Genomic DNA, 144,179 nt, shown 5'->3' with positions numbered 1-144,179 from the left:
TAAACATACATGTTTGTATCGGACAGTGTCCAGAAGATACTGGAACACATATTTAATGTTAACTTTTGGAAAGATAATGGTATATAATAAATTTTGAAGGGCCGGGATTACGTCCTTTAGGACGACAAAGACGGGTGACAAATGGAAGTTAATAATTACGGTTCTAAAATGTTTGTGCTCTTCCACCAGCAATCGAACCCAAGAACACGTGCACCAGAGGCTCACTTGCTAGGGAGTAGACCAATGGATAGGGCGGTATATATTAATAGAAATTCTAGTGGATTAATGATATGAGTTTCTAGGACTTTTTCTTTATATAAATATAAATTTGTTGTTTCCTCACTCACTGTATTATTTTAGGAGAGCTTGGTGCATTTGCGGCTTACACAAACTTTTATTTCAACATATTTCAACTCCGTTTTTCAACGTTTATTCACGCTGTAAGGCGAAACAAGCTGGGTGACAAACTATTTCTCATCCGCAGCTGTACATTCGATAAAAGTAATTAAGGAAGTAGGCTCTTCGCGTCACCCGTTTTCTCCAGAAGAGAAGCGAAGTGGTCTGCGACGAAGAGAAAATCGAGGGTCAAGAGACGGTAATATTCGTAAATTTTCGTGGTAGAATACCAGTATTACATTACTCTTATCCTAGCATCTCTCAGGAGAAATCATTTCCATGTCGAGGGAAAGAAAATTTATCTCTCCCATTCCTCCAGCCAACAAGAGACTGGGTAATCATTCTACAAATACGAATGAGGACAAGAATAGCTCTTGTAACTTAACACAGAAAATACGAATCGTTTTTTTCTTCCTTTCCGAAAACTGTAAAAAAGATTGATTTTTAACTTAAAGTCGTTTAACACAATATAATAGAAGTGAGTCAAGATTGTCTTCTTTAGAGGAGATCAGGTTAATAGATTATGTTGAAGAGGAAATTTTGAAGGAGAAGTAACGAGAAAGTGGAAAAGTTAGTTCACTAATTTTTAAAAAGAAATATCATATGTTACGAAGGTTACTCTAGTGAAAACAGTTCATGAAACTAGCATATATATACAGGATGAACCTGGAAAAGATGTGCACAAATTACGGGAAATGATTCCTGACATCAAAAGAAGACCAAAAGTCCTGTTGCATGTTGTCAAATTTCGTATCGTGTACGAGTGACAAGGGTGCCAACTTGGAATCGAAATTCTAATCCTGACAATTGGGACGGAACAGGAAAATGTGCATATATTTCGAGAGGTGATTCGTGACATGAAAACAAGACTAAAAGTCCTATTGCAAGTTGTCTCCTGAAGTACGCTCATATATTTACATTCCGTTCCAATTGTCAGGATTCGAATTTCAATTCCAAGTTGGCAGCCCTGTCACTTGTACACGCACAGAACTCGACAACATGCAAGAAGACATTTTGTCCTCTTTTGATGTCACGAACCATCTCTCGAATTGTGAAAATTTGAATTTTCGTTTCCAAGTTGGCAATCTTGTCACTCTTACACGCATGGCATTCGACAATATGCGAGAGGACTTCTTATCATCTTTTGATGTCACGAATCACCTTCCGGAGTTTGTGCGCATCTTTCAGGTTCACCTCGTAGGTCTATATAGATTTTTTTGTGCTCTTAAAATCATTTCATACCGGACCGAGGTAAACCATGAGAAAAATCAGCTTCGCAAAATAATGATACATTGTAACTTACGTCTCAAGCAATCTAAAGTTTATTATGCATTTATGCATTTCATTTTAATAGTATAAGGCAAAAAACTTGAATACACTCTTCTAATTTGGAAACAGCTAAATGGAATAGTGTCATGTCTTGGATGGAAGCAGCGGAAGTATAAGGGTGACTCATTTTGTGTAACGATATCATGGCGGTCATCTTCAATTCAGGTCCAAAATTTCAAATGAAAAGTGGGTCATGTGAGGTATCGTTTTGGGGTTAACTTTCACTACAAATATAAATGACATTATTTTAAAGATACATTTAATCATGTAAGAGTTATTATGTGTGGAAAACCAAATGATCCGTTAAAATGCTCTGTCCTAAGTTAATGAACACAGTATGAACATCTTCTATAATAATTAGTGGCAACCGGTAAATTGCGGATGTCTCATTATATAATACTCCAATCATTTCGAAGTGGCCATTGAATAACGCCAGAATGAACATAAAGGTGGTGTTGAAAAATAACATTTGACTTCAAATCTAGCAGCCAATTTTTAACGAGATCGGTTTACGAAGACTCCCTTATATATTTAATCTGTCTGTCTATCTGTTGAGGAGACAAACACGAAAGTGTGCCGTCTGTCAAGAAGATATTAAGCCTCATGAATAATTTGATGGATTACTTTCAGTTTTGTGCCAGGATTTAGAATGTCCAAATTTTATACTTGAGTTCGCTCATGGAGATGGTCTGTTTACCGAAAGTGGCGGAAATTAATAATTTTCAATTTTAAAGTTAATCACTATAGCGTACAGAAAATTGCATTTTACCTCTGTCCTTAACTCTTTACTGAAATCGGAAGTGATAGAAATTAAATACAAATTTCAGTTTCAATATTGATATACAGAGCGCAGAAACAATAATGAATAGTTAGAAACGTTACTTTTGTAATTGATTTAGCATTCTAAAAATATTCACTATCTTCTTCTTTAATTCTACTTCAGTGTTGATCACAATAAAGTAAATACAATAATTGGTGGTGAGAAATGGTTTTTTATACTCAATTGAACGTCCAAAGAATATATTTCATCTTGAAACCAAAGGTGGTAGAAAGCTGCTAAAACCTCCGATTTCAATATTAGTTGGGGAAATATCATGCTATGGAAACCAAACTCCTTCGCGTGGTGTACGTGCTACAGTGTGACTTTTTCAATCGGACTATAGTATAAGATTTATTCTGTACAGTGATATATATAACCTAGTTGAGTTGAATTTATAACTTTGGAACCATATAAGTGATTATCGTGTACAGTTGTATTGAATAACGTATTATTGAAACCAAATCTGTGCCAAAAAAGCATCATAAAATTGTAATATTTAACATCTCCCTTTTTTTCTCCAGAGACGCCAATTCGACCTGATACTTTCTAAAAGTAATATATATAATAGTGAACATCTTATTCGGATAGAACTCGTGTCAACTTCGGAAGTCTTAAAGTTATACGAAAAATGTTTACTCGGGAAAACACAGAGAACTCATAAGACATCTTTCTTACAAAACAAAGAACGAAAAAAGGTCGGACATTTAAGGGAAAAAATCTGAGACGAAAAATAACAAAGGAAAACCAATACCTTAGTAGAACAAGGAAGGTTAAAAAAAGGAACGTTCAAAGAAAAAAAATCTGCCTGCAACTTGATCAGAAAGTTGTCGAAGTGATGATGTGTGTCAGAAAAAAAAATCAAAAGAAAAATAAGGTAAAACTTCTGGATAAGAGGTAACCTGAGTAGACAAAAACTAGAACAAAGCAAATCTTAGGTAAAATATGTCTGAGAAAAAAAGCTTTGAAATGGGATGGGGAAATAGGATAAAACTGAATGTTGAGAACTGAAATATTTTTTTATGAAAAAAAATATGTTAATTACGATAGTTGTTACTATGACTTTCTAGAAGTGTTATCAATAGCTAAAAAAATAAAATGGCATAAAATCATCTTCATTCGAAGTTTCTAAGTAAAAAGAAATTTTATTCACTACAGCATATATTCATAGTTTTTCAATAGAGCTCACGATGTGTAAACTTCATGGTCTTAAATGTCACAGTAAACATAATAAGTCGATGCATTGGTGATTTTGTAACGGATACACATATATTCAAAGATCACAAGGTTCGTGTAAAACAATGTAACCTTCTGCAAATTCGTCATTGCGAATTTAGCCAATCTCATGGCTGCCCTGCAGGTTACGCAATAAGGTGTGTATTATTTCTGATGGGATTAGTGCAAATTCCCATGTGTAATTTTTTCAATGATTTTTCAAATCCATTGTTTGATTGCTATACGCTTGTGAATTGATATATCGTCACACAAAACTGCTACTAAATTTGGGAATTAGGTTTTGAAATATAACTACCACATTACTGCTCGTTAAGTGTTTTTTATCCTCAATTCACTCTGAGAGACAACCAAGTGTAGTAGAAGTCTATTGTGTACAAAGATTGGGCTGGTTACATAATCATCTTGCTTCAAGTCTGGTAGAACAAATTGATAAAAAAAAATATCCAATTATTATGATAGATAGCATGACCAAGGTCTTCATTTACATATCAATAGCAAGAAGTTTAGGAATGATCCAAACAATGGATCGAAAATTGCGATCTTGGCCAATAAGTTTATAAATGATCCAAAAAATGCATCAAATGATGGCGATCTTGGACAATAATTAGTTTTTGGATTAGGGGTCGCCACATTTTTTTTTGAACTGCCCCTAAACACAGTTTTCGTATTTTGTGTAGAATAAGCATATCATACTGAGATAAGTAATAGTTTGGGTTTGACTACACTATATGTAGTTGTCCCGAGTGAAGAGATACAATGAAAAATTTAATTAAAATATATTGGATCTTGAATCAGTAGCCACAAAAATTTTTAACGGTCCCTAAATCAAGTTTTCGTATTTTCTGCCGAATAAGCACATCATACTGAGTTAAGTGCTAGTTTGGGTTTGGCTACATTATATGTAGTCCTCCAAATATAAGACCTACAAGAAAATTTTAAATTGAAATATATTGGATCTTTTGATCAAAAAAAAAAAATAGTTTCTAATAGTTTCTTCTGTCAAGTGCTTGTTTTAGGGTTATGTCCAAGTTTGTTGGAGATTTACGTGATTTCCGATCTCCAAAACATTGCTCTGCATGCCCGCGGTCTCTGACGAGTAAATGGATTTCGTCCGCAAATATTCTCCGATATCAGGAGCTGATCATCTGGTGTCTCACGTTTAGAACCATTATTGAAAAAAGAAGAAGAATAAGGAAAATGTACCTTGCATTATAATCAATGTCCTTCATCGCATTCTCTTGGGTGATGGCTCTAAGAGTAAGGTAATGACAGCTGTGCTGAAATTTAAACAACCATTGAATGCGTGTTACGTTCTCATTTGCAGTGCACCATAAGATCCATTGAGCACGTTTCTGTGGAGAAATTACCATCTTGTAAAACTGGCAGAAAACTCCAACTGAACCACGGAAATGGTGCAATAGCTTCTTAACCTAATCACCAGATTTTTTAAATCTGCCAGATCAAATTGAATCATGAAGAAATAAACACTATGTCCCCAAAATAATCTATTTTATGTCATCCGAAAGTGATCACCATGTATTTGAAAGCCCTACTCTCTAGTCTGTATCTTGAATGCATGTCTTTCATGCGCACAATCGATTGTTCGATTCTCAATAGGATAGCATAGCTTAACTTCTCATGGATATGCCCTTTGGGCTAAACGAGATTTTGGTTATGCAAGAACTGCTAGAAAGAGAATGCAGAAGCAAGCCACATGTCTTCAGAATGATATTTAATACCGTAACTCGAAACAAAAATACCTCACATCAGAACATAAGAGGTGAGCATTCTAGCACTGAGTTGTAATACCTCCTTTGCACTATTTTAGATCCTATTTTAAACTGTATATTTCACTATATGTAGTGTAACTGATAAATGATGTAAATACACGACAATAAATTGTCAAATGCATGAATTTACTATTGATTTTTCAGAATTGTTCATATCAAATACACTGTAGTTATACACATCTCTGTTTATTGTACTTGCTTTTCAAAATAAACATTACTGTTCACATGAAGAACCGAATTTATATTTCCTGATTTCTATCGAGACAAATTTATTGAAAAATTTGCGTTTATAGATGTGCTGTTCCTCAGCCTTGAAAATATCTTTACGAATTCCAAGCAATTGTTTGATCACTTTTTTTTTCAACTTTTGCATGCGACTCCGACAGCTTTTGGAGAGCCTTCCAGAGGTCTTCAGTAGTATTTGTCGTCTGTTCACGGACTATCAAATGAAGCTCATTTCACAACATCTCCACGGATAACACGTCCGCTGACTTTATCGAATATTTCATTTTTTGTGGTAATGTAATTGCCTTCTTTGTTTTGCAGATAATTACTGCATATCATGGAAGTGTGTTTGGAATCATTATTATGTTGTAGTTCATTATTATGAAGTTACGGTCTAAAATGTACATTTCTAATGGAATTGGATGAATATTTAAACGTGATTCACGTTTTTGTACATTATTCTGTTGATTTGAAGTAAACCACTAATTTGATTGTGTACAGAACTATCCCACATAGTGAAATTACTTTTTCCTTGTTTCGCTGTATGCACTATACAGTCAGGATGAAAGCACGGAGAGGGCGATACACAATTATCTGGCGTCGGAAACGGAAAAGATGAACTTTAGATTCATCCATCCAGAGTACTTTCTTCCATTGTTTATCAGTTCAGTCTTTATAGTTTGTCCAGGAGTACCTTTATGAAATATTTTCTGCACGAACCAGTGAATTCTTTACTGCAGCCGTACCCCCAAGACAATAGATCTGCAGGCCTCGGACAACCGTCCAAGCTTATAACGATGAAGAACTTCGTTTTTGTAACTCTGCTTACGAAGTGGTTTAATTCCATTTGTTTGTAATTCTGATAAACTTGTCCTTAGGAGAAGTTGTTCTTTCTGGACTATTAGTTTGTTTCTGTATAACATTTATGCCAGATTTTAAGTATCTTTTAAGAATCTGACGCAATGGTGAGATTGATATTTGCAACTACTGAGCGATTTTCCGCAGATAATATTCCTTTCTGTAAAAATAACAATTTTAGCATCTAAGTTGACACTTTCGTACATATTCCTCATACAGGATAATATATATTCCGCATGTTATGGTACTTTAACGTTCTTCACACTGTTCAATTAGTTCACGTCAATGAAAAAAGCACGATTGCATGTTACATTCGTCCTCAATTTTATCCATATAAGAAACAATTCATTAGCACCAACTTGCCCGTGGCAGCAAACAACTACTGTTAGGGGTTCGTACTAGAGATGGGCAAAACCGGTTTCTATAAAACTGGAAACCAGTTTCTAAGAAAAATAGAATCCGAAAACCGACATTTCGGATTTCTCCCAAAAATGGTTCGGTTTTCCACCGAAAACATTTGTTTTCTCAAAACCGGTTCGTTTTTTCATTGAAACAGGTTTCGGTTTTCTATAGAAAATATTTCGATTTTTCACCGAAATCGGTTTCAGTTTTCTCCAAAACCGGTACGGTTTTCTTAAAAATCCGGCTCAGTTCTCATCAAAACTAAAAATCCAACACTGTTTTGAAAAACACATAAAGCTATTTTGCAACAATACTTGTATTTTAACATCTTTATTATAACTTTATTTGTGTATGTGGGCAAAATTTACTTTTAAATTATGCACAAGCTGTTCAAGAAAGGAAAAAGAAGAATATGAAAAGAGAATAGATGTAATTTCTTTGCTGGTTGTTATGCGATTATATTTTGTTAACCCTTGTACGTCCCTCAATTTTTACCTGCACATAAGTTCCTCTTAGTCAAAATAGACCCATTCATTTTTTAATGTTGCAATTTATAGTTTACACCACATTTGCACACGCAGTGACATGTTGTGTTGTGTGTTGTGACTGGTTTGTGTCATATATCACAAACGTTGGGCCAACAGTGATGATTTTAGGGGCTAGCCCTGGGGAAATCCTCCCCAGGAGCAACGAAATTCACCGCCCAGCGCTTGAGATTTTGGCAGAAATTTCTATAAAACACGATTTTTTACACGTTTCCCCCCTCTGTGCACTGAAATTTCCCCAAGGAAAAATGTTCTGAAATCAACACTAAATACCAAACCTTTACATGGGTATCTCTGGCTGGGAACATGTTCTCCAATATGTTTGAAATACATATCACTTGTTGTCCTCTAATATTTAGAAATAGTTTTACAATTGTTTTATTATTTCCTGAAATTTAAAATGCCAGAGGCAACCATGTATCAGAACACTGAAACATCTCTCTCTCTCTCACACACACACACACAATTATACATATACACACACACACACACACACATATATATATATATATATCCAGCCCTTAGGCACCTTTTGTTTTCCTTCATGTGCTCTATATACATGTATATGTATGTACAATGTTCTGCTACAAGCTGGTTTTATTTAGGTTAGTTTTAGTTAGGTTAGGCCATACATTCCTGTTAACTTTTATTAAAAACTTCTGAGAACAAAATCCATATAAGTGATCACTACAAAATAGTTTTTTACGTTACTTCAAACATGTGACTGCTTACATCTGAACATCTTACTGCTTCCGACATTGCTCACAAATCTGAGTGGAATGTCTTTTACAGATAAATTTGTTACACAAACTGCATTTGATCGTACTCTTGTTGTCTGTTACCTTGCACATGTGGCATCTACCTCTTTTCCTCGGCACATCAGGGCTATTCGTCGTTGGATGCACACACTCCCCCTATGTCTCTCCACGGAGCGAGTGTACGATTTCTTTCGCTGCAGTTGTTCTTGGCATATTTTTCCTTTGTTTGATGTAATTTTCAATCAGAGCTTTTCCAAGATTCTCCAGAAAAATCCGCCTCTTCCTCGGATTCTCTTTTTGCCAGTTTGGAATCACCTTTGTAAAGAGGACGTAAGCATTATAAGCGGAAATGTCCAAAATATTGCAGAATACAACTATAGGCCATCTGTTTGTCTTTCGTTTCGTAGTGTAAGTGCATACCATTTTATCTAGTGTATCCACTGCTCCTTTTGTTGCATTGTAGTCAAGAATCATTTGTGGTTTCTTCTTCTTAGATTCACTAATTTTACTGTCATTGTGCATTGTGCTCTGCAGAACAACTCATCTGTTCTTTTTCGGAATATAAGATACAAGGGTTGTATCTGTGGTGAAAGCAAACTTCGAATCGTACTGAGCGCGGCCTTTGACATCTACTAGCGTTGGTGGAATGGATGACTTATTTTTTCTCATTGTTCCAAGCAGCGTGATATTCTTCTTTAGAAGCGACTGTGCCAGTTCATAGGATGTAAAAAGGTTGTCACATGTAATGTTGTGGCCTTTTATACCAACAGAAAGATCTAATACTACTCACATGGCTTGATTAATTCAGGGCCACTTTGAGATTTTCCTGTGTAAGGTAAACTATTATACACATAACTAGTATTGTTGTCGCATAATACCCAAAACTTTATGCCGTATTTCGCAGGTTTACTTGGCATATATACTCGAAATCCTACGAGTTACTCATCCACTGTTAGAAACACATCTGGATTGTACATTTTTGGTAGATTTTCAACCCACTTGTCCCACAGTTCACGAATTGCCGCTAATTCGTCTGTTTCACGTCTTTGAGGTCGTGTCTGGCGATCATCAAATCGAAGCACCCTTGATATAATTTTGAACTTTTTCAGTGACATCGTGGCGCGAAAAATCGGACGACCTGTTGTATCGTTCCACAAACTTTCTATTGACTCGTTGTGAGATTTATATACACCTGATAAAAACAGCAAACCTATATATGCTTCTAAATCCACACTATCTAAATCTTTCCATGCACTCCCATCATACGGATGCCTTCTTTGTTTGTATTTACAATCAAAATATTACTTACACATGGCGGAAAAAACAACAACAAGAAGGATGAATGTTCATCATGAATACCTGAAACTGAATATTTCGTAGGACCTGGGGTTCGATGAACAATGTTTCGAGCTGCATTCCTTCCTTCAGATGACAGTGGTGTTGCACACCATTGAATGATTTTGTCTTTTGAAAGTTCAATGTTCCCTTGTATATGTCCAGTACCACTACTTACGGATTCTTCATCAGACAGAGAAGACGAAGACAAATAACCCTGCACTAATAATTGGTCCTCCAGTTCAGATGGCACTTCTTCATCGTCAGATAAATCCAGCAAATTTTTAATTTCTTCTGGTGTCAAAGCACTCATTTTAGACACCAAAATAGACAAACTACTGCAAAACGAAGAAACAAAGCATGCTACGAATAAAAACTAATCCAGAATGAATTTATACAATGTTACCAGTACAAGGTATATGAACAAACTAAACAGTTTTGCCAGCACATTATACTGGAAGAAACTAAATAATTTTCGGACAGTCCAATAACTAATAATAATAATAATAATAATAATAATAATAATAATAATAATAATAATAATAATAATAATAATAATAATAATAATAATAATAATGACAATTTTGCATTGTTTTGTGGAAGTATTATCATCAGAAATCAATTCAATAAGAATGTTTCAGTTACTTAAATATTCATTGAACTAATGGGTCTAAATGGACCCGAGGAACTTATGTGTTACTTTTTCTACTGTGACGTAACAGGATGGAATTTTGATTTGAAATTTTTACAAAACACACATTTGGTAAAATAACTAAAAGTCAAGAAGTATGATGATCAAAGCTCAAATAGTGTCCAAGATAGTCAAGTTGGAAAATCATCTTGGGTCAAAATGGACCCGAGGGACGTAAGAAGGTTAATATAGTGATTCGACGATGTGAGTTAGTTGTCATAGCAATGAAAAATAAATAATACTGAACTGAGGATCCATCTCGTGAAATCTATATGTACGATTTTTAAAGAGTGTAAATGATTAACTTGCTTCGTATAATAATAAGAGGTAATATCATGGTGTAGTGTGCAAAATGGATTTTGAAATATCAGTTGCCTTGTTTATATAAATTTATGAACTGGTTTGTTACGTTATATAATTAGGTGGTTTATCGCCTCAGGATTTTAGGAGATTTGTGTGAAGTTAAGTAGTGTCTAAACAATATCCTAGATAATAAATTCCAGGATTGCAGATTGATTTTAAGGCTACGTAGTGATTTTGCTAAATTCATCAAAAACGAGTATACTTTATTAAGGAGTGGCAGCATAATTTTCAGAAATATCAAAATGAGTCTTCCTTGTATTCAAAATGCAACTGAATCAAATGGTAATAGGGAGATGAACTTCTCTGACCTAGCCGATCTAATTAAACAGCAGTTTGGACAATTAAATCAGCAGTTTAGACAACTGAGGCACGATATGAATCAACAAATGCAAGATTTTGGTGAACAAATGAAACAACTACTACGTAGTCCCTTGAAGAAATGTCATCACAGGTTAACATGAATGCTCCAAATGAAGTTGAACCTTCCATAGAAGCAACAGAAAATGCAGATCCTGTGTTTGCATTGGTGAAATATACTGAGTTTTCGCAAAAACATACTGCAGTATTGGTTGGATCAGATTATCCCAACTTCTCTTTTCATTCTAATGTTTTTGATTACTTTACTGATACTGTGTGTAGTGAAGATTTTAGTATGTATCCATGTGTGAAAAGTTATGGTGATCATCTAGTGAATGCAATTGAATGCTTGTATTTACGATGTATTCAACATAATATTAATTCTTGAGATGAAGTAATTGTAATAGAACCGTTTAATGATATGTACGCGACTTTGGTTCGTGTAGTAAGAAGAAAGTTGATTCCAGTATTCCTGAAATTCAGAAAGAGGCCGTGTTTTCCCACCAATGTTTGTAGTAATTGGTCGATCGAGTTGGAGTTATTGAAATGTTCACTCTACGAAAAGACCAAAATGATAGTTGTGAACAATCAGATGGTAATTTTACCGAATGTGGTGCAGTGCGTTAACTTCAATCATCTAGATATGACTTGCTAAATTTTGAAAATCCATCAATGGTGCAATACAGTACGAATTTGATCCAAACTAACCTTAATCGAAACAAAGTTCGAAATATCAATATGAAAATATAGTTTCATCCCAATGTGAAAAGTAATGCTAGATTCACATATACCGGTAATGTAACCGAACCTAAATACCGAGGAAACAGAAACCGTGGTAGGACAGACTACCATGAATGTCGTGTAAGGGACAAGTATAGCTCTATTAGGAGACAGGACATTTCGCCACCAGTAAAACGAATGAGAACTGATCCTAATTTTAACGGTAATGTAACCGAACCTAATCTTAGTTGTAACAGTAATAGTAATCGCGTAACCGTACGTAATTCTAGTAGCAACAGTAATAGTAATCGTACTACATTTAAGAAGCATGTACTCATTAGATCTAATTTCCCTCGAATTGGATTTCATAGAAACTTCATAGTTGGCACAAATTCTCAAAGTAAGAAACAAATAACTGTAGAGGTAAATAACACGCAATACTGTATTCCGGTTTATGACTTTCAATGCAACTTAAACGAGTTCGTTGGTAATGTAACTTAACCCTTATCCGGGCAAGACATTTTTGTAACGTAAACGGGCAACCGGGGCCTGTGAGGCCCAGTATATATTTTAAGTGCAGAACACTCAAAATCAATGCCTATTGTCACTTACTGTTTAGACTAGTCTAGAATGTAGTCTAGAATGTACCGGTATATATTTTTGTCAAGTAGCGAAACTTCGTGTCACGCTTTTGTAAGCCAAGCAGAATAGCAAATCCGGTCCAGACATTTTTGTAACGTAAACACGCAACCGGGGCCTGTCAGGCCCAGTATATATTTTAAGTGCAGAACACTCAAAATTCAATGTTTGTTGCCACATACTGTTCCGACTAAAGGTTACAATAGTCACGTGTTCAATATATAATTATGTGACAATTTTATCTAATATTTGACAGGAATTTCACTAAAGTTATACGGGGCCTCCTAGGCCCCGGTCGGCCGGTTACGTCAGGAAAAGATTTTCAAATTTAAAAAGAAAAAAACAGCTTTACCAACTGGATATGTTCATGATTTTAACTTCGACGAAAGATAGAAGAATTCAGTATTTTATGTCTTCGAAATATGTATGGTTATTGAGAAATTTTAGAAAAATGAAGCTACTAGACCTGGGAGGCCCCGGTTGCCCGGAAAAGGGTTAAGCTAATGATGTGGCGTCCGAAAAAATATATTGAATTGATTCTTGTTTTATTTCACTGTAAATATCGTTATGATTTCGTTTGTTATTTGCATTTCATATGAATTATATGTAGATAATACAACGAATCAACAAATGGAACAATTCGTACATTCATGATCTTGATAAGAACTTATTTTGTTCAAACCGTAACACTATTTTTTTGTGATGTTAATTAACGTGTTTTGTTCTGGATGTTGTCGATATTTTAATTTTAATTTGCATTTTGGTTGAATATATCATATATTTGATTTTTTTCTGTTTAAAAGAGCAATTATGTAAATGTCACAATGATATCCTTTTCCCAGTCTTCTTAGTTTTGCCCGATAAAATAACAGATTTTGTTAACCTTCAACTTATAATACGTATCAATGGCCCCAAAAGGACCTAAAATTAAACAATTTCTAAGCCGTTATCTGAATGTACCTTCTGTTATCGACGTTGAAGTGTATAAATATTTGAAATGAAATTAATTAAGAAAATTAAGATAAAATATAAAAATATTAATATAAAAGTGAAGTATGATATATGATTATATGAATTCTAATTTCTATATATATGATGGCCATTCAGAGTCTTAAGTAATTAGTATGTAATAGTTAAAGGTCCAGGATTTCTCTTTTTCGTTTTTAGAAGAAGAAAGGTCCTATTGTTCAGGCGACAGATACAACGATACTTGTATTTTAACATCTTTATTATATCTTTATTTGTATTTGTGGGCAAAATGTACTTTTAAATTATGCACAAGCTGTTCAAGAAAGAAAGAAGAAGAATATAAAAAGAGGAAAAGATGTAATTTCTTTTCTGGTTGTTATGCAATTATATTTTGTTAATATAGTGATTCGACAATGTGAGTTAGTTGTCATAGCAACGAAAAATAAATAATACAGAACTGAGGATTCATCTCGTGACATCTATATGTACGATTTTTAAAGAATGTAAATGATTAACTTGTTTCGAACTACAATAAAAGGTAATATCATGATGCCGTATGTAAAATGGATTTTGATACATCAGTAGCCTTGTACCAGAGGGTAGCGTTCCCAAAATTGATGCAACGTTCCCTCTTTGTACTGCCGTACTGATGCGTTGTAGTAGAAAAGAGGTTGCTCTAGCGTCTCCTGACGATAAGTAAATGGAATGACCGACTTCGTTTATAAAGATCTTCGAGACCCCATGAACCACCTGATTCGATAGCTTTGGAGACAAAATGATATTTGTTGATTAAATTGCTGTACTTCTTGTGTTTTTCTGTTTCCCGGCGAGCAGCCACGTTGCCAGCTTGTGCTGAGGAAGAATGTAGATTTGATGGGGCGAAGGTGTCGGAACAAGTAAAATCCCATAAGTGTTTTTCCTTTCTTCCACGGTATTAGGGTCATACCATCTGGCCTCTTGCCGTCTGCACGGCTGCGTCCCAACGGTTCACATATAGAATAAACGACTGCTGAAATGAGTGCCCTCATGATAATGCCGTTGACGCTCGAGTGGCGTGAATGTCTGCCTGCACTATTAACACAGGAGAGTCCATGAATGCCCTTCTTGTTTACGACACTTCTACAGGCAGGACAAGTGTGTTGCTCGCAAACATCTGCTCCCATACGCAGTGCACTGGCAATTCGAAAACTGTCATTGTGAAGATGTAATCCTAAAGAAGGTGACTGGATAGCATGGAGCCAAGCGCCTTCTTCTGGAGATGATGTAGCTAGGAGTCTGACCTTATCTTCTGGGTTATTAGATGACTGAACTAGAGCTGAAAAGTGATGATTTATAAGAGGATCGTCCTAAGAGGATTGTAGTCCTCTCTTATCAAGATCAGGGGGATCAGATCCACTACAGATGATCACTTAGCAATGCTATCGTTGACATCTGAATCCGATACTAGGCTAAGATCTTGTTGGAGAATGGTCTCGATCAATGGCTTAGCGCCATAGAATGAAGATAGGATGAAATAGCCAGATCCATGGCACTGCAAATGCCGAGACCTCCATGATTAACATGGTTAGAAAGCTGACCTCACATTTGGAGAAATTCATTTGCAATCCAATCCCCTTAGCACGTCCACGGATCATTTCTAATGTCTCTAGTACCGTATCATTTTCTCCAGCTATAGTTCCGTCATCCAAATACCATATGTTCAGTTCCGTATTGATACTGTTAACGATGGATTGTAAAGTTAGTGCGAACAAACCAACGCCAAGAGGGTCGCCTTGTTGTACTCCTTAGTAATATAAATATACAAACTGAGGACCTTTGAGTTTACGTTACAATTTCTGTATAAACGGAATTTGTTTCCGAAGAACAACGGAAAAAATTCTGGTCAGAAATGGAACCAGTTTTGGAAAAACTGAAACAGTTTTCGATGAAAAAACGAACCGGTTTTGAAGAAAATCACAACTGGATTCGGCAAGGAACGGAACGGTTTAGGGGAAACTGGAACCGATTTTAAATAAAACTGAAACCGGATTCTCGGTAAAACTGAACCGGGTTTGGAGAAGACCGAAACCGGTTTCAGTAAAAACCGGTTTCTGAAACATTTTCAGAAACCAGTTTCGGTTTTCCTAAAAACCGGAAACCGAAAAACCTGTTTTTATGCCTACCACTAATTCATACAAACACCACCAGATGCCATTGAAACGAAACATCGCCAAAGAGACCCTGACGTTAGTCCTCTATTCGTTAGTTATGTGTTTGCCGCAAAGTAGTTTTCCACTATAAATGCTCCTCATTGTAAACAAGATCATATATTTTCGTATCCTCATATGAAGAACGTTTTATATTATACAAAACAAGTCCACTAAACCGAGACTTACATAGAAACGATGACTTTCATTTGGAAAAATCTTTTTAAAAATCGATAGTGTAGTCAGATTTTTGACAATGATTGTACATTTAAATTGTCATTCGTATTTGGAAATATACCTGATGTAGGAGTTGAAAATGGGATAAAATTATAATTTCTGAATCTTGTAATATTATTTCTAAACAAAATGGAATATCCGAAATATTATAATTTACACCGTGTTTATTTAGTAACATCCGAACGACCATAACTACAAGTAACTGCAGTATTAGCAAGTTCGTAAGAACATGACGTGTCATGATAAATGTACTATATTGATGACACTTAACAGTTTTTGTCATTTAATAATTGGGTCTATTAATAATAAAATTTTAATTGAACATGCTAAACGACTCCCTATTGAAAGCACAATTTACATCTTCACAAATATTACGACGTCACTAACATGTTACCTGCAGCCAGCATGGGTTGTTCGTGATATTATTCTTATTATTTCTGTTTGGTATTCATTTGTCGTATACATTACTATATTTAATATTGTAAACAAGTTTACTACTTCCTTTCTCTTTCTACAATATACTCTAATTAGATCATGTTAATTATCTCATTAGATGAGATGAATATTGGGTACAGATAATGATATATATTTACTAACAATACTATCAGAATTCTGTTGCCATATTTCGAAACCAATCCTTTTCTAACACTCCACGAACTACCATATTGTATGAATATGTTAGGTGTATTGCTTCTCAGAAGAAGGGGTACTTGTCTTAATAAGAGGACGGCAAGTAGTCACATTTGCTATCAATAAGTTTATGATACATTTTTTAAGAAACGAAATCTCTTAAGTTTTAAGTCCCGTGCGTATCCGGCTAGAATAAACGAGACCGTGATGATGATGAGAAATTAATGAAATGATGAAAAAAATATGTGGGAGGAAACGGAGGAACCCCGAGCAAATCTATGCATACGGTGTTTGCCCACCACAATGCTCACTTGGCGTGAGTTGAGGTCGAACCAAGGAGCCCATGCACCAGAAGTGAACTCTATACCACTGAGCCACACGATATAAATTACAATAACATTCATGAATTTTAGCAATGTCTGTACACTTGTGATCACTATCAATAGGTACTCCTATTGTGTTCATTTTATATTATATAAATAAGTAAGTACTCTGCATTCGGCGAAAAGACCAATTTTGACAGAAGATCGAAACCCATTTGTAAACCCATTTGAAAGTTTATTTTTTTAAAGAAACGGTGTTTGGTTTTCCTAACCCAAAAAACAGATTTTTGTGCCAATCTTGAAAAACACCCTTGTATTTAAAAAAACTAATAAAAGACTAAAATATCGACCGCGAGACATTGTTTGACATACACTGTAAAGCAACCAGATTAACAAAGGTATCAAGCAAAATTAATGTTGTATATTTTCTCCAGTTGGTATTACATTCGACTATAACATATATCAAACTTACTTTCGGTGGTACAAACTAAGATCGACGGTGTATCACAATTATCAAAATCGTCCATTCTTTTAGAATGGTAATAACTTAAGTGCGATGGCCGAATTTGGACGCCTACCATAGTTTCACTTGTTCTAGAACCATCCACTTTCATTAATCATCCGTCTCCTGTAGTATAAGGGCGTAATTATGGGACGTAAAACTATAAATGTCAATTTATTTCGCAGATGAAATCGGTAGGTATATAAAAAGTATCAGATTCTAAAGGTTAGTCTGGTTAGAAGGTAGGCTAGTAACCTAGAAGAATATATTCTCTTCATTAAGGACTGTTGGTCTCTAAAAGTTCTGTTATGTCATTAAGGTAATAACAAACAAAATAACACTTTTTCTCTTGTTTCCAGCAAAAACAATGATTGTTAACAAATAATGTTTTATACTGAGTAGAGATTATTCCTTTCGTAAAGAGCCTACTTTCCTGAAATCGTTCATTACTTTACCTCTCATACATAGTTTTGTTTTAGCTCTCAGAGCTAGCTAACGGTTAGCGTACTGATCTTTAGCGAAGGATGCTTGGACTCGACTTCCGGTGAGGTTTCAAGTAGTTCGGATCTCACTTTAAGTTTTAGAGTCACGATTCAGCTTCAGTGCTGAAAGTAAAGTTAAATTTCAGTTGAAGCAACCATCTAAATAATGCTTTAAACACATCAGTAAACAGAATAACACTTCAAAATCTCGAAGAAAAATATATTTTCAGTTTCTTCTGCTGCACATTACTTACATGCAACAGGACTACGTGTCAAGTCATATTGACCGAAAATTATATAATATATATTGTATTTCTTCAGAAGAACTGAAGAGGTTTAAATATGAGACTGAAAAGGCAAAGAACAAAGTAAAAATAAAACTCTTCAGAGATAGAAAATTAAATGTATCTTGCTGTTGATAAGCAAACTCGATGTCGAAACCTTGTGTTTTTAGATATAACCACTTTTGCGTCTCTAAGGAAGAAAAGAAACACATTTGTAGGATTTGTAGAAAAGGAAAACCACACAAATTTGAAGCACATAAAAAATACTTCTTATTCAATGGGTATTGCATTATAATGTTTCCATGAGGCATTTAACAGATTAATTCGTCTTCTAGGAGAACATTGTCACTAGAAATATGATGTTGTAATTTTAAAATTAAACATAGAAAGAATACGTAAGGTTATTTACTTTCAACAAGACATTTCCTAGAAGAATGGCCTGATGTGAACGAGTTTCTCACACGATTTCATCTGCTGTACGTAAAATTGTTCAGATTTACACATGTAATTTCTGGTTGTAGGAAGGAAGGAGTAGTAGGGAAATGTTTAATGTAAACATGTGTGATTTAAAGGAAATCACATCGCATGGTTAATAAATTCATTTCAAATAAAAGTCATCAGAATACAACTTTGGAGTTCTGAAACAGCTGCAAAAGCGTTTGATCGTAAATGAACATTTTAGAACAGCTTTACAATGTTGTCACAATTTGAAATGAAAGAACACTTTCAATACATTGTTTGAAACTAACTCAAAATGCAAAACTAATTAATATCTGAGAAGATAAAGATTGCATGTTCTATACTCGTACATGAGAAAATTTTGTGGTCATTATTTTTACAAAAATGCAGTTAGTGGAATCAGTGTTGCTGCAAGAAACTTTCTAACCAATGACAAATTAGGGTGAAAATTGATCAACATTTACAGAAATATTTGGTACCACAATAACAACGGGTGGCTCATAAACACCTTTGCTCGATAAGCTTAATAATTATAAGCCAATAATTGAAAACTACAAGCCTGGTTAGTCAAAACAATCGCTGTCGGTAAACATCAAACTTTCATCATATATCAACCAACGATTAAATTAAGTGGCCAAAGAGATCTTTAATCGTCGATGTGAGGAAGTCCTCAACCACATTTGATACCACAGAATCATCTGACAAGGTCTTTGCTCGCGAGAAAGAATCCGGAAGAGACAGCAGTCTCTTCCGCAAATGCCGGAAGAGACAGCAGTCGGAATGAAAGACGTCTGCAGTAAACTGTGGATAAGGAAGTGTTCCATATTGTAATCCATGCAGAGACTGTACCGTCCTTAGAACGACATATGGCCATCGATTGATGTACAACGTGAGAACACTTTGTCTGTTAAGCATCAATGAAATGCAGACAAGCTTAGAGTTGCATTTCACGGAGTTTACCACTGTAAGTATTAGCAGTGATAACTCTGCCGAAAAAGAGAGACATGATTCATCACACCCAAAATAACAGGACCAACAGCTTCTGTGCGTAAAAGGGTAATGTCATACCCTATTTTAGACCTCAATCATAATTAAATTCTCTCCTGATCAATAAGGAGTATTGTAAAATCCACATTAATTCAAAAGTGACAATCGATGCAAACATTTTCCAAGTTATTCCATACACTCAGACAACTTCACACTTCCAGACAGTGGTTCTTGGTTGGTGTTAACACATGTCGCGCTCATGATTTCAACTTTTTTCATTATAACGGTTGCTCCGAGCCGTTGAAAGACAGTGGTATGGTGCACTCTACATTTCCTGGATTGCTACCAATACTTTCAGAGTATTTTAAAGTCGAACATAATGTTGGTCGATACCCACGGGGCTCGGTTGGCAATGCTGTATCCTGGAATTGGATTTATTAAATAACGGATAATGGTGTGTTGCTTCGCCATTTCTTGACCAAGTGCACTGCTAAGGTTTTTGCAACTTGTTTGAAGGATATCTCTGAATTCTTGGGAGAAAATTACTTGCAATTGTGTCTTCTCCATGGTGCACTATCGAAGAACACTGTTTAACAACTCACTGGATCTTGATTGTATTTGTTTGATGTATATAAGGTTTGTAACGTTAGGCGCGTGAACTTAGTCCATTATTGTGTTGTGCTACTGAGATTAGTTTACCATCAGACCTAAAGCGGACGTTCCATTTACACCAAATTAACTGATTTGATAGAACATTAATAGGAAACATATTGTGAAAATGAAAGAATATAGAATTTTACATTCAGTCTACTGGGGTAATGATCCAATGTTGCCATTCCTCTCCGTTTCATGTTATTTTGGAACATGTAATGATGAGAACGAAACACAAGCACTATTGTTATTGAAGCCACTGGTATAAACTTTATGATGATAAACTTGGACGATGATAAACAGTAGGTCAAAAATATGGTGTTTAAGGTAGCATTGTCCCGTTTGTTTTATAGTTTTAATGAAAGTAGCATTAGAATATAAGGTAATTATTTTTAAACTAAACGATAACGATTTAGTCAATGCACAAAGAATTTATTTAAAAAAATAGATTCTGCTTTATCTCTAAATTAGCTCATCAGTTACACGAAAGGAAACGTCACTTCAACGTAGCTTTCCGTTTTCTATTATCAGAGACCTTGTTTAAATTCCCTGTTTGCTTAAGCATGTGGTTAAAATCCAATGTGAAACAAGAAATCTAGTCTCTCTTACACTTCGTAAACTTATTGACAGTGGAATTTCAATCCAGATAAATAGGTAATCACCAAAGATTAATGGCAGTTCATTTTCAAAGATGATTTAACCACCATGAAATGTTATAAAATCTCTTTTTTTCAATTGTTTCCCTAAACCTATGTCTACTTTTTTTATTTTGGTGCACATGGTTCTGTGTGTGAGCTTTCCATATGTGATCACCCTCGCCACACATATGGTAAAAATTGAGTGTGCTTATGCAAGCGCCGTCAATTATTACTCTGGAGAAGGGAGATCTAATGTCAGATTATATTTATGCTTATATTATCATTGTACTCTGGGGAACAATTTTGATACATCTCTTGTGGTTACATGGTCATCACTTCCTTTTACAAGATCACGTAATTATGATTCCCCTTTAAGGTGTAAATTTGTGTTTCCAATAACCTTAGCGCTAACAGAAAGTAGAATTAAGTCTGAAACACAACAACTCTATTCAAAAACTAATAATACACATTTATTTCGAATCATGTATTAAGACAAATTCTATTAAAGCCAGAATACATCTAATCTTTGGGGAATGAGCGTAGTTCGACTAAAATTCGTCATTCACCAAAGTATAACAACTTGTAAGTTATCATTAGACTTTAGATGAAGTTTTAGAAATAAAATAATTAGTCTATGCTTAAATTGACAATGTGGAACACTGTGGCTGAGTAGCAGAGCGCTTATCTCTGGTGTGTGGGGTTCGCGATTCGATCCTCGGCCGAGTAAGTTTGTGATGGATAACACCATGTCCGTGGGTTTCCTCGATGTACTCCCGTTTCCTCTAACTTTTTCTGTCCATCAATTCTACCATGATCATTTACTTGTTTTAATTACCGTCTCCCTTAGCCTAAATGTCATTGTCGTGAGACGTTAAACTGAAATATTTTGTTTCATTTTTTTTGTTAAATTGACAAATTTTTTATACAACACTCATTATTTCATAGCGACATGGAATCCACACTACTTAACTAGATTGGCCTTTCTAATTTTTATAACAAGGCTTAACTACAATGGCTATTTAAAAACATTGAAAAGATAGTGTAAGATATTCACTTATATTATAAGCAGCAATAATTGAATCGCTTTCTGTTAAAAGGGCGTATCTCCAGTAGAAAATGTCCGAAAATGACAAAAACTGTTTTCTTACGAGACGGTTTGGTTTATGAAGAAAAAAAAAAGAAATATGCCGTTTCACGTTTCAAGAAACACATGTCCTTTTAACACAAATTGTTACATCTTCTCTAAAACATTCATTTCTTTAAAAAAAGTTGTGAAAATTGTTACATACGCCCTTTTTAACAGAAATCGATTCAATTATTCCAAGTGTGTTGACATCAGACTCACATATCTATTCACGAATATGAATTCTAACCCAAGATTATCATGTTCCTCTCACCGTGTAGTTGTTACTTCCATTGTTCTTATAAATCTCCTGCGCTGAAATTGAAGAATTTCTTCTTACATATGATGTGTAATGTCTACTTTCGTATTTTATTTGCTTGAAAGACAAGTTGTTTACAATTTTATTCATTATAAGTTGTCAAATTAATTAAAACAACTTACAATAATAATTTCATTTCAGATATTTTACAGTAATTGTCAATTTACAAGGAAACTCAGAATCAGGTGACCCAGATCAGATAGTAATGCTAATAAAATCGCGACACAAGATTTTCTGTTGCAACTGTCTGCATAAATTCGTCACTAATTTTTAAAAAATCAGGAATAATTGATTACATCCGTAATTCCACCGATCTTGATTTTCTCCTCAGAATCAAGCTGTTTTCTTTGACACGAATAGTGTATGATAAGCACTATTGACTTAGTTTATCCAAAATTCAGAAGAACTTCAGAAAACGTGTTTCGACCTAGGTTATGGTCAAACTTAACCAACACTCTTATGTTCCTGTTTCCTACAGGGGGTAATATTTCAAGCGTTTATATCTGTTTTGGAGACAAAAACACCGTCAGTTATAACAGCAAGGTCCTGATGCTATTAAGGGAGAACATATGTCATAAAACTTTGGCTGGAATAAGGCATGAAAGTTGAATTTTTGTATCACGACTATGTCATACAACTATGCTACACTATGTTATACAACAGAAGTCTCTGTCTAGACATATTTCAAATAACTTAATGATAAGGTGGATCGTCTACCAAATGATTGCAATTTGTTTGTGCATTGTTTTATCTTCTATATATGCATATTGCACAATACTTACTCTTGAGTTTTGGTAACTCTTAAGAAGTTTGGTTTACCGTGACTTCTTTATGTGTTTATTCTATCCGTGTGTCATCTGTACGAGAGGAAAATATCAGGAACTACATGGTGGACTACCTTCAGTAGTGGTCACAATGTGGAGGAAAAAAATTAGGAATTGTGTTCATTGGCATAGGTTACATTTAAGCCGAATACAGTAAAAATATAACTATTTCCGGTTTTGAGTGTGACCAGAGCAAACAGACGGCGAGAAGCGGTTCCCTGCATCAATTAATTAAAACTTCCAAGCATACACTTTGGCTTCATGCTTAACGTTGTGCTAGAGGTAGAAGTGATAGAATTTCACTACTACAATTTCCAATGAAACAAAATCTTTAAGTTTTACGTCCCACGATTATGCCAGCTATGCTAAAGGAGACGGTGATTATGAGAAATGAATGAAATGGTGGAATGAAGAAAGTGAAAGGAAACGAGAGAACTCCGTGAAAACCCATACACATGGTGTTTGTCCACCACAAAATTACTTTGCGCGAGCTGAGATCGAACCAACTACACCATGCACTTAAAGTGAACGCTCTACCACTGAGCCACCGCGGACCCCTCACTACAATTTCCAGTTTCAGTATTGGTACACATAAAGCGGAAACGATAATAGATACCAAGAAGCGGTTTCTTGGATTCGGTTTAACGTTCTATAATTACGAAGCATTTTCTTCTTTACCAGCTATTCAAACTGAAAACGGAAAGAACATCCACTTCCGGTTTTAATATTGATGATTATGAAATAAAACATTGCAGAAGCGCGTTTCCGCAATGAACATAACACTCTAAAGATATATCAGATCACCACTCTTCTTTTTTTGGTTGTAATATTAATTCAGAAAAAGTTACGCCATACAAACCTATATTTCCTGTAATAGTTTGATTTTTTAAGTGAATTTGTTTACTGGTGACTGGGCATTACTGTACAATTGGGCTCATATTGGTCTGTTGTTTTAGGTTTAAGCTAATACTCGCATGCAATCCCTAACATATAAAATGAAACTCCTTAACATAATTAGTAAATAGCAAATGAAAGCAATAATAAAAACATCGGAAATAATAGCAAATTTTTAAACTTCTTCCTTTAAAATGATAATGTATTACTTTTATAAAATAGAAGTGTTAGTTGGGTTGCAAAAAGAAAGTAGTAATTAATAAGCCTTGTCCTGCTGTGTTCTCTTTACAAAAGGAAAGTATTAATTTAATATATTTGCCCTAATGTTCTTTTTCTCAAAGGAAAGTAGTAACTAAAACGTCTAGTTCTACTCTGTTCACTTGATAAAAGGAAAGTGTTAATCAAGTATTCTTGTCCTAGTGTATTTTTTTCTAAACGAAAGTGCAAATAAATATATTGTAAAAGTAAAGTGTTAATTAAGTAGCTTTGTCATATTGTGTTAATTACGTATCATGGTTAAACGAAAGTGTTATTTAAGTTTCAGGTTCAACACTTCCTGAAACACGTGGCGATGATTTGGTATGCTATGGGCATACATAAGCTGCCACAATACCCACAAAAGTACATCCACTAAATTAACGTTTATGTAGAGAAATAGATAAATGTACAGGCATATTCTTTATTTAAATGTAACATTATTGAAAATATTTTTTCTTATTTAAAACAATATACGAAACCTGCATTTTGGGACTACCCTCGTATGGAGGCTTCATCGTCAGATGATAGAAGTAAAATGTCTATACAGCTTTTGATGGAAGAAATTTGAATTCAGATGAACCGAAATTGACCTGAGAAAATTTCTACCAAACGGTTCTGGTTAATGAACCTCTTCTTGACGTAACGAAGACCTCCGAAAACATGAAATGGTAGGCGTCTATAGTTTTGCTTATGTCAGTGGAGTATACGTTTCGTAAGCAGTAATAATAGTATTACTAATTAGTAATAGTAGTTATAAATATTAGAAATAACTGTAGTAATACAGTAAAGAAGAAAAAAGTTTTCTGTTCCAAATTTCCGTGTCCAAGTACATAAATACTGATGGTCTAAACTTCCTCTCAATACAGTCTCGCAACCATGCAAAGATGATATGATTAGTGAAAGTGAATTAATATGAGAATATTGGTTGGATGTGGGAGGAAAGGGAAGAACATGGAGAAGACCCGAGGACACTACATTCCTTACCAGTAATTTAGGTGGTCATGGAGGAAACCATGGATAAGAACTCTACCATTGAACTAATATTGAATCAAGTATGAACTCACAAACTTTACTTTTAAGAAAAAGGTTATATTATTTTGAAATTAAACCTTATTTTAGTTCCTCAACTTCGCAACATTTTTCTCCTCATGTGAGCAGAAGGAACTTCGAAGTTTGAGAACGTCTTTTGTCTGCTATTGTGTCCTGAAATCGATTTCAAAGCTTTGTTCTGCAATCCCTTTTAGAGCACGAACGAAAACTTTCACACCTTCAACCAAATCTTGTGAGAAATAGACCTTCGAGAAACACACAAACTATTGGAGCGTAAAAACAAAAGTACCGTGTTACAACGCAATCAACTTTTCGGTTCCGCAGGTGGTAAAGAAACAACATATTTTAGTTCTATCCGGAAAACGAAAACGGTGATAAAGTCACAGCCAGAAGTAAAACTAGAAGACGAGAAAGGGACTCCGTGCCTTGAGGTTCCCTCGAAAGAAGTCATTCTTAATTAATTTCTGCAAGGAATAATATTCCTGACTTGTGTTTGTCTCCATGGGGTATACTTCGAGAAGCCAAATTAATCTGCTTAAACCACATCCACAAGAGAAATATGCCTATGTTCCTTCCTGTTCTCCGTACACAAGGCTTTGCCCCCCTTCTTCCCTTGGTCTTTCATTTGCTAGAAAAGGGAAAAAACAACGAAAAAAATAACTGCCGGAAACATAATCCGAAGAAAATAGGAAAACATATAGAGGAACATAATAATTATACAAAAGCACACATACTGACTCACATTGCGAAATGAAATAATGCATATATATATATATATATATATATATATATATATATATATATATATATATATATATATATATATATATATATATATATATATATGTGTGTGTGTGTGTGTGTGTGTGTGTGTGTGCCCATACATTTGTGTTTAAATGAGAATGAGTTGGTTCTTTGCAGGAAAAAATTATAAAGATGTAATTTCTTTCAGGAAAAAGTGCCCTGCTAAATTATACTCTTACTACATTCCCACCTAATGTTTACGTTGTTATACCCTTTATGAGTACATGCTAGGTTTTTCTCATAATTTTAATTGTAATATATTCAACTAGAAATCTAACAGTATCTTTTAAATGAAATTGTTGTGTTTATATCTACTATTAATGGAGTGTTATACTTCCTAGAAAGGTTTTGTTAACATATAGGGTTGTACAGGACAGTCTTATTAATTTCCTAACAGTCATTTCATTTTTTTTCAGAGGATACACGGAATCACTCATAATACTTGAGAGGGTAAGAAGTCGAGTGGCCCCTTAAAGATGGCTAACCCTACTTTCGAGACATTTTGCACTGTAATGTAAGTCAAGTAATGCCAAAATATCATTTTCGGTATACAACAACTAGTTGCCCCTCCAGAAACAGAAAACTCTGCTTCATGTTTGCTTCTCCAATTCATTAAAACTGGTGTAATCATGGAACAGATGATTCGTATTCAGAACTCTGTTATACTTTACGTTGGTCTTACATAATCATATTAGGAATAATTAACACTTCTGATCAGAGTATATATACACTTGTTTATTAAAGCTAAAAGACAGTGTAACGGTTTCGACGACTTAACGTTATCTTCATCTACTCTGATGTAGGCTGAGTTAGTGCCTGAGGAAGATAACGTTAAGTTGTCGACATCATTATACAGTGTTTTCTTTTCTTTTTTTTTAAAAAAAAGTTTTAATATGTAAATGTATATACTCTGGTCACAAGTATTAATTATTCCGTCATTGAGTTCTAGAGTCATGATGGATACAGTTGCATCATATCACAATCCATTTCCCAATTTATTTTGTTTTTACTTAAACAAAATTATCGTATTCCTATATTAACATTATTAAAAAATGTGTTAATGGTATTGATAAATGACATTTTCTCTCTGCGAATGTGATGGGGTTTATAATGAAACAAAACTTCTTACATGCATCTAGGTGATATGTTTCAAATGTGCATCCAGAATCTCAATACAGTCTTTCATTGACATTTCGAAACCCCTCACATAACAGTATATCCGTTGGAATTACATAAGTAAGGTAGGTATGGTAAGATTATAAAATATTTTAAAGAAAACAATAATAAACAAAAAATGAAATGAAATCTTTAAGTTTAACGTCCCACGGTTATGCCGGTTAGACTAAAGGAGACGGTGATAATGAGAAATTTGTGAAATGGTAGAATGAAGAAAGTGGGAGGAAACGGGAGAACCCCGAGAAAACCCACGAGCACGGTGTTTGTCCACCACAAAGTTCACACGGCGCGAGCTGGGATCGAACCAGGGACCCCAAGCACCGGAGGTGAACGCTCTACCACTGAGCCACCGCGCCCCCCTAATAATGAACGACTTCAACAATAGCACTAAAAGGAGAAAATAATAAAAGAGAAAAAAGAAAAAAAGAAAAAAGAAAATGATAGTAACAATAAAGCGCTTAAAAGCAGAAAAGAATTTATTACTATTATGTATAAAAACTTGAAATTTGTTCAAAGCTGAGCAAATTACGTAATACTAAATACGAAATTAGTTTCATGGATAATTTTATGAGGCATTAATTTGTATTCCTTGGCGTAGACTTCAAATTATTTTATGGGTAATACTAGTGGTATTTTCCGACTTTTAAGCGATTTATTATTATTATTTTCTGCTTTTATCACTTATTATTTTCTACTTTTAGTGTTGTTATTGAAGTTAGTTAATATTTATTTTTTTAAATTTATTTTTTGGTTTTTAGTGCGTTTTTGAAGTTGGTTATTTTTCTTTGAAATTTATTTAAGTTTTCCACTTTCTCGTTATCCCAGTAGTTTAGTTAGGCAACTAAACTATAACAGATAGAATTATAAGAGTTCTCACTGCTATTCTTTTCTATTTAATTGAGAGCGGTGGTCTTGCGAAACTACGTTATTATTGTCGATACAGAGCTGTTGTCCTTGAGGGCCGTAAGCAATAGTGGTGAGATATTTCCAAGTAATCTCATGATGAAGTGATTTTGTGAGTTATTAGTAGTTTTAAAATGTAATTAAGTTATTGTGAGACGGTGGAATAGTGAGAATCTTCTGGTACATTTTGAAGAAGAAAACTTGGAAGCAAAGTCATCTTGTTTTCTACCGGGTTGATAATCTGGATATAGGAGAAAGGTTGTGGGTAAACGTTGGTTTAGTCCAACAATGGACAAGAATGAATTCCGTAAGTGTTCTAAGGCTATTCCAAGGTAAAGACAGACTGCTGTCACGAAATAGGAGTATTCCTGATTCTTATGTCCCTGACTTCCTTTTTCCTGAAAGCCGATACGTTTGTTGTGAATGGACAAAAAAAAAACTAAATTATCGAGACAAAAGTGGAGACTAAAACCAGGTGTATTCTCCACATTTTCCAAGACCTTACATAATATATGTCCAACACCTATCCGTTCTCGGATTCTGCCAATGGGTTCACTAAGGAAGAATTTGCTGTGAAAAGGAAGAGGAAAGTAGCCCTATGTAATTAAAACCTGACCTCTTCCGAAACAGATGAGCGATATGGTACTTCCGCTTCTTGTTCTAACTGCAAGAAAGCAGCAACTACTGTTACAAGGTAAACGATACAATTTCTTAGAAAAGGAATCTAAACAGAAATTTGTTGTGTACTAAAATCAATCTGTCTTCAACTAGATCTAAAGTAAATTATATAGAAAATCAGCTCAAAATTAAGAAATGCAGTTGTAGGGATGATATAGGCCTAAGTAAGATACAGAAATTTCTAATAGATGCGATGAATAAAAATTTTAATCTGGACAGTTGGAAATAAATTAGATACAATAATAAGTTCATTCTGAAGAGTTTATTATTAAAACTAAAATTCCGTAAGGGAAGTCGGCACTATATGCGGCATGACTACTCTCTTCCCTCTGAACAACATTTAGGAAGACTGCACAAAGGATTTAAGTACATTTATGGAGTAAAGCCTCCATGTTATTGAAGCAATTTCTCAAAACTATAAAGATGAATTGGATAATAAGAAGTATGATACTGTGAAATTTTTTTAGGTAAAGCTTAGGGAAGAACTACAAATTAACACTACTTTACTTAAAGTGGATGGTTTAGTAGATTTCGGAGAACTAACTTCAGAATCTGAGAAAATAGAAAGCTTGATGTAGTTAATGTCAGTAAAAATGCAACAGTTGAGATATACTATCAAGAGTTTTCATACAAAAAAATGTACCTTGAAGAAGTGGATGCTATTATTATAGGCTTCATATGTGTCGGCAGTCAAACAAGTAAGAAAGCATGGAAATCTTTGGGTATAATTGGGAAGAAGTAAGCCTCGATGACTTTCATTTTTAAAAATGCTGATAATGAAAAGTAACTGGACATATATAGATATTTTGAAACATGTTCGAAACCATTTTTGTGGTACAGAAGAAATTTACTGTAAAGAAGAGTTAACAAATTTCAGTTTTTATAAAAGACTGTTCAGTGAGTAAGCCTCAGTAATTGAAGGCCTTAGGATCTGTTCTAAGTTAACTTCAGCACACATAAAACCCACACCCTTTCAAAAAATTAATGCAAGGCTTTCATTCCACATTTCCAGCAACAGTGTAGCTGATGGTCTTAAATTCAATCGGAACATTTTTTTTATACCAGGATTCGAAGGCAGCAAAAGCACTGAAAATTTTACAAGAGTTTTAAACAAACTTGTTGATGCCTTAAATTCAAGTCTTCCGATGCAAGCTCTTTACAAAGGTTCAACGTCTCATGTTATACTCATAATTGCTCTCTCTACTTCAAACACTATGAATAGAACTTTTTCGTCACACATAACCATGGAAACATTGAGTTTTTTTTCCTTCAAAGTAAGGGATTCTGATTTACGGTTATTGGAACTTAAATCTAGATCCCTCCCTTTGACTCTGGATTTTCTACGTTTGCATCTGTTGCAATACGCCCGCAAAAAGTGCTTTGAATCATGGGGAAACTGTAAAATGAAAACGGATACAATACTTACGTCTTCTATGAACGAGATGCTACTATTAGGTCCCCACATAAAATTTCGTAATGAAACAGCAATAGAAAATGACTTGAAAAATACCCCAAATTACAAAATTCTTTTGCTGTCACTGAGAAATGTTTCATATATCATTCAACTGGATATGTAGTTAGAAACAGTGATATATTTGTTATTTATAAATACAACATATGCACAAATTCTCTACACTATGGTGAATACAGATCGCCGTATTAAAAACTCATAGAAATTAAGGACTATGGATTTGATTATGGGATTTCCTTAATTAACTACTCTTCAGAGGATATGTTTGATTTGTTTAAGCAGGTGGGAAAATAATGAAAGGTAATATGAAGGTTGGAATGTGGGGTGACTTATTTTACGAATGTGTACACATTGAAAGTTCTCTACTAATACAACCATTAAGAAGCGAACGATGGATATCTGTCCCAAACTAATTTATCATTATATTAAGTGTCGATGTTTCCTCTGAATGACATTTCTCGTAAATTGTGTCGAAGAAATAATATTCGGTGTGTTGTCCATTTTATCTTTTTAAAGTGATGTGAAATTGTTTTCTAAAGTGAAATTTGAAACTTTCTCATCTCAAAAAGGGGTTCGAAAGTGCTGTACCAATCGAAAAGTATATGCTTCTATTGAGAAAATTCTGACTCGTCTCATATCTTGTTACAAACATTATCTTGTCTAGTCTCGCGTGAAATGCTATTATAAATATGTGTCTGTATTGTTGGTTTGTCTTGAGCATTCCATTTAGCCATGAGAAACTCTAATTCAAGATTATTTGTTTAGAAAAGCTCACAGATGTAAACTTCAATATGTTTTTCTCGGCTAAAATGAATGACCAATACGCACCACATATTTAAAAAAAGGTTTTCAGAATTCACTCTCATACATTAACTACCATTTAAAAATACGAGTATAGTAATTAAGCATTTAGTTAGTTTTTAAAATCAGGTAAAGACATGGCATTGCTTAAATTTTAAAAAATCAGTTCTTTTAATTATCAATTTCTTTGAAGGCAGGCCAGCATCTATCCACGAAAGTTCTTTTGAGGGTAATAACAATAGTTATGGATCAATGTGGATATATCTATCAAAATTTTATAATTTGCTATGATGAAATTATCTACATTAAAAGATGAAAAAAAATATGTGTTAGGAGTCAGATCGGCTACCCCCCTTATCTGCACCAGCTTCAGCCACTTTCGTATATACTGAATGCGTTGCTAACTGGTAAGCAAATGCTGCAGGTGCCAATAATATTAATGTGAAACGTACATTTTCTCTATACACAAATCTATCGTCTTTAAAAAGAAATCCAATTGAAAGAGAAATGGATTTTAGAATAAACACCTTCTATTGGAGTTTAAAGAGGTATTGTATTTCTCTTTGTAAAAGAAATAATCTCCCGACAAATCTTATGTCTTCAGCGGCAACTATGCCATACTTTTCAATGTTATTGTACGCGAGCTACTAAAATCTTGCGCCTTTATGTCCTTGCTCTTGTATACCTAGATACGCAAGTTGAATTTAGAGACCGTTGTTTGCACTAGCGCCAAATAGTGTCTGCTATTAACTCACATTAATGGCTGAGAACCATTAATATTCTACCCATTATTCTTAGACTAAAGGTCTAAGCCTAATGTGGTAAGATGTGGTAAGCCTAAGAGATATGCGTGACCAAAAATATATTGTAAACCTATCTCCCATTAGGATGTAGGTAGAGCAAGGTAATAAAATCAGTTTCCCGAATCAACTCTCACTACCGGCTTTTATTATAAAATTCAGTAGATAACAGTATTTATAGAAATACTACAACGAATCCTGTGTTGATTACCTACAACTACTCCTTCGAAATGGACAGCATGAAGAGTGTTGATTAGAATGCTTCGACTTGAATACAAAAACCATACGAACTTTTGGATAAGATTTATTTCTGAACAGTCGATATACATTGGAGGAAACCCATTAACGAACATGATGTAGGGTATTGGGGAGTGACTCAAAGTTTGTATTAAAAGAGAAAGTTTGTTGTACACAGTATGATCCAACAGAGTCCACTATAAACAAATAGTTTCAAGCTTAGCAGAATACGTAACCGCCCCAAAAGGCCATGCAGACAGCTGTTTGAACACGTAACTGGTCGTAAAGACGGTAAACTTATATACTCTTTACGCTCGATGTTTACTTATTATAGAGTGACGAAAGACGTTACAGGAAACTGAATGTTTAACAAGTACCATCCCAAGTGTTATTCTCGTGCCCTATAACAATTAAATTAAGTCAGTAGATCTAGCAGACAGTTTGATGCTGTATACCGAATAGGCACGCTGAATTCCCTAGGTGATATGAGAACGCACTTTATTCTGCTGAAAGGTGAGAAATGTACAGATAAGATCAAAGGACAGGATTGGCGATGTATTAGAGTCAAGTCAAAATGAACGGAATATATATAACTTATTTCTACCATATCGCAAGGACGAATTTGTCTTGTATAGTGAGCTCGCACAAACGCTGAATATTTCTGCTTAAACGCATTTGTATGGACTCACACAGGGTCTAGGTCAAAACTCCCACTGTCATCACTAGGGCAAAGGGAGAAAGAAGTATAATTACTAAATAATACTTATAACAAAGCAGGTAGGCTATTCCTGGTATCATATTATTATTATTATTATTATTATTATTATTATTATTATTATTATTATTATTATTATTATTATTATTATGTGAGGACAAAATGTTACAAGGAACAATTCTGAAATGAACTAACAGAAGCGGGTCATTTCTGCAAGAATTTACTATTAATAGAACTTAAATCTTTCACGTTAAAAAGAATAGTAACGGAATTGAAAGTGAGACACATTATATAGGCGTGATTTTGATAAGTGTTTGTTTTCGATATGAAAGACGTTAAAGTTTCGTTGTAACTGTTTCGAAACCGTCGTGGGTTATTCATAATGTTGTAGTGAGCACAAGAGAAAAACCGCAATTTAATGTTGGTGAGATATGTAGATGTGTGTGTGTGTGTGTGTGTGTGTGTGTGTGTGAGTGTCTCCGAGAAGAAAAAGACAGGCTACACGATCCAGTCAATAGAAGTGAGGCCTGATGCAAATTGTCAACAGATGAGCGAAGAGAATAACCGAAAGGACGACGACAAGGAAACGTTATTAAAGAGCGCTGACTTAGTAATAATCACTCTTGCACTCGACTTGGCTTCCAAAATCATAAAAGATTAGAAATCCCAATGAAAGAGCGAACTCCGTTCAGCATAGAGAGAGAGATGAATTGTGGGAAGATAGAAAGAGGTAAAAAAAAAAAAGAAAAGAAAAAGTAATAAGGCTCTGAAATTTCGCAATTTTCGAATTTTGCTGCGTTTGCTATACGATTGGTAATCACCATCCCGATATGAAAACTATGTTATTTTTCCTTAAAATACGCTTTAATTAAAAGATAATTCAATATTAAATTTAACCATGTATTTCATTGTATAGATCTAATGGTGTGACTTAAGGTTTATTACAGTTTAAGAACACCGAAAAGTTACTCTTAAAGCGTAACATCTCGGAAAACAACGTTATAAAACACAGTCCGTTGGATTTCTCTTACATTTCACAACTTTAATGCAAAAGTATTTGTAAATAGCCTACTTTTATCAATTATTACTTTGACATTAGTTGTAAAATAGGTATAACATAAATATAACATGCATGTGCATATACTTTGCAACACCAGTGTAACCTTTTACCTTTTTTTCTTTACTATCGTTATTTGTGATTGCAATACACTACCGTAAAACGGGGCTACTTTGACATTTAGGGTTACTTTGACATAGAGCGGGGCTACTTTGACAGATGAGCAATTCGTGCTTCCTGTGAGAATTGTTGCATATACTTTCATAGATAAAGGCTGATATGGTGTCCACGGTGCGAATTGCCGGGGGGGGGGGATGAGGGATTTCTCCCATTGTATTTCTACCCCCTCTCAATATCCTTCCTGTCTCTCAATATATAATATAAGGATTTCTAGATCCGCCACTGTTTATTCCACCCAAAATGAATAATCTAATTCGCACTCTGACGATATGTATCAACGTGTCGTGGAAGGGTGGAAGAGAGTGGATTCAATGTGTCGTGTGCAAAAAATGGGTGTGTGGGTTTTGTAATGGTGGATCAAAAAATCCTCAATATGCTTGTTACAACTGTGATGTTGACGACTAAGGATTTTCTTTCCATTGTTACATGTAAAGATAACATATCAGTACATGTTAAAAGTAAAGTAAAGTAAAAAATAAAGTAGAGTAAAAAATAAAGTAACAATGTAAGGTAAGGCACCGTGTATGTTCAAAGTAAAAATGTTAAAAGTAAAGCTTTAGAAAAACTTGTATAGTGGTGTATAATGATGTACCACAACAAAATAAAGATTTCGTGCTTATCAAGTATACAGTATACCGTACCTTACACATGACCAAAACAGTGTTTTATACACTTTACATAAATTCCATGTCAAAATAACTCCATACGTTGAGTAACTTTGACCTTATGCAGCAAATACATAAGATGTCAAAGTAGCCCCACCCCCGGGGCTACTTTGACCGGTATTTCTTAATTTCTTCCCGCCAAAACTTACTTGCAGAGACTTAGGTTTAGTAGTGGATGTGATAGCCCAGATACCTATTGTTATGATGAGAATAGTATCATTCATTGGTTGCAGAAAGTGTCCCGTGTACACATCTAAACTAGTCCAAAACCTGTCAAAGTAGCCCCGTTTTACGGTATCTTCTAAAAGTCTGTTTCCACCTTCATCACCAGAATATACAGTATCGGGAGGAGCAGGATAGTAGCACAGCACTTAAGTCTGATGTATGGGGTCCCTGGTTCGAATCACGACCAAGTTATTTTGTGTTGGACAACATCGTATCCTTGGGTTTTCTCGGCGAACTCCCGTTTCCTCCCACTTTTCATTTCATCAGTTCTTCCATCCTCATTCTCTTATTTTAATCATCGTCTCCGTTAGCCTAAAAAGGCATAACGTAGGAGTTAAAATCAAACATTTCATTTCGAAAGGAGCAACTTTATAAATAGTACATAAATCAGGGTTTTTATTAAAATCGTGATTACAAACTGGTCAATTAAATCGTCCTCTTAACTGATGACCAAATATGGTTCACTGCAGAATTCCTTCTCGCGAGTATGTTTTGTCCCTACCTCACAAAATGTATGATTTTTCACTTTTTCTTTTACATTGTTATTAACGAGAATAGCGTATACTTCAACCTTAATGTGTATGAACTGATACTTCATTTTTCACTAACTATGAAAGTATTTTCTTCAGTATATCAGATACCAATGATTTTAAAAAGTAAGAACATTCGTATTGGTCCAACTCTAGCAATCAGAAAAATTCAAATTTCATGTACTCAACTTTCAAATGATCGTAGCTCAAGTGTCTAAGTAGCTCAAATGTATAAAACAAGATACAGGTACCCAAAACACAACATAGAGACAGAAAATATGTGACTTCAACGAATTGTCGTCTTAGAGTGTGGAAAGAAAGAAGTATCTCCAAAGTATGTTTTTTTTTCTTTTCAACTACATCACAACGCGACATAAATTTACTGTTCTTATTCTAAGCAATCACTATTTAAGTAGATCAATAGACTCGAAGATCAATTTTAAAATCTTTGTCAAATAACGTCTTAGTTCATGAGAGCTAATTCTGTCTAAGAATCCCACAAAGCAAATACGTAAGTGAAGACACACGAACTACCAGATCTTTATCCAAAACTACGTAACTAGACAGAGCCAGTTCGACAGTTCTACATGTTTTCAAACTCAATTATCTTTCAAGAATCAATCAGTAAATGAGGAGCGCAGTTTCCAAATTCAGTGTACAACTTTGGAACGGACATAGGTGATCGACGGTGGCAGTAACATGAACAATGTTCCAGATTACCCCTTCAAAAATGTCTAAAGGTCTCGAAAGATGATTCTGTTATAGTATATAGCTATACGAAATAAAAAAGCTCGCTATTAGCTCCTATGAGAAACCAATTAAGATAGGATCTTCGTTCCATGATCTCCTTAAGATTTATAATATTTTCCTACGTTGTAATTGGTCTACAGAACAGTCTTTTTTTTAGCGTTTTCCATCTTCAGTACAACTTTAAGCATGCTACCAATGCAAGCAATATATTCTGGGCTCAACATTTTACAATAAACTTACGGAGTAATCTCCAAACTTCTTGGATACCGAATTACTACATTTGATAGAGTTCAGCTTCTTCTATTAAACGATGTATAACATTTAGATTTAGTCAATGGCGTCACTGTGATTGAAAATAACATTACATTCAAGAAAAAACCCTCAATGTTTCTTAAGCTAATGGAAGTTAAATTTTCGTAGTAGTTCTCTTGCTTCACTAGATTGAGATGATGTGTGTCAGGTATAGAAGCAACAATGCCACCTGAGTGTTATAGTTGCTAATAGATGCTATCACCATTGCTCTCTACTGGGGATGGTACTAGTGTGCTTATTTCACGTGCTTTAACAACTGAAATTGAGTAGCTCCGGTTTTGTAATCGACACCTACATAAATAATTATAATCGTTCAATTTACCATACCAGAAAGTGTCAATAGTACCTAAATTTACATTTTTATTAGAAACACATGTACATGAATGAGTATATGTTACTAAGTATATTAATATCTTTAAATGGTATGGTGTTTGTGGTATAAGTTCGTATCACCACATAATTACCACTGCTTCCTCTGAAAGATTAGGAAATGACCAACAATTGCAATCAAATTCAAACATGTTGTTACGAAAATGGCAACAATAAGTAAACGGAACCTAATTCATAAAATTCTTAGGTATATTGAGAAAGATTTTATTATTTTAATGCAGAATTCACTCACAAAAGTCCGCAATTGTAATACAAAAAAACTTCAAGACCAGTAAAATATTAAAAAAAAAAAAAATAAAAAGTACGGAGGAATATTAGCCATTTGCCTTCAAGTCATACACATAGTCATCAAGCTATTTTGTATGCTTCACTGGTGAAAAAAAAAAACATAATCGGAAAACCTATATACATTTAACTGGTAAATGTTCTGTGAATGAGACATTTTGGACTGGCATGTTTCAGATAACAGTACCCAACAAATAAAAACTTTTTTTATACCTCTGCGTACAAAATAGGTGATTCTTAAGGAAACGGTCGTGCTAATTTCGAAAATTACCATAAGAATGCCCTGTCACGTCAGGTTCAAAATATATGAACAGATTTATTATTCGCATTATACACAGTACAACCTTGAGTATCCAACACAGTTTTCGGGATATTTCTCAGCCCCTATTCAATCGATTTACAGGAAATTTGTATGGCAATCCTCTAGGACTATCTAGCTATGTTCCTCAAAATTTGAAACAAATCGTCTCAACAGAAGCTGAGAAATAGCCCGGAAACTGTGTCGGATAATCGAGGTCCTACTGTATTATACGTAGATTAAATCATTTGGATACATATTGTTACATTTTCACGCTTATAAGTTTTTAACACACACAAAATCGTGCAACTCCCTTTTTAAATCAGCATACTAATGTAAATTTATATACATGCAATCATACGTAACATTGGCGAAGAGAAGAACTGAAAAACTTTGAGGTTAACGGAGATAAGATCTTTCAGTACAAGTTATGCAGCACTGATGAGGAACCTATGGCTTGTCCTGGTCACCAATTTGACAACCAAAGTACAAAGGATGAACAATTTTTGCAATGATATATATCTATTCCTTCCTTTGTGGTTTGGGTGGAAATCTACCACACACATAAAAATTATCCGGATGATTAGTATACATTCAGCGTGAACTAACTCGTTTCATTTTGCACTAATAACTCACTTGATACACAACACAACATTCGATTTGTAAAACAATGTGCTTCAAACATACTTAAATAATTCACGCGCGAAGAGATCATGTCAACAACACACTGCCACGCGTTGAGGAAATCTTGTTAAAACTCTGAATTCTGATACCTCACATATGGATCTGTCTTTCTTTGCAAGGGAAGGAGAACGCGATAAGAAGAATGAGCATAGGTTTTCTCATTTTCAATCATCTATGTACTATATGAACGAAAATACATATAGCGATTTGCGGCACGAGTGACCAAATAAATTGAATTTTTATAACCTAAAGGGCTTACAATTAGTGTTGCCAACTTAGGGATTTTGTCACTAAATCTAGCGATTTGATAATATATTTTACAGACAAGATTTGTTTCGTTTACCATTGTTAAACTAGATATTGTACAGCGAATTAACTAGCATTATTTCCGTTACAATTAATGTTTCCAACGACTTTTTGCAGTAAGTGTAGTGACATTATTATTAATGTCGTTGGCAACACTGCTGATAATAATTATTTATTTGGAAAAGAAGATAAGAGAGCTTTGAGAGGCACAATGTCCTTACGGCAAAGTTTTTTAAACTTCCATTCTTCGATTCTTGATGATTAACTGGCCTTACTTTAAGTTCTTCATTTCAATAAATTACATATGTGGTCGAAATATAACACATGCAATATCTCAAAACTGTGATGTGATGTGCAAAAATCGTTATCATTTTCGTTTTTTATGCACCGAAGTCATTCAGAATCACCTATTATTCTCAAGGAGGTAAAAATCGTATTGGGCAGTGTAATTAGCCCAAGTATTTCCGATTCGATTCGATGTAAGTGAGACTTTTATTTACTCAGTTATGAAGGTTTAGATTTCTTAAGCAATGAGTAGACTTGGTAAGGAAAATAATCTAAAATTTTAGAAGGGGATTGTAATGTATTAAACGACTCATAATAAATGCTTTAAAATAAATACGGATCGGCGTCCTACATCTTATTGCAGGCAGTAACTTGTTCTTAATCTGTGTCTTCTATATAGAATTTCTCTCTCAGCGCGACATATTGCACGAAATTCGGATATCTCAAATAAACATTTTAGTGAAATATCCTTTTCCATTTTACTTACTCTCTGACCCAAAGCCTTAAATTTGATTATTTTAAAGGGAAATTCTAAATATCAAATGCCATTACTGTAAACCAAAGGAATATCAACATATGTTTACGTTAATGAATCATTCCGCATATATTTTTCTTCTATTATAGGTCAAATAGCATGAATTATAAGTCACATTACCAAATGTTATGCCCATAACCATAACATTCCATAATACTTTTAAATTCCTTTCCATCCCATTCCGTGCCGAATTTCCAAAAATTATCCCTTAGTGGTAACTTAAATCACAAATCCTATGCACTGTTAAAATTTAATGTTTCCACTTTAAAGGATTTTGTCATGCTCACAGATGTAATGGAGCATATGGGGCATATATACTCCAATAATATAGCCTATTATAACTCAGCAGTGCTTACTTTAAATTAGGGATGTAATTGAAGATAAAAGGGTGAGTGTACTCTATACCTTTTAAACTATTCGACCGAATATACTGTATATAGATAGATAGATAGATAGATAGATAGATAGATAGATAGATAGATAGATAGATAGATAGATAGATAGATAGATAGATAGATAGATAGATAGATAGATAGATAGATATGAAAGTGACTATATTTGTAACTTAACAACTCTTGAACCACGACACCGATCTTCATCAAATTTTCAACATTGACGAGATTTGAGCCTGGAATGGTTTCTATCATTTCAATTTGTGGGTGTAACTTGGGAATGGGGGGATATATAAAAATGATTGAAAATGAAAGATATTAGTGTCCAATCTATAGGTTTCGGGTTCGCTAAAATGAACAGTGACATTTCCGATGCCGTTTTAATAAAAATCTAACCCCACTAGTACTCCTAAGGGGGGATGGTGACATGTAAAAATAATTGAAAATGATCGATATAAGATTCGAATTCATAACGTTTGGTACCCCAAGTTGATTGCTGACAGTTTTGGTGCCCTTTATGTCCAAAATAAAACGTATTCTGCTAGTACTTAAATAATTTCTATCAATATATCTCTGACTTTGTTGTTGATTGATCTGCTACATAGTAGTTTTTATATTAGATATATTATACATGTAAAAATTATATAATATTCGTCCTTCGTTATCCCAAATTCTTCGATTTTCGTCTTGCAAATTTTCTTTAAAAAAAAATGTTACGATACTTTGAAAGTGAAATGAGGATGATATTAATGTAGCATATAACTCTCTTCCAGCTAGACAATAACAATAACAATAACAAGACCATACGCGTAATAAGCAGCTCACATTTTTTCTATTACACATTGAAAAAAAAAAGCACGGGAAAAGTCAGCGCAACCGTTCCAGTACTTGACATGTGCGATAACTGTTCTTTAGAAAATAATCGTTTGCCGTTGTGTGGCCTGGAGTCCGCGTGAAAGGAAGAGATATGGCATGTTTCAGTGTCACCGGTTATGACAGTGCTTTGAATGCGTCTGTATGTAGATGTGTGTGCGGCTGATGTAGTGACAATGAAATATGAATTTACTCAAAAAACCACTGCGTTCGTGTATCATTTTTCAATGGTGGTCACTCCTGTCGTATGGGACATCTGTTGTAGAAATATTGCTTATTGCGCTTCGAGGTAATTATTGCATAACATAGTTCTTTCGCGCCTATAGTCTACTAAATGCGGGGAAGTTCCATCATTTCCTACAGCAATACGGGCACAAAATGTAGGAAAACAAAATTTAATTTTTGCTGCCATTACAATATGTTTCTATGTATTCCGTTTTATTACCAGCTGACAATATAACTCTTCTTTCAACTACCGGTACATAAGCAACGTATTTTTTTTAAGGCAACATTTTACTACCTTTAAATATGATATAGATCACACATAAACTGGTAAAAAATTATTATTAAGCCTTGTCTAAATTAAGTACAATGATACCTAATCAGGTCACTCAGATAATTGATTGCTAAATACTAATAATTAAATACATAATTTTCTCTGTGTCTTGTACATGAACTGTCACAATTTGCGGAGAATAAAATTGTCGAAGTAATACTGTCTTTTTTATAAGCAGTTCTCATTTTATGTAAATAGCATAAACAAGTAGAATAAAGTTAGTGAAGTAAACACAGAAATTTCCGGGATATAAAGTCACGAAATTTGGTTCAGAAGTATCAGGTAATTACCGTGAATAAAGCATCACAGACAAGCCGAGCCCAACGTATCCGTCGTCTAACTCGGAATGCAGTCACCCTTATTGCCTAGGGCAGTAGTTCCTAATTATTTCAGTGTTGAGGCCCCAATTTATTTCTGATGCAAGGATCAAACCCCACACAAATACAGGATCATGATACAAATTTTGGTATCTTCGTGAATTAACGTCCCACTTTTATATCCGGAGGATAAGGAAGTGAGTGAGAATAAGATGCGTGATAACGATGGAGTGAGACGAAAATAGGAGGAAACGTGACGACCCCGAGAAAATCCATGCAAAACATTCACCATAAAGCTTACTTAGCAGAAGTTGGGGTCGAGTCAGGGACAATTAGCGCCAGAACACCAAAAGAGGGAACCAAAAGGGGGCACAGTACCACAGAACCACCAGAACCCTCATTTAGATTATAAGCATACGAGCTACAGTAGGTACATACAGAGAGTATATAGCATTGTTTACATCTTTTATAAGATATGATATGAAAAGAATGTCACGGACTTTCTTTTATTGCACGGAACCATCTTATTTGTTTTTAACCGAGATATTTTTTCATTAACTTGCATGCAATTCTGCTCTAGTTTATAATCCACAGAAATATTACTTTCTTTTTTAATGGATTTTCCTTAACAACTTACCCATATGTTACTCTCATTCATTGTCACTTTTACCAACATTCTTGGTATATCATTCCATTCCATTTTCACTTCATTGAACGACCACATTTGGTCACCTCTTGTTAAGAAAGAAAGAAAAAGAAAGAAACGAAAAAAAATAAAAGGACTGGATTAGATACTTTTATGGACCATATTTATATTTCCCTTGTTCTCAAGCAAGATTGGGTTTTATTAACATCGCCTCAAAGTCCTTATATGTCAGAGTTTATAAACCTTATATTAATTTCCAATTTTACATCTACCTTTGGATTCTGTGCTTTTGGACGCCTTACCTAGTACTCCAGAAACCGCTTTATTGACCTTTCATACCGTTTGTCCATCATACATTATAACCCTCCTTACTGGCTTCACTCTGGCTACACCTTTTTATGTCTTTTTCCTTCTGTGTGTACCTTACATAAGACCCTCCTAGCCTCGGCTTCTGGACATTATATATTGTGCATACCCCAAATGTATCCTCAACGGCACTGGCCACAGATGTTCAGTAATATTTTCCTATTTCGTTATCTTCCCATTTGTAATCTGATTGGTATCGTACTTTTCATGTCTTGATTCCTATTCATTTACGTCTCTCAACGATACAACATATCTCTGGCCCCAACTTACCTCGTGCGGACAAATCGATTTAATTGAACATCGTTATACTACCTGTCTGGGTTTGGTCCAGTTATTAGAATAAGTGTGTCACAAACATATTTGTTTTTTTCACCATAACATACATTCTGTTTCTTGATTTTCTTCTATATCTTTCCACAAAACATAATACAATTTTGTTTTCGATCGCCAGTACTATTTTATGGCTTCATCGTTAATCTCCTATTCTTGATGCTCGTACCTATTTTTACTTCTTCAAACTCATCCGTTGTAAGTGATACACATTTGCAACTCAACACCGATTTTCTAGTAATTATTGTAATGTATTACTTTCTGACACATTTCAAAAATATCCTTCCTTCATGATTTGATGAAATAATGTCTGCTATGTGATTTTATGTTCCTACCTTTTCAGTTTTCTCTCTGATGCTTACTTTTGACTTAAAATTAGTGAGAAGGCCTTTTGTTAATATTTGTGTGTATTGTGTTACTTCTGCAAATTAAAACTTATCCATAGTAATAGAGCGCTCACCTCTGCCGCGTTGGGTCGCTGGTTGCCGGGTTGGTCGCTCCCACTTCTTGCCAAGTTAACTCTGTGGTGTGCATGTGCATGGGCTTTCTTGGTGTTCTCCTGTTCCTTCTTCTTCCATCATTCCACCATTATTTTGCATATCATTATCATCACTACATTTTTATCCTTGGTACATATTTGTGGGGCAAACTAAGAAATCAGCTAAGAATGAATAAAACAATATCACTTTTGGTCAGTTCCAGTTTACAGTAATAATTTATTTTTGGGTGACCTAGAATATATCTATTTTCTCAACCCACGTCATAAATACATCATTCAATAAAAATCAAGATGAATAGCCTGTGTAAATGAATGAATGCACATGAAAAATTACGCGATATACAGGGTGGTAGGTAACTCCACCGACAAACTTTGGGAGGTGATTGCTTATATGAAATGAAAGAAAAAAGTTCTAATAAACAAGGTACGAAAAATGTCTCCTTTCAGATTTAAGAGCCGCCGAAAATCCACGTTTCAAAACGCTCTGCCTTAGAAACTACGGGACTGATCCCAAGCGGTTTAAGGAATTACAAAGGAGCTAGTATGCGCTCTATCTAAATATCCATGTTCTACCGTGGTCCGTTATCGGCGAAACTAACTGTACAAAGGAAGTTGAGGTATAGTGATACTCCTTTAAGTACTAATGGCTCGTTCGTTTCGCCGATAACGGAGGATGTTAAAACATGGATATTTAAATAGATCGCATACTAGTTGCTGTGTAATTCCTTAAACCGCTTGGGATAGGTCATATAGTTTCTAAGACAGGGCCTTTCGAAACATGATTTTTCGAATTTTTGGCGTTTTATAACTCTGAAAGGAGACGTTTTCCGACCTATGTTTATCAGAACTTTTTTTTTTATTTCATATAAGGAACCATCTCCCAAAGTTTGTCGGTGGAGTTACCTACCACCCTATATATACCTCGATAATGAACGTTCAAATCTTAAAACAAAGTTGACTCGTAAATTTTTAACTTGGGTTGATATTTTTCTTTTCATTTCTTAGTTTTGGTCATATATGAAGTTTTTCTCATGAAAAGAATACAATATATGAATTACTGCTTTGATAAAATCTGTTTCCAACTTAGTGTTCAATGTTGAGAAATGTTGAGTCATAAAACAAATGTCAAGGAGAGGCTGAGATAATTACTTTCTATATTCTAGGTCAATATTTCTTGCAGTACAAGTAGTGTAGCATCGATGGAAAATAATATCTCAGCATACATTCTAAACTGAGATGAATATTTGAGTTCTTTATATAGAAACTTTTAAATCGGAACATTGACCAAGCTCTCCTAAATTTCAATTATGACTTTCTCAAGGCTAAGGTTTCGAACTATTCAGAGAAACACACATTGTCAGTCAATATTTGAAGGATACATTTTTGGAACATTCATCAGATACTATTTTTATACTATCTCTATAAGAAACTAAGAAAGTTCGGGTCTTGGAAAGTACAATGCAACTTTAAAACTGAAGTTACTTCCTAGAAGAAGCTATTATTAATACACTAAGATCTGTTTTTGTATTTTGAATAGACTAATTTTTATATTGTCTACATGTAATCAGTGCAAATGCCAAGGCACGAGAAAGTAAATTGTGATTAAACCAGAAGTGACTTTCCGAAGGTGGTTATAATAGATACAAATCGATTCCGTTCGTCATTGTGAATCGACTGATATACATGTTATATATCCAGCGTCACTAAAATGTCAAGGCCTTGGAAAGTATATTTTAACCGGAAATAATTTTACGAAAGTGACTAAGATTGGTAATAATCAATATGTTTCTTCATCCTGAATCCATTCATGCGAATAAGGAGAATAGGAATGTCTAGGACCAGAAAGTAAATTATGACTGTAAATTGAAAGTAATTAGAATTAGTATCGATGGATTTGTTTTTTGTCACTGAGGCAGTTGATGTGCATATTGCACACACACAGTCACTAGAGTTGCCCAGACCCTGGAGAATAAACTGCGATTCTAAACTGGAAGTGACTTCACGGATGCAGCGATTCATTTCGTGACCTTGAATCAATTATTGTGCATAATGTACATTTAGAGTCACTAGAGATGCCCAGACACCAGAAATGAAACTGTGACTCTAAACTGAAACAGACTTTCCAGAAGAGGCCGAAATTGGTATCAATGTGTTTGCTTTTTCATCCTTAATCCAATTATGTGCATATAGAGCATATAGATTCAGTAGAAACGGTCAGGTGGTGGTGAATAAATTGTTAATTTGTACTGAAGTGACTTTCCGGAAGTGGCCAAATTTGATTTCAACCATTTTCCCCTTTTTACGTTCTCAATCGATGATACGTGTATTGTCTATATAGAGCTACTAGAAATGTTCAAGTCCCTGAAAGCAAATTGTTCCCCAGAAGATTACGAACATCGGTAAGACCTTTTAGAGCGTCATTGAATTCTTAAAACCTTAACTTATCACAGCAACATTATAATTTTCGTACAATCCTTCGACTAAAAATTTTCATTAACTACAATCATATTTTTACAGTATTTTATTTGTGAATTCTATATTGTTTCAAACTATAGCTAAGAAAGTAAAGAAAACTGTTTGTATGAGTATACTTCTGAATAATGACAGCGTAAAGAAAGAGGATAGCAGTGCCCAGCTTTCTGAGGACTACTGCCTCAGAACTACCTCGCACGCCTGAATGTACTTGGTGGAAGAAAGAAAGAAAATACAACAGACAAACATATGTTTAATGAAAATGTTTGTAGAATTCTTAAAATATAATATCTATTGTATAATTTGCTACTTGTTGCTAAGAGCATTTGTTTTCTCTCTGGCTTATTTTCTTCACGACATGAAAAAAAAAAAAATTATTAACTTTCTTGGAGAAAAAGTTTCGCCAACACATAGTTGAAGCTTAGAAAATAGCAAGAAATCTTCCATACTCTATTTAATTCAACTCGCTTATTGTTCTTGCGAGGATCAATTGTCCAAATTATTCAATTAGCGGAGATACAACGTAATTACGTTTAAATTTGAGAAGCAATTATTGATTACATTGCTATTGATAGGAAGACAGCTGATTGAATTTCTGCTGACGTATTTAACAAGCTTTGGCGTAATGAACTTGGCACCCATAATTCCAGAGGTCAAGTGCGATGCACCAGGCTGCAATCGCGGTAAATATTCTGGAGTGCAAACTTTGATACAACATGCAAATCCTCTTGCCATGTTTGTTCTCTCCAACATTCACTCCTTGAATCTGGTTGGCGTACACGATAACATTCTATCAGTCATATTTTCTGTAATAATGGATTTTTTTTTGTTCTGCTCAATGCTGGAGTGTTCTTCAAAAGCACATCACAGCTCCGCGATTAGCATACACGCCTTTGGCGTGGGAGATGCGGTGCTGTTCCCAGTTGGAGCTCATGTGACTCGGATTTGATGTTAAGCTGTAGATCCACATTTCATATGACCACACTGCTGAAAGGGACACTAACATCAAGTCAAATAAAAAGTACGTCAGGATTAGTATGAAAAGCGAAAGTGATATTCGATGGTGTTCAAAAGCACAAGCTATAAAGTTACTTTCTAGCCAACTAGATAAAGTGTGTTGATGCACTGGAAGAACTGCGCGACACCTTAACTGAAACACTTTACATCCGAGAAAATATAATTTTCCTTTCAAACATCCATTCATTTAATATTATTGCCTTAGTTTGTTTGTGGTCTTAAGTTCTCCAATATATTAATAAGATCCAGAAATATCTGCAAAATATGAACTTATGTCATGCTCTCATTCAGTTGAAGAGCACTGTGAATTCAATTGGTACTTGGAAACACAATCATAACGAGCAAGTCATGTATAAAGAAGAAGGAAAGTGCAATTAATGAAACATTGTAGTTGAAGCACGCTGGAGAAGAGCAGGAGAGCCGAGTAATAAACTTTTGACTACACAGGCCGAAATAAACTGTATTAATTGAAGTTCTAGAAGAAATTTCACAACAAATGTGTAACCGTTTTCCCAGATTCCCGAGACCTGAATTGTAGATTTAGATTCCTCTGTTCCATTACCGACTTCGTCCAACAGCAAGCAGATATAAGTGAAGAAAGTTGAAAGCGTGTTGTTCATATTAGAATTAGTGTATCCTAATGACCACGACGACCTATACCTAGAATAAAAATACATCATTCCCTCTTCACTAAGGTGTGCACACGAAGCTAAGGAACAGCTGTAACTTATGAAAAAGATATTCTGAAATACGTACAGTGAACAAAATAAGTATTCGTCCCAAAGCGCACACAATATAAATCGTCTAACATATTAAAGGAAAGACGACTCTATCGCACAATAATACGCCCATAAGTTTGTCTATACTTCTCAGCATAAAATAAAGGAAGAAGCAAATGAAACCTTGTCTTTCGTTTTCTACAGGTTACAGAAAAGCAGAGAGACATCACATTTATTGTAAAGAAAAAAAAAAAAGTATTCGCCTTGCATCTATACCTGAAGCAACATACCTTTTGTAACGCGGGTGTTGCGTACTATAGCTGCAGGCGCTTGTGTCAGTTGGTAAACTGTAGTCGAAGAGTGTGTATGCTGCTATTGGAGTCAACAACTAGCAGAAAGTAGCCAGGAGAAGACAAAATGGGCCGGAAATATAAAGAAACCAGGAAAGAGGAAAGACGAATGATGATACGATTTTTTGGTAAGGGTAAATCCTTTAGTAAGATCAGTGATACGATTGGTCGGCCTATTACCACCATTAAAAGCTTCATATAGAAGTTTAAAAAGACAAAAACATATAAAAAATCTACAGAGATCTAGGCTTCCATCACAACTAACGCCGCAAGATAAACGTCTCATCGTACGTCAAGTTAAGAAGAATCCGAAAGTGAGTGCATCACTCATAGCTGCTTACCTCGAACAAGAGTCTGCAAAGAAAGTGTCAACCCAAACTGTGAGAAATGTTCTCATTGAAGCTGAGTGTGGAGACCTATAACCTGATGAAAAACATATATAAGCAAACTCAACAGAAAGAAGCCACAGGAGTATGCAACATTTGACTTCTGGAAAAAGGTGGTTTTCACTGATTAAAGCAAATTTAATTTGTTTCAATCATATGGGCCAGTGCTGATATGGAAGAAGAATTGTGATAGGGATGTGATAGGGAATTTTACAGCTACAGTGAAGCATGAGGGCGGCTCAGTACTTGTATGGGGGTGAATGAGCGCCTATGGGGTTGGGAATTTGTATGTTATTGAGAGAGTAATCGATCACCCAAGATAACGACATGAAACCGTAACTTATGGGGGCAACTGACCCCCAGGGAAGCTCCCAGTCGTTCGAGGGGGCCCATTTTAAGACAACATGAAATTATACGAATATGAAATTATAAATGAAGCATTCAACAGGTTAACTTCACAACATAACAAAACAACACACAAAAGGTAAATAAAAACAAAAATGAGTTGTATCGTGGATCCATTTCAGTAAAAAATAAAGGAATGTCTACTATTAGGAGCCCTGGAAATAATATCTATTCGCCTGCCTTTAAGATTTTTCAATATTGTCCTCTTAATTAATTTGTCATTTATGGAACTAGCCCACAGAGCCGTAACTAACGACCCTGCAAACATTGCTGTGCGGGAGGGTCCACAGGCTCCGGGGGCCCATAAAGAGTAAGAGACAGATAGAAAGAGGGGGCACAAGAATTAGAAAAACAACTTTTTCTAGGAGCCCAAATACGTGTATTAGTGCTTGCCCCCCAGAAAAAATCTAAGTTAAGGCGCTGCCTGAAACACACTACCCAGAATACGAAGCTGTGTCTCTTATAAATACTCCGAAGTAAATTGAAACCCCTTCACAATCACCGAACATAAATCCAATTGAGCATCTATGACACACTCTGGGAACAAACTTACGAAAATATCTTATTTCAAACAACATTGATCTTAAAAACTCATTGTTGACGGAATGGAGGAAAATTACCAGGGCAACAACATAAAATGTAGTTAGATCAATGCCAAGGAGGTTGCGGGTCATACGCCGAAAAGGAGGACCTAAGCTATTGCAGATGAATAATGTTTCTTTCTCGACGAATACTTTTTTTAGACGTGATTTTTTTATAATTTCATTTGCACGTTTTCATAGGTTTTGAATGTGAAATAACTTCATTTCTATGTTATATATATATATATATATATATATATATATATATATATATATATATATATTTATATATATATATATATATATATATATATATATATATATATATATCTTGTAATGAAATATTCGTGTTTCGTCCTTGTGTTTATTATTGAGTTGAGATCAAATTATATGCTTACAAACACTTCAGTTCTAACCGGACTAATACTTTCTTTGCTCACTGTACCTTCTGCGAAGAGTGAAACCTATAAGAGTTTGCAACGTGAGTAGTCCTTCAACACAATGAAGTTGATAAAATCGTACTTGCGTTTCTTTATGAGGCAGGGAAAATTTACAAATCTAGCTGCTCATTCCAGTGAGAATGAAACTCTACCGACTTGGTATTTTCAGGGTATAACTAAAGCTACCAAAGCATGCAAGGGTTCGTTCTAAATGTTAACGTAAAACCAGGATAGGAGTTACAGAGTTAAAAATATCACCTCGTATAACAATATATACTGAATAATCGTATATTCAGATCTTACTTATTGCTCATAAACTCCATAATAATACAAAAATATATTGGAAACAATTAAGACTATTAAGAATACATAGAAATACACTTTGTACAAAAATAGGTAAACTAAATAGTGCATGGAATGAAAAAAAGAGGATTATCACTGCATTACTAAACTAATTAAGATAATGGACATTTTTTTTCTGCAAGGGGAAGCTACTATACCTCTCCTACCTAGCAAAGCGAACTAGACTCACTTGGTCCAGCTGTTCCCGAGAGAAGCGACAAAGAGTGAATACGTGCATGAGTGCGTTGGCAGAAAACGACGGGCGTGAAAGTAGTAGAACAAACGATAAACATCAAGTTTCTCGTGAAATTTCGAAATTCTGCCACTGAAACGTTTCAAATGTTAAGGAAGTTTATGGTGAAACCGGCATATCAAGGACGCAAGTGTTTGAGTGTCACAAAATGTTTTTGGAGAATAGGGGGAACTGTGATGATGATCAACGAACAGGCAGCCCACACTCTTCTGTAACTGAACGGAATATCGAAAATGTTCTTCGTTTTGTGAGAAATGACCAAAGATTGAGTGTTAAAGCAATTGTTGAGGCTGTGAACTTGGACAGAGGATCAGTTAAATGCATCTTAACGGAAGGATTTTAAATGCAAAGAACGTGTGCAATGCACTCTCTCACAAAACACTATCCGTACAGCAATATTTTGCTTGGAGAAACTTTGCAGTACTAGAACACACGACGTACTCGCCTGATTTGGCTCCTTGCCATTTTTTTCGTACCCGAAAGACAAACCTGAACTGAAAGAAGCATATTTTACCTCCGTTAATGAGGTCAGAAAGGAAAACAGAAAACGCAGCAAAGTCCCTTATAGAACATGACTTCCAGATATTTTATATACAATGGCAGCAGATGGGGGATCCGAGTGAAGTAGTTTGTTGAAGCAGAAGGGGACTACTTTGAAGGTGACACCACCGACAGGAACCAATACTGTAAGTACTCTGACTTCAGTCCTGTATTTTTGTGTAGCACCTTGTAGTATGGTAATTGACAACATCATTTATGCGTTAATAATATAGTATATACTGAATAGTCATTTATTCAAGTGATACAGCACGTAAGCTATACAGGTATAAAAACACAAAACCTATTTAATAAAAAACAATTCAAATACAAAGAGGTAAAGAAGATATACGTAAACATAAATGACTGTAAAAATCTGACTACTAACATCTATTTGGTGGGTGGTAGTGGAATATAAGAATTCCCTCCGACAGTAGCTGTTTGCACTCAAATTCTTTTCGGCAGCTAATTTCACTTACTCCGTGAACCAGTTAGTTTTACGCTACGTCTGTTTCTGCACACACAGTAATGTATTACTTACCTTGATATGTATTGAGCTGAGTTCATTTTTAAAGAATAAAATGAAAGTATGATAAAACTAGGCTTTAATACTTGTCTATACCCCATATCAACATACTATAGAGTACATAACCAAGTCACAAATAACTACTAATGATACAAACGCTTAACTTAAAGCGGATGGTCTTTATTAAGAGTCTTTTTGCTAGTAGTTTCGATGACAACTCGAATATGTCAGAGAATGGAAATGGCGATTATTTTCCTTTTGTGCAGGAAAGCGCGAGAAGTGCAATGTATTAAATGTTGAGCACAAGTTATATCTCGGTTACACAAAATACTGGGAAACAAATAGCCTAGAATAAAGCATTTGTTTCATGACCTCAAGGATATCTATACCTTGTTCCATCATTTACCAAAACATGAACGAATTTTACATACAATTTAGTCTATACTGATCAATCCCACGTTAAATGTAATAGGCATAAGACCATAGTGTAAAGAAGTCGTACGTTTCTATTATCAAAGGTTGTGTAAACATTCCTGAAGACTTATCGTCTCTTGCTGTGGAAACCTTGTTATCCCTTCGGAATGACATTTTTGGGTTATATTATATGGTCTTGTTGAAATATTATGTGCAGTTTGAAATTTGACCACAATTTTACTGAATACTGCAGTTCAAGTTTCACTCACAGTTCAAATGATGAATGGTTGTTGAGGACACCTAAAAAGCTTTTCTTTATCTTTGGAAACGAAATTTCAAGAGAGAGATGTCGTATTGTCTTTCGTGCAAATAATAATAATGTCACCCAATAATGGAAGACATTACGCGAAAACAATCTTTATCATATATGTGTAATTTTGCCGATGATTCTGTGAAGAAGGAAATGACAACACGCTTCAACCACACTACTACAAAGATTATCAATGAATGTTCAATCTTTGTATCTTATTTGTCACTACTGGATTCATCAGATGAGGATATCAAACACCTTCTTGCTTGTTTTCTTAATGGTAATTATAAAGTTGTCAAACCAAACGTAAAATCATGTACATATTTTGCAACAAATGCTGATAAAAATAGTAATTCAACGATTGACCTCTTAAGAGCTAGCATCTGATATAATCATTTAAAGAAGCTTTTATGATTAATATTATGTATTCAATTGACGGCTATTAGAGTTCCTATAGTGGCAAGGATAATACAGGGTTTTCATAAAATATGGACGGAATTAATTCGCTTATAATTTACATAAAAATGCTCATATTGAAATCAAATAAAGTGCAAACGGTAGCGGAAGGATTAAATTTTTACCTGTGATCTGCACCAGCTCAGTTCATTCACCGCCACATCTCCAACTAGGCGCCATTTACGTACACACATTCGCGTAGGCGGCGCTGGAATCCACTCACAGCGTTCCGCCGAGTTTGATCCGAAATGCCAGCCACAGACGCCCTGATTTTGTCCTTTAAGTTCTCCAAACCACTTGGCTTCTTTGCATAAATTTCCGTTTTCACATGACCCCAAAGCCAGAAGTCGCAGGGGGTAAGGTCGGGTGATCTTGGCGGCCAAGCGGTCAGGCCACCGCGGCCAATCCATCGGTTAGGGAATTTCTCGTCAAGGAACTGTCTCACCTTGATTGCATAGTGAGGGGGTGCCCCGTCCTGTTGGAACACGATGTCGTTCTGGATTCCACGTGCCTCCAGTTCCGGAATGAGGTATTTCTGCAACATATCCAGGTACGAATCTCCATTCACGGTCTCCTCTTCAAAAAAGAACGGTCCAATCAGATGATCATAGGACACAGCGCACCAAACGTTCACTTTAGGGCTATCTCTCTCATGCGTCTCAAATTCCTTTGGGTTTTCTGTGCCCCAAACGCGACAGTTGTGTCGGTTAACCTTCCCGGAGACATGGAAGGTTGCCTCATCTGAGAACATGATGGCTGAAAGCAGAACGTAACCATGTTCTAACTGCTTGAGCATGGCGTCACAGAAGTTGAACCGGATGTCCAAATCTTCATCATGTAGATCCTGGACTATCTTGATTTTGTAACCTTTTGCCTTGATCGTGTTCTTGGCTATCTTAAACACGGTTGTTTGTGGAATTCCGAGTTTCATGGACCGTCTAGGAATCGACTTCTGTGGGCTGTTGATGATGCTTTCCCTTACCCTGCTCACTGTTGCAGGCGATGTTGGCGGCCTCCCACTTCGAGGACGGTCCAGGACGCTTCCTGTTTCCAAGAACTTAGCATGCCACTTTCGAATTGCACTCTCAGTCGGTGCCGGCTTTTTGAACTCTTTGGTGAACTTTCGACACACCAGAATTGGTGATTTTACCACAGAACACATTGTGCTTTCTCTTTCACCGACGCCATCTTTGATACGGTAAAAAAAATAGTCTTCTCAGAGGAGTTTTTCATTTATTTATTTCTTTAAAAGACACACACACCAATACAGCTTACAACTTACTTTTAACAGTCAACATTGAAACAACAATGGATGGAATTTGGTAAGAAACTGACCCTTACCCGCCCTCTCCCTCTCTCAACGTGTTCAGGGTTGCCGCTTATCTAACAGTGTTGCCAACTAAAAATTTAATTCTTCCGCTACCGTTTGCACTTTATTTGATTTCATTATGAGCATTTTTATGAAAATTATAAGCAAATTAAATCCGTCCAGACTTTATGAAAATCCTGTATTCATAAGAAACTCCCTAACACAGTGGATGAACAGACATTGAAACATTGCATTAGTGTAAACATAGAAGTACAAGATAATGCATCTGATAAGTACAAGATAATTATTGTAAAATTGATTGATAATTACGCTAGGATAAAGCCACGTCGGATTCGGTTGATTTGATGTGAGGAGAGGGAACTGGTTTTGTGTTGTAATCTCAGATCGGCGGGTCCTTGTAATTTTGATCTTAATTGAATTTTTCACCTTTCGAAACATGTAATTAACCTTTATTTCTTTAACATGAAGTTTATAAGACTATTTCAAATACCGCATAGGTTTCTTTTATTTTAACGACACGATGAAGTTGTTTCGATACAAGTTTGCTAAAAATATAAAATACTTTCATATATCAAATGTCATAATAAAGAGTCCTAACAATTTACAATCTGTAATGATATAAGAAAATCGCATGTTTTCCAATTTAAACACAAGATCAACTCTATTGCAAGATAATTCATCTGTATTTAAAAATTTCAGAATAAATGTGATCTTAAGCTATTTCGTTGTGCTATTAGTATGTTGGTCAAAAACCTTGGATAGAGCTATAATCAATAATATACATTAAGAGTAAATAATTTAGATTTTTAAAAACCCTATGTTACTTTTTGATACAGATAATTGGTAGACTGTTGCTTACCCCGTGGTGCAAGAAAATATGAGGTTACAGTATACGAAATTCTTAAGAATTTTACTGTTCCTCCTTTAACTAAAAAGTCTTATAAATTGAAGACTGATTATATTCCAGGTGGCTTAAACAAATATATGTGGTCTTGCAGATGCTGCACCAAAATAACTCAATTTTTATGCAATACGAGGTGTACTCCATCTTACTCTTCAAATTCTCTTCACTGCATTGGAATGCGATTGAAGACTATCGCGAACATAAGAGTAAAATTCTCTTCCTCGTATATATACAAGGAGTGACCCAAAAGAAACCAGATTGAAAGAGCGCCGCCGATCCTAGGCGTAGTAGAGAGTTCTCCCGCTAGGTGGGTCTAGTAAAGATATCAAATCAGTTGGCCCTACGGCGTCTGCGTAGGAGGTTAACGTTTGATCGTATTATTGATTTTCTCAACTGTTCTCATTTGTCGCCTGAGAAATCGTTATTACATATTCAAAGAAACAAAGAGTGTGTTTGAACTTTTGCTTCCTGCTTGGAAAATCGGAAACGGAAACTTACCAAATGCTTCAACAGGGTTTCAAAAAGGATACTACGAAGCGCAAACAGAAATAATAGCGAATGACATAGCAAATTTAGCTAGTTCTAAGATTTAAAAAACAGGTCTTAAGATACATTTTGTATATATATATATATATATATATATATATATATATATATATATATATATATATATATATATATATATATATATATATATTGATTTCAACAGAATATGATGTAAGTATCATGTGAAACTTTTCAATAATTTCTGCTGATTAGGATTAAAATCATTCAACAACTATAGAACTGTTTAACCTCACTTCCCTATTTTTTAAAATGAAAATATAGTTAAATTGGCAAAAGGTAAAGCGAGGAAAATCTGCAAATAAAAGTCTCCCACTAGCCTCTGTAACACACAGTTTCAGTACTTTTAATCAAGCAATGATTCTCTCTCTCTCTCTCTCTCTCTCACTTATTCGATCTTCAAAATTAGAATTATCTAAAATAAAATATTTAGGAGTTTGCGAAATTTGTTTTTTATTCATGAGTTTGAAGAAACGTTTGATTGTATATATTTTTTAATTCTACTTGAACTGTAGTTATTGATTCTTTTGTTTGCAATACACTAGAAGAGAATATATAGTATACACATTACTTTAACAATCTGCTTCTATTTTAGGCAAAATTAGGATATTGTAACTCATGGACCCATTTCTGTAATATGTTTTAGTCTATTGTGAAACAACTACTATTTCTATTTCGTCTCTCGCGATATTGGAATGTAATAATAATATATTTTTAACTGGTAAAGTATTCCATAGCAACAAAAGTTTCTAATATTGAACATATTAGGGCTTGAGCTGTCTATCTACAATTTTGTTAAATACATTGAAATCAGATCTTAGATAAAGTCTTCTTCTTCTTCTTAGGGCTAAATACTTCAATATTCTTATTCACATCCTATATGCACGTTATACCTTTCTACACTCACATATTTACACTTACTTTTATATTTATTGTTTATACTTACAATTATACGTAATATGCTCTAATACATACTGACGATGATTCTTTGCTCTTTGTTATAACCTTTCCTTAGCACTTATGTCACGATAAAAAAAAAGTTTCCCTTTACATATATGAATGAGTTAAATATACCTCACGTTACTGTTAAATTTGTTATTCAATGATTTTACAAATTTTATAAATTGATTTTGAAAGGTAAGTGTAAGCACTTTTTAATGTCCTATGATAATTCACGGAAATCAAGGAATGTAATGGATATGAATAGGGCTAGGAATTTTAAATGCTGACCCTCAATTTCATTATTTTTTTAAAATTACTTCTATTAAAATGCAAAACTTAGTTTCTCTTGTAAATGAAACATTAAAAAAAACACTACTAAGTGCGTTTTGGTTATACCATGTTTGAATTGTATTTCCAGTGCAAGCACATTTCTGCACCTTATCCTAATTTCAAAATCTTTTTGTACCTTTTAAACCTCTGTTTATGACTTTTTTGTCCGCATTTTATTTCTATCCTAGTATATATTGAAAAAAAATTCGTATGTCAGTCTCCCTAATTAATGCATAATATTATCCACACTATAAGCATTTAAGAGTTACAGATTGCATAAACGTCTAATCAAATATCTAGATATTCTTAATAGAAGAACCTAGGGCTTGTGGGTTCAAATAGTCATAATGTGTGCGACATCATATTACTTCCGCTTTAGTGTAGTCCTGTTGGGGAAAGCTATTGAATGTAAAACAAAGAGATGTGGCAACATTTTACTGCAAGTAGGGTTATTACCAATTGGTATTGTTGAGTGCTTTTCTACATACAAATATATACTTAGTGATCTTATGTGCAGCCTCACTAAAAAATAGAATTGTTAAATGATATCTGTCTCAACAGTTTTTTGGAATTGTGACTTTAAGACATTGTTTTTGAGACTTATTGCAAACAGATGTTGCAATACACAAGTGAATTTTGATTCCTTAAATATGTAATTAATTCTGGTACTGTCTTTATGAATGTTTACACTTAAAATTTGCTCCATTTATATCGAAATTTTGCACCTAGAATTCCTAGCTCTAGTGATGATAATCAACAAAATAAAGAAAATGGAGAGAAATAGGAAAATGTCAGAAAAGTCCACATATATCCTGCTTGGTTCGAGATGAGATCCATACATCGACATCACGCAGAAGAGGTAATCATTCCACTACTGAGCCTCCACGATCCTATGACTGTTAAATACCTGCATTTGTATCTATGCAGATGTTGACATGTATACCTAGAATATTTACAATAACTAGATACTTATATCTAATGTGCTGTATAAATATATTTGGATAAAAATCGAAAAATCCAGTCCCCTGACTGACATTCTGCATGATAATAGAAAGAACGTAGGGATCTCACATTATCTTATTTTAACTATTTATTGAATTATGTAATGTATATAAATTTGGTTCCAACTGCATATTTGACTGCAATGCAATCTTCTGCCAAAGTTAACGTACATTTCATTCTTTAAAAATAAATATATTTCTCACTGTTATGTGAAGTCATGCCTTTGAGGAATACTGTGTCACAGTTCTCAAAAAGTTTACAAAACTTGTACCAAGCAGTCAGTAAAGCCTAGACATAAGGAAATCGTAGGTTACGAGCTCACAAAAGAGACGTTATTTATCACCGTACCAGAAGCGCAAGTACAAGATATCGAGTAAAGGAAACAAAATGAGGAAAACAAAAAATTTCCATTGTATTGCAACCATTTTTCAGATGGTGTTGTATATCCTTCGGGTGTTCTCAAATAGTATTCCACCTTCATGTGCAGAAGACAAGACACACTTCCGCACTTCGCAAAGCATCACAGACTGAGATAGATAAAAGGTGCCACAAGGAGTAACGGGTAAAGAGTATCTCGCACCTTGCACCAGACATTTTAACAAACGACGACATACTAACCCATAACTCTTGCTGAAAGACTTTTGCTCTTTTGTAAAGAATCGATTTTTACAGTTACCAATTCATTTTCCCCCTTTCTTTAAAATTCGTGGCACTTTTATGATAATCTACCGCTGCTTTAAACATTGTTTTGTTCAAGATTTATTAGGAAGAGAAGGAACATCACATTTAATATATACGCATAATCGTCGAAAGGAATACACTATTAAGCGAATGGGTTTTGAGTACCATTAAAATGTAAATTTAAATTCTCTCTCTCACTATATATATATATATATATATATATATATATATATATATATATATATATATATATATATATATATAATTCTAGCAAGTCATTAATTTTAACTATGTTGCCTCAGCGAAAACATTATAAAATACAGTAGATTATCGCTAATCCGGCCTCTCAGTAATCCGGCGCACATCAAACCAAAAATACGTGCACAATGAATTATCTTGCGCATGCGCAACAATGCTTATCATCCTTGCGACAGTTAGAAATTAGCGACATGTTTCATAGTGAATGATACTACTCAAGCAGGGGTGGACTGGCCGTAATAAAGTACCAGCCCGATGGCCGCTGCGCCCTCCTCACATCAGTGCCTTTGCGCCCTCCTCGGGAGGGGCTAAGACCCGTCTTAGCCTCGGGAAGGCGCACAGTTTCCTCTCTGGACACATTTTTTTTTTTTTAAGCAAAGGTACATAATTATTTTATAAATTCGCTAGCCTTTAGCCAGCTAGGGCTCCATCCCAGACCCCGGTATTTGCTCGGCCTGCGGACTCGCTCTTTCTGTTTTTGCTTTGGGAATCATTATAATGATCTTAGGGACCCTGAAATTTATAGATTTGACTCTAATATCGGTCATTTTGGATGATTTTTATATATCAACCCCTCCCATCCATAATGCTCCTCCCCCAGATCCAGTCTTTACTCAGCCTACAGCCTTGCCCTTTCTGTTTTAGGCTTTGGTGGTACCATTAATAATCTCAGCGACTTCGAAATATATTGATTTGACTCTAATCTCGGTCATTTTGGATCATTTTTACATGTCTCGCCCTACAACTGCCGCCGTTAGAGACGCTAGTGGCGTTACATAAAAACAAGACTCCGTTCAAGACTTACAGATGAACATCTGGAATCATTGTTCTTGAACTCAGAAAGAGACAGTCTGACCAAAATAGACAACAATCTTATTATTGACAAAACGTGTGAAGAAAGCAAGGAGATGCGAAGGCTCCTTCAAGCATAAAGCAGTGACTTTACTTTCATTTTCCAGTTTTGTTTTTGAATTTCTTTTTTCGTTAGGTAGGTATATAATTCTCAATTTACATTTCTTAATTTGTAGTAAATGTTTCATGTATAATTTTTATTAACGGTTTTAAAAATAGATGAAAAATAAGTTAATGTTATGATGAACATAGCTTTAAAAGGACAGAAGTATGAAAAATAGCATAAGCCCCAAACTTAACTCAAATATTCTGTTACAATTAGGCTGTTAACAAATGTAGCCGAAGAATTTAAACAACTGGTGTGATTTTTGTTGTCTCAGTTAAAGTGTGCAGATTTATATAGGCCTAATATACGAGGCGTGTTTATTTTAAGTAAGGCTGTTTGAACATAAGTACACAACGAAAAGTTATTTCAGAAAAGTAAATGTATTTTCAGAAAGTACATACTTTACTCTATTTTTCGACATAGTTGCCAAGTTTGTTCAAACACTTATCATACCTCTCAACCAATTTCAAAATACCCTCTTCATAAAAACTTGCCGCCTGCTCCGATAACCAAGCCTTCACTGCCGTTTTCACATCGTCGTCATCATTGTAACGGTTGCCACTGAAGTGTTGTTTGAGGTGGAGGAACAGATGGTAATCGCTCGGCGCAAGACCAGGACTGTAGGTTGGGTGGTATAAAACTTCCCAGCCAAAACTGCCCAACAAATCGCGGGTCTGACCGGCAGTGTGAGGTCTTGCATTGTCATGGAGAAGAACAATGTCCTTTGTCAGCATGCCGCGTTGTTTGTTTTGAATCGCTCTGCGTAGCTTTCACATTGTTTGGCAGTATGCTTCTGCATTGATAGTGGTTCCTCGTTGCATGAAGTCGACCAACTAAACACCAAGCCTATCCCAAACCACCGACGCCATGATTTTGCGCTGGGACAGAGTCTGTTTGGCCTTCACCTTTACAGGCAAGTGTGTGTGTCTCCATTCCATGCTCTGTTACTTCGATTCGGGCGTGATATGCGAAACCCATGTTTCGTCTCCAGTTACGATCTGACTCAAGAAGCTGTCACTTTCTTCGTGATAACGAGTCAAGAACTTCATGGCACACTCAAATCTTTGGTTTTTGTGGTCCTCTTTAGGAGTTTCGGGACCCAACGGAAGCACAGTTTCCTAAACTTTAGGTGTTCAGAAACAATTTTGTAAAGCACTGATCTCGATACGTCAGGAAATTCGTTTGAGAGACCTGTTATTGTGGAGCGCCTGTTCTCACAAACCCTCGCTTCAACTGAAGCCACCAAATCGTCTGTAATCGAAGAAGGGCGACCGGAGCGGTCCTCATCATGGACGTTGTCACGGCCATTTTTGAATTCGTACCCACTTACGCACTTTGCTTGCACTCATAACAGTATCACCGTACACTTCGCAAATCTGTCGATGAATTTCTGCAGCAGACAGGTTACTTGCTGACAAAAACCATATCACTGAGCGAACCCCACACGCGGCGGGCGACTTGATAGTCTTAAACATTGTGAAAGCACAGAACACAACCGTACAGGTCAGCTACAGAGTTGAAACTGAGCACAGTTGTTCCCGAGGCATGTCGGTACACGACGCACACGCTAGTTGCGGTATGCGCGCGAACTACTAGTGTCTACAACAAAACGGACCTTACTTAAAAAATACGCCTCGTATTTAGTACTCAAAGTCTCTTTGTTTGTTCATGAAAATATTGAATTTGTATAATTCTATCGTAATTAACTGCAATAGCTAGTTACTCTTTTGTTGTTTTTTGTGTACTAATTTTCCGGGGGAAGCCCCCGGCACTTTCTTTTATTAGAAGAGGGTATTCCATACAAGCGAAAGCCTCAGATGGACGGCGCCCTCCCAGAGTATGTGACCGCGCCCTTTTTACATAGCCAGTCCACCCCTGTACTCAAGGACTAAGTTTTCTTTGAAAATTAATGTATATTTGGATTTAATAAAATATATCCTCTATGTCTTACAATTATATCCTTCGATTTAATAAAGTACAGTACACTATATCCCCTATGTTTTCAAAATAAATAAAAACAAGATAAATAAATAAATCAAATAAATGTCAGACACTCAATAATCCAGCACTTCCGCAAATCCGGCACCCAGATGTGCCGGGAATGGCCGGATTAGCGAGAGGCTAATGTATTATTTATTCTTGCATTTTAAATTTATGCTAATACAAAACGCATTTATCATTTAGGTTAATTGTTCTATTTAAGGCCATGAAAGTTGGTAATGGGCAATATCATAGCTTTGAGTTTTCTTAATGCTCTTCCTACATTATCTTGTCATCACTTGTTTCTTAACCAGCGTGTCCTGGCGTAGTGTAGCCGCTAGTGCTCTTGCCTTCAGTGCGAGCGGTCCCGGGTTCGATTCCCGGTGGGAGCACTTGGTCTAAAATGTGTAAAAAGCTATTCAAGACCAGCCATCCTGAATGGGATCTTCCTGGGTTTTCCTCATTCACACTAGGCAAATGCCGGGGTGGTAAATAAATTATAGGTCTCAGGCCATTTTCTTCTTTCCCCAGTCTCTTCCTCCTTCTTTTTCTCCTTATAGTGTGCTCGCCGAGGCACGACATCCCTCAAACGTGACGGGCTAACATGGCATAGATGCCGAAAGCCCAGAAATCTAAATCATAAGCCTATCTTTTTTAATCAGTCACTTTTCATTAAACGTCCTTCTGCGTTAACATAAACGATATAATGTTGAGGCGTTAAATTTTAATAATTCACTCCAGCAAAGTATCAGTGTCCTTCTCAGTAACCTTGTGTCGAGCTCGTGCATCTTTGTTAACATAGTTGCAGATTTGATTTCGGTGTTAAAATATTGAAAAGATACACATTTTGGTGATTTGGATTTGATTTCAAGTTGCAGGTACACCTCATAATCTTTGTGCTAAAGAAAATACACTCTAAATTTCAAGAGGCAAACCATCAACAGCATAAAAAAAGTCTCAGAAAATCTTACGTTTTAAATGGTTAGCTAATGTAACTCTGATAATGCTGATGCTTTTGAGTTTAAAAAGTTAGACTTATTTCTGCGTATAGAGACTGAAGAATTTGTTTGGGACAGTTTCAAGATGACTCGAAATAGATTTGATTACTTAACAGAAACAAATTATATTTTGTATAAAAATACAATAAATCATGAATAGAGAATAATTAAAAAATGTATATATTAGCCACGGTTAGTGCCACTAAAGTTAAAACTTATAAAAAAGAATAATTTACGAAATAATAAAAATAATTATTTCTACAGATAAACTATCTAATTAAGCGATTGATAAAATTGTATATTTCCAGCACTACATACAGTTGTCAAAAATCTGAGGACGCTATTGAATTTTCTGAACTTTTCAAATACAATACACTCTTCCTGTGCAAACCTCTGTTTGTGGGATATGTTTCTCATCATACTGTTCACGTATATGCCGTTTTAGTTCTCTCGTGCCGGTTTTAGTCTCATACCTATGGAAAAAGGAAGAAGAGGTAAAGTTGGATATAAAACTACTACTAATAATAACAAGCATATTTATACACTATTTTGGTAGATAACTACTTGTCTTACATATATTGCATTATCCTTTAGGCTATTGGTGAACGAACCAGTCCGCGAATTAACACATTCAGCATGTGGTAAGAAACGCGAGAAGATGTTCAGGTCCAACAGCAGGTTACTGACAAGTATTTATCTCAGGTATGGATGAAAAACATTGCACAGCACGTCAGCAGGTAAGTTACTGCATTAGTGAAAATAATGATAGTAATTATCATATTTATATTCACTGTACATTTTTCGAATATGCCAGAAACAGATCCTGCAAAATAAAGGTTATCTAAGGCAGTGCTGTTCAACCTTTTTTTCTTGCGTACCCCTAGACATAGTTCGCCATCGAATTGTGTATCCCTGAAGCTGTTCAGAAGAAATTAATTTGAAATGAATTTAATAGACATGTTCAGTTGATTAAAAAGGGGAACAAATAGAGACCCATAAAAAGACTATTTACAGGGGATAAAACTGCACATCCGAAAAAAATTAACATATGATATTTCAAAATTTTCTTCAACTATATGATAATTCAATAAATATTGGAAATAGTATATGCTTATTTCAGGATTACGCGCCTACAGAAACATCTTCGCGTGCCTCCGGGTGAATAGCACTGATCTAGGGTACCTAACAATGGATTGACAAATTTCTGGGCAATTATTTCATTTCCACGTGTATTTATCTGGAGTAAGTTAAAAAACTATGAATTTTGTTACTAAGTATTTTTAAATATTTTTTATAATAATTTAAATTATAAAGCTATATTTCTAAACATTGCATAATTAGGCCTAATTTTATTTCCATTTATATTTCTTAGGTTCCAGATTTATGATTAGAAGTTTTACATCATATAACTCATGAGACACATACTGTTATGAAAAATTAAATACCTCACAAGTACCATTATCATATTAATAAACAAAATAAAAAATAATATTTTAGTTATAATATATTTTGCTAAAAGTATCAAGTGAAGTGAAGTATTATTTTAGAATGTTTTGTTCTAAAAGGATTTTCCGTGCAAAACTTCATAACTATACACGTAAGAACCATGAACATTTATTGTTTCTCTTACTTATAACCAGTGCTGCTGGAAAGATCAATCACCATAACTTCAGCCATGTTTGTAGCTAAATCAGTGAGACTTGGTATTGCGATAATTGCAAACTTGAATTTATTCACGAGGGGCGTTCCATATTGATTTATATTTTATTACTTTTCTACACTTTTAAGAATCTTTATTCCTCGGCAGATACATCCAGTTTTTCAACATAGTCTCCATTAAGAATTACAAAATTGTGTCACCGATGTGGCAGCTTCTCTATGCTCTCTGTGAACCTTTTTCGGAGTCTGTTGCACCCACGTCTGGATAGCGTCTTGCAGTTCCTGGAAGTCAGCGAAATCATGTCCACAAAGTGGTTTCTGCAATGCCCCGAATAATTAGTAATCAGAACGAGCCAAGTCAGGAGAATAAGGTGGGTGAAGCAACACCTGGAACCCAAGGTCATTAATGGGAGTCGTGTTTGCCCGCACTCGTGAGGGAACGAGCGTTGTCGTGTTGCAGGAGCATACCTTTCACCCATTTTCCTGGTCGTTTCCTCTGAATTGCACGACGCAAACTCAAACATGTTGTCACATATGGCTCGCTGTTAATGGTGGTTCGGGTTCTAGTCAGTTAATGAAGATGATTCCATCATTGAGCCAGAAGAATGTGGCCATGCGTTTGCCTACGGAAGGCTGAGTGAAGAACTTCTTGTATGCCGGGATATTAACTGTCCCGGTGAACAGAAAACTCCGAAACAAGACGTGGGTATATCTGCTCAAACCAGGACAGTCGTGAACCCAACTCTAAAGTTATCAAATCCTAAATTGTAGCCCTCTTGATTGTGACATTCCTTGCGTACTATGTTTATCCCCTGGCGCTTTATAAGAATACTGAACAATATAATATAATAATAATAATAATATACAATATAATAATAATGAACAAACCTCATCAGAAACTGTTGATTCCCTCAAGAGTAAACTGAAATTGTTGGAAAATTGCAAAGCTATGAATCAAGTATAAACTATTTTAGTGAAGTTTTAACTTGAGAAGATAAGCACAGAGATACTTATATACGAACAGTTATTTTATTTGATCCAAATGATTAAATCAAAAGATTTTATTTTTATTTCTTATCGTTTATCCAAATGATTAAATCAAAAGATTTTACTTTTATTTCTTATCGTTGTTATCTGGTTACCACCAACAACAGATTATATTGAAGGCTTCATAACAGGTACACCTAACTTATTATAAGTTTTTCATTAAAGTCTTACCTCGTATGCGGTGTTTGGCTTCATCTAATTTTATTACCGCTATCTCTAATAACAAGACTTCTAAGATACCAAATTCTCTGCATAGTTCCTGCAATATAATATTGTGTTTTCAAACTGTTATTACGTTCCTCGTTAAAAGAAGTTTAATTGGAAAGCAAGACAGTGTTAAAACCTAATATAAACATTTAAAAAAAAAATCCACAAGCATTTCTGGAGTATTAATCGAAGCAAGCAATTAGAGTTTCAGAAGCTAACGGTATATTCCTTTCTTCTGATATGCGTTAGTATCCTACTACCTAGTAACAAAGATAGGTAGAGAAAGAGAGAGAGACAAAGATGAAAACAGTGAAAATATTCCTGTGCCTTCTTATCTGCAATAGCTTCTTATTTCCTCTTAGTTAAAACAACCACACGCGGCTTCAAGTGCAGACCTCTTAAACTTGGTGTTATCTACCTTAGAACGCTGATTAATGAGATACTTAAAAGGGTAAAATGTTCAGAGGTAGAAGTTTCCGGACTTTGTATGAGAGAAAGGGCGAATTAGGAGTTTTCTACTGAAAAAGGAATTTTTAAGTAATAGCAAAAGTTGAGAATTCTAATTTTATATACTCTACAAATTGTTCTACTTAAGAAAAATTCATCATGAAGAATACTACTTCAAACCTGAAATTTTCAGGATAAATTGAAGAACTTTATCTGCATGATAATTTTCAATAGAAAATAAACTTTGATCAATATTATTATAATATATTTTATACTAGTTCGCTGTACATTTAGATTAATTAGAAGCTCTAGTTGTTTATAGTGAACATTGGTTTTATTTAGCCCACCAACCACCAGAAACTCCATATCATACTTTCTCATGTAAACATTCAAAGACTTCGTTATGTAAGTACGCGATAGTGATGGTGGCAATTATCATCAAACACAGTGACAAATTTAGTATAGAATAAATAAGCTATGGCTTAGAGCTCCATTCTCTTGGGGCACCCAAAAATTTAAAGAAACAGAAACTGGATGCACACTTCCAAAATATACGTTTAAAAAATTAAAAATAATACCTACGTACATACAGCAGCATCGTTTTGTGCTATATAGACTTCCATGATGTAAGTTTTAGTGTCCCTCTACCTGGTGCTTTAGATATCTAATAGGCCTATTAGCCATTAGATACCTAAATGGTTTTCGATACCTTCTATTAAGTCCATAATTGTTCATGTACTATGTATTCAATGCAATAAACAGCAACAATTTGTCACTGACAAACAACACCTGCACATGTAAAGAGCCAAGTACTTTCAATAACTTAGGACCTCATTAAACTTAAATTGGCCTCTGGAGTGATAATGCCTCTCTTCCATCAATATGTTAGCGTGACCTTTCAATATTAGATGTTAACTTGACGCACTGAGATTACGTAACATTATTTTTAGCCTCACGTGGAAACAGGGAACTCTGGCGTTCGCAGTTTGTCCGTAAAAAACAATGTATGTAGTGCTAGCAATGATGTAGATTAAGCATATTCAGGCAGTAGTGCAAACAGAAGGTCAGTAACTTATTTGCCTTTTATTTTAAGGATTACCATTGTATCGCTTGTTTTTCTACAGCCACATGTTGTAGAACTTTCCAGGATAGTAACATAAACAGTTGAGACTTTTCGATTTCTAAATTAGCATAATATAGAGTATAGAGTAATATAGAGTATGAAGGTGCACACATTGTGAAACTACGGTAGTGACAAATTTACCTACTTTGTTTCAAGATGGCGAGAACAGTGGTCGTAGTTTTTAATCTTGAGTATTAAATCCATAAAAAAAGGATCATTTATTGCTATATCTTTACAATTTTTGCTCTACGAAAACTAAATATTGGGATAGAAATTGTAACGTGCCTTAGGTATGGCTCCGTCGTGGGCCACCGGCCGTTAATGACCAGGACAAATATCTATAAAGGGAAACATGCCCTACAATAATAATTGTTAAATGAGGGAAATTATGCGAGATCCTCCTAATGCAAATCTTAACTATATTTTCCATATGAATTCTCATCTATAGGATTTCTACGAGTTTCAGCTTACCAAAACAAAAAACCATGATATAAATAAACAGAAAGATGCTATTAGGATATTGAAATAAAAGGTTATATTCAAAATTGTTTTAATAACACACCGTTCTATAATTCAAATAGATATAAAATATATGTAGTCCTAATTAATGTAATACCTTAAATCAGAGAATATAACAAATTAATATAACAACTCACCCATTTACAAAAGTGATATCTAATTCCATTCACTCCTGATTTAAGTAAGTGGGTGTCACAGTACAGAACTTTTCATCCACACAATATCACCAAACCGAAATAACACTATTCAGAAATTAGATACCAATACTTTAGAAAATATCTGAATATAAATTTCTTTTTCAGGAATAAACGGTAAAATTCACTAATTCTGAAAACGCGTGATATATATAATAACCTTATACACAGTTGAATATAGCAGAACAGATAGTGCCCACTTGCACAGTAGCAATCGAATGGCTAAGCCATCCTCTTCAAGCACCGTCGTAGGTACGTAATTCACCACTTTCCGCCAGAGGCGCTAAAAAAATTACATCTTTATTTCGGGTTGCATACTCCTCAGGTAAAACACTCCAAGATTTTTTTTTTAAGTGTGGATAAAATATCCGCACGTAACACACATTGCCCACTCAGCGATAAAAAGTTGGCACAATTTTTATAACAAATTTTGTAACATGTAATTATCCTTATTTTATTAATTATGAATAGAATTTAACTTATCGTTAGTCCTTGTCAGTCGCTGTTAGTAATTTAACACCTCTAACCTACATCTATTTATTTCTAACTAACTCATTCTCGCCAAACTCATTCACTCCAACTAAACAAAACCAAACTAAAGAAAAAAATCCCCCTAAACTACAAACACACTTTCACTCATTACTATAGTCACAAACACTAACGTTAAAGAAAAGTCGTCAGTTGTTATCCTATTCATAAAATACACAAATTTCAAAATGTGACATTATCTCAGGTTTAATATCAATATCCATTTTAATTATATATATATATATATATATATATATATATATATATATATATATATATATAATCAGAGGTGAGTTCATCAAATTGTATTAATTTATTATTACTCTCTATAATTCATAATAATACCAATAAAATATTACAATTTTATCATAGTACTCATCTCACATCCATTCTTGCTCGCTACATGAATTGGGCATCTTGATATATCTTCCATAAAATTTTCCGAGAATTACCATTACATTGGACAATTAACAAAACCATGACAATTATACAACACATCCAGATCTGGAAATCTAACAAAGACAAGTATTAGTAACACATTAAAAATTAAATATATCCACATACATATTTTTAATTTTAAAGCTGGACCATTAATATCATTTCTTTATATCACAGATTCTCTATATCACATATCTAATTAATAGTATGAAAGGTATCTACTTTATGATTATTTTACAATGTTTCTCCTTTCCCTAAATATCTTTGTTTGACTCACATTACACTATCTAATATCTCTAGGATTTTCCGTATTTCTAATTTGAACAGTGCTTTCACCCAAGAAACGTTCTATGGAATAAGGGCCACTCCATTTTGGACACAAAGATTTAGTTCTCTTATCACCCAAAGAGGAAAGAAACTGAGTTTTAATCAAAATTTTATCCCCGATATTATAATTATGATCAACACGCCTTCTATCATATAATTTCTTTTTACGTTTCCACGCATTGCTCATGTTCTGAAGAGACTTTGACCATAACTCCGGTTCACGAGTATTTAAATCTGAAGCTTTTATTTGCCATTTAACATCCAACGGATTACATACATCATAATTAAAAATTAAATCCATAGGACTACATTTTGTTTCTTCGTGAATAGCACAATTTACTGAATACTCAATTTCCCAGATTCCTTTATCCCAAGATGTTTGTTTTTGTCCAAAATATATTCGCAAAGAATTTTTTATCGTAGACACGTATCTTTCACTCGGATTCGACGCCGCGTGATATGGTGATATACTTATGTCCCTAATTCCATTTGCATAGAGAAAATCTTTAAACTTAGCTGATGTAAACACCGAGTGATTGTCATGACCTATTGAAAACACAAAACCATTTCTACACATTAATTTATAAAGTTTATTGATAATGCTTTGACTAGAAAGGAATTTTATTGGTTCAAGAAAGACTCTTTTTGAAAATGAATCTACGACTATCAGACAATAACGTCCTGATTTACTTTCTACCATTAGGTCAATTTGCCAACATCCATTTACTATCTTCTCATACTGAGAAATCAACTTTCCTGCAGGTTTTACATTATTACTTTTATTTAACTGACATTCCTTACAAGCAGAAACATATTCCCTAATATCCTTTTGCATCTCAGGCCACGTAAAGCGTGCACAGATCTTCCCAATAGTTTTACTTATTCCGGCATGCGATCCGGGTAAATTACTCGCGTAGAAGAACTCAATTATACTTGGAGCTAATGTTTTAGGTAAACAAATTTTATACGGATTTCTAATAGCTTTAGTTTTACGACACAATATATTGTTAATCAACTTATATCCCTCAATCACCCTTTTTGCTTTTAAATCCCTTACAATCTTATTTAATTCAGGATCATTTAACTGATGATCTCGTATAGACCTATTCACATAAGGCATATTCCACAGATTAATCAAAAAATAATTTGTTACTTTATCCGCATGTGAAGGTTCTATCTCTATTTCCTCAAAGTTACTAATGTCATACAATCTCGAAATGAAATCTGCAGAGACATTCATATTAGTAGAAATTGATTTTACTTCAAAATTAAAGGAAAAGAGACGGTATAATAACGATCCATATATTTTCACTCTTTTCATATTCCTTAAGGCATACACTAAACCGGCGTGATCCATTCTTAGCTCAAAAGGTTTATACAGATAAGTTCTATAATGTTCCATGGTTTCAATGGCCGCTAACATTTCTAACAAATATATAGGCTTATTGAAGTCGTATTTCTTTAGACGTCTACTATAAAAACCCACTGGAACTAAGTTATTATCATCATCATATTGTTGGATCACCCCTCCCAAACTTCTTAATGTTGCATCACTGTTAATTACAAACTTTTTATTCAAATCAGGCAATTTTAATACAACATAATTTGCAAATAGTTCTTTTATATTATCTAAAGCCTTTTCTTGTTCTGGTCCCCACCTAAATACTGCGGAAGCCGCCCTTAATCTTTCTATTGGTTCCATAACCTCATGAAATTGTGGAACAAACTTTGCATAATATTGTAAAAATGAAACTAAAGATATCAAACCCTTTTTGTTCTTTGGAGCGGGCAATCTTTTAATAATCTCAAGTCTAGATGGGTCCATTTTCATTTTTCCATCTTCTATAATAAAACCCAGATAAGAAATTTTACGTGAAAAAAAATGTACACTTCTTAATTGATAAAGTAAGTCCTTTATCCTGTAACCTTTTTAAAACTTTTTCTAACAGAACCTTGTGACTCTCTATATCTTTACTTTTACAAATTAGATCGTCCATATACCACTCTACACCTTCATCTTTTAACGGATATAACAATTCAGTTAGTATTTTTGATAACACATGACTTCCGGCAGCTAATCCAAATGGAAGTACCTTAAATTCAAACAAACCCCTATGCGTAAGAAATGCCGTCAAATGACGACAATCCTCCGTCAATGGTATTGTTAAATATGCTTTTCTTATATCAAGATGGGTATAGATTTTAGCATCTGATAATTCAGCTAAAATATCCTCAATCCGAGGTGTAAACTGTGTATTTAAACAAAGATGCCGATTCAAAGCAGAATAGTTTACGACCATACGTTTAGATCCATCGTTATTATTAACAAGAAAACAGTGAAAAGCATATTCACTATTACTAGGTTGAATTAAATCAGATTTTAACATCTCATCAATAATTTTATCGAGTTCTCTTTGAGATGCTCGTGACATGGGATATGCTTTCTTACGAATAGGAGTGTAATCATTTAAGAGAATTTTATAATTAAAATCCTTAATTTTTCCTACATTGGGTGAAAATACATTAGGAAATTTATCAAGTAACTCATTCACATACCCTTGTAATTCCGGATATTCCTCCAAGACTTCCGGATCCACTCTCAATTGACATGGATTCTCGATAGACTGCTTATTGAAACTGGTATTGGAAAAACCATTGGTCTCCACTGAGCTGGCAACACTGGACGGTCCCCTGGTCGGTTCCTGAGTAAATTCCCTAACGTGTGACTCCCGACCAACGTTTGGAGGTAACTCACTCGAAGATTCTTCCCTCAAAAATAATTTTGTTGAAATTTGTGATGGTTCTCTGCAAAACAAATCAACAGCACAAGTATCTTCACGTAAATCAGGTGGGGGGTCCCTTAATGAAAAGTTCAAAGAAACCACAGAATTCTCTAAAGGAAGGATTAACTTGTTGGTCACTAAATTGATCTTTGCCTTTAACTGCTTAAGTTCATTAATTCCCATAATAAAAACTGCTTCAAGATTTTCCACCAAAAAAAAACTTTAATCGATACACTCGATTCTTTAATTTAATGGGAATCCTCACACATTGTTCTGAAGTTAACTTCTGTTTATCTATCCCTACTCCTGTAAACTTTTCATTAAACACTTGCACAGGATATTTTAAATTTTGATTCCACCTATCAAAGTTTTGTTTATCAATAAGCGAAGCTGAAGAACACGTGTCTAGTCCCCCTCGCCTACGAGTTCCAAGCACAAAAGCATCGACAAAAGCTGCAATTAGTTTTTTTGAAGTATTATTTTCTATTGTTCCATCCATTTGTTTAATATTCACTGTATTTCTATCAAATTTTCTGGGTACTGTTCCTCCCTCTCCATGAACTTGTCTCAAAATACGGAAGTTCTTACTACTTTCATTATTAGCAGGTGACGAACTAAAAATGTTTAAGTTCGCATTTTCTACACCATTCCGAGACACTGAAACTCGATTCCCTTTAAAATTACCACTATGCATTAAATTACTCACTGGTCTAGATGCATAATGCTTTGTTTTTACGTTGTTAATTTGAGAAACTTTACTATAAACACCATCACTCACATTAGGGTGTCCATATTCAATATTATCTACCGGGATTCGAAGTTCGGACCTCTCTATAGGAAGCGTATACTGCTGCCGATCACTCTTAGCTGCAAAGCGTCTCTTATTCCTCCTATCACTATTCATAAACTGATTATTGAAAGAATTTGAAACACCCGCACCATTAGAAGATTGAACACCGGACCCAAATTCCTGATTCAGAGCCCCTGACCGGTCACTATTCCCTGCAAAGCATTTTTCCATATTCATCCCCATGTTCACTTTCAACAACTTTTTATTCAGCAAATACTGTTTATTAGCAGGACAATTGGCTACTCGGTGCAGTCCACCACAAAAATAACAGGAAACCTGTTTACGCTCTTCACCTCCTCTACTTGAAACCTTGGTTAATGCACTGTATACCTCCAAATTCCTTTGATGTAAGTCATATTGATTTAATTCACTCAACAACTCATCTAATGACGTAGGGTAACGATACTTATATATGTCATGTTTTAAGTGGGGATTCATTCCTTCCATAATGATTTGTATAACTTCTTTACTATTCCCATAATTTAGGGATCCATAACAAACAATATTGGAGTCTATTATTTTGTTTACATAATCTAATAAATTCTCTTCTGGTTTTTGCATAACCTTAATATATCTATTTATGATGGCTCGCCTACCTAATGGTGTAATGTATTTTTGAAACAAATGACTTGTAATTTGTGACCATTCGGTAGTCATTTCATATAAGGAAATTAATTCCTGATTTAATCTACCTTGCGCTTTTCCTAACGCAGCAATCAGAACGGTTTCTACAGGAAAAAATTTCAATTTAATAATACCATAGACTACACTCATAAATTGAAAAAGCTTTACATAATCTGATCCGTCTACTACAGGAATTCTACGTACGTGTTCATTAAGCAAATTACAAGAAGCATTAACCGTTAATTTCTCCATATTAAAATTAAAAGGCACAAAACTATTCAGTAAACGTACATTCTAAGGTTCATTACGCATAATTTCAACTTTATTTTTATCGCAAAATGGATTTGTGCTTTTCTTTTCTTTCGCAATCATCTCCTCAGCTGATTGATCAAGGTCAATAAACGGATTCAGGGAGCTATGACTACTTGTTGTAGACACACACAAAGGTTCCACCTCGTCCCTCAACATTCCGCTACTATCAGCAAAGTCAGAACACACACCTGTTGAAGACAGGTCAGTTACATTATCAGCAATGAACGACGAAAAATGTTGCCTACTTGATTCTGCTTCCCCTTCCAAATACGACAAATCCCAACCTTGACCTACATTAGGCGGAATAAATACTCCCCTTTCTCCTCCTACAAACCCATTTAATACTAGCTGACCAGGCCTTCCCGTAGGATTTTCCATATTTATGAATAATGAAGAAATAAAAGTTAATGCTATAATATACAAAAATATTCCCACCAGAAAAATATTTCTGCCTAATAGCGACTGCACACTTACAAGCATTTGTTTCGAATAAGAAATCCGATTTTACCATTAACCCTTCTAACCATCCAAAATTGAAACTTTTTTTTTTTTTTTTTTTTTTTGCTACAAAAAGAATGCGGATATATTTAACAACTCCAACAAGAAACCTACAAAGTAACAAACAAACAAATGTATATACATGTATTATGTTGTACGTTCCCTCCTATAGTCTCAAGAAAACGGATTTTACTCCAGCATTTTAAACCTATCAAGTATGTAAGGCATGTACCGTAACTAATTTCAACAACTTTTTTTTTTATTATTATTATTATTGAAGATTCGATTGCTACTGTTTGTAACGTGCCATAGGTATGGCACGTATCCGTCGTGGGCCACCGGCCGTTAATGACCAGGACAAATATCTATAAAGGGAAACATGCCCTACAATAATAATTGTTAAATGAGGGAAATTATGCGAGATCCTCCTAATGCAAATCTTAACTATATTTTCTATATGAATTCTCATCTATAGGATTTCTACGAGTTTCAGCTTACCAAAACAAAAAACCATGATATAAATAAACAGAAAGATGCTATTAGGATATTGAAATAAAAGGTTATATATGTGAATTGAAAACTTTATAACAATAATTCAATCAAGCAATATCTACTTTCAATGGATTTGAACAAGAATAGTAGTTTCTACATATGTAAATTTATATCCTGATATATATATTTTTATACTGGATAAAACTGTTTTTACTGTAAGTATATTTAAGGAGTCCAATAGAGTAGCAGCATCTACCCTACCACAATTCCATATCATTAATTTTCTTTAAAAAAATTATATTCAAAATTGTTTTAATAACACACCGTTCTATAATTCAAATAGATATAAAATATATGTAGTCCTAATTAATGTAATACCTTAAATCAGAGAACATAACAAATTAATATAACAACTCACCCATTTACAAAAGTGATATCTAATTCCATTCACTCCTGATTTAAGTAAGTGGGTGTCACAGTACAGAACTTTTCATCCACACAATATCACCAAACCGAAATAACACTATTCAGAAATTAGATACCAATACTTTAGAAAATATCTGAATATAAATTTCTTTTTCAGGAATAAACGGTAAAATTCACTAATTCTGAAAACGCGTGATATATATAATAACCTTATACACAGTTGAATATAGCAGAACAGATAGTGCCCACTTGCACAGTAGCAATCGAATGGCTAAGCCATTCTCTTCAAACACCGTCGTAGGTACGTAATTCACCACTTTCCGCCAGAGGCGCTAAAAAAATTACATCTTTATTTCGGGTTGCATACTCCTCAGGTAAAACACTCCAAGATTTTTTTTTTAAGTGTGGATAAAATATCCGGACGTAACAGAATGGTAGATATATTTCACTTCAGTTTCAACTGAATAATACAGACGAGATGGTTAGCGTCACCTTGGGTACGGAAGACTTAGGTACCATTCTCTGGTGGGAGTTCAATGGGGTAAGATCTCACATAAAGCGTAGGTTCCGTCTCATATAGTCTGGATGTTAAACAGAGGTGTTAAACTCCAAATCAAGCAACCAAGAAGGGTAAATATAGCCACTGCTTTTGGGACTTCAATCTATATCAAAAATCAGTTTCTCTGTTTGTATCTTACTGTTTCAATCATATGAAGATCCATCGTTGAAACCAGAAGTCGCAAATCCTTTTCATTTGCACTTACAATTAACTGAGTAATATGGGTCAAGATTCTATGTGACGAGAATCTATATTTTGAGCAATAAATCAAATTCCACTTACTGTATTACTGATTTTACGTTACATATTCCAATGCTGAAACCGCTACTGGTTTCAATATAGAAATAAGGGCGTAAACGTAAGTTATACTTCACACACTGTGTCAAAAGAGATAAGGGTATAAATGAAATTTATACTGTGGACACTGAAAGCAAAGAGAAACCGACTGAACCAAAGCGTAGCGAACATGGTGCTCAGTAGCAGAGCACTTACCTCTGGTACAGAGGGTCCCCGATTCGATCCCCGAACTAATAGGTTTGTAGTGAACAAAATCTTGTACATGGGTACTCCCGTTTTCTCCCACTTTCTCATTCCAATAAGTTTTCCATCACCATTCATTTGCTTTAATCAACGTCTCCCTTAGCTTAAAGGACTTAATCGTGGAACATTAAATTGAAAGATTTCATTTCATTTATTAAACGAAAACTACAATTTGAATACTGAATCCAAACAACAACTTTCCTAAAATATCGCTGTCTTTTATAGCTTTTATTCTGATATATATAAATAAGAATGCGACCGGATGGACAGATCATGTCGTTCTGTAAGATTTACTTATGTGTACATTGGATAGTTTGGAAGTCGAAAAAGTCCCTTTCTCGCTACCATGTGTCCAAATATTTACTAAATCATTATTGCACCAATAACGCTTGAATGCACCTACAATATGTACTTGTATACATGCGGATGTATATGTCTGAGCCTGTAAGTATAGATTGTTTATGTTTAAGTCACTAGGTGGCTCCCAAAATGAAGAATAGTTCCCTCTCAGTCTTTTTACTCGGACTCTCCACTTAAGGAGTTCTTCTTATGCTATTGTGCGTGTACTTGTTCATAGTCCGCATTATTTTCCTGTGTAAAATGGCAAAGTTATGCTATGTCTGGGAATTTGTTCAATAAATAAATAAATGTTAACGGATAATATCCGCTATTTATGGTCATGGTTACCAGTACAGCACTGCTTTTGCTGTACCAGTACAGCAAGTCTTTAAATTTAACAGTTCCTTTAAGTTTGCCGATTAACCATCTGAAGTTCCATGTTATATTTTTATGCAATGATTTGAGAAATTCGTTATACACAACCATCATGCAGGTAACGATTTCTAATAACGTCATGCAAGCAAGTTTTGATGCACGTAGCGACAGCTACTACATTAGCATGACTGTTTACTTCTAGTGATTAGAGTGAAGCACTAGGATGTTTGACGTTTATTATAGGGAATTCTCAATGCGTCCTTATTATCGTACAATCAAAACCATATCTCTTAAGCAAAGTAGTGAGCTTTGTGGTGGTAGCCAAACACCAAGTGCATGGGTTCTTCTTTTTCTTCCCATTTTATTCATACTACCATTTCATTCATTCTCATCATTATCTTTTATTTTAGCGTATCGTGTGAAACTGTGACACATAAAGTTAGAGACTTCATTTCATTTAATTTTCTCTTAAGTGGAGTTATATAACATTTCAGAATATTACATTACTTTCAGACTAATATTCTTTCTTATTATAAATTATATTAGTAGGCTATATTTTAGTGTTTCTATGTTGTTGAATGATTCTTCTACTTTATACAGGTGTACATCTGCCAGTTTAGCTGGCTCTGGATTTCCGAGAAAGTTACTGCTGACTTAGAATATTGTAAGTAGTTTTGGAGCCAATCAGATTAGACGATAGCAAATTCTTATATAATAAAAACAAAAGGTAATAGCGAAATTTACTGACCACCAATATCAAAATTAATACTAGTTGTTTCAAAGGTATAAAGAGTCTTATATATATATATATATATATATATATATATATATATTTGTGGACTGAGATGCAAGGTGGCTAAATTTTTAACATAAAGCTCTTCGTTAAGAAGCATGTTAAGTGAATATATCCGAGTTGAAGACCCTGGGTTCATTCAGATGACTGTAAAATTGCAAGTTCGTGACTATTACCAATTTGATAATAATATTAAAATCTAAGGAAACAAAGAAATGAAATCATGCTAATATACCTGTAGGACAAATAACACTTTTTGTATCAATTTAAATCTGAACTTGAAACAATTTTAGTGATGTTTGAAACTCTATACTCAAGTTGATACTTTCTACTCTTTAGCTGATTGATAAAATATTACAATATAGTTATAAATCTTCCTTTAAAAACCGATGTTGTCAGCAACAAGAACTGAAATACACTATATATATATATATATATATATATATATATATATATATATATATATATATATATATATATAGTGTATTTCAGTGTGTGTGTGTGTTTGTGTGTATTATGTTGTTAATAATTCATATAAGTTTCTACTTGGAGCTCCCTCGTTGCTAAGCGGTTAGCATACGCGCCTTTGGTGTGGAAGACCCAGGTTCGATTCCCGGCGGGAGCTCATGTGGATCGGATTTCAGAGAGGATTAACTTTGCATACAGTATTGAAAAAGGTATTTTAATCTGAGAATTTACTCGGGAGTAATTTGCATGGTGTATGGTGCATAGTAATATTGTATTGCCAGGAACATAAAAAAACTGCACTATACTTTACTCACAGTTATAGCTAGATGAATTATGTATGTAACTGAGTGCTATACTAGTTATACTGCATCTAATCAACATCAGATTCTCTGAAAAAATAATGACAGATAGAGCTATCGAAATATCTATTATAAAAGCAATATCGGATTATCAAAACATATATGAGAAAGTTAAATCTTGGAAGTATCTAGTAAAAAAAAGAACTATATCAGAATTTCTAAAGAAATAAAAACTGATAGAGCTTCTGGAAATATTACGTAAGCAGATTCTATGAACAAATAATGACTGATGGAGATTATAGAAGAAAAAAACAGCTAGATAAATGATATTAGATTTCCTGAACCAATAACGACTGAAGGAAGTCTTGGATATATCAATTGAAGACTTTGGGGCAAAATCCCGTCAAGTCCAAAAAGTGAAAGAGTAAAGGAGATAGCTTCACAAGGTTTTCTCTTCATTCGATTTTCTTCAAACTTGGCATATATATACTAGACCTAAAATAAATCGACACGTATTTTTTGTTTCTTTTGGAAAATAGGATAAGGAGGGCAAAAGGCCCCTTTTCAAAAAAAGGGTTCCCTTGATTTAAAGGGTCACATTAAAGAAACTAAACTCTGCCGATGCAAAAACGACTTCAAAGTAGGAAACACGGGTTTTGTCGTTTTTACGAGAAAAGAGTTGTAGGGGGAGGGAAGCAATGGTCCCCTTCTAAATGACAGGACTCTGCATAATCCTTACGAAAATTGGACTTCGGTGGAATAGCTTGAAATCGTGATATGTAGGTATTATGTTCCTAAGAAATAGTCTCAATGGGCACAATCACAAGAACTGACCTTTTGGCCACTATAGGGCCACTGTTTGAAATGAGCCACAGAATAACGACATTCTGAATTTTGGTAAAAATGATTCAAACCGTGATATGTTGTATATATTGTGATCCTTAATAACATATGCCATTAAAGTCTTAATAAGCATAACCACCAATCACTGATCGTTTGACCACTACAGGGCCACTTTTTAAAGAAGATCAGAGGAAGAGAAACCCTTGTGAGGCTATTTCCTTTACTCTTTCACTTTTTGGAGTTGACGAGTTTTTGCCACAAAATCTTCAATTATATAAGTAATACCATATTCTCTGAACAGATAATGATCAGTAGAACTTTTAAAAATATTCTATGGATAACGAACATTTAATTCCCTCAACAAATACTATACTTATATTATAGACAGTGTAACGTTCCACGATTTTGACTAAAGAAGATGGATGACTAAAGAAATTGAATGATAGTGAAGATAAATATTTTGTGCTCTTCCCCCAGGAATTGAATCCGGGACCACAGGCACTAACGGTACACATACTAGCCACTAGGTCAGATGAGAGGACTACTATCTAGATATTATACTGGCAAATCGTGCTCCAAATCACGTCTTTTACCTTATACTATGCCTCTAGGAAAATACAAAATTGACGTAGTTTAGCCTATGAACTATATGGAAAACAATACACATCCACTAATTTTCGAAGTATATTTTTTGAAACTAAATCATCCATCTCCTACAGAAGAACTATTAAACTAACAACGATTAGTTATAAGTAAAAATATTCTTTAGGCTCAGCAGAAAATCACAGACTTCTAAATGCAAGTGAAGCTAATACTTCAAATTACGTAATGGAAATATGACGTCACAACAGATTAATGACATCATTCCTATGACTATGCAAGGATTAAACTTAATGCCCCAGTAATGGTTAGTAGTTGGTGGATTTGTAATGTAGCAGGTGGGAGCTGGTGGCGAAGGGGAGTACATATTCCAGTCGCATGGCAATGAGGAATGACTTACACTGCAATCCATTACAGAGATCATTTTAGATACTGTTTGTCATGCGTGGGAAGCTACTACTATCAAAAAGAGAAACTTCAGTGATATGAGTTCACTCTTGCTATCGAATATAAACGATGAGTGACGGACATTGTAGGGAAAAAAACTGTTGGAAATAACAATCCAAAAATGAAGGAAAGAGGATAGCTTTCAAATAGAAATCATAGTAGTACAACGGTGATAGCTAAAATCTGATGCAAAAAAGTTATTGTTCTATTCCATTATATAGAAGTTTGTAATGGGCAACATTATTTCACTGATTTTCTCAACTATTTTCCGTTTTCGTCCGGTATATCCATTTCCATAAATTATTACGTCCCTATAGCAGATAGGTAATCCTCGTCTTATATAGTTTATGGCATAACCACGCGACATTACATTATTCTTTAATCTTTAAGGAGTTTTCCTTTATAACGATTATCTTGTAGGTCTGTATTTAATCTGTCTCTCTGTATCTTAGTCCATCTGGAAGACAAAGCACAACAAGAACTACTTAATAGACTATCATTTATTTCCCCCACGATAAAGAGGATCAAACGTTAGGTATTGGATTCATTTATGGAAGTAATATTAAAACAGGAAGTGGTAAAAATCAACCACTTCCGGTTTTAACGTTGATCATTCTAGAGCAAAAACGACAGTAAAAAGCGGAAAATAGTTATCTGCAATTGATTAAGCGTCCCAAGGATACATTTCATTTCTATTTCTAATTGTCTTGTAAGGCAGGAAGTGATAGATGTTTACAACTTCCGGTTTTAATATTGGGTTACGTAGGCCAAAATCGATTAAAGATAGCGAGAAAGTAATTTTTATTACTTGAACGAAACATTTTAAGAATGGGTTCCAATTTTCTCTCTTAACACTTTATTAAAAGCCGGAAGTGGCGTAAATCAACCACATAATACAACAGGGAAAATATTAATTTATCTGATCCAGTTGAATTTTATAGAAAGTAAATTTTCATACAAGTTTTAGATTCCATCATTTCAGAATTTGAATGACAGATTTCCAAACCACAAACAAATCCATACAAGTATTCAGACTTTTTTTTCCAAGCCGTTTAGCTAAGAATATCTCCACCACTGAACTTAGAAATTCTTTTAGTTCTATCAAGATATTTTTTTTTCAAGCCTCATAACTGCACTTTTGTGGAAATGTGAACTGAACTGTGGAAATTGAAGCGGAACGACACTACAGAAAGTGAAAGGCCTAAAACTGCAATTGAAGCATTGATTCAATCTAATCAAACAGTTGATTAAAATATATGGAAAATGTTGCAAATACAGGCTATATTATCTGCTTAGACTGCCACAGCTGAAAGAAGCTTTTCATCACCAAAGAGAATGAAAAGCTACTTGCGGGACAGAATGGGCTAATATTGACTTACCAACCTAATTCTTTAATATACACACAGAAATTCCGTAAATCCTCTAGAAGTGGTTCCAGAGTTTGCTAGAAGTGCACGGTGCGATTTATTCATAGTGTAAACCGCGGCATGAACAATATTATGTAATATTTTAATATTCCACTTTCTGTTTGAAAAATGAATCCGTCAGTGTAAGTCATTTTCTGTGTTTTCATTTACACATAGTTATATAAGATGAGAGAGGTCGTTTCAAACACTGCTGGAAAGAACTATGTCACGCTTTTGTTGGCGTGTAATATAACATAGAAAGAATGTTTTAAGTGTGGAGAAAGGAACTAACTTAAGTCATTGGCTTAGTTACTTTCCAAGCTAAATAATGTAATAAAATCTTAGTTCGTTTCTCTGATCAATATTTGTATGCAAATATTACGCTCCGTATAGGTTTTTTTTTAATTAACAGATACCAGTGGTGATGTTTTGGCAAGTTTTATATATTAGCTGTTCAGTTACAGTCCATCTGACAAGTAAACTATATTTACCAAATAAGTTGATGTTTTTAAAATTTGTGCCATAGTTGTTTCATTCAAATACAGAAAGTATTTGTTTGTGCTACGAAACAGTGAAATGCCACCCAAACGAAAGGGAAATAAAAGTATACGCAAATTTAAGAAATAAACCATGCAAGACTGAATGGTTTGCCATATACAGAAGAGTAGGTTATCTCTGGCAAAATGGCAGCAGAGAGGTCTACTTCATTCATAGATTTTGACTCCTGAAGACCACAAATATTTTCACTTGACATGGTAGTTCCTCCTACCTATGAGCATGGGCAAGTACCAATCAGTCATGAAGAGATAAAAGACATAATCAAACTTATAAAGTATGTAGATCCACTTACTGAAGCACAAGAAGTTAACAACAATAGCATTTTTTGCCTAAGTTATTCCAGACACTCAATTATCATGTTTAAGATCGCTAATGTATTTAACTGATAATTCTGTTTTAATGTAAAAACATGAATATTTAATTGTAACATGAATATTTCAGGATAATTGTTTCATAACAGGTTTCAGTAGATACTTTGTGTGCTATAAAGTGGTACCATTACAAGCTAAGCGATAAATACTCCGTACATTAATAAGAATTGTGTGTCCAATAACAAATCGGCGGTACTCTACCTCGCCTCTCAAAAACAAAACACTACTTTACAGAAGAACGAAAACTTTTAAAAAGTTGGAGATTAGTTGAAAGTCAGCAACTATTTTAACTAATCTCCAACTTTTTCAAACGGGTTTTCTTCTCTTGTAAAGTTTTTCTCTTTTTCTTTTTTTAAGATACAAGTAGCTGCATAATACCGTCGAATTAATTCTGTAATATTTTTAATGTACAACCTCTGACTGAACCAACATAACTGAAGAAAGAAATTAAGTCAATGCTTTGAGTTAATATTTTAGAAATATATTTTTGTATTTCCCCTCTATACATTTTATGATTATTTCACCCTGTTAAATAGAATTACCACGTAAAAGAATGAAAACTGTATACAATAAAAACACTTACTTAAAACGTTTTCAGTCTCTTTTAAAAACTTCATTTTCCTGACTTACATCCTTTCTCCGCTGACCTATTTAATTGTAAAGTAATATTTACTTTATTTAATTGTATGCCTTCCATTTGTAACTAAGAATTATATTCATATATTATATACGACCAAAGGAAGTAAATTATCTTAAGAAAATAGATTATCTTAGATGTATAAAAAATATGTATCAAACATAATTAGTTTTGTTAAAATGTACATGTACGCCATTCCATGATTTATTTAGGAACAATGGAAATAGAATGTGCATATTCTGCTGAAAACTACAGTCATGGTAACACCCTGCAAATCGTACAGTATTAAGTGACTTGTTTCCAAAGTAGTGTTTTACATGTTTCTCACATCCCTTTCTATCAGCCAAACTTTCACTTTAAACCACTGCTAACTTTGTTCTTAAGTGGTTGGATTCCATATTTTTGATACGTATTCTAATTTTGTACTGTTATGTACACAGTATAACACTTTGATTTGAAATAATTTCCTTTTTTGTTGATGCATTCAATTGTTCTACAGCTTTCGCTTGCCACTTGGTCCGACGTGGTGTGTTTCAACTACACTATTTCCATTACCTAAAACTAAATAACGTAATAGTATTCTAGATTTTTTGGTAAAAGTTATCGATTTACATTTTAAAAAATGTAAAATTTGTTTGCTTGGTAGGGGAAGTACATTATTTTAGACATTTCTTGCAGTGCTTTGTATTCTACCATTGAATTTCCTCTTTACAGATATTGAGGTCATTTCCATAAATTATATTGTGAGAGTTAATTACTCCTAGGAGATCAGTCATGATCATATAAACAAGAGAAACCCACGATTGAATCTTCGAGGAATGTAACTAATCTCGACATACCTATTTGAAATCTATTATACGTGTGGAACTAATTGCTTGCGACTAGCCGTATATGATTCAAACAACTGGTAGTAGGTGTGGGAAATTGAAATCATTCTAGTTTCTAAATTTAAATTAAATCAATGTGTCAGATGCATTTTAGAAAATCAACATAAATAATACCCACGGAGTATTGTGCATCAAGTTTCTTTGCTATAATTCCAGTTATTATTGAAACACAAGAGGTAGTTGAATTATTTTATAGCTTTGTGATGGTATTTTGATAAGACCTTTTGAAAAGATGGTATTTGTTAAGTACAGCACATATATGATTTCGATACTTGTGATATATATATATATATATATATATATATATATATATATATATGGCAGTATCATAACTCTACTTCATTTAACATTCCAGGGAGTTTAGCTTCACATGAGAATATGACAAACTTTCAAACTATAACAAGTCAATACTGAAATCTTAGCTAAAATAGCCTTAAATTCTGGTTTTAATACAGAAAAAATAACATATAAAATCTGTTCTCTGTGCACTGAATTCAAATAAATCACGGTTTCTTGCTTTCTCTTACATTTCGTACTACACAAGAATATTTAAACAGGAAGTTGTACTTAATTTCACTATTTCCCGTTTCAATAGCACCTAAAATCTATTTTTGGGATTGTTTATTCATATCGGAATAGTTTGTTGCATCCTTTTACCGTCTCTGCTGTATGGTAGTAAGTGTTGTAACTGGAGGTTCTAATAGATTTCTACTACGTCTAGTTGCTATATATAGAAAGATGACTGAAAATTGTCCCTCTAACAACTTTTCCAAATAGCTTCAAAATATGTCACGATAAAATGATCACAATATGAGGGTTTATAACAGTGACCTATCTACTTACTACTGTCAAATAAATACTGTACTATACTTTAGTACTTGCTAGGAACATGCGGAACGTGAGTTACTATTCAAAGTGACCATCATAGAATACATATAGACAATGATGACCACATTCGTTGCCCAAGATAACCATTAAAACAGCAATAGAATTTAGTGAAAAAATAAAATTACGTCAAGTAATGTAGGCAACATTCCATCATATTTATTATATGGATAATATAATGATATTTAGAATGTTTCAAACTCTACAGAAGAAAACAGAAAAGCTGTCCTATTACAAATATATAAACGAAAATTTTAATGAAAGGTTTTCATAAATACCTTTTCTTTAATTAAACTGTGACGTTAACAATTCGAGTATTCATATATATCTACGAGAGTAAGTCAGTAAGTGTATACGCGTTTCTTCTAATCTGCTCTAGGTTTGCTGTAAGGTTTCCGCACTTGCAAGCTTATAGATGGCATAATCTTCTTCAATTGTGGCAGGTTCCAGCGTTTTCACTTCACAAACGGATGCGCTACTATTCGTTTGCACACAGGAAACTGTTAGGGGCAGAATCTGTTATGAATTTGTGCGCATACCCTTGTTATAAAAGGAACTATAAGAAAGAAGTAGAACATTGATACATTCTAGAAGTTTTGGAATGTAGCTTATAATAGACGATGTGCTCTTCAAATTAGTTTTATACTGATAGTGTTTCTTGTGACACTGATTAATAGTTAAACACATAGTAAAAAGTATAACTGTGTTTGGTAGATATTATATAATTAATTTCTAGTTTTGCGGTAGTTCAACATTTGGCGCAGTCGCATACAAGAATTTACGTTCCTGACAGACGGCAGGGAAAGGAAATGAAAAGCACATATGTCTGTTATTTCAATTAGGAAGAAGAAAAGCCGGCTGAGCTCCATGAATAGATCACAATGTTTGTAGCCTAAATGAATCAGCATAATAATCAAGTTCACCTTAGCATGGTGGATGACAAAGTGATGCCCTGTTAGCGTATAGGGTGTGGTGAATGTTTCTTGTTTCGCTTTATGCGAGGTGATTGAGTGAAAGACATGTATTGCCTGGCATGGTGGATAGAGTCCTGTATCGTTTGAGGCATGGTGGAGAGTCCTGTATTGCCTGGCGTAGTGGATAGAGTGCTGTATCGCTTGAGGTACGGTGGAGAGTCCTGTATTGCCTGACGTGGTGGATAGGGTTCTGTATCGCTTGGGGCATTGCGGATAATTTATGCGCCTTTAGTAGTAACTATCCTGTATCGCTGGGGATAAGGATGAGGTTTCTTGACGTCGTTCAGGAGAATTTATGCAATCTTTTACTGACTTGTTGTTAGGTTAGACTACGTAAGAATATATTATTACCGGTTAGGTTAGGTTAGGTTATGTTAGGTTAGGTTTGCGACTGAAGATTTGATTTTGAAAATTTATTTGGTAACTTTTTAATTGAAGGGGTGAGCTGTTGATAGAAAATGCTTTTTAAACAGAACCTTTGTATGTTTTATATTTATTATATGCATAATATAATGATATTTACAATGTTTCAAACTCTGCAGAAGAAAGCAGAAAATATGTCCTATTACAAATATATAAATGAAAATTTATACAGTTACATTTTAATTGTTTTGAGTGTATGTTTTATATGATGTGGGTTTGGAATATATTTTATTAAGATAAACATGTATTTCTATCAAGATACTTTTGATATGTTTATATGCAGAAATCGTTTATTAACAAGTTACTATCTATGCATACAAAATCATATTTGTACTTAGTAATTTATTCTATATTGATGTACGTTTTGGAAGAGATCTATTAATATGAAATTACATATTTATTTTGGGGATATGATTAAACATTTCTTAGAGAGGAGAAAGATGTTAGGGGTAGAATCTGTTATGAATTTGTGCACATGCCCTTGTTTTAAAAGGAAGTAGATGAAATAAGTAGAACGTTGCGACATTCTAGAAGTTTATGGAATGTAGCTTGTAATAGACGATGTGCTCTTGAAATTAGTTTCACACTGATAGTGTTTCTTGTGACACTGATTAATAATTAAATACATAGTAAAATATATAACGCTGTGTTTGTTAGATATTATATAATTATTTTTAGCATTGAGGTAATTCAACAGGAACATCAGTGATGATACGTTTCAAAAGAGTGTTAGCTTCGTTAACATGACAGCCCAGTAGGTGACGGCATATTCCCACATGTAATAAGTGCTCATATTCTCTTCAGTGAGTTGCGTGGGACGTATCTTTCCCATACATCCTACTCTTACCTTTTTCTTCATGCTTGTTGGACTGCTTTAGAACTTTTCAATCAACTGGTAAACACTTCGTTGTGTTAAAATGTTGACTCCGTATTGCGATGAAAGTCTCCTATGCATATGAGTCTTCATATCAGTACACCTTCAAACCATAGAATCGTATTTCTGAGCCTTGTTCTTCTGTGGTGCAAATAGACAGTGATGCTGCTATTTAGTTTTCAACATCGCTATTCCACATCCCAACGGTTGCAGCAAATTTATTTTCTTTTAGTCAGTACACCATATCTCTTTGCTCACATGAATGTGGCCACAGGCTACACAAAACACTCTGAATAAAATCAAATGTGAGCACAATACTTTTCTCGTAGTTATTCATTCGCTACACACGCAACCATCAGTATCATATATGACAGATTTAATTTCTGTCGAGAGGATATTTCTTACTATTGGTGCGACTAATGCAATTGGAACTTACACCATGAATTTCTGCAGTTGCTTGTCGAACATTGTTCGTAGTAGTAGGAGAAACCCTTATATGGGATTACTGCAATTTATTTATACTTGAGACTGTAACTAAGAAAACTATTGTTTAATAACATAGTAGGTGCTTAAGACTATTATTCGTCAGAGACCAGCGAAGGCTTTTATTTGCTAATTCATCAAAGCCGCCTCAAACTTCTGTGTAGGAAATGGATAATCCTGTTCTCCAATTTTAAGCGTGCACATTCCATCCCAGGATATCATAAACATCTAGTAACTGACACTGAAGATTTGCAATAATTTTTATTTTACGTCATTGATAAGAATTTTACGTGGCATATTTGACATTTATACCAAGTGATCAAAAACTTATTCTGTATCTTACAATGTTTCATGAAAATAGTTTTATAAATGTATGACTTTTATGACAATTTTACAAGAATGTGCAGTCTGTGTCTGCTTTTTCAATGTTTCACTTCTGCAACTACATTCTGTTCCTTGTAACCATTAAACATTACTTAATCTACGCCACACTTTATTGCCTTTCATAAAGGTAATGCCCGTTTAATAAGGAAGTCATGTATTTTTGTAAAATAGCTGTTAGGAAGAGGTATATAAAACAACACGGACTTTATATAACCATGTCGGTCCCGGTGTCCCCCACAGGGAACATAAACTATGACGAAATAATTATTTCTTTACAACTTTAAAATTAGACTGGCAAAATTGAAAACTGCTTACATGGGATGAATGGTTAAAACAACAATATCACAGATGGTGTCTTCATAAATTGTCTCCTCATCATGCTAGGTAGTGAATTTAAAGACTACAATTTACTACTATTTAAAGGCTGCTATTTAGAGACTACGTAGTGCGATGAATTGACACTAGGGTTGCGACAAAAATTTATAATACTGGGCCAACACAGATTCATTGTGTTGAATTGACACAGCCATTTTTTTGGATCAAAAGATGCAATTTATTTCAATAATAAAAAAAATCTGTACGTCTTATATCTGGAGAACTTCATATAGTGTATTCAAACCCAAACTATCACTTAACTCAGTATGATGTGCTAATTCCGTAGAAAATACGAAAGTTTGATTTAGTGGCCGTTCAAAAATTTCATGTTCCCTGGTCCGAAACTAATTACGGGCCAGGATCGTATAGAAAACTTGATTTAAGTAATGTTCAAAAATGTGGCCCCTGATCCAAAAATCGCCACGATCGCAATCTTTTGATGCATTTATTTTATCTTTTTTTTTAAATTATTGGCCAAGATCGCAATCTTTTGATCCATTTTTTCTTGTTACTGTGTATGATTGGTTTTCGTATAATGGAAATTCTTTCTAGACACAATTATCTTTAAAACAAGAATATTTTATGTTATTAAAAAGAGGGTGTTAAAGCATCCAATACGTGCACGTTTAAATCTTTCAACAGTTTAGGTTCATGTATATTTTTTTCTAGTTTTATAGGAAACAATACCCATAAGAGACATATGCCCATTCCTTTTTTTTTTTTGAAAAAGAAACTGAAGTAATTAATTAAAACGATCATTTAAAAAATCCGTGATTTGCCCCAAAACAACAACAAAAGCGCAAACACGTGGTTACGATAGAGCAAAGCGATATTAATGTGTTGTTTGACCTTCCATTTCACTCTTTTCCCTCCGCAAATAGGAGCCTTGGGGACGTGCAAACCATCCACCAATATTCTCTTTTATATAGGCTCCATTTACACATTAGCGTTAATGGTTTTTGCTTCCACACTTTTTTCCATCTCTTTTCTCTTCTTTTAGTCATCTTACTGACAATAATCGGCTTTATACCCATTGTGTTTACATTGTCAGTAGAATGACTCGTTATTTTTTCTAAAGTCTTTAAGTTCTGCATTGAAAATTTCATCATAAATCGTATATCTGATTTAAGGTGCGTTTAAAGAGACGACGGCAGCATCTCCTCAGTTGACGGCAGCATGTTTCCCTCTACTTCATCAATGTATTTTGTAAAAAAGTGACAATATTAACAATAATTTAATCAAAATACGTGGGTCAGTTAGCAAGTTAGTTGCACTCCTTCGTAAATATTTTCGGTCATATTTTGGTGAAAAAGTGTGGGAACACTGCAGACATGTATCGTGTGACGTAGCGTATTTCACGAGGCAAGTGGAGGTATTCTGATTATCAGTCGTAAACATGTCTCGACAGCTGCAACTGGCTTCCAAATTAGCCGCACGAAGTTCCCCGTAAATTTTAAGTTACCAAGCTGAAGCCAATGATATAAGTTGTTCAATTGTTATGGTTTGACAAACTCCAAAGTAATGTTAAGGAGAGTGTTATATAATGTTACCAAAGGCAACAGTCGAATGAAATCGAACGTCCGGCTTCGAATTGGGAGGCAGAATCCATCAAGGCTTCGAATCTAATTAAAGTGCGTGGGCGTTTCGAAAATCCTTGGATTCCCTGTATTCATTTGCGCGTAAGATTGCATTCAGTGACAAAAAAAGAACAAAAAAAAAAAAAGAACAAAATCATGTTTGAGAGGAAAACGGAAAGAACAAATGTAAGTTACATGTTTCAACTCTGGTGCAAAGATTGTGGTTCGATCACATAACATGTAAATATTAAAGTGGACATCAGCGTTACTGTGGGCTTCCTCTCAACCAATTATTTTCACAATGACTCATTCTGATTACCTATTTATTTCGTCTAAGTAAGAGTAGAAAATAAAATTAAAGTTTTAGTTTGCTTTATATGTTTCAAGATATTATCATACAACCAAGCACAATATGAAATTTACGAGCGAACATAAAATTGCGGATTGATTTCCAAAACCTGCTAAATCTGTTTGGTAGAATTCTACAGAGAGGGCAAAAACTATAGCATTTTACATTGAAATGCTATTGCAAGTGATATTTCAAAGAGAATTTACCACAGAAAATAATGTGTTTTGAAAAATAATAATTACAAAATTTAACGTAAAATGTTCCATAGTATACTCCTCCGGATTCAATTTAAAATCGGACACTTTTGGATTTAGCATGTTTTCGAAATACACTTCTCAATTTTCCTTAAGAAAATGCTTGTTTTTAAATAATATCATTAAAGAAACAGTTCTTTTCTGCTTTATATCGAAACTTTAGTTGGTGTTTCTTGTTTCCCTAGCATGATGTAGGAGGATATATAACAAATCATATTAAAAGAATTATTAAAATGCTTTATAAATAGCAAACCTCCGTAGAATCATTTTATCCGTTTCCCTGTATTCACATAATCAATCTGTGCGCTAGAGATATTGCTGAAATCGATTATTTTAATACGAAGGCAGCTACAAGTTTAACATGTGTTGGAGTTGCTATTGTTGGAAACAAAAGTATTGAAAATTTTTGTTACCAATAGTTTCGAAATAAATTGTACAATTGAATTATTCTTCTTGTTTTTTTTTTTTTTTTTTTTTTTTTAATTTTCAGGGAATTACTTTTTGTGTATGTGGAAAATTTTCTTCATTGGCCAGCTTATTCAAAACTAGATTTTAAACATACACTCACTCAGTGTATGTTTAGAAACACTGTTAAAGTCTGAGTGACTGAGTAAAAATATATGGAGAGGGTCAATCTGATTTTTTTTTTGATAGGTTGCAATAAATATGTGCTAGTTATGCAAAAATGAAAGAATACTAAATATTTTCTATTAATTTGAAAGTTACTCTCAAGTAAAGATTTGTATAAGAGAAGCACATGAACTGTCTTCAACAACTTTGATACTCATTGTACTAATATTTAATGTTATATTTCTTTCTGAAATTCGTAACTGTGCAAGGACAGTTTATTTGCTTCTTTTTTGCTTCTTTACTTAAAGCTAAGTACTTTTCTTACGAACTTTCTATTGCAAAGGTGTTTCTTTTACAAGTACAAAAAAACCAATGCTTATTCTCACAGTCGTTTTCAACTTTCAACCACCACGTTGTGGTGGTTTTGTAACAGTTAGTCCGAGAAGTATTAAACAAATACACGTCTCTTTCTTGGCTATATTTCTTCTTTACAACTTAAACTTCTCGTTATTAATTTTGCTACTTCTCTCTCGTTTCCTCTTCCTTTTAGTTTTATTTTATGTTGTAGTTAAAATAAACAAAAGACAACTTTAGAGTTGGCATGCTTGTTATTTGTATAAATATTTTTTGCATGTTAAACAATTTTTCTAAAGGTATCGCAAATTATTTTCCTGAAATTGTATTCTGAACTTAACATTACATTCAATGAATAAAATTAAGAGCTCAACAATAAAATTCTCATGTGTCTTCTTTAGAAAACAGAGCAAAACACAAGTTTTTTCTTGGCAATTTCAAAAATTTATGCTTTCCAGTAACAGTCACCTATTGAATTGAAACTAATACTGTAGTGAACCGCATTAAGTTTGCTTTATTGCACTAGAAATCTGACAATATCCATATTGTTTACTGTCTATACTTATGTATATTGTATATGAATAAAATTATCATTAAATGTCAAATTCTATATGTTCAAAGATGAGGTATAGCCTAAAATTATAATTACCTCTTAAACTTTATGGGCATTATGCAGTGTCGTTTTGACGTATGACTAGCATCATACTAAAAGCTTGAATACTGCAGGAAACATATGTTAGTCGAAGTCTTTAATATGGCACTAGTCATGAATGAGAGTGTCTCTATATAATGTCCAATGTGTTCAAAGATTAAGCATAGACTAAATTTATCATGAACTCTTAAACGCTATGGGCCTTATGCAGAGTCGTTTGAAGCGTGATTAGTGTCATACTAGAAAGTTAGATTAGCATACGTTACCTGCACTAGTCGGGCCTGTAGTATGATGCTAATCATATGTCAAAACGACTCTGTATATGGCGGTATGTGTCCAAAGATGAGATATAGCACAAAAGAATTATTATCATTTAAAACATTCTATTTGTCTAAAGGTGAGACATAGCCTAAAATTATGACTAACTCTTAAACATCAGCCGCATTATGCAGTCATTTTGACACATGATTAGCGTAATACTAAAGGCCTGACTACTGCAGGCAACATATTTAGTCGATCTCTGTAGTATGGCTCTAATCACGCATCAGAACAACTCTGCATAAGCCCACAGGTGTCTAAAGATAAGACATAGCTAACCTAAGATTATCATTCTCAACTTAAGATACATAGAGTTAAGGAGTTAAAGATTATCATTAACTCCTTAACTCTATGTATCTTAAGTTGAGGAATGGTCTAAAATTATCTCGAACTCATGTGCCGAAACATGAGGGATAGACGACAACATGGTGAATAAGTTGAGGTGGTTGAGGGTGTTGTTCTTGAGAATATCAAGAAAAGAACAAAACGTTTTATCGTGCCAAAAGCTATCGTTCGTTATCAATAATTACACTGCATTACAATGCATTTCTGGATGAAAAAGAAAGTTGTAATTCATATAAACATTTGAGAGTTTAATTCAAATATTTGTGTAGTTTTAATGCCTGAAGTATAGTCTTCCAGCAATTTCCAGTAATACTAGTATTTATACTACAATTTGACCGTATGAATAATATGAATGGATAATAAAGAATTTAGAATGTTAATTTCAAATCTGTAATCAGAACTTTGCTGTCAGATATAGTTTCCTAACATTTCATAGTAATTCTAGTTTCTGAATTAACTACAATTAAAGCATATAGATAATGTGAATTGGTAATAAGAAATTTACTGCTGTACGTTCAAATCTGAAATCAGAATTTTACTGCCAGAGATAGTACTTCAGTAATCACAGTAACTGCAGTAATTTATAATTTGGATTTAAGCAGATGAGTGATCATTACTTGCAGCGATAGTGAATTTGCGAAAAGAGTTGGTAAAATAATTTTTACATTTCTGACTCTTTCTTAGATGTTGGCATTACTGGTCAGATTGTATGTGTGATGTTGACCTTAAAGTTACAGTGAGAAAGCATTGATTTATATGGACTTAAAATTAATTGATTTGGATTCTTTAAGAATACAGTCAATGCAAATGTATATCCATAAGCTATTATTTCTATAAATTATTTCCGTGTTTATATTTAATATGTTTGTAAGTGGTGTCAATACAATTCTTTAAAAATTCACAGCACAAAAATTTGTAGCTTCGTGAAGATATACCTCTTGCATCATTCAGACGAAACTAGGCCTAATTAAACAACATTTGTAAAGTCCATGCAGCCAACAGACAGAGGGTTTGTATATGATGCGTGTCAAATGTCAAAATTAAAGATGATGTATTTATGTGTTCTCAGATTCGAAAACTTCAACAAGATCAAAAGTTTTAATCTTCCCTAATTGACAAAGGAAAATGAACATGGTATGTTGGAATAACGAGTCACGAAGTCAAAAATAAAACCTTCTTCTCAAATTGTGCCCATTCTTGCTAAATATTGTGTTATTTCTTACTTTTATAATAACTGTCCTTCTTGTTCTGAATTATAATCAGCATTACTCTACTAACATTATGGGCTTTAATTGACCTTCATTACATTTTTCCATTATCTTTACGAATCATTGCTCGTGATTGTCCGATTTATCATTATCTTTCTGCAAACAAATCCGAACCCGAACTCTTGAAGTATACTTTCAAGAAAATTTTGCTTCTTTGTAAGCTTTGGTCACTCATTTACATGTTCTTCTTATTTGGAATCCCTTCTAATTTAGGGAAATTTTTAATACTTCATTGCAACATACCATGCCCGTCTTCTTTTTTTTTTTCTTTTTTACGTATGCTTTATACCTCTGATTTTGTTGAATTTGACGAATCTCCGAGCACACAAATACATCATCTTTAATTTTATACGAGGAAGTTTCTCACGAGAATAAGCAAACCTTTTTTTACCTGTTTGTCCATGCCTTTACAAATGTTGTTTAACTAGACCCAGTTTCATGTAAAGGATGTAAGAGGAATATTATCACTAGGCACTAGAATTTCCTGCTGCGAACTTTGAACTATTGTACTAACACCAATTACAAACATACTGAATATACGTAAATAGGGAAAACAGAATTCATAGAAATACTACAGACATATATTTACCATGACTTTGTGTCTCCAAAGAAACCAAATAAATATTCTTTTAAGATCATACGCATTTACGCTTTTTCGCTGTAGCCTTAAGGTCAACATCCCACACTATCTGAGCGGCAATTTCAACAGGAAAAGTCAGAAATGTGAATGCAATTTTACCAGCTCTTTCCTGAAATTCACTAGACCTCTGTCTCTACAAACAATGATGATTGTAAGTTCAAATTGAAATTACAGGAGATACTGAAATTACTGGAGCGCTATCTCTAACAATAAAAATCAGAATTAAGATTTAAATTTATCGTTTAAATTTCTTATTATCCTTTCACATTTACTATATGTTCAAAATATAATGACATGAGTTAGTAGAATTACAGGAAATTACGGGGTGTTTGTGGATTCTGATTTCTGTTTTTGGTTTTGAAATTATCGTTGCAAATTCCTTATTAAGGATTTAGCATTTAGACTTCTGGCCTTTCGCCATCTATGGCCGTGTTAGCCCGTCAGGTTTGAGGGATAATGTCGCTCGGCGAGCATACGATCCGGGGAAAGGGAAGGAAGAAAGCGGCCTGGGACTATATGTTAGGTACCACCCCGGCATTTGCCTGGTGTGAATGAGGAAAAAACAGGAAAACCTCATTCAGGATGGCTGGCCTGAAAAGCTTTTAACACTTTTTCGACCGAGTACCCCTCCTGGAATCGAAACCAGAACCGCTTTTACAGAAGGCGAGAGCGTTAACGACTACACTACCCAGGGCTACGTAAATTCTCTATTATCCGTCATATTACCCATATTTGCATATTTTTAATAATATACAAACTGGTATTACTAGAAATTGCTGAGAAACTTTGTCTGACTACGAAATTGCCATTTAAAATTTGGATTTACCGTTGCAAATTCCTTATTATCCAATTATATTGTTCATATGTTCAAATTAAAATGTAAGCATTGAAATTACTGACAATTGCTGTCAAACTATCCCCGATAGCGATTTTCTAATTTCAATTTTGAATTTGCAGCTGTGAAATCCTACAGAATTACTAGTGTTCATGCCAATAATAATTTTTAGTCTGCTGAAATAAATTATTTGTTTCATTTACTGTATATGTAAAATAATAGATTGTTAAGTAGTAGATTGTACAGACGTGTTCAAATTATCATACTCATTCTCGAAAAAATTCAAAATTGATGTAGGTGTTCTAATTTCAGAGTTCTAGAACATTTAATTTAATGGCTAAACCACCAATATAGGATCCTCCATTTGTTTATTGTACAGTTGAAGTGGTGTTATCACCGTTGAAAAGCAGATGGTATTATTGTAGGGGGGGGGGGATTATGAAAGTGCTGTTTCAGTTGTAGATAGCTGTTGTGGTTCCTATCAACCAGCTACAGTCTGAAGTGTCGTGGTTGCTGTCGTAAGAAGTAAACGAAATTCAAAGCATTCAACAATTCAAATGGGCCAGTTTAAAATGATCGTGACGTGTTTTGTGTATCAATCTTTTATTCTGTGTAGTCCTGTAATTGCTGCATAATGGGTAAAGCAAAAGACCTTTCTCCACGTAAAATGGAAGTTAACAAAATACTTCTGGTGGAAATAAGATATATACGACAATACAGCTAGTAGAGTTGGGATAGAACAAAAATATGTGAGTAGAATCTCTGTTGAAATGAACAAGAGCCAAAGTAGGGTTGCGAAGTGTGGGAGAAAACCAAAGCTATCGCCAAGAGGTATCAGAAAAAAAAAGGAAAATATGGTTCTGGGAAACAGAAGTGCAACTTCTAATAGACTTAAGTATTAAAATGACTGAGTATGGCGCAGACATTTGGCCTGAATGTTCACAATATGTGCGACATTGACCTGGAGGAATTCGAGTCGGAATGTCCTTAATAAACCGTGAAGCATCCTTCTTCAGTCGTGGTCTGGGGTGTGATCTCTCTTTGTGCCTGGAAGACTGTATATAGTAGAGAGGACAATGACGCACGACCAATACCTACATGTTCTTCAAGAAGAACTACTTTCCCAGACTGCACTCCGGTTTGATGACGTGCAATTCATCTTTATGCATGATGGAGCCCCATGCCATGCCCCAGCTGTGACAAAATTCTTTGAGGGCAACGAAATTAGTGTTCTTCCGTGGCCAGGCACTAGTCCTGATATGAACCCCATTGAAAACTGTTGAAGCTTCATGAAAGAAAAGCTAGAGAAGAAGCATATTGGAACCAAACCTCAATTGATCAAGGAGATTAACAATTTGTGTTATCACGATCCTGAATTGATGCTAAATGTGCTAAACTCGTAGAAAGGATGCCACAGAAGATAAAAGACTTAATAAAGAATAAGGGATTTCATAAGAAATATTAATCTTTAAGTGAGAGATAATTTTCTTGTAAGTATTTCATTTCATTTGTTGTTTCCAATTTGGATATATACACTTTATAGTCATTATATTTAAATGTTAGGTACGCATTTGTTTTGTTGATATTGAAACGCATATGTCATACCCACTAGAAATTAGGACAGAATTACAAAGTAATAATTTGGACAAAGTTAGAACGTTTTTTCTCACGTATTATTGTAAGAACAGTAAAATATTCAGAATCTGAATGTTGAGTCTAATAATTTGAACACGTCTGTATATTGATATATTTTGCCCGTCTTCTCCTAATGGTGACAGAATACCCCTAACAGTAATCCATTTACTACTTATTATAGTGTCATGACGGGAGTTTATAAGGTTTCGACATGGGCGGAGTCCTTACTTGAACGTGATACACGTTTATCGGAGGTGTGCAACCGCCCTCCCGCCATGATCTCTTAATCCGTAGAAAAACAATAACATGCCAGTTTCAACCCTTCGTAAGGTAGTCTTTCCATTACTCACCATGCATGATCTCGTTATCTTACTGACATAGGAATCAGTAATCGTAAAAGAAAATAAAAACTCGTATTGCTCATATAGACCCTAGTGACGAAGAAATTGGCACCAAGGATCCCCTCACCGTAAAAGCAGTAGGTGGTACTGAGTAGTTTTGAAGGAAAAGGACAAGGGAGTCGATCGCATATTCTTCTATGATGAATTATGCATTATAATTCGTAATCCATTAGTCCTGCTGCCAGCACTCTGCCTCTCTGGCTGCTAATAAGAGGATATTGTTATGAATAGTGCAGGAACAAATATAATTCGTAACAACTAACGTGTTTTGCATTGTTCGTATTTATTACACTTTTACACTTTTTAAATTTAATTATTTCTAACGTTCTTCTATTGGGTTAAGGCCGCTTTTTATTTTATTTTCCTTTCTCCTTTTCCCAAACTTTTGCAGTGTATGTGATGGGTAGATTTCTGCAGATTAAATTAGTTGAACTAAAACATGAAGGTGAAGACAATATTGGTATTTGAGCTTTTTTTTTATAACAGAACTTTTAAAACGAATAACATATAACAACAAAAATTAGTTTTATGTATAATTTAAGAATATGGTGTCCTATCTACAATTACTATACGTAAGCGATCCATTGAATTCAGAAGAATCAGCAATGAAGCAGAAAAGGAATAACCAGCAAAAGGTAGAAGGAATAAGGCAATTTGAGAAGATACGATACAATTGGTAAATTTAGCATTATCTTCCAAAACAACTAAAATTAATTTGACTGTAATATATATGATTATTCATCACATTCGAAAGAAAAATATGTCGAATATTCAGATGGATGATACGCTTTTCGTAGTATGAACTACACGTTAAGTGAAGTAACTAGAAATGTGTCAGTTTGAAATATCCAATTCTCTAACGTTGTAGAACTAATTTTTCTATACGATTAACACATAAACAATGCATGTCAATTACACACATCTTCCTATATATATATATATATATATATATATATATATATATATATATATATATATAATGCTATTTTTCTCAGATTCAAATCTTCCTGAGAGTGAGAATGCATCTGATGAATGAAGTATCAACTATAATTAAAGCTCAATAACGTGTGCTCCACAGCAGCACTTTCGAAGGCTGCTTATTTCAAACATCCACATGGTTACTTCCTTGAATATTTGCAAGGCCTGGCACCTAGTAGATAACGATGGCATATACATGGACCGCTTGAATACCAAGTGACCTAACTCTACAATGGACATTTTCCAGGGATAAAATTTGAAGTTCAATATCTTACGAAAAATCCAATTTTCTGTTATGTTGGAAACTAAAACCACAACTAACAAGGAAAGCTATCTAACTTCTCGGCGAGTATCTCATTGAAACTTGCACAAGTGGAAGGACATGTTGAAAGATGGAAACTTGCTTATTCCCATGATTTGCAACGTCGTACAACAGGAAATATAAGGATTCCCCCCCCCCATAGCCCCTGAAAGTTATGCACTCTGGTCATACATGCCTTAGATGGAGTATGAGTCTGATACAGTGGAACTTGTTTACGCTCAAAGACAAATGTTGCAAACTCAAGATGATAAAAGTCGGCGGTGATTGTGATATCTGGTACGTCATTGATGCGAATTGATATCAAATGGAACACAATGCTCGAACACGTTTATCCGGTGAAGAAAACGGAAACGTTGAAACCATAACGCAACATTGGATGGTTATTATTATTTTATTTAACCTTATTTTTATAATAATTATTATTATTAGTAGTAGTAGTGGTAGTAGTAGTATGATTAGTATTATTAATACTTTTATAGTAGTATGATGAATAACAATAATAATGAAGAGTTGAGTTGATTTTAGTGTAGCGTCCCTTTCAGTAGCGAGGCTATGTGAGACGTGGACCTATTGATTAACATGGAATCTGAACCACATGAGCTCCTGCTGGGAATCGAACCCGTGTCTCCCACGACAAAGGCGCGTACGCTAACCGCTTAGCCACGAAAGAGCTCTGAAGAGAAGAAAACAACAAAGGTACTGTTGGTCCCGTTCAGTAAAGAAGGACTTTCGACCGTCGTGATTGCTCTCTAGCATTGCTAAGAAAGTTTTAACATCGACAGAAAAAACATACTCCAGTCAGGATTCAAAGCCGGGACCTTGAAATTGCTGGCCTGGCGCCTGCACCCACACGATCAGTAGGTCGGCAAGAAGACGAATACATAATAATAATAATAATAATAATAATAATAATAATAATAATAATAATAATAATAATAATAATAATAATAATAATAATAATTATTATTATTATTATTATTATTATTATTATTATTATTATTATTATTATTATTAGCCAGTGGGTGTCATTGAGATTTACAACCAAATATAAGCGGGCCTGGAGAGCTATCTACAACTTCGTCGGATGTGATCGCTGAGCAGCAGAAATAGGTCGAAGAGCTGGCCAAACCACGTATTCGGATTTGGCAGGCAATTATGAGCACGAATATATGCAGGTTAATGTCACTTCCAGTTGAAAATCTTGAACAGGAAGTGTTTTCAGGGCAGCTGGATTCACATATTCTAGATCACCAGGCCATAAGGAGTAAGAATATATATAGGTTGACCCAACGTTCGAGTGGTCACTTCCAAGCGGAAATGGTTAACATATACCCCCTGTTAATCTCCGGAGCCGGAAGTGAGATCGGAAAATGGATCCTATATGTGGAATCCTGATTGGAAGGAGACGACAACTAATATATTTTGATCCCGATTTGGCCATTTCAGGCCGGACATGACCTCTCGAAATCCAATTGGAAGTGGCAACTTAGGATCGAATTATATTCATTGTCAGTTCCGGAGATGAATGAGAGGTTTACGCATCAGGTGAATACGATAGTGGACCCTTACTCACTTACGTTCGTCGGGCCCGCTAATAAGAATACAGAATATATAACAGCACGTGCGACATGTACTATTATATATTTAACTACAATGGTCAGTGCACAATTCATATGTAATAGTACAAATTTGTGTGGGGGAGAGCTGGAAACAAAGTCCCGGAATAGCTCTGTGGATAGAAAATATGCTAGTTACATAGCACTGAACATCATCGCTATCGAAATGCCTTGCACATCAAGATAGCAATAAAAGGGTTCCAGTGTTCGTGCCACTGTTGAATGCTGTCTCAAAATCCTGCTATGTCAGCAAAGTCAGAATCGTTGAAGACTTGCGTTGTATCTCGGCACCGATGTGAAAACGGCAACCTATCAGCTTAAGCGTAATCTTCGAGAAAAGAAAGAAGTCTTCATGAGCTAAATATTGCGAGTAGGGCGGGAGTGGAAACGATGTTTTTTTTTCGGGAGAAACTCACGAATAAGGAGTGTTCGGTAAAGAACGTAATTGTTGTTTGGCTGTTTGGTCTCAATAGCCAAACAAGAATTACTTAAGTATCCCGACTTGGAATATCGGCTGGGGTATGGTTTTTTGTAGAGTTTAAAACCTTCATAACAGTGCTATAGGGCAATCGAGATGGTCCTAAGACCTTCGTTACTTAACGGGCCCAACAATACTTTTGTTGTCTTCTTCTTCTAATTATTATTATTTTTACTCATTATACTACTGATATTAATACTATTAATCATACTATTACTACTACTACTACTACTTCTAATAATAATAATAATAATAATAATAATAATAATAAGAACCATAGTTGCGTTATGGTTTCAGCGTTTCCCTTTTCTCCACCGGATGAACGTGTTCGTTTGCAACTAACAATAGCGTATCGTCTTCCATTTGACATCGATTCGCATCAATGACGTGTCAGATTCACAATTATCACCGACTGTTATCATCTTGAGTTTGCAACATTTGTCTTTGAGCGAAAACAAGTTCCAGTGTATCAGATTGGTATTCCATCCAAGGCATGTATGACCAGAGTGCATAACTTTCAGGGGCTATGGGGGGGATTCATTATACTTCCTGTTATACGGCGTTGCGAATCGTGGGAATAAGCATGTTTCCATTTTTCAACATGTCTTTCCACTTGTGCAAGCTTCAATGCGACACTCGTCGAGGAGTTGGATAGCTTTGCTTGTAAGTAGTTTATGGTTTTATAACTTACTCTTCGAAAATTCTTTTAAATAAGTTGCTCCCTTATACAAGTGAATGAAGGAATTATTTTTTTTTTTTTTTTTTTTTTTTTTTTAAAGCTAGGCCTTTGGTACTCAAGCGGTCTATGTAGTTCTGTAGGTGATGACATCGATCAAATATCCCCCTTCCAGGCGGATAGTTGAGTACTTGGATTACTTTCTTCCAGACATAATGCTTTCCCTCCGAAGTTGACCAACTGCTGGTCTTCTGTTAAGATGAATTCAATTGTAATTACATATTACTCTAGGTTGCTTAGCAAATCTCAACGCTATTTACTTACAATATGGTTTTGCCTCTTCCCCTCGGACTAAAACCATAAATATATAAATCAATAAAAGAATGAAAAAATGAAGGAATGTCTGCAAGTTGCCAGTACCTGCTCTTTAGTATACATTTCCTAAGTTATATTCTTGGATTGAACATATATATGATGGCTTTGATTCCATCAAAATAGCAAGTGTATTTCTCATATAATCCAGGTTGACTGCAATGAGCATCATATGTGGTGCTCACCTTATTTCTCAGTGGGGCCATGAGCACCATATATGATCCTCATACTTGATATCACAAATTACTAACCTATTCAGGTTCCTTAGCATCATATCTGACGTTCATTGTCACAAATTACTGTGAGACCATGAGCATGACACATGGTGCTCGGCTTCCATTGGTACATTTTCCACAGAAGCATAATATCGCGACAAAAATGTGACATGACTATCCATAATCAAACTGAAGGTAAGAAGAAATTTATAGCCCCCTTTGACCAGTACCCTAAAATCACCTTGGCAGTCAACCTGTTACCTAGGTGGGTACTAAAGAGGATTGCTTCATTTCAACTAACACCATCAAATAACATCAGAATGATTTTTAACTTAGATGTATTTTCTATGCTGGAAACCACTAATACTTATAAAATCCAACATGAATTGTAGCTATGTGGTCTCAACATTGTAACTTCAGGAAGAGTATTGGATATTTCAAAATGGTCATATAGATATTCAATCGGTAAATCATTGTGGATGTAATTTCTCTATATTATATCTTTTCCAAGTAGAGCATACGCAAATTTATGAATGTGGAAAAATCCTGCTATACAATTATTAAGCATCTTAAATTATTTTGTAGTAGTAACAAGTTTTGTATTTTATATCTAAAATTGTACCAGCTGAATTTTGCCAGCTATGTGTACCAGCTGTGTGTTGCCAAACGTTTAACATGGTAGAAGTGTTAACTGAAGAAATAGACAGATTTTGTTCCCTAATCTCTATTTTCTAATATTTACGTTTTGAAAAAAAAAAACGAAATAGAGAGAAGAGTTTTTGGTAGCTAAGCCTCGTATTTTGAATAACAAATAAGAGTTTCGTAGACATATGTACGATATTAAACGGTTATCGATAATTGAAGTGGGCTATTCACTTACAATGTTTTCGTCTCATTTAGAAGATTTCTTTCTTAAGAAAGACTATGAATACTTCTCTAAAGTTCCTTAGCCAATTATAAAAGTTTTAGTGTAGTTTATATCTTAAAAAGGGAGAGCATATACTTATTCTCTGAATTTATTTGTTTGCTTATACGCAACCGTTAAGCATTGAGAAAGAAGAAAAATTAAGAAAACCTCGTTGTAGTTTATGGAAATGAGAAAAAACATAGCGGAAGAAAGAAGAAAAAACACTACGGAAGATATGTGATAAAGAAAGTAAAAGAGGTCTGAAGAATTCCTGAAAACTTAACTAACTTGTACTGAATGAATGTACAACACCCTACGGAGTTTTCGAAATAACTTGAATTAAGGCAAAGTAGAAGTTTTGCTTAAAATAAGGGATTCCATATATACTTGCCCAGAGCGCGTATTTTGGAATGATTCCAGAAACTTTTCAGCGAAAGCGGATGGAATAAGGAGGGGAAAAAAAGAGAGGTGAAGGTCCTTTTTAAGTTCTCAACACGTTTGTTTTTTATCTGAAGAAAATTTTTATTGGATTATTTCGCTTTAAAAGAATTGCTTCATAACTCGCTCTTTATTTTAACTAAGCGAGCTTGTCTCTCGAAATAAAAATAAATTGTTTTCATCTTATGGTCTTGGTATAACACCTCAAATTAATTTTACTCACCTGAAATGAGATAGATGTCAAGATGCTATTCAGTTAATAACGTTTAATTATACAAAAAAGAAACTAATTCAGTAGTGTAGCCAGCATATTGTTCTAGGGTGGCCCACGAGTATTTAAGAGGGTTTAAGCTCTTTATACGCTAAGAGTAAACTAAGGAAACAAAACAAACCAAGGAATCCATAAGGAAAAAGGTGATTATTAATATACATTTGTTTGACTTGACGTTTTGATAGGTATAAATAAATATATATATATATATATATATATAACAGCTAGAAAAGTGTATGATTAAACTTGAACACTGCTACTCAATTGTAGAGTAATAAATTCTGAAGTGTCTATTTAAATTTATGCTATTATAAGTAATAAAATAAATGGTTAATTTAAGTTTTCTTTTTAATATTATAACAAATTGGATGGTTATTTCTAATATATATATATATATATATATATATATTCTTTTTCTGAAAAATTATAAACATTCTTCATTTACTATAAGTTTGAAAACTAAACACAATAAACACAAAACAGACGAACTTGACTTGGCGATCCCGGCCCACTCTTACCCCTGCATTTACACCTCTGAACTTATTATGTCAGCTAGAAAGTTGTCTGACTAAAATATGTTAATCGAAGATTAACATCATCTTCATCAGTACCGTATAAACTGAACGATCATTGCAATAGGGACATTCAACATAGAATGAAATAAGTCCTGGAAAAGCCGATAACATGAGGCTTCAACGTTATGAGTAGGTAGCAGAGACATAGCGTACCACTATCGAACTACTGGAATGCAGTAGATGTCAATCGTTGTTAAATCGGGTGATTTTAGCGACTTTGACAGAGGACAAATTGTGGGCGTACGAAGCCACAATTATGGTTGGTGTAGTAAATCTATAACAGCCGCACTTGTGAGATGATCAAGGACTAGAATGTCAAAGGTCTAGAACAGTAGATGCAGTGGATGCAAGAGGTAAGGGATGAAATTGAATTAAATTAAAATTTTAAGTTTTACGTTCCACGAATATGCCGTCTAGGCTAAAGGATACGCTGGTGATGAGAAATGAGTGAAATGATGGAATGAATAATGTGGAAGGAAACATGAAAACCCTTAGAAAAGTCACACACACGGTGTTTGTTCTCCACAAACCTTATTTGGCGCGAGCTGGGATCAAACCAAAGAACCCATACACCAGAGGTGAATGCTTTAACACTGACCCACAGCGGCCTTGGTGAGCTACGAATAGCACATGTGGCATATCAGCATAGGCATGTAATAATGAAACATTTTGTTCACCTGTACAATAGTAGACCAACACAAATAGCTACAACCCAGCAACATCAACAATTACGGCTGGTATGGCCCAAGACAAGGCGTCATTACATTATGGATCAATAAAAGAAGAGATTGTCTGGAGTATCATTCTGTTTATAACAAGTTTTTTTTTTTTTTTTGTAAATTATGTCATGCTGATAGAGTTCAAATCTAGTCTAAACAGCATTAGTGAATATCCTGAGTCCCACCATTGGAGCTCAACAAGCTAACGGCAGTGACGTCATTGTCTGCGGAGCAATCTCCTGGCATTCCTTAAGGTCATTAGTTTTTAATCACCAAATTTTAACAAGTCATTTCCTTGATAATAATGAAATATTCTTGTAGGGTAAAAACGTTTTATCCGACTGTGATACTACAATATGGTTGGAAGTACATGACAATGAGTTTCAAACGCTACTCTGGCTCCAAACACTCCAGATTGTAACTCCATTGAACATGCATGTGGCATGCTGGAACGTACTGTGAAACGTGGTATCCCACCACTCCAAAATGTGGACCATTTGTAGGAAGTACTACGGCAGATATGGTTTGTACTGAATTTGCAGCATACTCATCTTGTACATACAACCTGTTTGTGGCTATCTGAACATAATTGTCGTCCAAAAATGGAGTAAAATGCTATTATGCAAGTGCCCCTAAGGATTGCACGTTCAGTGGATGTCGAGACCAAAGATTAAATGCGGTTAATTGAATTGCTCTCCTTTGTTGATTTGGAATCGTCCGAGAAATTCAAAACTACCGTAAAGGAGAGACATTTGAGCAATATGCCGTATTATAACGAAATAGTTATTTATTTTAGCGACCTCACGAATATCTAGCTCTGCAGAGACCCATTTCAATGGAGCCTATTGTTTGAAACTAGAGTAAAATGGAAAATAAATCCTGTCCTACTTAATTCGAACCAAGAACGCCAGGTCGATAAGTATTCATCTTCCGAACTATGTTAGCATTATCACCAATTGTAAATATATTTTACAAGTAGCCGTTCCACGTCTACGCAACACGAAAGAGGGTGATGTTGTATCAATTAATACTGTCACTGGGAGTGATAGTAGGTAGTTTTAGTAGCGAGATTGGAGTGGATACGATATATCTCCTTGAGATGCTTAATTCGTTGTAAACAAACAAACAAAAAATGTTATCGATAGTCCTGATTTTATTTTATAGCAATAAATGATAAAATCGCAAGTTATTCATTTCTACCACTTCCTGTTTGATTACAAGCTAATAGGTCAGATGGTACCATTCTTAGAATACTAAATTGATTCCAATAATAACTTTTTCTCCATGTTCCTCCTCATTTATGTTTTATATAAATTAACACTGAAACCGAAATTTTAGTTCGTTTTTATCACTTCGAGTTTTAGTGAAGTTAAAAATGAAGACGAAATGAATTCTTCTAACGCATAATGAATTGAACGAAACAGCTACTAGCTGTAAAGACCCTATTACCGTTTCCGCTCTACGGTTATCAATATAAAAATCGGAAAATGTTGATTTAGAACACTTCCGATTTGGATATTACTTCTATCAAAAGTCTATATTTCTAAGTTTTGACCTCCAACATCTTGGTCAACTACAGCAAATAGTTCTTGAAACGTTTTTCTTTTTTTGTCACCCAGACTGGTTGATACACAAACTAAGCTGCTTTGTCGAACTCAGAAAACGAAACTTGTCAAAAATTAATTATGACCTCAAAGAAAATATTAGTAAAAATGGCTACATTAACAACCATTGGAAAATAATATAAACAGCAAAAAGATTCAAATAATAATATTTATTGTTGATATTTTTCTCCCCCGCCCAAAAAAAAAAAATATTTTGAGGTGTCGACAGCGTCACAAGGTGTCGTATCTCAAAAAGAAATCGAAAATTGAGATATTTTACTATGTGGTTGCATACACTGACTTCTACAATTTCTCAAAACGACACATCTGTAATGTGCGTTGTTTTGACGGCGGTGATGACGTCATTGTTTCGTATCTTAAGATAAAGCATATAAACCATTTTTACAAACAGTCGTATCTTGAGTTACGACAGTTTGTGAGCAACAAATCTTTTGCAACTGGACAGATACGCCTATATTCAAATCAATTTGTTTATATATACAAAGTGGTCCAGAAGTAGGCATACAGTCTCTTACTGATAAACTCATTGCTTTTTATATCATTTCTTAGTGTTATCCATCAAGTAGATGTAGTTTTTTTTATCATTTGTTCTTAATATATTTTTACTTATATCTTAAGCTCGGAACAGCTGAAGTAAATAAACTTATAAGCTAGAATGTTATACTTGATCAACGAAGGGCTGTATACACATATATTTACACGGCATGGGGCGTCTTCAGGTTGCGGATCGAGGAGAAAGCCTGTAGATATAGAGGTTAGCTGCGAAGATACTGAATAAGTAGTCGCGGAAAGACAAGGAGTGGCCCTCCAGCTTGGAGGTTCGGGTGAGGCTAACAACCTCATCATGTTTTTTTTTTTTTTTTTTTTTTTTTTTACAAAAAACTTCTTCAGAAACATTCACAGAAGCCTCGGACCAGGACTGATAACTTGGCACGACCTCAGTAAAGAAAGTGGACATGAGATTTGGAACATGGAATATTAGAAGTCTTTACAGGGTAGGCACGTTAAAATCCGTAACGAGTGAGTTAGAGAAATACAGGGTGGACCTAGTAGGAGTTCAGGTTAGTTGCTATGATGGGGTATGCGGTGCAAACACGTAAGAACATCAGAGAAATATCTCTCCGGTTCTTTGAATATCGGCATTGACATAATGGGGGAGACTCGGTCCAAAGTGCTATAAGCACATTTATTAAGCGCTGTGACAGTAATCTTGTACACTCGCAACTTGAACCGATTGTTAAACTGACAAGGAAGAAAACCCATATACCGTTCATTGTGTTGACAGAAGCGAAGTACGAGACTTATAACGCGCCCGTAAAGAATTCGGTCAGTTTAAAAAAAAAGAAACAAAAAAATGTAAACTAGCTATTATCAATCGGCCGCTTTGGGTGCGGGACATTTGAAGCTTTTTGTATGCGAGATTTCAACTCAATCCCCCCCAACAACCCTTACCTTTTATTGGTTTAAACAGTGTTTTTCTTCCAAACCTTCATTAGAAAATAGCGTACAAAATTTGGCTGAAATAATATAACACAAACATATACACACAAAATCTGGAAATAATCACACCAAAATTCTTGTTTTATTGTTTTTATTTAAATTCCAAAAAGTGGATAACAATAAATATACTTTTAGAACGAAAAATAAATATATAAGTGAAATGTCGTATTTGAATGCGACGTTAATCAACAATAATTCCAATAAGAAATGTAATATTTTTTTTTATTTTATTTACGTATATATACCAAATTTAATTAATTATCAGAGCTATTTAGGGACAATATAATTCAAACAACTGTCAATCGTTACTGATCCACAAATAATGGGAGGGGAATCCTCCACCTAACCTTATGTTTTATGTAATTATTTCTTTAATTTCTTTTTCTTTTGAAAAAATCGTAAACCAAATTAGAATTGTATAATTATGAAACAAAACAAAATATACGAGTGGTCACGCCACACACATATATATCTAATGGTTTTGGGATTGGTTCCGTCAATTTAATAATATTAATTTTAATTATCAATTACTCTCTTTCTAATGAAAAATGTAGTATTTTTAGGCAACAATAATATTTTCTCCTTCTTCGATTGCTGAAAATTTCGTTAACAAGAATCGAGCTGAGATTTTTAATTAAAAACGGCAATGAAATTTGATAACGGTCCAGACAACTTTGTAATTAACAAAAAAAAAAACGGAAAAATCCTGATCAAAGGAAGAACACTATGAGATAACCACCAAAAACTGTGGAAAATATATCCCTAACATTTAACAAGGGTCACAAGGAAGTACAAAAATTGAAATAGTTCTTACCTCTTAATAGTGGTCTAATACCTTTCCTTACCAACGGTATCCTGCCGTCCTTCTCCTTTGGATGGAAATCGACCTTCAATTTGGCTTACTCAACCCACTCTATACACCACAAATACCGAAAGGAAAGACGTAAGACACTATCCTCTCAAAAAGGAAATTAATAACGTATCCAAGTAGACGAAACAAAGTGGAGTATTCGATTTTTTATCGATCTTTCTGCAAAACAAAGATCTGGTAATTTATGTAGTTCACCAACAAATCATTTACTTTCAATTCTTTCTTTCTTAATACCAGGATCGAATATTTGCACTGGGAATTAAAACCAATCCCTTGATTTTTAACGGCTCCACTTTCCTGCCCACTTTTCGACATTTACGAGAGTGTTTCGGTTTAACTCTTTTTTTTAATACTTTCAGATATATTCGTTATTAAAAATTGTTAAACTTTGTCTCCTTTAAACACACCATGCAAAAATTCACACGAAGTTACTAATACACCGGTCGAACAAACTCGTGGTCGTGTAGCGAATTCACGTTTCCTCATGATTACACAAGCCTTAAGCAGACATCTTTACACCGTGGCAATGCCGAGCGTAACTCACCGGCCGGGAGTCCGCTTCGCCCGGAGGAAGGAAGAAATCAGTGTTGTTGTCTGGAAATACTATTACAATTTACCACCTTTTTCTTTTTTCTTCTTTTTAATTGCCAAGCTCTTTACTTCTCTTTTTTTTTAAAAAAAAATTAAAAGAATGTTACAATAATTTTCTTTCTCTCTATCGATGTTATACAATATAAGTTATTTATAATTGCTTCTGCTTTTGTAATAAAAGACGTCCTGACGATTTTCTCCCAATTCAGATTCAGTGGCGGCTTTTGTTACAATTTCCCCCGCCTTGAGGGAAAAAAGACACATTTGACAGCATCGTGAACTCAGGATACAAAATTTTGCAAGGAATATAAAAATTCTCATTATTATTTTGCAAATATTAGAAATTTTTATTAAAAGCCAGACAAACACATTAAAATTTATTATACACTTTATAATTTTTTAGTACCTTATTTCGATTAGTAAATTTACATTTATTTATAGTTATCATGTTAAACTTTTTTATATGTAAATTATTACAAAAATTATATTCTTTATATCTTTTAAACATATTTATTTGCAATATATCGAAACTTGCAATATATCGGGACTGCTATACCTTCATCATTTTTTTCTGCAAGGACCCCTCCAATCGCACGTCTTCCCCATCAACAGGGACTATGAATCTCTTATTTAAATCTGGTGTTTTAAGAACTGCATTGTTAATCAACAGATTTTTCAACTTATCCAGAATCTTTTGTTCCTCACTTGTCCAAGTAAATTTTCTATTAATAGACTTAAGCTCACTTAAGGGAATCATAATTTCCTGCAATTGAGGAACAAATTTAGAGTAATATGAAAAAAGTCCTAATATTTTCATTAAACCTCTTTTATTCCTGGGTGGAGGTATATTTCTTATTGCCGACACTCTAGATGGATCTATTTCCATACTGTTACCGTCTATAATATAGCCAAGGTATTTAATTTTCCTATAAAAGAACAAACTCTTCTCTGGAGAAATTGTTATATTATATTTTCGAAAACGATCAAGCACCTTTATCATCAATTTTTTATGTTCTTCTATAGTTTTTCTACTTAAAAGTACATCATCAAAATATATGCGTACACCCTCACTAACCAAATCTTCGAGAATCTTTTCCATTGCCCGGGCGAGTATATTACCTCCAGTCTTAATTTCGACCGGTATTCTAGTAAATTGATAACTACCCTTAGTGTGTTACTATGGTAGTTATTTTTCTAGAGTCTTTATGGAGGTAGATTTGTAGATATGCTTTCTTGAGATCCAATCTGGAGAACACTGTATTACCCGTCAAGGGAGACAAACACTCCTCGAGATTAGGCGAAGGATATACGTCATGAACAATTAATGAATTAGCTTTACAGAAATTTCCTACTAGACGATGGGTACCATCTTTATTTTTCACGAGGAAACACGCACCGACAGAATGATCGACTTCGACTAAAATCCCTTGATCAATCAATTCCTTAATTTGAGAATCAAAAACCTGTTCCTTTTGTCGAGGTGTCGGAAATGGTGTTTCTTTAAAAGGTTTTTGTTTTTTTAAGTATAATCGACCAACAAAGTCTTTAATACACCCTACTCTTTTATTTATAACATCATTATAAGATGTTTTAACCTCAGATACAAAATCCTCAATATCCAAACCCGAATATTTCCAAGTCTTATGTTTATCTTCCTCTTGAGTAGGTTTATTCACCTGTATGTTTATACACTCATTTTTACTAGGTTTGTTCACTTGTGTATTTAGTTCAGATTGGTTCCTCCCCTTGTGAGTTAACTCCGGGTTTAAATACTTTTTATTTCGATGTAATAATGTATAATAGTTATTAGCTTGTTCTAGATCAATGTCCGAAGCTTGCGAATCACTCTCAACATTATCAACCGGAGAAACATCCTTCTGTGTTAATGGATTCTCTTTTGATACCATCTGGTTACAGGTGACACCATCACTCTTCTTTTCAACCTTCCTTTTTCTTTTTTTTTCTTCCTTTTCCTCTTCTTTTTTTGTTCAACATAAAAAACTATTTCTTCTTTTTAAATATTCATATCCTTAACAGGAGACAACACATTTTGGAGTGCCTGGTCCCTTACTCGTTGATTGCCGTTCACAACAGCACTGGTTTTAACTAGATCTTCCATCCTGCATGGGACTACTGAACCAAAAAAATAATGCGAGGTGTTAGTTGAAATATTACAAACGTCTGCTTCAATCCCATTATCGCATACACTTCGATTTTCTATAGGGTTCTCATCCATATTACGAACCAGATCTGTTAGTTCTTTCAAATTGGAATCGTTTGGAGCACTAATATGCCATAATTTCCGTTCAACGTTATCTAAACTTATTTCACATTGCACCCCAATGTTCTGAAATCGATTCAATTTCTTTTCCGAGCGAAGATACAACAAAACCATATGTTCTTCTTTGCCATAGGATACACCTGGATGTGAGTACAAGAGATCATCACTCTCTTTATTTGTTACATGCCCATCATCCTTTCGACGATCTCTATTATCCATCATTACTGAAACTCGACCATCCAAACATTGGCCATCACGATCACCCGATGGTAATCTGGAAAAATTTCTCTGTTTCGATTTAAATTTCGTAGAACTTCCAAAAGATGTTTTAGAACTATCCTTTCGAAATTGGCCTACCACATCTCCTGACTTAAATCTAGATTGCGGATCCCGATGGTCAATCCGATCGCCAGATCTAACATCCGATGAAGATTTTCTTTGATGGACCCTAAAGTTCCCGGAATTATTATTTTGTCTTGATCGGTCTCTCCTATCTCCAGATCTAAATCCTGCATAATCACCATCCATATGATTAATTCTTTTAAATTTTAATCGAAGACGTTTACTGCCATTGCTAAGCACTAAACAATTCGATGCATAGTCTATGGTCGATTCAGTTCCACGTAAGAATGGTGTTCCCAATATACAGTCACATGGCAAATAATTTACCACTTTAAATTTAATCTTTTCAAAATGTCCGGAAAAATTAAGAAATAAAATAATTTCAGCATTCGTCGGAAATTGTAAACCAGATGCTGCATCTACAGTTCGTTTAGGAACTTTTCTAATATACTGAAGTGCACCACACCTTTTCACCAACCTATATGTTGTTAAATTGAAGGATGATCCACTATCCAAACAACAATCAACTCTCTGTCCATTTATAATTTCGTCGATAAAAGAAGCTACTGTATCACTTCGTTTGGAAGGAATAATCTCTCGACTTGGAAAACCCGGTACATCAGACTCGATTATTTGTCTCTGAGGTTTTACAAAATTTTTATCTGACCAAGAAAAATCATTAACGGAAAATACATTATGTTCTGAAAACTTTCTATTATCAAATTTCCGAGAACTACTAATAATAATATTGTGTTGAATTTTACTAGATCTTATTCTTCTATTAAAGTCTAATTGATTACGCTGTCTTAATGCATATTTCTCAGAAATTTCAATCAGATCTGATTGGCTTTTAGGAACATAATTATCTAACATTCGAAAACGTATCGAAGGGTTCATCCCGTTCAAAATCAATTCAACTAATTCGCCTTCAGATCCTACAAATCCTAAGACCTTAATTGAATATATAATTGACCGAACATAATGGTCTACTAATTCCGAAAGACCTTGCCTACGAAATATTTTCTCCGATATTAAAGTATGTTTAGAAACAGGAGTAATAAATAATGAGGTAAACCTCTTACAAATTTGATCCCAATTTAAATGATTTTGTAGGGCACACTGTATTTTTCTCAAACAGACTTCATCACATTTCGATATAAGGACAGTCAGAATCATTTGTTTTGAATAACTAGTGGAATTCAACAATTCTTCAATTCTATACAAAACCTCAAAGTCTGTAAACTATCTTCACCACTAAAATTTTTAATATCCCGGAACCTTTCCTCAAGATATTGACTAGTTTTATTAAACGTATATTTTAACATCAAGTTCCCTTCAATGCCTTGATATAAATCTTGCCTAGAAACTCCAGCTTCATTTGATTGTAAATTATTAGATTGTGGAAACTGAATATCATTACACTCAGGAAATCTGGATGTTAAAGTGTTAAAGAATGTAGTGTGAGAAGTAAAACATTTCGGCGTCGAATTCCTAATCTGAGTTACTCTTTGATAATAATTACGCATATTTAAATATCTATGATTCTGTGCCTGACTTCTCGCATTATTATGATTAGGCATTTCAAATTCAACCCGCCTAGAATAGGGATTGGCATTATTTACAGAGGAAGCATTGATATCTCGACTTGCCCTTGACAAATTAGAACACCCTGTATTGTGATCACTAAGATTAAGGCTAACGTTTAACAACCTTGAATAATTATTAATCCCCCTTATATTCGATGGAGGTGTAAGAGACATCGAAATTTCACCAAAATTACTATTACTATTATCGGGAAAGCCAGTACGATCAACCGTTACGTATTCCAAAAATTCCTCAGGAATATCAATGATAGAATCATTTAGCTGTGAAGAACACATAACTAATAATATAACTAATAATTTACACATAAATACTAACATAAACAAATAATATATTAACTACAAAATACCTAAAGTACGGTAACACTACAGAGATAGTACCACTATACCAACAACACAACTCAATATTAACTGAACAAATGCCACTATAACTGCGACCAAAAATTTCATTCATAAATATGAAATTAAGGCAAATTAAATCCAAATCCTTATTTATTCAAGTTTCTGATTATCAATTCCGTGAACAAACTGTTTATTAACAATTAAAAATATTCACTTAACATCAATTTCCACAGTAACCGAACTCTATAAAGGAGTAAACACTTATGCGGGTGAGTGTACGAAATAATCTTATATATTGAGAAATAATGAACGCTATTCCTAAATAAACTCATATTCTTAATTACTAAATGAATCGAGAAAAAAAAACTCACTGAATGAACCGGAGTTACGCTCGGCACAAACTTATAACGCGCCCGTAAAGAATGCGGTCAGTTTTTAAAAAAAAAGAAACAAAAAATGTAAACTAGCTTTTATGAATCGGGCGCTTTGGGTGCGGGACATCTGAAGCTTTTTGTATGAGAGATTTCAGCTCAATCCCCCCCAACAACGCTTACCTTTTATTGGTTTAAACAGTGTTTTTATTTCAAACCTTCAGTAGAAAATAGCGTACAAAATTCGGCTGAAATAATATAACACAAACATATACACACAAAATCTGGAAATAATCACACCAAAATACTTCTTTAATTGTTTTTATTTAAATTCCAATAAGTGGATAACAATAAATATACTTTTAGAACGAAAAATAAATATATAAGTGAAATGTCGTATTTGAATGCGAAATTAATCAACAATAATTCTAATAAGAAATTTAATATATTTTTTTTTAATTTTATTTATGTATATATACCAAATTTCATTAATTATCAAAGCTATTTAGGGACAATATAATTCAAACAACTGTCAATCGTTACTGATCCACAAATAATGGGAGGGGAATCCTCCACCTAACCTTATGTTTTATGTAATTATTTCTTTAATTTCTTTTTCTTTTGAAAAAATCGTAAACCAAATTAGAATTGTATAATTATGAAACAAAATATACGAGTGGTCACGCCACACACATATATATCTAATGGTTTTGGGATTGGTTCCGTCAATTTAATAATATTAATTTTAATTATCAATTACTCTCTTTCTAATGAAAAATGTAGTATTTTTAGGCAACAATAATATTTTCTCCTTCTTCGATTGCTGAAAATTTCGTTAACAAGAATCGAGCTGAGATTTTTAGTTAAAAACGGCAATGAAATTTGATAACGGTCCAGACAACTTTGTAATTAACAAAAAAAACGGAAAAATCCTGATCAAAGGAAGAACACTATGAGATAACCACCAAAAACATTTAACAAGGGTCACAAGGAAGTACAAAAATTGAAATAGTTCTTACCTCTTAATAGTGGTCTAATACCTTTCCTTACCAACGGTATCCTGCCGTCCTTCTCCTTTGGATGGAAATCGATCTTCAATTTGGCTTACTCAACCCACTCTATACACCACAAATAACGAAAGGAAAGACGTAAGACACTATCCTCTCAAAAAGGAAATTAATAACGTATCCAAGTAGACGAAACAAAGTGGAGTATTCGATTTTTATCGATCTTTCTGCAAAACAAAGATCTGGTAATTTATGTAGTTCACCAACAAATCATTTACTTTCAATTCTTTCTTCTTTAATACGAGAATCGAATATTTGCACTGGGAATTAAAACCAATCCCTTGATTTTTAACGGCTCCACTTTCCTGCCCACTTTTCGACATTTACGAGAGTGTTTCGGTTTAACTCTTTTTTTAATACTTTCAGATATATTCGTTATTAAAAATTGTTAAACTTTGTCTCCTTTAAACACACCATGCAAAAATTCACACGAAGTTACTAATACACCGGTCGAACAAACTCGTGGTCGTGTAGCGAATCCACGTTTCCTCATGATTACACAAGCCTCAAGCAGACATCTATACACCGTGGCAATGCCCAGCGTATCTCACCGGCCGGGAGTCCGCTTCGCCCGGAGGAAGGAAGAAATCAGTGTTGTTGTCTGGAAATACTATTACAATTTACCACCTTTTTCTTTTTTCTTCTTTTTAATTACCAAGCTCTTTACTTCTTTTTTTAAAAAAAATTAAAAGAATGTTACAATAATTTTCTTTCTCTCTATCGATGTTATACAATATAAGTTATTTTTAATTGCTTCTGCTTTTGTAATAAAAGACGTCCTGACGATTTTCTTCCAATTCAGATTCAGTGGCGGCTTTTGCTACAGACTATATCTATGTCCGAATGTCTTTGTATTCTGTAAGTTAGACGTGACGAAAATAGAGATCCAATCAACTGGCCGGAAATGCGCGAAGTGAAAGTGAACAAAGACTATCCAAACTGCATTCAGTTTAAGACAAGTCATTTTGAGGACACTTACAGAACTATTTCTTTGAAAAGAACGCAGATAGAATCCACCAGATAGAAGTTCCTACTTTGCAGACTTGTCAAAAATTATCTCCAGAGAATTTCGAGGACTCGTTATCATTGTGTCCGGGCCCAACCCCAATCATTTGAAACCCTGAACATGTTCAATTTTACAGAAACTTACCACATTAGCCATCCTTGTCCAGTGCAATTTCAAAGCATGCAATTTGCAAATTATTTGCAAGATTTTATGTTCTGGCAATGACAACTTATTCTATGTTATGGTTAGTACGCTCTTAATGTTGTGTTTCTTGTGTGTTCTCAGGAATTTCATTTTACCCTCAAGAATCTCAGGAAGCGTTTGTTAAATTATTTTGTGTAATAAACACAAAGTTTTTCAATAAAAGTGCAATATACTCCGATTGTTCATCTATTAGTGCAGTTCTCAGTATAAAAAATATGCGTCGTATCTTTAATACAAGAGTGGATTACCATCGTCACAAACTCTCGTTTCTTTTTCCCGACAAATTTTCCATAAGGTTTTACAGGCAAATTTCATAAAACTTACCACACTGATTTCTTATGATTTAAGTTATAACTTGGTAAATTTTCTCTCCTTTCGGTAAAATAGATTTTGAGTTATGGCTGTTCAAAGTTGTGTGAAAACCTAAAAATCGCTCTCCTGAAAAGTTTACAAAACTGAGATACGACAGTTTGTGACGCTGTCGACGAATGTTCAAAGATGTTAGATACGTCAATATGTAATTCCTATCGATATAAACGAGTGAAATTTATCTCATGCACAGCATTTGAGAAATCGAGAATAAAATGAATTTGTTTGTAAACCTAAATATTGAAGATTGCAGTGATACTGAAGCCAGGGGGTGATCAGGGTAATCGCTCTCCCTAGAAGAGAAAACTTATTTTATATATATAAATAAAACCCATACCATAGTTTGGAGATCTTAAAAGTAGCTCTAAGTAGCAGTATTACAACCCATCGCCCCCCACAGAAGTCGGTCCTGGACCCGCCCCTGACTGAAGTACACAATTATCAACTACCACTTGGCTAATAGGATGTAACCAAAGTTATGAATAATTTATCTTTTGTTTCGCAATAATATTATTCCAAGTGATTGTATGTATCATCTGATAATTCACATCAAGCTGAAGAAAATTGCCGTCTTGAAAGTAACTGCTTGTGCGTGGTTTTGTACAAAGTCGAGAAAACATTTTGTATGTAAAATTTTCATGAAACGACATAAATAAAAAAATGTCTATTGATTTTGCATGTTTTTTTAAAATGAAAGTAATTGTAACCTGATATACACATTGTTAAGAAATAAAAGTGAAAATTCAGGATATTTTTTGACATTAAAATAAATATCTACCCACATACGTACAAATGTACACATACGTAGAAACATTTATGCATATTTTAGAAGGGAAGTAACTAATCTTACGTTTGAAAGAAGTAGGAACTATTTACATCTTTTTTTTTATGAAATATAATTAGTATATGTGGTTCTATAACACGAAGAATTGAATGACGGTATGGTTTTTCTGCTATAACTTACCTGCAAATAAGTAGGCGTTTATAAAATATTACATGTACAAGAAAAAAAGTATAAAATAAAGATATGGAAATATAGAAAATGATTAATATAATAAATAATAGAGAAGGATGTGAATAAATATATAAAAGAATAAAAATAAATAATATTAATAAATATTAAGAAAGTATACTCTCAATATATTTATAGGGGAGAAAGCAAGAGAAGGTCTTTGACAGCTCGCAATGATGTTGCTACTACTAACATATCAATGATTTTTTTCAGTGCATTTATAACGCCAATTTAACTAATGGTGTAAGAGAGAGTAATTGTTGGTAATACTAGTACCAAAGCAGTGGCTGCATTTTCCCTTCGCATGTGGTAAGAAACGTCAGAGATCATCTCTTGTTGGTCTTGCTATAGTCTCTATGAATCGAATACTATTTATAAATGGAATAAAATATATTTACAAATTAATGCAAATAGATTCCTATCTAAATTATAAGTTAATTTACTTAATCAAAACATCACATTACAAAGGAATCCTTATTATTTAACGCCTACAGAAAGAAGAGATAAGCTATTAACAAAATAGTATACAGAATACGTAGATGATTAAAAAGCAGACAAACTTTATACATTCTAATATATCATATAAAATCTAAACTTGGTAAAAAGTAAGATACATACATATATATTTCTTCGTCAGTTTGGATATTATTTTTCTTTATCTCCTTCGGCGGTACATGAGCCACTGGAACTGTAAGGTTGAAGATACATTTTTCTGTTGGCTTCAGGATTGAATTTTCTTTTCCGTACAATATGAATTATTGAATAATACTTTCATATGTTGTCTGTATATGCTGTGTAAATTTTGATCCCTTCACATTTAGCTGAATGGTAAACAATATATTTTTGGCTTTAACATGCCTTACTGTAATTATATATTTAGAGTATAACTATGTTAATGTGTTGGTACAAGGCTTCTCAGTGATAGAACTTCTCATGTAATGAGACAGGAACTTTACACAAGTTATTATTCTATAGCCATTGGTTCTAATCTCTAGAAGTTCTAGACGTAACATCGCACAGCATTGCATGTTTTCCTCTCTCATGTGGACATTGCCAAGCGGACGCCATTATATATTTCATCGTTGCGAAAAGTAAGAACTTCTCCAAGCTTTGTTGTTTACTTTGTTGAGGGATAGCGAAGCGGTGCAGTAGCTGCTATTATTTGATTTCTTCTAATACCGACACAAATACTCTTAACACTAACACGCATAGCTCTAAATGTGAGAGTCATGTTTATAACATTATCACTTTAAATGCAGTCGTATTATGAATTCAGAAACAAGCATTTTACTATTGATAAGTCCTTACTTGCACATCTAACTAGACGAATCATCTAGTACTCCAATTTCTTAGTTATGTATGATAGATAAAATAAACTCTGGTAAAGATTGTAACAACGATCACACGGAACTAAAGACTAATAAGCTTTCGGAAGTAAGAAAAGCTAAATATCCTTTTATCATAGGTAATTGACAATGGTTTACTGCTGCACAGGATACATTGAGGCTAGGAATTGTCATGGATTTTAAGCGATACATTACTTTAAAATCACGGTTACCGGTGGAAATATTAGAGGTTTGTCTTCATTAAAAAATTTGGTCTAGATATTCGCTCTAGCTTTCTAACACAAAGAATATAAGCTCAAAAATTCGGTTTTGTTCAACAGTTATCACGTGGAGTGAAGAATGGATGCACTAACAATGCAATCGTATAATTCCCACTCAGAGCAATTAGTAAGCCTAACGGTTGTAATCATCCATTACTGCAGCATTTCATTAATTAAAGTAATGTTTTCATTCTGTAACTACGACTTTAATTCATTATTATATGAACCCTTGTCAGCAGCTGTCTCTTTTCTACAACGAACAGTTGTGTATGCGCTACTCAATCGTATTGTACATAATATGGGCAAAATTCGATTCAAATCTGTGAATCGAATTTATTGTTTTCATTCGTGTGAGTCAATTGAATATTGTGAAGAACACGCAAATACTATTAAATGTGGAAGATTCACTGTTAATGAAGAGTCGAAGCACGTGTTCAAGGGGTATTTGGAGAAGAGAGTCATTCTATGCAAGAAATCGGTCAGCAATCGAACGGAGCAGTGTATTGAACTTTTGAAAAATAGTCACAGAGTGGGGTAAATATTACACGGAAATCACTGATCTTCCAAAAGTTATAACTTCTCCTAAGGACAAGTTTACTGAAAAAAGAAAGGGAACAAATCATATCTTAACTGCTTCAGAAGAACCATTAGAAATATGGAAGAGCCATTGGCGATCGGTATCAAATAGGGCGGTGGCCCAGCACCTTCAGATCTATGGTTTTGGTGATAGGATTACGCTACAGAATTTCATTCGTTCAATCAGGAAACGTTATTAAAAGATACTTCTGACCTACAAAAAATAAAATAAAATAAGGACTAGAACCATGAATAATGGAAGAGCACACTCTGTACCGACGAAGCTAAATTCGAACTTTTTGTCTTGCAATACTAGAGGTTTGTGTATCTTGCCAAGAAAAGTACTTTTATCCTGACCATGTAATACCTAAAGTAAGGCACGGAGAAAGCAGCATCACTGTTCGGAAATGCTTTATAGAAAATCAAATAAATAATTTAGTTCTAATTAGTAAAATAATGTACAAGAACATGTTTCTCAACGTTTAAGTGAGGCATGAAATTTCATTAGGAACACATATTTGGGACAGTAATTTTGAACTAATTTTGGGTTTATCATACCAAAGATTATTCTAAGCAATTCAGTAATTATCTGCAGTAATTATCAGTAGTGTGCAGTAATTATATGCAATTCAAAGAAGACACTTATATCGCCATTAACTTAAATGGCCGTCACAGCCACCGGATTTGTTACTCTCTGAACTCTTGTAAGATATACTTGGCAGAACAGTCTATAAACAACTGCCAATGAACACTGAAGGTCTTCAGATTTACTGGAGTCCCATAGCTTTGCAGAAGGTGAGAAAAATAATCTAAATAAGTGCCGATTTGTAATGCTCTTATTAAGATCAAAGATTTTTATTTCACTGAATGGAAACATACTTAATAAATTCGTCTCAGTGGAAACAGGACCATATGTTTTAATTTCTTTATATGAGCAATGATGTTTATTTTATAGAGGAAGTCCAACAAACTGGGTTTTGCATGAATATATATCCTTTTTTCTGTTGTTATTTTGGAAAATTCTGAAAAATCAGTAGTGTGCTCAAACTTTTGACAGTGACTGCAAATAGTACAACAAAAAATCTATGCTGTACAGCAAAGAGCAAATAAAAACCAGAAATAAATAACATTTCACTAAACAAAATTAACTAGAAGGAACACATATCAAATATATAGGAGAAAGTAAATTCAACGATACAAGCCTCCCCTAAAATTGACTATAACCAAATTATTTAAGGCAAAGCAGTAGTGATAAATAAATGATACCATAGGTTACTTCTTCTAGTTTCAAAAAAAGTTAAATTTTTTTTAAAAAAAGTAAAATAAAGTATGGATAAAGAGATTCAGATATCTAAACCTCAGAGGAGACTGAATCAAGTAAACCAAGTATTATATCATTTCTACAAATAAATATTTGCTTGACTTTATTTTCAGTATTTCTTTAGTTAAATTAATAATCACTTTCATTCTTCTAACAGCAAATCAAATATAGATTCATTTTCAAAAGCTCTCTCTCATCCTTTTCTTAGCTCGTGAATTTCATTTTCAACACATCATATGACACAGAAGCAGCAGATGTGAATTATGTATTATTCTCCAGTCAATCAAAATGTCTAATTCATAGAAGCTACTGAATATAATACACTCACAAACTTCAGGGAATTCAAGCAAAGCACATACACACAGAGACACACACACACACACATGAACATACATACAAAAATACAAACAGAAAAGAAAACTTTTGTAACACGAATATGATTTATTCAAGATGCATGGCAACAAACTAACTAGATACATCCGTGGAGTAGAAAAGACCCTGGAAACGTTCATTGGAGAAAGTACAAATGTTTTCCGTTCAGTTATATTCGTAACAATATCTGACAGGTGTATATTTAATGTAATTTTCTTCTCTTTTTGAATTTTGTTCTCGCCTCTTTTCATCTTTATTTGAATTTCTCAACTTGCACGTTTGAGTATAGTTTATTTTCCATTCCAATTTGGTATAATTTTGATTCAGAAAACAAAAAATTACGAAGGTACACGAGTCTAATTAATTTGGAAAGTACTTTGATTTATTTTTATTGTAGACGTACTATTGATAGGGAACTGTTGATATTAGCTAATGAAACAGTTTAAAATACAAACAAATATTGGTCTGTTAGTTACTTAATATTCGTGTTCCCCAGAGAGTTATGCCTACAATTCAAAACCTGCCTAATTGCAATTGCATAATGTAACGGTAAAGGAGATTAAAACTGTGTGATAGGTAGAAATTTACGAAGTCAGATTTAACTAATGAATAAATCTGTCTTGAATGATCGGAGATCAAATTATATTTATAATTATATTGAATAAATTATTATAAGGTTATTTATTCTAAGGTCATGTTCCAATGCGGTTCAAAAACTAACCACTCACTGTAAAATGAGTTCCTGGAGAAACCTGTGGGCAACTGTGAAAGAAGGGTAGTGCCTAATCTCCTGTAGAGTGTGAAGTCTAGAAAGCGTAAAAAATTACAACTATCTACCTCTTGGGTTATCTATTACGTGTTACTAAGGAGCGACGTTCATACTGTTAAACTTTAACAACTATAAAATATTGCTATATTAATCATTGAGTAAACGTATCATTACTAAAATAACGTCTTAATATCAAATCAACATAGACATTTCAGGCAAACTAGAAAGAAACTTTATATTACTGGCGGAAAACCAATAATAGAAAACTATACAAGTGGCACCTGGTGGGAATTAGTTGGGGTTTCTAGTCACTATTGACGTGCGTAGATATATCTGATCGACTGTGGAGGATTTCGAATGATCATGTACGTAGTTAACAATTAAAACGGATGATGCAATTCATTAATTAATTGAGCGAGAATTATTCATGCCCTTCCATGGTTGTTGCAGGATTTTGTAACAGAAAAAAATTAAAGCTAGTAGTGTAGCTAACAAAATGAGAATCGTTGTTGCATATTGTCAGTTACGTTTTCGAAGAATGTTTATAAGGACAAATTCCTCTCACTGTATAGAAAACCTAACTTGATGAAAATGCATGAGAGGGATGCCTCCTCTTACATAGCCAAAATGTCGCTGAGATTCCACTGTGAGATTGAAGATAGGACCAAAATTTGTGCCATTCTCCTTACTGACTCTCGGCGCAGAATTCAGATGAAGATTCCCAGTACACTATGTGCTTTGGATTTTTGAAACACCATTTTCCTGCTTGCACGGTACAGGATTTTCGGCTTCTAGGAAATATCTTTCCTGCTTGCACGGTACAGGATTTTCGGCTTCTAGGAAATATCCTAAGACGTATGGATTAAATTATCTATTGTATACCTCCAAATAAGTCTACTGCAACAGATAGTATGCTAGATGTCATAGTGAATACAACCGTTTATAGATCAATGGACTAGTGTAGGTGAGTGAGACCTTTAAAGTCATCTATATGGAAGCCTTTCAGATTCCGTAGGATATGTAGACTTACATATGCCGTGAGATCTGAACCCTACTAAATTCGACTGAGAATCAAACCTCCACCGAAAATAAATATGATAACTATATATTGACGCCCTCGGCTGTCTGTAAATGTGCTACAATTCTCATATTGAATGTAACTAATGTTTCTGAAATATGCCATGTATTGTATTTTGAATTATTTTCAAAAAAACCTCCAGACTACGAACTTTTATTATGTCACCGTTAACATTTTGCAGTTGATACTTACTAAATTCAGTTTATTGATCATAAAAGTAAAGAGACATTTTCTTAGTCCATGAATTGTTTGTTCCTAAAAATGATTTCGCTTAGAAGATTAACGCACTTTTTGGTATTGAATATACAGGGTCTGTCCTGCATGAAACCAGACTAGCTCTGATGCAGCGCCCTCTCGCGTTGCACAGTGAAACTAACTGCCGAGAGAGGTAGTGGGGAGTCGTAGCAACACCACGCACAAGTATTCAGTCTACTGCGAGCAGTGCTTCGGTGTTGGTGCGGATAATCAAGTCAAAAGTCAAAACGATGCTCATCTTTGTCCACGACGCTCAAGGCGTCGTCTACAAGGAAGGAGTGACGGTGAACGCAACTTTCTACGTCCAGGTCCTCGAAAGACTCCGCAGACGGGTCGTCCGCGTTCGAAGAGACATCGCCAACAACTGGAACCTGCACCACGACAAGTTGCCCAGTCACACGGCAAGGATCATACAGGAATTTTTGACAAGCAAAATATTTCTACGCTTCCACAACCTCCCTACAGCCCTGATCTGTCCCCGTCTGATTTTTTGCTTTTCATCCGCCTAAAACGAGACCTCAAAGGACGTCAATTCGAGTCTATCGAAGCTGTTCAAGCTGCCGTTACAAGGACCCTGAACAGCATTTCACAAGAGGATTTACAGGGAGCTTATCTACAGTGGCACAATCGCTGGAAGCGCTGTATAGATGCTGGTGGGTGTTATTTTGAAGATTATTAGTTGTAGTTTATGTTACTTTCAATACATCCAATTCCACAGCTTTAGTCTGGTTTCATTCAGGACAGACCCTGTATTAACACTATTTCACAAGAAGACATAAGTAAAGGAAACTCTAAGTCAAGAAAGAGTAATTACTTGCAAATAACTTTATTTGAAATATTATAAACACATTGAACTTATCCATGGCGGTAAACCAACCACTAACAAACGCAAAGTCAATTAATCACCAAATTTATTATTAATATGAATGAACATGAATCTTAAGTTCCTAAGACAGGGATGCCCTCAAAAATTATTTCAGAGTTGAAGCGAAAGACCGATTCCAAAGAGGGAAAAAGTGATTCCAAGGGGTTAAAAGACCTATCCTAAGGTTGAAAACCTAAACACAAGCACAGTCGGGAATGTACGCACACTTAAATGCACGCGTGCCCATAATATATCACAAAGAAATAACATCTCTTTACGCACATATCGTTATGAAAAACCGTGAATAAACTATAGTATATAATATAAATAAATAAAATATTATAATATATGAGTGCAAATTAATATATCTTTTGACATGTATTTCCAAGAACTAAACACCTTTCAAAGAACTTACGAAAACGTTGAAGTCTGCCATGCCTCGAATTGTACTATGCCTAAGTACACCTTTGTTTACTAGGAAATATAGCGCAATCAGTAATTTGTCTTCAGCATGTTTTATTAAGAAATAATCATATTGTCAAGATGATGAAGGAGTCCACAGTCCAACAGAAATTATAACGGCTATCGAATATCCATTCCAGTTTTATCTCAGCTGAAATGTCTGGCTAGTTCCGCTCAATCAATCTCCATTCGCAGTAAACAAAGGGAGAAAAGCAGCATTATATTATCACGTAATTTATACTTACAAAGAAACACTGAATAATGCACAGGGAAGTAACTTTGCGTAATGCACATGGGACTTTCGATACTGATATGACAAATCGGTGATACGATCAAGGTTTTACTGAAGCCCTCCTCGGGAAGCTGTCACGTTCTGTTTAAAGTAGACACGAATATGGGTTGTTACGATAATTCCCTGCAAATTAGGGAGAACGTAAGCAAACAAGAGAATGAAGAGGGTAAAGGTTAAAAGCAACAATTAATCATTTATTGCAGCTCAAACAAACAGCGTTGTAAGAAGGGAGAAATGAAGTAGGTTTTTACATGCTCTTTTCCCTTAAACATGTTTTGTTGGATCTTAGGAGTGGGATATTTTCTTAAGCACGAACGTCTGGACGAGAAACAGCAGTAATACCATTCTAATCCAATTGTTCTAAAAAGAAAGTAAAGCAATTTGAATTACAATACTAACACAAAAGACTATTTAAGTCCCAAATCTAGTGTGTGGAACGTGTAGACACAGAAGTTCTGTTTAGTTAATTCTCATAGGCAAACGTATTTTCTGAGATCATAGATGCATCGTCCTCTTTTTATTTAAGCAATAATGCTTAATCTTTAAGAGTTCAACATAAGGACTTTTGCTAAGTTTCAAGGTGTAATGTAATGACATCTTTAGCGTCCCATGGTTATGCTGGGTAGGCTAAAGGAGACGGTGCTGATGAGAAATGAATGAAATGGTAGAATGAAGAAAGTGGGAGGAAACGAAAAAAGCCATGCACATGGTGTTTGTCCACCACAAGGTTCATTTGGCGCAAGTTGGGATCGAACCAAGGGCCCCATACACCAGAAGTGAACGCTCTACCACTGAACAACCGCCATCCCAAGTTTCAAGATGAGTATCTCTAATCACTAATTGTCTCAACCTATGTTCTTATTTTATCCCTTCTGATAGATTTATTAAGGAATTTTGTTTAACGAAATTCCTTTACATATCTAATCTATTTGTTCGTGCATCAGTTCGGGAGGCAGAAAATGTATTTTTGGTCCTTCGGGACAACAGAATTTGAAGTACTACGTAATGAGCCACTATAATTTTGGATAGAACATAGAACATCATAAGTTAGGAATCGAGTTTAGTGGAGTAGGTTTTGAGTTTTACGCCCCTTTAACAGCGAAGCTATACGAGACGGAACCTACTGATGAACTTAGAATCTGAAACACATGAGCTCCCGTCGGGAATCGAACCCGGGTCTCCCACGCCAAAGGCACGTACGCTAACCGTTTAGCCACGAAGGAGCTCTAGTTAGAAACCGAGTTCGATGGTGGAAGTGATATCAATCAGAAGAGGTAGAAGTCGAGCATTTCCGTTTAAAACTTTGATACAATAGATTAGAAACGACAATAGATATCGAAAAGCTGTTTTCTACCATCGATTAAAGGACTGAAGAAAAAATCCTCTCTATTTTTAACTCTCTACCAAAACCGAAAGTGATAGAAATCTACTAGGTTTCAATATTAATGTACATACAACAGCAAAAGCGATAAAAGATTACGAGAATCGGTCTTCTGGAAACGAATTAGTATTCTACGAATAGGTGTCCTCCACTCTCTTAATGCTCTCTTCAAACTAGAAGTAACATAAATCAACCATTTCCAGTCTTATCGTTGATTGCTATATAGTAAAAACTATAATAGGCAGCGAGAAGTGATTTTCTGCAATAAATTTAGAGTCTCAAGAACATATTACATCTCCACTCTAGTCCCTCTACTGAAACCATAAGTATTTGAAGCCCAATACCATTTCCGGTTTAAATAATAATTGAGAAAAGTCACGCAATGCAAATCAAACGCTGCCAAGTGGTGTATACATGATGCTGTTTTCATTCATTGCATCCAATTAACGACAAGGAGTTATATAAGATTTTTTAAAAATATATTTTTTTAACAACAAACGGCCCAATCATTTTTGAGCCTCCTTCGATTATTTTAGTTTTTTTGAATTCTTACGTCATCGCTTACTTCTTTCTTAATTAGTCCTGAAGATACATTATCAAGTCAGAAATTTAACGATTTTATGTTCATATTTTCAAGAATTCATCTTAAGCGCTCTGTAAATAAAATACTAATTCCATATTTTCTTTTTCTCTCCTCACAATGTATAGTAAAAAGTTGCTCATATTTATATAAATGACGTTGACTGGACTGACTGAAGTATTTGTAATTCTAGACAAAATATTTCGACATGACAACATTGTGTAGACTGAGACTGAGGATAACGGTCACTGGACTTAGAACCGTTAATGCCATGCAGTGCCAGAGTGGTTGAAAGAAACATTCCCAAACCGCTGGATCGGTCAACATAGGTCTGTGGAGTTGCCAGCTCGATCTCCCGGTTTGTACCACCTAAGTTTTTCTTCTTATGAAGTAAATTAAAAGGCAAAGGGTATCAATTGTCGATCTCCCGGTTTGAACCACCTACCTTTTTCTTCTTATGGAGTAAATTAAAAGACAAAGGGTGTCAATTGTCGATCTCCCGGTTTGAACCGCCTAACTTTTTCTTCTTATGGAGTAAATTAAAAGACAAATGGTATCAATTGTCGATCTCCCGGTTTGAACCGCCTAACACTTTCTTCTTATGGAGTAAATTAAAAGACAAAGGGTATCAATTGTCACATACACAATTTGGCCGAAAAGTTATCACAAAAGAACTCCGCAGGACATCAGTACGTGTCTGTCAAGCTACTTGTGGCAACGTTACTCTTCAATTCCAGGCATGTATCGCTTTCGACAAAGCATTGGTGGGTCATGCCATGGAGAACAGTGATTAAAATTTTTGTAAGGAAAGGTATAAGACAAAAGTGTTTATGTTCAAATTAAGTTTCTAGTTTCTCTACCGTAGTCTTTGGAACATTATTTATACAAATATGGACCTCCATGTATATTAAATGCCCTGAGTATAGAGAAAAACAAGAAAGAAGATTGATAAATGATGTTGTAGATTCCGAATGAGTAAACTTGACTTTATCATGTCCATTTCATAATGTTTCATTACCGCGTAAACATCCTGTTTATCAATGGAGTTGTTCCAAATTTAGTTGGGGAGAATCAGGCGTAACTCCTAATTGGAATGAGCTATCGAAAGGCAAATTGCAGATTTCAGTTCAAGATCCTCGATCTATCACACCATGTCTCACTATGTTGATCAATGTTGATCTATCTGTCAGTGGGATTGCCAAAAACCTTAATATTATTAGATCGAAAGAGGAGAAGAAAGAGGAGATTTAAGCAATGAATGTTATAAGTTAAGTTAGATCAACTCTTCGGATTTATATACGACATTTAGGGTTTGTGTATACAATATGTATATGAAGCCTGAATGTCATCAGAACCAGGTTTTCTGACTCAAGTTGGGAACGAAATTGTCCAAATTCTCTTATACATATCCGTTACGATATATTTTTGTTCTTTATTGAAGTGTACCACCAACGCTATGAGAAATGAACATTGCTACAGTTTAAAGTGAATTTCGAACCGGCATAGTAGTGGTTCACATTTTCAACCACTTGGGTTTGAACTCGGAACAACTTACAGTAAAATAGCCATAGACCTGGATGAAAAGAACGGAGTTAAGGAGTTAAGACATGGAATGAGCACTCGACAGATTAGATTAATTGACAACCCATTGTTCTTTAGTGTATGCTGGCTTGGTTCGATTCTCGACAACTTACACGTTTTTATATATTAGAAATATACACAATTAAGATATAGTAGAAGATAATCAAGATACACAATTAAGATATGAACATATTAAAATAACCTGAAATAATGAAAAAAACAAGGAGTACGAGCGTAATTCTGAAGACTATGAAGACCAAGAAATATGTATAGCTTATGTATATATATACACACATGTTCGACATCATATAGAAGGGAAGCGGTGGATCAGTGATAGGGCGTTCATTTCTGCGTGGGGTAAGTTGTTAGATCCCAGCTCGCAAGAACTGAGCTTCGTGGTGGACAAATACCTGTGAGTGGGTTTTACGAGGTTACTAGTTTCCTTCCACTTTCTACATTGCATTATTTCATTCATTTCTCATCATCACCGTCTCTTTTCCCCGTTTTCCGTCCTACTCCCCCATCATAATCGTGGGAACACTTGAAGATTTCACTTCGTTTCATTTTTTTCGACCATCATATAAAATATTACATAATACTTAAGTAATACTTATAACATATTACTTATATTACATATTATAAATAAATAATACATAATATTATGGAGCAAAGAAACTTTTTATTATCAGTTAGCAACGTAGAAACGTTTAATCTTAAACCGACGGACTACTATATTTCATTCTTAGAACAAGAAATGCATATTAATTTCTTGCTTTTATATATTGAGCTACGAGTGAAATTGCAGACGAAACGTATGACGAGTTATTATGTCAAAGAAAAGATTTGCTGGCGTTAAAAATAGCTCAGAAACATTTAATTACGTCACGGTTTTGCACCCCAAAATCATCAACACAGGCGACAATGTTAGTCTGGTCGAAAAAAATATATATGTATTTCAGAAAAAAAATTGAGAAAAATAATTCAGGACGAAGAAAAATCCTAAAAACAGACCTAGAGAGCTGCAGAAGGAAAGGGGAAAGGAAAAAAGGGAGGGGATCGTACTTCACAATTCTCATTGGATGGCAGCCAACGCAAGCCTGAAACTTTTCCAAACTGAATTAAGTGACAGTTTCGTTGAGTCGAGCGAAGTCTCTGCGCTTGTCGACACAGTTGGTGGTGGTTTTGCTTCTGAACATGTCATCAAAGTTTGAACCCTGTCACATCCTTATCCTCTCCATTGCTTCTCACTGGGCTATTTCTTTCTGGCTTTTCTTTCCCTTTTATCCTAGATATTTCTTGGTTCTTTTCATGTTTCTTTGATGTTTCAATTCTTTCTTTCAACATGATAGGATTTCTTTATATTATTATTATTATTATTATTATTATTATTATTATTATTATTATTATTAAATATTAATAGTGATAGTGGTAGTGGTAATAATAGTAGAAATTGATCCATTTGTTCCTAGATGTCAAAAGATGCAACGAGGTTATTTGTTTGTGCCCTAATAAAGTCAACACATTCTGTACTTTTAAAATTCAAAATATAGCTCATTAAAACACCGAAGCTGAAACATAAATTCATCAGAAATAGGATATTTAAACAAAAAAAAAAGTTCCTAAAAGAATAAACAAGAAACTATAAATAATACAACCAAAAAATGATTCAACAAAAGCAACACATAGCAGGAAAATGTTTATAGAAAAGAGAAACTGAATGCACGTTAACTATTTCAGACTCACGAAAACCAAGTAAATATATGGTCATTAAAGACTAGATTATAATCTAAAGTCTGTTATGGTTTTTGAGAGGTACTAAATAGTTTTCTAAGGTCTGAGTTTTCGGGACATTCTACAAGAATATTCCGAATAGTCAAGAGAAGATATATTTTTTTTGAATAAGGGCAGTTATTGCCACGAACTAAACATCATTTCATCTTGACAACTAGTGACCAACGACATATTCCGATTGTTCTAAATATACTTTACTGAAAAGAGATAATTGGCTCTATCTCCTTGGGTTGTATTTAATCCACTTGACAATGAATGAACATCAATTGTAGGAAATATGTACCATGATCAGAGAACTGAAACAGAATTCGAATAGGCGACCATCCTCAATGAGTCAGCGGGAACTCATGTGGTTCCGATTCCTAATTTAATCAGAAGGTCTACGTCTCATATAACCTCGTTGATGAACGAGACGCTAAACTCAATTTTTATTCTGGGGCCGTAATGGTAGAACGTTCACCTCTGGTGCATGGATCCTTGCTTCGATCTCAGCTAGTGTCAAGTGAGTTTTGTGGTCGACAAACAGCATGTGCGTAGGTTATCTCAAGGTTCTCCCGTTTCCTTCCATTTTCTCCGTTTCACCATTTCGTTCATTTATGATCATCATAGTCTCCTTTAGCCTATCCGGCATAACCGTTGTACGTAAAACTTAAAGTTTATATTTAATGTTTTTTAACTTCTCTTCAATAAACCGAAATGCATTTTGACATCTGTTCTTTTATTTGTTTGTTTGCTTCTCTGTTTCATTAAAGTCAAAGTGACATTGTATTATATTTTGAAATGTATTTACCATAATTGTTTGCTGAAGTTCGTTAAAATATACGAATGAATTGAACAACTGCGAAACGATAACTCAAGGGAACCACCTACATTAGTGAAGTCATTTTCGTTACTTGACCTATTTCATTATTTCAATTACGTTTTAGTATGGATTCTCGTAAAGTAACAATAACATTTTTTTTTTTAAGAAATAGAAATGTTCTGTGTTCTAGTGCAAGCACTGGTTTCACAGAAAAGTATTTTACATTCGAGTCCCGGGACTGATTCTCTTACAAAAGTGGTTTGGTATTAGGTACAAAGTCATATTATTCTTTATTGTCTTTCTGTCACGCCCACGGAAATGTTTTCTCAAAAATGGGTTCAGTTCCTGAACCAAAACACAGTAGAACAGTTTTATAATTGTCGAATATGTCATTATTAGCGCTTCTAATTTAATATAAGCATTATGGCAAGATTGAAGATTTATTTAAATTAAGGTGATTTAGATGTGAGAGGTTCACTTGGAGTTTAGGATCCCTTTCAGCACCGAGGCCATATTAAGATGTGAGCCTACAACTCATGGTGGGATCTTAACACAATGAGTTCCCATCGGGAATGAAACCTAGATCACCTGTGTCGAAGACATATTTGCTAACCATAGAGCCACTAAGGTGTTCAAAGTTAGAACCTGAGTCGATTGTTCTAGTTTTCATGACATATTATTCCAATTGGAAGATATCGAATTATGTAATGCCACAGTGGTTATTACTATTGTCAGTGTTGGAATTTTTTTTTAAAATATCAGTAGTTCTAGTTTCTCGTATAACGTTATGGTCAGCATTTATGGTAAAGAGTTCATTCCCCCAGGAGACACAAATATTTTGTTTTATATCCAGCATAGTGGTATAATTCGGGATCTATCTGAATTAATAACTAACGAATTCTGGTCTGGGAAGTCAAAATAATCGTGACAGCAGCCAATATTCTAATTAGATAATACACAACTGAAAGCTGTACGGCTAGTAATAGGATTGTTTGTTTTGTCAAATCAGGAAGTTCAATATTATTATTATTATTATTATTATTATTATTATTATTATTATTATTATTATTATTATTATTATTATAAATTAATAATAATAGTGTAAATTCATTTATCTGAACTATCTTATCATGAGAGAAAATCTGTACTTTAATTCTAATAACTCCCGCACGCTCGATTAAAGGTTAAAATTGTAATCATTGCTGATAATATGGTATATAGATAATGCTGTACCTGACATCCCCTATCATTAGCATAATTGCTTCAAACTGTTTCTGCCACAGGGCAGCAGCATCCATAAAATATGTGCAAATGTGTTATTGAACTTTTGATTTGATTTAATTTTACTATGCATTACTTTTCACATAGCAAATATACAGGATTCGTATAGTGTACGTAGAGTTAAAAAGATTATAAGAATATGTAGAAAGGAAACATTAATATTCTTGAAAATGAAACGTAAAATGGTTATATTGATGCTGTTCAGATTGACTAAATTTAATATTATGTATTTAATTTAGAAAGATGAGAAATCAAAATCCCTTATTGTAATAAATTGTTATTTTTTTTCCTAACAGTATCTTATTAATTTAATTGTTTCAACAGTAGAAAATATGATATGAATACGATTCCATACCATTAAAGTGACCGTTATTCGTAAACATAGTGACTTAATTACCTAACTAGTTGAGATAATCACTCTAACATGGCATTGTAAGAAACATTATCAAAAAATTCAGTTTCATTCAAGAGTATCCCTGTAAAATAACAAATGAAGGGTAAGGAGGAAAAACGAGGAATGTCCATGTGTGTGCTTTATCGGGTGCTTCGTCCTATCTGTTGGTAACTCTTGATATTATTTGACTGTATATGCCACGCATGTGCAGATGTAGAAAGGGGGAAAAGATTTAACTAACCCTATTCCTTTTACACGGTTTTCAATATTAAAATTATGTTTTCTCGAAAATGCAGTTTTGTGACATTCCTTCTTTTTCTCCTACTCTTCAAATGAACAGAAGTCTGCTTTACCTGCATAAGATGTTAACAAATTGATTCCATCAACCCTATGAAATAGTGGCATTTTAAAGGAAAAGTGTACACTTTCAGTTAGGTGTATACTGGTTTAAGACTATTCATTCTTATTTAGTAGTGGGGCCGCGGTGGATCAGTGGTAGAGCGTTCACCTCTGTTGCTTGGTGTCCCGGGTCCGATCCCAGCTCCCGCCAAGTGAACTTGGTGGTGGACAAACACCGTGTGCGTGGGTTTCCTCGGGGTACTCCCGTTTCCTCCCACTTTCTTCGTTCCACCGTTTCATTCATTTCCCATCATCACCGTCTCCTTTAACCTAGTCGGCATAACCATGGGACATAAAACTCAAAGACTTCATTTTATTTCTTATTTAGTAGCTAGCATCAGGGGTAAAATTAAAAGGGAACGCGGGGGATGCCGTTCTCCACTTCCAAAAAATTTCTACGACGTCCCCTCCAGTTCCTATAAATTACAACGGGTGAAGATAGGCAGGGGGAAGGCGTAATGTCATGCCGCTACCTACCTTCCCCTACCTTTTCAAATACACTTTTACCCCTGGCAAGCATCATTCTAGCACTTTTCAAAATAAAACAAGCATTCAATTGAAATCAAATTCGTGAGTATACAACGTATACCGGTATTCCGGTAATGTCCAAAAAAAATATAAATATATCGAAATGAGCAATGCGTGTGAGTAAATTATCATGCGTAGTATTCGAGAAGATGCACAAAAATGCACTTTTACATAACTAATTCGAGGTCAACAATTGACAAGCAACATAGTAAACTGGAAATTATATTAGAACATACCCATCAACTCATTCATTATGATACAAAACAAAACAATAATGTATTGATTAACGAGATAAACATAAGTAATAACTTTCGAGTTGCAGTTACCTCACAAAATTTACATACGTATCTTTGAATTAATATGTTCGAAGTTTCTCATGGGACTACCAATGTTCATTGGCAGAGAGTCAACCTCTTATGCATGAAGTTCCTGGTTCAGTTCCAGCTCATGGCAAGTGGACTTTACGGTAGACAAACACAGTGTGTATTTTTTTAAATTTTCGTGCGTTTTACAATTTTCATCATTTCACTATTTTTATCATCACAATAAATTTTAGCTTCAGTTCACAATTGTGGCACGTAGAGCTACACATTTCATTTCGCTTCACTTTAAAGTGTCAAGTATTTCTTGTAAAGATTAAAGCTGACCTTTGCGGCATTTATTGTAGACTTTTGCTAAAATGAAACATTGAAAACCAATGCAGATTATCTTAACCTTAGACAGAACCATACACTTTTTATATACTTACCAAAACCTCTTTATACAGGGTGTTTCAAAACATCACCGACAACGTTTGATAGGTGATTCCTGACACCAAAATAAGAGAAGAAGTATAGACTAACCTGGGTGCACAAATGCTTCCTTTCGGAGTTATAGGTTGCATAAACCTTAAAAAGATAATGAACTTTAAAGGTCCATAGCTCCAATACTATCGGACCTTCCGTAGTCTGGTCAAGACTTCATTCAAGATTAGTATGTGCCTTAACCAAATATCCCATTTTCAGAATTCTGTGCTACTTCCATAACAATTTTTACAGGGGTAGTTGGTAAGTACTTCAGATTATGTGCCCGTAGTCAAACTGCCTCTATAAAAAAATGTTACAGAAGTACTGCAGGATTGTAAAACATGTATTTTTGGATAGCACACATGTTAGTTCCTAAGTAAAATCTTGACCCGACTACGGTAGGTTCCATAGTTTTGGAGCTATGGACCTTTAAAATTCATTTCTTCATGTTTTCAGTAGCCTATAATTCTGAAAGGAAGCACTTGTGTACCCAGGTTGGTCTATACCTTTTGTTTTATCTTGGTGTCAGGAATCACCTCTTAAACGTTGTCGGTGTTGTTTTGAAACGCTCTGTGTATTCACACTGTCTCTGTATGTGTCCGATCGTGAGACAACTTCAAAAATTATTTGATGAATCTTCATCAATTTTCTCCAAGATGTAGAAAATCAAAAGTTTGGAAACGAGGCCTTTGATTGAAGGTGATATTCATACTGGGAGTGGTTGAAATAAACCATTATTGTTTTAACATTGATCATTATACAGTAAGAACCACAATAGACGTTTTTCTACAGTCATTTAAGAGTCCCAAGAATATATTCCATCCTTAATCTAATCTCTTTACTGAACCCGGAAGCAATAGAAATCTACTACTACTTCCGGTGTCACTATTGATAATCACACTACACAAATCAAACTCCTTAAAGTGGTGTACACTCACACAGCTACTTCTTATATTTGAACGCGAGACTATCAAGAATTGTGCACATTATTTTAATTTTATCTTCTTTAGTCTGCATTATTGTCAGTGTTTCTTTCAGAAAAAAAATGTTCCGAGGTGGTCACATTTAGTATTCGGAGAAGCACGGTAATTTTCTACTTATTATTTTCACTATTTTCACTCGGTACTATTCTATTTATTATTATATTATAGATGTAATATTTTGGTATAATTCGGGGGACACTTTCAGAGATCAGGCTCAAAAAAATATCTGGAAGAAACATTGATTGTTGTATGTACAAATTAGCTTGACTCTTGACTGTACGTCCATATTAAGTTAACTAAAACTTATGCAATACCCTGTGATGCACAGGTGTAGAATTTCAAACTTGTCTATCTAAGATAATAAGTAAAACTCGAAATGAGAAGGCTAGAACTTTTACATATTGTACACTATCTGTTATCTATTTTGCCTTGATGTGTAATGTTTTCAACGATGGCAAGCTATGTAAACATGGTCGTGCAGAGAGAGCTATTTAATGTGTTTCTAATCCATCGAAACTCTCAGTGATAATGAAGCTACGTAAATTGCAAGTACGAGGAAAGGCTTACGGTATATCCAACCGCACACATGCAACCGCAGCTGTATGACTACCGATTAGACAATCAACCCCATACCTTTAAAACACGTTGATCGATCCTCGTGTTGTTAATATGAACACCATGCAAATGTATTGCAAATAATGACCTCACGACACACAAAGCTGTAATTGCTTCTTGTAGCTCAAAGGTGTATAGATATAGATATATATATTTTGTTTGGTCCGCTTCCGCTGCAAATCGAGATAATTTTACCTCCGGTTTGATGTTATTGTAAATCCAATCTAGACGTTATCTGTTGAATTTGATTTCAAATATATGCCTTCAAGCGGACACTTTCACCAATTTCCAGTAGTCGGTTTCAGTTAACTCCCAAATATAGAAGTTATCATAGTAAACAGAGATATATAAAGAGACCTGGACAGTGTGCTATGACTTACCTCACAATATAGTGGTTGACTTACTTCGCTTTAACGATTACGTATGTATATTTTAAATGTATCCGCACTAGTGTTAATATGAGGAGTAAAATGTTCAACCAAAACAAGATACATTGAGATTTCTTGTAATATTGAAGTCAGTTCATCCAATATTGAGTACAAGTGTATTAGGTGTGTTGTATGTAGTATGTGTGTGTGTGTGTGTAAATGAAGTATATTATAACGTTACTATTTATTTAGAAAGGCAAGAAAAACGACTTGAGATAATTTCAATATGTTATTTATTTAATAAATGAAGTGAATTGGTTAACTTATTTTAGCCACTGCGTAGTCATCTTTAGACATAAACCACACATGTATCCTAAAGGTTGTTAGAAACAATGAAATAGACGATTCACCAGACCATATCAGAGTCTTGCGATCATCAGTAGGAAGTCAATATTTCATACTCGGTGTAATAGATAGTATGTGGTTTGGCATCCACCACTCACATATGGCCTATCCGTTGTTAGAAGTAATGAAATAGATTATTCATAGGACCCTATTTCGGTCTAACAATCATCCGTAGTTCATGTTTTGTGTTCTGAAAGCCATCTTTCTTTAAGTAGGAAAACACATAGCATACGCCTGCTTGGTCATCCGTAGCATACGCCTCCTTGGACATATACATATCATTCTTTTTTATAGAAACAAATAAATAGATAATTCATCGGTCCATATAATCGTCTTCCAATCATTTTAACTTAGACAGTACGTTGCATATTCCTTTCTCTGGGCATCTGCCATACAAATACACCCTGTCTGTTGTTAAAAACAGCTGAAGAAATTGTTAATCGGACAGTATTACTCTCTTGTAACCATCGGTAGTTCATAGGTTGATGCATTTTTCAATCACATTATCTTTCAATTATCGGTAGTCCATGTCAATAACCAGGAGGCCATTTCTCACCCTTCTCTCCTAATCTGGTAGTTAAGAAGCATTTCATGGGCTTACCTAAAATAGGAAATACATCGCAGTAGGGTCGATACTATAAACTGCATACTGTAAAATACACAATTCAAAAATCAGTATGTTGTTTTTATCTCACCTAACTTATGTTGAACCAAATAATTAACATTAGTATAACTAACTTTGTGGATACTTGACTGAAAAATACATTAAAAATAATTCATCGTATTATCTGGGTGTCAAAACTCATTGGCTGATGGGGTTAGGAAGCAACATGAACTGAGATGTCAATAAATAAATAGTTATACGAAATAGATTTCACGTGAAAAGATATCAACAGTGAAAATCTAATGTATCTGCTGTTTAAAAAATACTACATAATATTGAACTTTCGAGCAGTTCAAGTTAGTGTAGATCATATGGAGATAATACATCGAGGTGACTAATATGGGTTAGACACACATCTTGCATTGAGGAATGAGAGAACAGAGTAGTAATCGGAAAGTCTACTGGAGAAACATCTTCCAGTAGACCAAGAAGAAGATAAGAGGAGAATACGTGGATTGAGCGAGTACAGGTAAGAATTTTGAAAAACGTTTATGTCAATGAACCATATAACTTCTTGTGCTATTCCTAGAACTTGGATTAACACTTTAGTCTTCAATGTTCTTTTAAAGAACAAATTACGTTTCTGTGTCTGCAAAGTTATCATTCAACATGCTTTACATAAGCTTTTATTTCATGGACGTGAAGACTAGTGATAAATTACTACAGAATATTTGTCTACTTTTAATGACTTTTCCTCTCAGAAAACGAAAATAAATTCCTTTATTAAAACTTGTTTTCTCTTCGTATTCTTTCTCCTTTGTTTTGGAGGTGTGCCTTGGAATATAATCAGCATTTGTCACATCTTGGAAAGGTTTACGATATTTTATAATGAAATCTTGCTCTCGATGAGCTTCCTTGAAAATGAAATGGTAAAGAAGAGAAGTGTTTCTTGAAAAACGGACAAATTACATTTCTTAAGATTTTGCACTGCGTAAATACTGCGATAGCGCACAATAAGCCACAACGCAATTAAGTTTCGACTTCCTCTTGTGAGGTTTCGTCTTTCTCGTGCCGCTCGTTTTATGGCTGTTCATTTGGTTTCCTCAGATAAAGAAGTTACCAGAAAATGGAAATCGTTCTGAAAGAGAGTAGTGTTAACGTTTTTACATAATCCATACCTTTACTGTAGATGGAATATCATCTTTCAGCCTCACTAAATTACAGGATGTTCTGCTTTAATATATATACTCCTTATACCCATTTAACTCGTAAAATATTAATAAGAAATGAAAACACGTTTCTATTTCGACTTTTGGACTGTAATGTCGTTACCACGGGCATCCATGCAAGATCAACAGATAGTAAATCATAGCCCTCCAGATCAAAGCATTTTACTTAACAGAGAAAATGACAGAAATGAACACACATGAAAATACATGAACACATGAGTAAATTAATTTGTTATTTACGTCATAACTTACATTTGATTTAAAATATGCACTAATTTGGACTATATCTGTCCCAGAGTATGAAGAATAACACGTCCCTTTCTCTTGGAATCAGCCATAATAACACCAATGGCCATCACATATGCTTTGTTAAAACTATATATCAAGGAACATTTTTATGTATCTCAATTCTAACCAACTAAAGCTTTCTATAAACAATTGAAATAGAAGGGTATCGTATCGTATAACACAGACCCCATCTTATTTTTTTACAGATTCTAGGTTTTGTTATAAATCTACCATCACAAAGATTTCTGAATCAAAATACTCTGTCCAGACTATCATTTGAAGATCATTTGGTTAGGGTTAAACTACTCGGGAAATTTTGGAAACCTTGACAGATAGAAATCTCTTTGATCTGGAAGGTGTTTCATGTTGTTTTGATGATAAATTATGATGGAATCAGAATATATGAACAAGTATAAAGATATTTTGTGTGTTTGTTTATTTTTCTCCCAAATAAAATACATTCCGTATGACATGAAGTTTTCTGTTTCTTGTATTTCTCCTATAGGTTTACATATGCTACCTTGGTGTTAGTGTGTCAATTTTGGATGTCAACCACTTCTCAAAGAGATAAAGTAAACACTTCCTATGTTTAGTCTGTAGTAATAATAACAAATACTTACTTAAAGTGAAATGTAAGGCGAGAATTGGATTTGATTCCCGGTGGGAGCTTAATTTGTTTGGACCCTACGTTAAGCTGTAGCTCCACGTCTCATATGTCCTTGGTACTGAAAAGGACAGTCGATTTCGATTCAGACAATCAATCAAGGCATATATAGGATAGGACATGGATTCTGTAACATGGATATTTGGGTAAGGTACATACTAGTTCCTAAATAAAGTCTTGATCCGACTACGGTAGGTCCCCAAGTATTGGAGCTACGGACCTTTAAAGTTCAATTTTTCATGTTTTTGGCAGGCTATAACTCCGAAAGGAAGCATTTGTACACCCAGGTTGATTTATACTTTTCGCCTTATCTTGATGTCAGGATTCACCTCCCAAACGTTGTCGGTGTTGTTTTGGAACACCCTATATAAAAAGAAAATGTATACTATAGATCTTCAATTCTTCATTTTCACATTTTCAGCTCCTTCCCCTCTCATATTTTCTTATATAACTTAGGCAAGTGGATCCAATATTATTGTTAAAGTTTTTTATTTTATTTTTTCCTTAAGCTGTAAATTTGAAGAAAATTCTAGAGATTTGTAATGTAGCTTGGGTCTTCAAATGTTCCTTTCTAATTAAAAAAAATGATGGCAAACTTTGTTTAAGGAAAGACAGAAAAATCTATGTACATTTATAAATAAAAACTACAGAACATACTTTCTTCACCAAAAATAATATGTAAAATACTACATTTTCTAATTACTGGTAATGTTGTTTTGTTTCCCAATATACAGTGCATTGACTATTTTTGGTTAATTAACTTGGGAAGAAGCACATAAAGGACAAAAAACGAATACTGATAATGAGGGAAAAAGAGAAAGAAATAATATTAATTATCATTGTGATCCATTTTGATATTCATATATTTTCTTGAAAACCTGGAAACAAAATAATACTACTATGTATTTCTAGAATGTAATCTCTAACCATGTACTCCGTTTACCTAATATGCCTTAGTAACTTCTAAATTAATAGCAAAAATACATTGAAATATTATATGATGTAAGCACAAGCAGAGGGATATTGTTTGACATTCTATATAACCATAAACGCGCCCACCAAGGGACAAGAAAGGGCAATTGCCTCCTCTGTATTTTTGAGAAGAGTTTGCTTCTTCGAAATGTGTGTAGAAACATATTATATTTTCTTACTTACCCATCACAGTACTTAATGTGTTTACAGTAGTTAATAAAATTATGCAACATGTGACAATAGTATTAATTTTGCACGAATTATTATGACCATCAATGTGTATATATTTGCGACTTTGCTTGTTAATCGGTCTTTTGCTTCCCTTCTTCTTGTAGAAAGAAATCTGCTGTCGTTACTGTACTGTAATTAATGGCATTACTGTATTACTGTATTAATGGCATTACTGTATTAATTAATGGCATTACTGGCATTACTGTAACCTTACTAACCAACTATATAAACGAAAACTTTCAACACTACAGTTATTGTTCCGTGTTGGAAAGTAAGTGCGCTACAATACAAGAAAAGTGAATATTTTTGATGGCCTCTCTAATAGTAATAATGTAAGTGACATAGATATTTTTTTAAGAAGAAATGTTTAGAGAGTTTCGAAATGTAGTGTTGAAGGAAAATGGAGAAGTTAAAATGGATGGAGGCAGTAGCAAACGAAGATGTTTTAAAACGGCTAGGAGAGAATAGGACGCTTCTAGCCACCATCTTTCGTAGAAAAGCGGAAGATGGAAGGAAAGCGAGGAGTAAGAAGAAGAACACAAGTGATCGATGGTTTGAAAAATAGAAGAAAATATTGCGAGTTAAGAGAGGAAACTGAAAACCGAGAAACAGGAGAAACATTTCCACGCTCAAACTGAAAATTAAGGAAAAACTCATTAGTTCCAGAACCTGTCAAAAGGCAGAATGCTTAATAATAATAATAATAATAATAATAATAATAATAATAATAATAATAATAATAATAATAATAAGAAGAAGAAGAAGAAGAAGAAGAAGAAGAAGAAGAAGAGGAGGAATCGTAGAATATTATAATAGGAACAGAGTTAGAACAGATTGAATATTTGAATTCTTCCTAAAGGTTACAGTACCTTTGAAATCCAAAAGCTACTTAGACTATTATCACATGCTATCTTATAGGTGATGGTCAATAGACGTATAGATAATAATATTGTTTAGAACAACTTGATGTATCTATCTGTTTCGAAAATAAGATAAGTATTGAAAAACTTACAAACACTGATAAAAATTATGGCATTTCGAGATTCTGTTTCAGTTACAACTACTGCTGAAATTGCTGCTCGTACAGGATATGCTGCGACGACATTGACACGTGTCTGGAAGCAGTGGACAGAAGATTCTTATACAAAGCGACGAGCAGGGACTGGACCACGCAATATGACTGCAGGACTGAACGACATACACCTTGTATGGAAGGCCATAACGAAACGGATAGTGGGCATTCACAGTGTTGTCTCAACGTTGGAGCACTGTCACTGACGTTGCCATGTCTGCGTGGACTATTTGACGTCGTTTGCTGAAGAATGGACCGCTTTCTTACATACCGTTACGACGGCTCCCCTTGACAGAAACCACAATACTAAGAGACAAATATGGACAAGCGAACACCACCACTGGCGTGCTAAGTGGCAAGATGTGCTGTTTCCGGACGAGTCCCGTTTCAACCTATCCTACAATAATTCGAGCATACATGTACGACGCTACCGTGGTGAGCACAATCTGCCAGCTTGCATTATTGAGTGTCAAAACGAACAAACGCCCAGTGTGATGGTGTGTGGCGTCATCGGTTAAAACGTGCGGTGGAAATTCATCCGTATACAGGGCAGTTTGAACAGTAACTGGTATATTGGTGAGGTTCAGATTCCGGGGTGATGGTCCATCTAGAGGAAACTCCAGACACTATATTCAAAAGGGCAATGCCAAACCTCATGTAGCGATGAATGTGTAAGCTTTGTTCGCAGAATGCCAAGTATGACTACTTCCCTGGCTATTCAGTCGGCTGACATCTTGCCAATCAAGCATGTCTGGAATATGGTTGGGCGTAAATTTGATCGTCACGGTCCCCCAACGGCAAGCGTGGATGTCTTGTGGACTCGTGCGCAAACCGCGTGGCCGAATATCTCCCAGGAAGATATCCAGCAACTTCTTGATTCCTTGTCAGGACGTATAGAGGTGCTGATATCAGCACGTGGAGTCACACGATAATGATTTTTCAAGATCTCAGGTGTGTACAGTTCTGTAATTCTAATAATTTATGTCTTGTCAGATACCAAAGCTCTGGTATAAATTTCAGTTTTCTAGCATAATTCTTTCTACGTATTGTCTCTGAACTGCGAGAAGATCTAAGAAATAAACAATATTTTGTTTTAGTTCATAAAAATGATGTGTGCCGGGGTGGTAGAGAAGCCAGTATCGAAAGCAATATTAAAAAGATATTAAATTACAAAACTTTTAAAGAAATAGA

Source organism: Thermobia domestica, chromosome 11 (genome assembly GCF_964235325.1).
Source record: "Thermobia domestica chromosome 11, izTheDome1.hap1.1, whole genome shotgun sequence".
NCBI lineage: Eukaryota > Metazoa > Arthropoda > Insecta > Zygentoma > Lepismatidae > Thermobia > Thermobia domestica.
This window is presented reverse-complemented; position numbering follows the sequence as displayed.